Here is a 135,972-nt window from a genome sequence, read left to right as displayed (position 1 = left end):
ATCAGGCCACTGTTCTCTAGCCTGGGCAACAGAGTGAGACTCCCCCCTTTTAAAACACACACAAAAACCCTGATGTCTGCTGTAGACTTTATTCCTAAGACGTAGTTCATTGCAGCCTGTATAAGGATGTTAGTCACTTCCTGCGGTATTGATGGTTCATCATGTCAACTGCATGCTTTGCAGGTGGAAGAGGAAATTGTCACTCTGCGACAGGTGCTGGCAGCCAAGGAGAGGCACTGTGGAGAGCTCAAAAGGAGGCTGGGCCTCTCTGCGTTGGGGGGTCTGAAGCAGAACCTGTCCAGAAGCTGGCATGACGTGCAGGTCTCTAACGCGTAGGTACCTACCCCGAGGTGGGCTGCCCTGCTGGCTGGAGAAAATGTTCAGCAGGGGGGTGCCTCTGCCTCGGGGGTAGAGAGTGTTCGTGTTTAGGGGTGGGGTGCCTTACAGGAGGTGGGTCAAGTGAGCCTGTCTGGAAGCAGCCATCGGGAGGCCCCAAGTCTTCAGTCTGGGGACCGTAATGTTATTTATGCAAGGAGCTCAGAGTCCAAGTGTGTTTTAGAAAGGTGAGTGGCTAGTTGTCCTGGCAGAAATGGACAGGAAGAATATATTTCAGAGTCTAATTTGAGAGAGCACTCATTAGGTCCTTAATGAGAATGGCTTTTCTGAGGTCCCCGTAACTGTGTCTGGTGGCCCAGACTATACCATATGGCCCCAGGACCTGTGACCCAGACGTCACTCAGCTCTCTGAATTTGGGAAGCACTGCTTTCTGACTTGGCCAGTCTATGTGGCTTCTCTAAAACATATGGGGGGAGGTGTTGGAATGTTTCCCAGAAGCCATGTCCCCAACAGAAAGATTCAGTTGCATTTCATATATCTCACCTATGAAAAGCCCATATTTTTGTCCTAGGACACTGTAGGTCTTAAATCCCAAAGGGTGACTCTCAGAGAAGTGTTGTGGCCTGTGGGTTGTGCCCTCCTAGCTCCCCACAGCAGTGGTGCTCCCCGAGAACCCCCTTCAAGTGGAAAACAAGGGCTCATTTGTGTGACAGGGAAGGAAACAGTCAGTTCTGGCCCGCTGACAGCCCTGGTCTCCCCAGGCCTGCACAGGGGGTGGCTAAGGCAGTGGCTCCTGTCCTCAGGCTTGCTAGAGACAAGGAGTTGCTGGCAGCTGGCCTTCTCTGTCTTCCCTGGAATCTCACCTGCAGTCTGAAGCCTGAGTTGCAATAGCTCTTCCAAATAATTCACCACAGACTTTCTGTTTTTAGCTACGTGAAAACTTCTGAGAAACTTGGAGAGTGGAATGAGAAAGTGACCCAGTCGGACCTGTGAGTGGCCGTGCCCTCAGCACCTCCTTCCTCTTCTCTGCCTCCCAACACTCCTTAGCGGCAGGGGGCTGTGCGCGCTTGGCACTAACTATGTTTCGGTGTTTGCTGGGTATTTTTTCTCGCTATAACTTTTCTCCTCTCAAGTATAAACGAAACTATTCTCTAAACTCTTGTGGAACTGGGTGTAGTAGCTGAAAGAGAGTCACTCAGCAACCAGACCACACTTAAAAGTCCCCTCTGCCTGATATATGTCCCTTAAGTGGGAGACCTGGCCAGGCTCAGGATGCACCTCTGACTAGCAGACGGCTTTCGACAGTGAGCACAGTGGAGGGCACCACCTGGCCTGATTTTGTCAGGGGTGAATTTTTGTTTGATTATTATTGTTTTTTTGTCTTCCTTCCCCTGCATACTTAGCTCCAGCTGACGTGTTCTCAGAGCATCACTCCTACTTTAGGGGTGGTGTTGAGAGGAGGGTGTGGTGTAGGTTGTGCTGTTGGGAACATGAAGTCCTCGTGGTCTGGGAGGCACTGCGTGGTCGTCAACACGGAGTGTCAGCAAAGTGGAAATAATGCACAGATAGCTCTGTGTGTCTGTCAGACATGTGCCTCAGAGTGACCCCTGGTGTCGTGAGACCCTTGAAGTAGGTAATAGCACTTCGTTCATCTGTGCTCCAGTCTGATTACAACCTCTTTGACCTGAGCAGAGGAATGTTTAACAATAGCCTCTGTGGGACTTTTCCATCTCTTGTTTAGAAGGGAGTGCTGTCATTGTTGCCACAGAACGTGGGCAGAAAGGAAGTGGTTGCTGCTGGGCTTGTCTCAAAGGCGCCTGGGGGCCAGGTTGGCTCGCTGAGTGCATGGAGCCTCATGGTCTGGTGTCACTGTGGAGGCAGGTGCCAGGAAGCTCTGGTGGTCCGTGAGCATTGGTACAGCAGCCAGCTGTTGCCCTGGGTATTCTAGGAGTGCTGGTGGGCTGCATTGTGTCTTTAGGGCTACACCCAAACATTACTGGGGAGTAAGTGTTCCTTGGGTTGAGACAGTGAGTGTCGTCTCTGCAGTCTGAGCACCAGGCAGACACACAGTGCAGGCTCCATCTGAAAATAGTCTTAGGAGACTTGAGTGCTGTTCTCTAAAACCACTGACACCAAGCTGCTGGGATACCGTTTCAAATAAGTAGTTCTTCAAAGAGCTTTGGATACTTAGACTTATAGCCCCTCTGAGAGAAGCCTGGGTGGCTCAGCATGGACGTTCGTGGCTGGTGCTCCACCTGGCAGAGGGTGTTCCCCTGAGTGTTACCCCTGACTCTGTCAGTGGAAGAGTTGTCAGATTGGTGTTTCCAGAGCTGGAGGCATTTCTGCAGTGACAGCCCAGGAAGAGGGCTACATGGTTCAGGGGACAGGGTGGCTAAGGATGTTGGCCATGCCATGCTCTCAGCCTGGTTGGTGCCTCTCTGGTTAGGGTTCAGGAGTTGGGCTGTGGACGAGGCTCTGCTGCCCAGAGCATTTGCAGGGAAAGTGACGAGAGCCAGCTTGCAGACATCCCTGACCATGTTTGCAGGTTCCTTTCGGCCAGTGGCACCCTGCAGGACTGGAATGAGAATGTGGCCTGGTAGGTGACATAAGTGTCTACACCTCTGGTGCTTAGCCCTTGTAAAGCCATGCTGCACCTACACAGTTGTGATGCTGCCAGTACTCTCTTCTCTCAGCTAAGCACTTCTGTATCTGAGAGCAGAAATGCAGAAACAAGTCATGAAGCAATCACCTCATTGTAATCTTTTTTTAAGGGGTAGATCTAGCTAAAAACCCTAGTCCTGAGAGTGGGCACCATATAATTCTGCAGTTGCTAGCCGGTTCTTTTCGAGTTCTTTTGGTTGCAGGCGACAGAAAGCACAGCTAAAGGTGGTATCAACTGAACAGGGAGCGGGGGAGTCCTCACCTGGCAGAGAAGCCCCTGTTCCCAGCTCTGTAGTCCAGTATCACTGTGGCCCAGTATGGCCTCACTGGACTAGTGGTTGTGGCCAGGCCTTGATCACTCGCCCACCCCAAGTGGTGGTGGGGTAGCCCCCAAAGGCAGACTCAGGATAAGGGGAGGAAGAGGAACACCCACCAGATGCTCCACGCTGGCCAACGGGCACACTCGCCGATAGTGGGAGGAGACTGCTGACTGTTCAGGGCTCTTTCCCCAAAAGGGTGCTGGCTGGGTTGGCACAGCCTGGCACTCTCAAGCACAGCTGGGCCCAGTTATCTGGGTGTAGACGCTGGCTCTGACCCCAGCCCTGTCACCTGAGCTTAGCCTCACCACCTGTGTCATGGGGTGATAATAGTCACAGCCTCCCCATTCACCAAGTGTGTGTGTGCAAGGTTCTCGGAACAGTCCTGCAGCACTGTGAGCCCACGGAGCGGAGGCCTCATGGCTGCTGCCCACTGCAGAGACCTAGGATGGGGCTAGGAAGGAGAAGGAGTCACAGGTGTTGGGTGGGGACCTGCTGTGAGGAGAGAAGGGCAGCGAGGTGCTGGTGGTGGCCTCAGGCTGCGTAGGTGATGCCCGTTGCTTCCAGGGGCATCCCTGGCTTCGGGGTCCCTGTTTCTGAAGGAGACTCACTGTGACCCTCTATTTCTGCACCCCAGAAATGCCAGGCGTTGTGGTGTGATCGCAAGCGTAGGTCATGGCTGCTGGTGTCAGGGGTCTCTGCCCTGCCCGAGTCACCCTCTGGACCTTTCCAAGGCAGCACCTGACACAGGTGCTTGTTACTCTTCCGACTTCAGTCTCCCCACCTCCACCCTTTGGGCTCAAACAGAGATTCTATGAGGATTTTTCTCTAAATCGTTTGCTTTAGACTATTTTACTTCAACAGACCACAGAATGCTAACATGGTTTTATGTGTTCAGGAAAAATGCAGGTTGAAGATGTGTTCTGAATTTGCATTTTTGAAACAATGTTCCAGGTCATTAGTTACCTTTTGCCTGGTATTTTATTTTTAAAAAATGGTTCTAGGTGCAGATAATCTTCCTTATTTCATTTTGAACGGAAAGCGTGTGGCCTGGCTTGGCCTCAGGTCGGCTCAGCAGGCAGTGCACAGCTGCAGCCTCCTGCGCGGTTGGGATGGGCTGAGGGCCTCTTGCAGGGTGTGGGGAGGGCCTGTTGCTGATGCTTGCTGCACCCTGGTGACACTCACACCAGGGACAAGAGGAGCCTGTCGTCTCCAACTGCTGCTCCTTTGGGGTTTAGCCAGTCTTGCTGGCTCTTAAAGTTGGCCCTGGTGACGCAGAGACAGCTTCAGAAGCCCGTCTCCACTTGGCTTCCAGCTCCCCGGCTTCATTCAGTGAGGAGCTGTGGCCAGGTGGCTTTGGGTTTGGGTTTTGTTTATGGCTTTTGTCGTGTTAGAGGCTGCCGTGTCTTTTGGGGGCAGCTGGACAAGGGCAGCAATTTCAGGTGTTGACTCTCGCAGTGGGCCCAAGAGTGTTCCTGTGCCACAGCGTCCTTCTTGCTCACGTTGAGGTTACAGAGCTGTCTCTGTGATGCGCCCATGTGTGGGTGACACTGGAGGGCGAGAGGGCACTGATGTGACAGTCTTCACTGTGGCCAGGACCAGACTCTTGCACTGTGAAGGTGGTGTGAGAATGGAACCGTTCCATGTTCTGATAGGACGTTGTCCAGATGGCACTGGAGGGCGGAGAAGGGGCCCCCACGGGCTGTACATCCGTGCTGCGAAGCTTGTCCCGGTGTGGATGTGCTTGAGCTTGTGTTTTCTCCCGTCTGAGTGCTGTCATCTGTGAGAAGAGGAGAGGGCCTCTTTGAGCCTGCGTTGGCCTGGGCAGGGAACTGACAGGACTCTCTGGCTTCTGCTCTGGCACCGCCTGCCGAGATCCAGGGCCTCAGAGGCCTGTCTTCTCTGGGGCAGGCAAGTGTGGTGCTTTTCAAGTAGTCAGAGATGCTGAGAGGAGGCAGGAGAGTGGGCTAAGTTTCAGGAGAGGTGGAGGAGAGGTTGACCAGTAAGACAAGAAAACAATATCACTGCAAGGCTGGGAGGTTGTGACTCTATGGCGCTGCTGAGAATCAGTGTGTATGTCTGCAGCGCTGGCCACTCTTGCCAGCACCGCAGGTGCCTCTGGGACCAAGGAGCCCTGGGCCATGTGCCCTGCACAGCTGTCTAGCAGGTCTCACTCCCAGTGGACTCCCCCTCGCCTTCCCCATGGCTGCTCTCCTGTGCTTTGTTTCCTGGCCGTGGCCATGGCCTGCCCTTGCTGTCGGTTGGTTGGTTGAACTGCTGTGTCTTCTTCCAGCTACAAGAAGACTCAGGAAACTCTCTCACAGGCAGGACAGAAGACTTCAGCTGCTCTGTCCACGGTGGGCTCTGCCATCAGCAGGAAGCTCGGTGACATGAGGTGAGACACCCCCGCCCCCCATCCCGGCCTCCCTCCCTGAGACCTGGTCAGGGACAATGAGGTGTAACACGTGGAGGTGCTGCGGGAAGCCTGCCTAGGCCCAGGGCTCAACGGCGCAGGCCCTGGGAGTGTGGCCATGCCAGCTCTGGACCAGTCTGTACATGCACCCTTGGTTGGGGGGGGGGTGTCATCTGCCTCCCTGCCTTTCTGCCATTTCAGTATTCCTCAGGGGAGGGCAGTTGTTAGTGCCGTTGGGTAGCTTGGGTTTGGGAGGAGTCTGCTCCTTGTAGCTCCAACAAGAGGAAAGGACTCTGACCTGAGATTCAGGGTGGGCAGGTCACCAGCCACCTCTAGGCCAGGTACTCAGCAGGGCATTTCCTCAGTGGTGTTTGCCTGACCCAGGTCTCTGAAAGTATGCAGATGCCAGGAGGCCCCAGCTCGGAATGTACTTTCCTAGAGGCTGGTAGAGCCTTCTGGCCATCAGAGGTGCCTCAGTGAGCAGGACAGGGGCCAAGAAGTGTGTGGAGAGCCAGGCGCTCTGTGGCCACACACAGCAGCTCCCACCCAGCCTGATGGGCCGAGCATATTTGCCCGGTATTCTCTGCTCTGGGCTCTCTGGCCACACCACAGATTGCCTCTGAAACGCAGAGGTGATAAGGGGATTGGGCCCTGGAGCCAGAAGCCTTAGTGTGAAGTCTGGCTGTGCTGCCTCCTGCTGTGTCTCAGGCAAGGCCTTTGGGGGCGGGTGTGTTAGGGCCAGGTGACAATCAGAGTGTGAGTCGTCACTATCACCAGCAGCATCTTGGCTCCAGCCCCTACACTCAAAACCACTCCCCTCACTTTCAGACCATAGGGAGTGCCTCCCTGTAGCCCCTACCCCATCCCAACAAAGGTGGTTTCTGGGCTTTGGCCCCTCACAGTCGAGAATCTTCCGGTGGTGCCCCAAGGACCAGGCACCATGTGGACCCTTCTCCTCTTCCCTTCTGGTGGCTCTGCAGGACTCAGCAATGTGTGCGTCTCTTCCCTGGGCTGGCCCCCTTTGTGCCTGCTCCAGGTTAAGCGTGTCCCACCTCCTGGCTTGGTGTGGCCTGAGAAGGCCTCAGGCTGGGGGGCTCTCCTGCACCAGCACTCTGCCCTGACTGCTGAGCCACAGAGGAGGACACAGATGTCCACACCGGGGACTTACCCAGCCATGCAGAGGAGACAGCTTCTGCCTGAAAATTGTGCTCACCTTTTATTTTTGTTTGAGGTGTAATTTACCCCCACCCTACAACCTTTATTTTGAGAAGTGTCAAACCTTGGAGAAACTGCACAGTCAGTACACATTGTGTGTTTCTTCTGTGCATCCTCACACACCTGGGGCTGCAGCCATGCTCCTCCGAGTAGCTATGGCTGGGGGAGTCATTTGTGGGTTACCCTGTAAATGCAGCCCCCATCCACCACTGCTGAGCTTGGGCACAGGAAGGGACGCTGTCCCCAGCTGCAGCTGAGCTCAGCCTTAAAGGCTCTGAGCTGGCAGCCAGGGTCTACCATGATCCCCCTAGGCTGTGTGGGAGTTTACCCTGGGGCACCTCCTTTGGCCACCTGATCTGCATGGTAGTGAGTCCAGTGACAGTCTCTGACCACATACCACTGGGGCCTTTCTCCCAGGGACGGCTGCAGGGTGAGCACCAGGCTGTTGCCTGTTTCCTCCTGAAAACACCTATCTTGCCTCAGAGCAGTTGTACCACAGAGCTTTTTAAGGAAACAACAGGTATCTGCTGTGCCTAAATCATGCCCTGCTAGGAGTGTTTTCACCTTCGGTGTTACTCATTTTAAGTATCTTCACTCCCGTTTGAGTTCAGAGTGTCCTGGGTGGAAATCCGGTGGGTGTGCGGAGCCCTTGGCGCTGGTGGGAAGGGCTATGCAGGAACCGGCCTGGCCATTTTGATCCAGGCGCTTTTTTATTTTTTTAAATGAGAAGGTGTCGCTCTCTCGCCCAGGCTGGCGTGCAGTGTCACCACCATAGCACTGCAGCCTTGAACTCTTGGGCGCAAGTGATCCTCCCACCTTGGCCTCCTGAATAGCAGGGAAGACAGATGTGAGCCACCACACCTGGCTCCAGGCAGTTCTTTCTGTGGCCTGTCTTTTTCTGGAAGCACAGGGGCACGACCCCACTTCACTGTCTGTTCCTCCTCTGACAAAGCCTGCAGCCCCCATTCTCCTCAAAGACCTGGGATTTGCCGCTGACCCCATGTCATGTGGCCTCAGGGCGTGGCTGGCAGTCAGTAGGGTTCCAGTCTCAATGACACCAGGACAGCTGTGTCTGAGTGCCTGGCCCCCACAGTGCGGTGTGTGGTGTTTGCACAGGTGCTCTGGCATGCAGGGCAGCCAGGTGAGCAGGGGCTAGCTCTCCGCAGTTGGCTGGTCGTGTTCATGTTGCTTGAGGGAATGTCCTAAGCCCAGGGCCCTGCTGTTGGTGTTTGTCGTGGTGGTGTGAACTCCAGCATTGCAGGCCTTGATGTGTGCCCATGGTCTCGCTAAGTGGTCACGGGTGGTTTCTGAGGTCGAGGCCCATTAGCATCCTGGCTGAGAGACTGAGGTTGAGAGTTCACTGCTTGTTAAAAGTGAAAGTCAGGCTTGGGAGGTTTAGGATTGGATGACACCCAGTGGGCCCCTCCTAATTCTTGGGTACAGGTCCTTTAGGACAGTTGCCCAAACAATGCATGTGTCTATAATGGTCCATGACAGGTCAGCCCTGGACTGTGAGGCCTCTGGTGTCCTCTCCGGCATAAGGAAGAGGGAGCTGGATTCAGATTAGAGAGTGGTTTGCCTCAGGGTTGATCACCCTCCAGCTCTGTGACCTTATACAAGGGTACCTGCCTTCTGTGGACCTCAGGCTGCTCCTCTCTCCCCCAGAGAGGAGCAGGTCCCACTTGTACCACAAGGTGTGAGCACCTCAGGCAGCGTGAGTGAGCCTGTGTCGGTTCTTCAGTATCCCTCTGGCGCGGCCACTTGCACGGTGGAGGAGTGGCCAGCTGTGTCCTCTGTGTGCCTGCAGCCACCCTCAGGCACAGGAGTTTCCAGGTTGGTTTCTCTTGTCTGTGGACAGGGCTTAGAGCAGAAGTTCTTTGCCCCAAGTGTTCCAGGCCCTCTCCTGGCACTTCTGGTCCCATTCAACTGAAGTGCTTTGGAGAACGCAGGCCACTGACGCAAAGCACTGGCCAGGCCTGGCAGGCTTGCTGCAGTGCCTCTCAGACCTCTGCACTGCTCTGTGGGGCCACTTGTGTTCTAGGTGCTGGCTTTGGTAGCCCTCTCTGGGGCTTCTCCCCTCCAACCTCCATATAGGTGTGGGAGCAGGGGCTGCTCACACAGCGGACCATGCCCAGGAGGCGGAGCTGTGGGCTGTGCAGTTGCCCTTAGTGAGCTTGTGGGAGTCTCTTGTAGAGTCAGGTGGTGGTGGGATTGGAGACAGGGCTGTGCTCCCTGATGGTGTGGGGACTGAGGAGCTGTCACGGAGTGGCCGTCCAGGGCATGAGCAAAGCAGCCTGGGGCTCCCAGGGGAGGGTTGTGGGCGGGCGCTGGCCTCCCTTGCTTAACACTACATTTCTTCTCTCCTACTGCCACCTTCCAGGGCTCATCCGTTCTCACACTCCTTTAGGTAAGACTGAGCCTGGACGCATCTGTGGAAGGCTCTCTCTGGATCAGGGCAAGGGGGCCTCAGGCAGGGCCCTGTGGGAGGCTGTGCAGGAGGAGGTGGGTGAGAATGGCGGTGAAACTCGCACCTCGGGGAACAAAGCCTCAGCTTCTCTCCTGCTTAGCCAGCAGCATGATCAAGGCAGAGACACCGCCCCGCTGAGTGCTTCACACCTGGGCACATGCAGGCACCTGCTTCTGGGTCCGTGCCTCATACAACATGGACATCTCGGTGTCCACACTCGAGTTTGTTCCTAAAAAGCAGCATCTTGACTGGGAAGGGCTGTGCTGACCCTTCATACACTAGTCCTGTTTCCTTGTTTTCCTGAGATGCACACCTGTCCCCTCAGGTTGAGCTTTGTCTCATTTATTACCTGAGAACCCTTAGGTCTTCCTCTCAAGTGGTCCTTGTCCTCATGCTAACTAAAGCATGCTCTTGTCGGAGCTCCGAGGTCTAGAGCCGAATCCAGAACAATCTGATTTCAGATCCAGGACAATCCAATTGCAGATATTTTTACTTGACTTGGTTGTTTCTCTTTTACTAAAAGGTCATTTAACTCGCTGTAAAGTCAAGGGCATCTGAAGGCTGTGTGTACCCTGTGTTTTGTGAAAGCCCAGGCCTAGGTCTCCTTCCAGTCCCCTCTGTTAGGCTCCTGCCCCCGGTGCCACACCGCTGGTGGCTTTGGATGCTCTCCAAGGACTCGGGGAGAGGAGCCTGGGGACAGGTTTCCTTCTGGGGCATTGAGTGGAGGAGCCCGCTCCAGCTTTGTGGGGAGCAGTGGGTCCCACGAAGCCGGGTTTACATGCAGACTGTCTGACGCACGCCTGCTGGTCTTACCCTCAGTGCTAACTCTTGCTTCCTCCTCTGCTTCTACCATGCTTCCGAGCAGCAGCTACTCCATCCGCCACTCAATAAGTATGCCGGCCATGAGGTAACGTATGCCTGCCCCCGTGGCGCCGGAGGTGGGGTGTCTCTGGGTGGGGGTTGGGTGGCTGCTGCTGGTCATATCTTCCCATTCCTGTGTCCCCCTCCACCCCAATCGGCTGAGGTTGGGAAAGATCCCCAAGGCTGACGAGGGGAAATTGGTGGGGTGAGACTCTTATCCTGCGACCTCCAGAGGAGACCCTTCTGCCAAACTGGGCCCTGTCCTGAACTTTCTGAGTCCCGGCGGCCTGCAGGGTCAGGCCAGGGAGTGGGTACCAGAGGCTCCCCCATGGGCACTGGCACCTGCTGCCACGGGCTATTGCTTGGGGCGGAGGGGTTGAGTGTCTCAGAGCCTTTATGGAAACCCCCAGAGCTGTGGTCTGTTGTTCCTGTGCTTGCTGGGTCAGGCGTAGCTGACTCTCAGGAGAGCCTGTTCTTGCTATGGAGACTGGCTGGGTGTCGTCAAGGCCTCGGGGCAGGAAGGGGATCTGGCTGTGTAAGAGGGACTGAGGGACGGGCTGGTCCACTGTCTTCTCCTCTGCCTCCTCCCCACTCTGCTGTCCCAGCATTGTCCTTGGTTTTCCTTTCGCTTGACTTTTCTGAGATGTGTGTGAGGAACTCTAGAACTTTTCATGGCCCCAGTACAGAAGAGCCAAGGGTGTACACCAAGGGTGCACCAAAGATGTGCTGGGCATCCCCCCCCTCTGCTGCAGTCTAGGGCTTGTGGTTCCCCGTGTGACATTTGGGCCTGCCCTGTGGTTGGTGGGCATGGCTGACCTCACTTCTGACCTGGGGGGCCTCTTTAGTGACCCTGGCTGGACCTCTTGCAAGGGGCACTCCTGTTTTGGTGTGTTGTGTCTCTGCATTGAGATTGTGGGATGCTGTTAGGGAGCCCTCCGGCCCTAACCCTGACCCTTCAGGTCTCAGAGGGCAGCGTGACAGTTTGGTTTCTACACCAATGTCTCTTCCTTCTCTCTAAAGGAACTCTGCAACTTTCAAGTCATTTGAAGACCGAGTTGGGACCATAAAGGTAATTGTACCTGGACTATCTGATTCTCTTGATGGGGTGTCACTCACATCACTTATCATTAGTGATTGAATCACTGTAGATGCACATGCAGTTGTAGGAAGTATTAGGCTGGTGCGAAAGCAATTGCAGTTTCGGACTCTGAATTTTAAATCATTATAGCTGGGCTCAAACACATCTTTATTAATCAAAATAGGAACCATTACAATCAACACATTTTTGCTAATGAGAAATAAGTTTGTTTATTCCTGTAGTGTAAAAATCTGTGCTCCGGGATCCCATGAACTCTTGGAAAGCATTTTCTGCATCCTGCTGGTTGTGGAAGCGTTTTCTCTGCAAAAAGTTGGCGAGATGCTTGAAGAAGTGGCGGTTGGTGAGAGGTCAGGTGAATATGGGGGATAAGGCAAAACTTTGTAGCCCAATTCATTCAACTTTTGAAGCGCTAGTTGTGTGATGTGCGGTCGATGTTGTTGTGGAAAAGAATTGGGCCCTTTCTGGTGACCAATGCCAGCTACAGGCATTGCAGTTTTTGGTGCATCTCATTGATTTGCTGAGCATACTTCTCATATGTAATGGTTCACTGGATTCAGAAAGCTGTAGTGGATCAGACTGACAGCAGACCACCAAATAATGACCAAGACCTTTTTTTTTTGGTACAAGTTTGGCTTTGGAAAGTGTTTTGGAGCTGCTTCTTGGTCCAACCACTGAGCTGGTCGTTGCCAGCTGTCATACAAAATCCAGTTTCCATGGCATATCACAATTTGATTGGGAATTGGCTCGTTTTCATTGCGAACAATAAGAGAAGACACTTCAATCTTTTCGATTTTTAGTCAGCTCATGGGGTACCCACTTACCGAGCTTTCTGCCCTTTCCAGTTTGCTTCAAATGTTGAGCGACTGTAGAATGGTGGATGTTGAGTTTTTTGGCAATTTCTCATGTAGTTGTAAGAGGATCAGGTTCGATGATGGCTCTCAGTTGGTCATTGTCAACTTTTGATGGCCACCATGCTCCTCATCTTCAAGGCTCTCATCTCCTTTGCAAGACTTCTTGAACCACCACCACACTGTACATTCGTTACCAGTTCCTGGGCCAAATGTGGTGTTGATGTTGCGGGTTGTCTCCGCTCCTTTGCAACCCATTTTGAACTCGAATAAGAAAATTGCTCACGTTTGCTTTTTGTCTAACATATCCATAGTCTAAAATACATATAAAATAAAGAGCAAAATAAGTCATTAGCAAAAAAACAAAGTGAGAAATACACATTAAAATGATGCAGAACATAACCACATTTATTTAAGAATGTATTCCAGTATCAAATGGCAAAAATCAGCAATGCTAACACTGCAATTACTTTTGCACCAGCCTTAATAATACAAGAGGTCTCTTGTGCCTTTTACGCAGTTTCCTCCAGTGGTAACGTTTTGCAAAACCATAGTGCAGGCTCACAACCAGGACATCGACACAGACAGTTAAGATACAGAACTTCTCTCCACCAAGATCCCTCGTGGCGCCTTCGTAGCCACTGCCCTGCCCCCGGCAGTCTCTAATCTCTTCTCCATTTCTATAATTATGTCATTTCAAGAATGTCACATAAATGGAGCCCTATGGTATGTAGCCTTTGGGCTGTCTCTTCCTTCTGCATAATTCTCTGGAGACCTGTCCAGGCTGCTGCCTGTCAGTGATTTGTTCCTTTTCATTGCTGAGCGGTATTCATGTTACATAAACACAGGTGGAGAACTGAGCATGGACCTACCACGTACCATGTGCTCTATCTCAGGTTTTTCTTTCTTGCTCATTTCTCTCCCGTAGTCTAAGGTTGTCGGTGACAGAGAGAACAGCAGTGACAACCTCCCTTCCCCAGCGGGGAATGGCGACCAGCCCCTGTCGGATCACGCGCCTTTCTAAGCCTGCAGCAGCTTCGCCCAGCCACAGAACACGTGCGAGCACACCCTCCTCATCACAGCCAAATCTGCGCTGCGCAGTGGGGCAACCCGACCGGGTGAATGGACAGAGCCGGCTGGAGGACAGTCGTGCCCGTCCACATGGAGATGTGGCTGCTGCGTCCGCATGAATTAAAGAACACGGTCTTGTACACAGATGTTTTACACTAAAGTTTGTAGACGAAACAGATCACTGTGCCGTCCTTCCTAGGGCGCAGGAAATGGACAGGGTGGAGGATGTGGAGGGGTGTCGAGCCAAAGCCCAGGCTCCCTTGGGCCTTTTTGTTAGCTCATCAGAATGTCTAAGGGTGGAAGAGTCACTTCTGTGAAATAAGTGGCATTTTATGACCACCTCCTCCTTCCCTGACTCACAGAAGGAATACACTCACCCAGAAGCCCTGGCTGATCGAAATTTTTTATCTCAAAATGCTGAATGGGGAAACTGATTACCACAGCAGCTGCCTGATTGTTACACTAATGATCTAGCTTTAACAAAAGCAAATTTATTATTTTTTAAATGCAGTGGACTTTTCAAAATTAAAATTAGGCAAACAACTTTAGCCTCATAGAGGATTTTATTTCTTTTGACTCAAGCTGAAATATAAGCCTTACATTGCCTTATGCTTTGTTTATGGTTTTTTTATATATAAAAATGGGGGTTCCTTAATGGGCTGTGAGCACTGTGTAGAATTTTATGTCCAGTGCATGTGGCAGCCTGCCTGGCTGGTGTATTTTACTTCAGTAGCATGCTCCATCCCAGTGCATAAAACCTGCTTCTCTCCAAGACTGCAGCAGCTCCCACTGGCTCCCCACTCTGCCCTAAAGGGATCCCAGACCCCTGGGAATGGGAGGGGGAGAGAGTGGGAAAAGCCTGTCTCCAGGAGAGATGCGCCCCCATCACAGTGCCGCCTTGGCGGGGCCTGGCCCACTGGCCCGTGACTCCAGCCTGCCTGTTTACTGCACGCAGGATGAATGAAAAGCAGAACTGACCCCAAACGTCAAGTCAGGGTGGATGTTGGGATCAGCCAAGACTCTGCTGTCACTTTCAAGAGCTACAAAGATCTCTTTCCAGTTTTTAAATTGTCACGCCCCACAGCCTCTCCCATCAGGGCCCTGTGTGTCAGGAGGTGTGGTCTGGAGGAGCAGTTCTGTGCCTTAGTGGCTGTTAGCAGGGCACTGAGGCCTTGCCTTCCCTGCATGCCTGGAGGGGAAGGGATGCCGGGCTCAAGGTGTCCTCTGATAACCAAGTGTCCCAGGCCATCTCAGACACTCCACACACGGCAGGGTGCAGGGGCCAGGGAAGGGAGATGCTTGGTGGGGTGTGGTGTGGTGGGGTGCGGTGAGAAGGCAGGCTGCAGGGGCAGGAAGTGATGTATCTTCTTAAATAATGGGTAACCTGTCAATAAAGCATTCCTTTGGGGAAAAACTCACCTCAGCATGTGTGGTGTGTCTTTCAGGACTGTGACACAAAAGTGGTAAATAAACCAGCACAGGTCCCTGGCACAGTGAGTCCTATACCCTTAGGAGAGGCAGAAAACATAATCCCAAATACAAATTGCAAATCTTGAATGCTGTAAAGATAAATGGAATGAACTGTGAGAATGTAATGGTGACAAACCTGTGGGGTCAGACCCGACATCTCTGAGGAGGAGCCCACCAGGTTACATGGTGGGCTGGGCACTCTAGAGCAGGCGCCCTCAAACTACAGCCTGCAGGCCATATGTGGGTGTTTCTGCCCATTTGTTTTTTTTTTTTTTTTTTTTTTTTTTGAGACAGAGTCTCGCTTTGTTGCCCAGGCTAGAGTGAGTGCCGTGGCGTCAGCCTAGCTCACAGCAACCTCAAACTCCTGGCTCGAGCAATCCTCCTGCCTCAGCCTCCCAAGTAGCTGGGACTACAGGCATTCGCCACCATGCCCGGCTAATTTTTTTTTTATATATATTAGTTGGCCAATTAATTTCTTTCTATTTATAGTAGAGACGGGGTCTCACTCTTGCTCAGGCTGGTTTCGAACTCCTGACCTCGAGCAATCCGCCCGCCTTGGCCTCCCAGAGTGCTAGGATTACAGGCGTGAGCCACTGTGCCCGGCCTGCCCATTTGTTTTTTTACTTCAAAATAAGGTATGTGCAGTGTGCATAGGAAAACTAGTCCGGCCCTCCAATGGTCTGAGGGACAGTGAACTGGCCCCCCTGTTTAAAAAGTTTGAGGACCCCTGCTCTAAAGGTTTGCCAGCCAGCCAGGCTGGCCCCCATTCAAGGGGCTTCCCTGACGCTGCAAGCGTTTAGCTGCCGTTGTAATTGAGCTCTTCCCTGTGAAAGCTGTCAGCTTCCATGGGGAAGGACGCAGTCTTTGCCTGCGGAAAGCTTGCCTCAGGTGTAGGGGAGTGTGCGTGCAACTGGGGCTCCCAGGGTGATGCAAGGACTCCTTTGTTAAGTGTGCAGAAGCTCAGAAACACTCCTCACGAGCACCCTCTGTGATGGCTCAGTTATTGCTACTTACTCATCTTCCCAGTGTTTCTTCAGTGCAACAGCAAGCAAGTATGAATATTCTATGCCTTTCCCTTTCTTACTCAAAGATGGCATGGGCTGGGCACAATGGCTCACACCTGTAGTCCCAACACTTAGGTTCAAGACCAGCCTGGGCAACATAGCAAGGCCTCTGTCTCAAAAAAAAAAAAAAGGAAAAAAAAGGATGGCATACAATGTTCTGCATCTGCTTTTCCTTCTTGGCAGCAGGATTGAGGTTGCTCACCACGTTGTAAAGACCCTTGAGGGAGAACCTCCATTCTGCACCTGGTGCTTTGCACCTGTCCATTCCTGCCATCATGGGAGTTCCCACTGGGAAGCTGCATTAGTGGGAGCATCAGACCTCCTTTAGTGGTCAGAGGTAGTGGGGATTGCCCCAGATGTAACAGCAAGGAAGGTTAAGTGACCTGGAATTGTATGGTGTGTATGCCCAATGTGACGGTGAACTGGTACCAACAAAGTGCGAAAACACCATCACCACCCGCATTCAATATTTATTCTGGTTTATGGGAGCTGTATTTATGGGTTCTGTGTGGTTTTTATTAAATATTGAAATGTCCTTTGGGTAAGAGTCTGCTGGGCTTTGTGGGGTACAAGGGTGAGTCTAATGTGGACCCAGCCCTTGAGGACTGTGTAATTCCTTTGTTGGGGAAGACAAGGTGTTCCCCTAAGTAACCGTGGCTTGTGGTGGCTGAGGTGTGAAGAGCTTTGAGCGCTTGAGGACTGGAGCAAACGGAGGAGCTAGCATTGGAGTGTGGCAGCACTGCCTCAAGGCTCCCTTTTCTCCGAATGAAGATAATCAGTATCTGCCTCATCTGATTAAAGGCTTAAAGTATATAAAACACCTAACAGGTTCTGATGCACGGGATGTCAATATGAGACTCTCACACTAACCACTGTTAACATTTGACAGCTATCTTCCTGTTTCATTTCCTCTGAACAGGTTGGCTTGTTTGTTTATTATAAACTTATGTGTAATGCACCTTTTATAGACATGCATCTTGCTCATTTTAGTTTCAGGAGCTATCACAAACATTTTTGTTGTTCTTGTGTAGCCTTTGTACACATTTTAAATAACTGTAACATTCCATTTGAGCGTGCTTGCTTGTACGCTGGGGCAGGTTTCCATTTTCACTATTACAAATAACACCATCATGAACATCTTAGGGCATATACCTTTTTCTGTATTTGGGAACATTTTTTTAGGAAGACTATCCCTGCTGTGGAACTACAGGTCTCAGAGGGACTCACTTAAGGCCTGATTCATTCATTCTTGCAGCTCCCAACACAAGCTGAACACAGCATCAATCTGAAATTGGTACTAGGTCTATTTTGTTCTCTCATTCCTCTGATTCTGGCCTGAAATCTTTCATTGTCTTGAATCAAGAGACAGGGATATCAATCTGGCCTTTCTGCTTCTTGGTTTCATAGGCCTTTTCTTGCTGCCTGTTTAATGTCGCACAGTTTAGTGACTGCTAGGAGGCTTGCAGCTATTCACTCACAGGCCCTGAGCCTGGAACAATCTTGGCAGTTCAAGACTGGCATGATGGCAGTGAGCTACAAATGATGGCAGAGGAAGGTGGGGTCAGAGCAAGTTGGAAAAGAGTTTGCATTTCACTCAGTGTGCCCTGGGAAGCCTTGGATGTCATTTGGTTTGTTTTAAGATGACTCCAGTAAATGCAAAATTGTCAATGGGCAAGAATGGAAGTGAGGAGGCAAGAGCACTGGCTGCACGGGGCTGTCCGGTGGCTTCTAGGATTAAAAGTGGCACATCCCCCCATAGGCAGCACAGAGTAGGCACTCAATAAAATGGCCAGTTACAGTTACTTTGGGTGATAGATGTTCTGTTGTGGTCAGGTCTATGCAACCCTACTCCCAAAGTCTGAGGAAGTCAGACTAAAGTCAGCCAGAGAAAGAGACTGACTTTGCCCAATGTCTCAGAAAGAAACATTTAATAGGAATTTACAGAAGTCACATCTTGGGTGGTGGTCAAGGGACATGAGTTGGATCCCTGCACCATTACCCCCAGACCCAGGGCTTCCAGACCAGCAGTCCATAACCTTTTTGCACCAGGGACCGGTTTCATGGAAGTATTTCTTCTGACGGGGCGGCTGTAAATACAGATGAAGCTTCCCTTGCTGGCCCGCTGCTCACCTCCTGCTGTGCGGCCTCTTTCCTACCTTTCCTGGAGACAATTTTCCCACAGACAAAGGGTGGAGGGGCGGGCGGCGGAGCTCTGAGGCCATGACCCTAACAGGCCCCGGGGTGGGGACTGCAGACCACAGGAAAGGAATGGGCGGGATGACTGAAGTAGATCCCACAAGGGAAAAGCAATGCTATGAGAATCGGCCGGATTTGGGTACAGCAAGTAAAGAAGACACGCGGGAATCTGCAGGGGTTCGGGCACGTGGCAAAGCGGGCCCGCGCCGGGCGAGGGGCGGGGGCCGCCTGTCCTGCCCCCCACGCCATTCTCTGGGGATGGTTCTGGAGGTGGCCGGGCTCCGGCGTGGAAGGAGGTGCCACATCGGCGCTCCGGGGACTAGCGAGTGCCGCTCCGCGACGGTGGCGGGGCGGGGACGTCGGGCCCCGACTCCTCCCACCGGCGCCCTCTCCAGGTCACGAGAACCATCGCGCTAAGGACGCTCCGCTGCACTGCGAGCCCCATACCGCTCCTTCCTTGCGGCTCGCCGCGGCACCAGACGGCCCACGGGGCCAAGGGAGGCACCGGGCAGCCCGGGAACCCGGGCCCGGCCCCGCCCCTGCCGCGCGGCGGGAGCTTCCGGCTTGGCCGCCTCGAGCTCCGCCCGCCGCTCGAGCTTCCGCCCCCCGGCCGTCATCGGAGTTCCGCCCCGCGTGGGCGGAGCCTCTCCTCGGGCTGTCACCTTGGCCCCACCTATCATGGGTGGAGCCTCCGCCGGGCTCTCCTGAGCCTCTGCCCCGGTCGTCCGTCAGGCTCCGCCCCCGAAGGGCGGGGCCCCGCACACCGCTCTGGGCGCACGCGCGGCCAGTCCTGCCCGCGGCTCCGACCCGCGAGAGCCCACGTCCTTCCGGGGGCGCGCGCGCCGGTGCGGGTGCGTGCGCGAGCGTGCGTGAGCGTGCGCGTCCCCGCCACCTCTGCCGGTGCTGCTCCCGCGCCCTCTGCCGCCGCCGCCGCCGCCGCCCCGGGAACCCAGGCTGAGGAGCGCCTCGGCCGCTGCCCAGCAGCGCGGCGGAGCGGGGAGCGGGCAGCGGAGCCGCGGAGTCGGCGGGCGGGCGGCCGACGGGCAGGTGAGCTCGCGCGGGCGGGACCGCGTCAGGCCGGGCGGGGGCGCGGGGCCGGCGCGCCGGAGCCGGAAATGGCGGCGACCCTCGGGCCGGGCTGCGGGCCGCGGGCGGCTGCGACGCGGGGCCTGGGCCGAGCTCGGGGCGCGGCGGGCGCAGGGGCCCGGCCTGGCGTCGCGGGCGGACGGGGCCGGGCCCCGCCGAGGAGCGCGCTCACCTGCCGCCTCGGGGCGCCGGGCGCCGGCTCCGCGGACCCGGGTGCTGTGCGCCGCCGGCCCCGGGCTTCCCCAGCCCCCGCCCGGCCGCCGCGCGCCCCTCCCGCCCGCGACCCGGCGGAGGGTCCGCGTCGTCCTCCGGGGCAGGCCGGAGGAAGTCGGGAGCCGCCGGGTTACGGGAGCCGGATAATGTGGTTCCCGGGTCACTGTATTTATAGCTTGGAGAATGGAGGATTGTCCCTTAGCGCCCTGTGAATGAATCTGCTAGATGTTGTAAATCCCAAAAAGCATTTGATTTGTTTTTTTAAAAACTTTCATCTTCTGTATAAAACTATTATTTTAAGAAGCGCTTTGTATCGCTTTCTTACGGAGAGCGTATTAGGAACTCATCCGTTCAGGTTCTAACTTGGAGTTAAGTGGTTGGATTAAGGACTCCCTTTTTCATGTCCCCATTGAGACGATTTCTCAAAATTCATTCTGTTGTGTCATATAGGAAAAGGAAGTAAGAAGTCCAGCTTTAGTTTTGTTTTCAGGTTTAGGCTTGGTGGGGAAGATTTGGATTGTGACTTGTTGGTCGTTCTAACCTGCTGGTCATAGCCTAATCGGTGCTGGGTTTGAATTGTTAGACACTTTGTTTGGAAAACCCTATTTTAATGACAAAAACAGTGAAAGTGCTCCGTCTATTGTCACGGTTGCCTGAAGGCAAAACCATACCCAGAGCTTCTAAGATTTTATGTGCATTTATTTGCTTCTCTCTTTTTAAAAAGTATCATGCTGAGTTTCAGGAACATGTAATCTGTCGAACACATTGAAATTAGAAGCCTCAACTTAAGGGCTTTGGGGAAGTGTCTGATCCTGGGTTCTGTTTTCACTTTGGAGTGTTGTAGGGCTGAGGGTGGCTGGGGGCTCCAGGTGGCTTCTGGCCAAGTGAAGGGTTCTGGGAGCCGCTGCTGGCTGGCTGACTTTGTGGCCTCTGGGTGGAAACCCTTGGTGAAGAGGGATGGGCCTGCAGGGTCTTAGTCCCCCCACCCCTCTGTGACCGTTGGCCACCTGCCATGGCAGGCTCCTTTCTAGTCCGTGAACAAACTCATGTGCTCTGTCCTCAGGCCTGCCTGGAAGGCTCACTTCTTCGCCCTCATAGCTCTCTGAGGCATTCTCTGACTACCCTACTTATTTCAACTCTCCACTTCTTTATGTCCTATCTCTCTTCCCCGCTTAATTTTCCCACAGCACTTAATTCTTCTAATGTCCTACTTAATGCGTTTATGATACTTAATATTTTACTGTGAGGTGAGATCCATGGGGAAACTGCTTTGTGCAAAGAACAGTGCTGGCACTTGGTATGTGCCCAGTAAATATTTGTTGAATGAATGAAAAATGAGGAGCTTAGCCACGGCTGTGCAGTATTTTGGCCGTGTCACCCGGAAGTGCTTGTGGGTGAGTACTGATCCCATAGAGGTACAGGGTTCCTGGAATTTGTGGGATGAGTAACATTTGCCCTTGGGACAGAGTCGCCAACTCCCACCTGTCCACTGATGAAAGACAGCCCAGGTACCAGGTGGATTGGGGGGCCGTGCTTGGTACCTTCTTGTAAATCTTTTTGCAATTTGAATCTATAATTATTTAAAAATTAAAAAGTTTTTAAAAGTCAAATCTGCCACTGGGTAAAAATGCTTTTAGAAATTTTATTTTTGATTTCCAGAAAAAACCCCTCATGCTAGTCGTTATACTCTGTTGCGACATTTGGTAAGTAGAGTGGGGTGAGATCATGTGCCTGGCTCTTAATTGAGAAGAACTGCTGAGATGAGCCTTCCTGATGCCCTTAGCCCAAGGCCCATCAGCCCTGATGCTGTAGCAGAACCCAGCAGGACCTGCTTTGTGACTCAAGGTGCTGGAGTCCTTTCCAGAACCTTCACCTTATGCCCACACTAACTCAGAATGAGTGGGTTTTCTTGAGCTCCTGGAGATGATTCTTTTAACATGGTTCAGAGATTAAACAGATGCTGCACATTCCTAAGCCATTTCTGTGTTCTCGAGCCCCCCTCACTTGCAGAGGGTGGGCATTGCTTGGCTGAGTCGTAGGACTATGCTGGACACCAGTACATTGCACAGCTTCTCACTGTTAATAATTGTTAGACCTGGAACTTGAACGCAAGCCTTCTTTATCAGATTTCTTCTAATTATTCATTGACCACCTACCTGACGTTACCATGAAGAATCCTAGAATAAGCTGCTGATGGTATAGCTCTAGAGGCTTGAGATGCTCACGTTGGTGCCTGAGGTATAGTAGATGGTTAGTAGGTGTTTGTTGAATGAATAAAGTGCGGTGGGGCCGGAGATCATGAAAAGGTAGAATTTTATCTAAGGTGGAAGTTTGCTTCTGAAGTTGGGGGGTAGTGAAGGGGGGTGGTATACAGGGTTTGGAGTGTATGGTGCTGTGAGCAAACCATACCAGCAAATGAAAGCAGCCAGTTTTTCCTCCAGTAAGGAAACAGACTCCTGGGTCCTCAGGAGACAGGTTGGAATACATTTGTCCAGAAACGAAACATGATGACTGGTCCTGCACAGGAGAAGAGACCCTAACTCTCAGTGGTGGCCCTCATGCACCTCCAGGTGTTCAACATCAGGCAGTTAAAACTGTAGTACTCCTAAAGTGAGTTCATTATTATATTCTGATTGGAGCATTCTTGTGCTGCAGATTCCTGGGATATGTCCAGGGAGTGTGATCTTCTGTCAGACACACCGCCTGCTGCCACAGGCCTTCCCTCTGTGTGGTAGCAGTGTCTGTGTTAGACTTTCCTTCCTGAAAGAGGATGAGACCAGGGCTCACGTGGCTGAGGCCCGTTCCGTCTCTAAGCCTCTGCACTCTGTAAAATGAGGGTACTTGTCCCTACCCTGCCTGCCCAGAAAGACATCTCATCCACTGGTTCTTAATCGAAGTGACCGAGATGCTGAAAAGTCATAATAGCCTTATTTTATGGAAATGCTACTCCTAATCTAAGAGCTGGGACTGCCTGGACCCCCTCCCCAGATAATGACATCTGTGGAAGAGGATTAGCAACTAGTCTGTTCCCAGTCACTAGCAATTCAGCTCTGAAGATTTAAGGATTAGATTACCCAACAACCTTTAGTGTAGATTTTGTCTCTCATCACCCTTTGCATTAACTTTGAGTACATTGTGTGTTGATAAAAAACACAACACTGGGCCAGGCGCGGTGGCTCACGCCTGTAATCCTAGCTCTCTGGGAGGCCGAGGCGGGTGGATTGCTGAATGTTGGGAGTTCAAAACCAGCCTGAGCAAGAGCGAGACCCCGTCTCTACTATAAATAGAAAGAAACTAATTGGCCAACTAATATATATAGAAAAAATTAGCCGGGCATGGTGGCGCATGCCTGTAGTCCCAGCTACTTGGGAGGCTGAGACAGAAGGATCGTTTGAGCCCAGGAGTTTGAGGTTGCTGTGAGCTAGGCTGACGCCACGGCACTCACTCTAGCCTAGGCAACAAAGCGAAACTCTGTCTCAAAAAAAAACAAAAAACAAAAAAAACACAACACTGTGTGTTGATGAAGTGTTCAGCTGCATTCTTGGTGCATGGCAGACATTCAATAGATATAGGTCATTAAAAATAAAAATTATTCTAAATTTTAAGAATTTTCCAAATATGTTGCTATTTCACACTGTAATTAAAGAAATGGCCAGGTGCGATAGCTCACACGTGCAATCCCAGCCAAGGCCTCAGGAGGACTGCTTGAGGCCAGGAATTTGAGACCAGCTGGGCAACACAGCGAGACTCTATCTTTAAAAAAAAAAAAAATTAGCTGAGCATGGAGCCTAGTAGTGTGAAGTTACCGTGAGCTACGATTGTGCCATTGTACTCCAGCCTAGTGACAGAAGAAGACCCTCTCTCTTGAAAGAAAGAGAGAGAGAAATGAAGGTCAGGATCTCATTCTCTAAAGAAGGAAGCACTTAATGAGGCCAGGTTTGGGACACATCACTTAAAATTCTATCTTGATCTGTTTCCTCTTCAGGAAGGAAGTATACACCAAAATTTCACTTCATTCCAAAATCATTCTATGTTTTACATGAATAGTTTTACAAACCTTGTCCTGTGGCAGAGAATTTTGCCATTTATTCCTTACATCTTAAACCCATATTAATATTTTTATGTGTTGGGGGGTTTTTTTTGTTTTGTTTTTGAGACAGGATCTTGCTCTGTTGCCCAAGCTAGAGTGCAGTAGTGTTATCATAGCTCACTGTAGCCTCAAGTTCCTGGGCTCAGGCAATCCTCTTGCCTCAGCCTCAGAGTAGCTGGGACTATAGGCACACACCATCATGCCTGGCTAGTTTTTCTATTTTTTTTTTAGAGATGGGGTCTCACTATATTGCTCTGGCTTGTCTATATCTCCTGGCCCCAAGCAGTCCACCTGCCTCAGCCTCCCAAAGTGCTAGGATTACAGGTGTGAGCCACCGTGCCTGGCCTTAATTAATTTTTTTAAATTTTATTAGACCTTGTGGGTACTTAGTGAATATACCTTAAATATATGAATACAAATGAAGCTATCATCATGGGTTGTTTATAATTGTATTGTCCTTTTATTGTCCTTGTTCTGCATTGAACATGTATCACCAGCAGTAATGGTCATTTACCAGAGGAAGTGTAGAGTCCTTTGGTTGTCTGTATTGCTGTGTTCTGAGTTCTGTGCAGACAGGTTATAAAGTTACGATCCTGGCAAGTCAGAGGGATGGAGTGCTGACTGGCCAGCCTCCTATCAGCTGTGCCCCGCCCTCCTGGGTCTCTGGAGTATGTGTGGCCAGCCTCTTCTTAGAGAGCTCTCCTTGCACTATGCCTCTGCTCTTTCCTCTGGGTGGAGTGGAAATGTGTTCTAGTGAAACCAACAGAACCCAAATACTAGTCTAATTCTGACCCCGAATTGCTAACCCTGAAGGGGAAGGGGCTGAATCCAGGCACCAGAGGTCCAGTCCATGGGCTCCTCACCAGAGAGGCTGTAGGCCTCCAGCCACAGCTAGGCTGCAGGTGCTTGGCCAGGCAAAGGGGTGACGGCAGCTCAGGGGAGGGAGTGAGTGCCACTGCCTAGCTTTTGTTTTTTTCCTTCTATTGTTGGGAGGGATTAGTAGCAGAGCAAATGTTTCATTTTTAGTTACCTAGTTCCATTGCATTTTTCTTTATTAAATAGGAGTATCTTTTATTGTGAGAGGGCTTCTCTAAGAAAAATAATGAAAGAAATTCTGAGTCCAAGAGTACAAACTTTATAATTTTTGCCATGTATTACCAAATTTATATTCCCTCTGGCAAATGTATCTGTGTCTTTTCCCCTATACTCAAAAGGGATTTTAACACTTTATATTTTGGTGTTCATTTAGCTCCTGTAGGGTTTGATATTAAAATCTGAGTGGCTTTTCTTTTTCTTTTTGCCAGTGCAGTACATTTTGCTAGATCTCCCTTGATGTATTCTTTAAAATAAGAAATTTCAGTCTGGGTGTGGTGGCCTCTAATCCTAGCACTTTGGGAGACCGAGATGGGAGGATCACTTGAGGTCAGGAATTCGAGACCAGTCTCGGCAAGAACGTGACCCCATCTCTACTAAAAATGGAAAGAAATTAGCCATGCAACTAAAAAGAAAAAGAAAAAATTAGCTGGGTGTGGTAGCACACGCCTGTAGTCCCAGGTACTCTGGAGCCTGAGGCGGGAAGATGGCTTGAGCCCAGGACTTTGAGGTTGCTGTGAGCTATGGTGATGCCACAGCACTCTAGCCTGGGCAACAGAGTGAGACTCTGTCTCAAAATAAAGAAAGAAATACAAATAAAATAAGAAATTTCTTATGAGACAGGTGTGGTGGTTTGCCTATAGTCCCAGCAACTCTGGAGGGTCACTTGAGCCCAGGAGTTCAGAGCCAGCCTGGAAAACACAATGAGACCTTCCTCTCTTAAGAAAAAATAAATTTCTAATTGTAAAGGGACTTATAAAAATGCTTGAAACCAGTCAGTATGTTTTTAAAATTAACTAAAAAAAGTTATATTCTAGGCAAGGGCTTTTACTGGATGGTATTCATCTTTTTTGTTGTTGTTTTGTTTTTAGTTAACACATGTTTTTCTTTTTTAGAGATAGAGTATCAGTATGTTTTCCCAGGCTGGCCTCAAAGTCCTGGGCTCAAGTGATCCTCTCACCTTAGCCTCCCAAGTAGAGAATATAGGCATGTACCACTGTACCCTGCTCCGCTTATACTTTTTTTTTTTTTTAACTTGAATGGCTGTAAACCATCTTATACTTTAATGTTTTAATGATGAAGCTCTTCACATGAAAATTTAAAACAAATTAACACAATCTAATTGTTCAGTTTAATTTTGAGATGAACCTACAAAGTCTGTAGTTTAAATATAACAGGTTTTTTTTTTTAATTGAGACAGAGTCTCGCTCTGTCACCCCAACTAGAGTGTAGCGGCACCATCATAGCTCGCTGCAACCTCAAGCTCCTGGGCTCAAGCAATCCTCTTGCCTCAGCCTCCTGAGCGACTGGGACTACACATGGGTACTACCACCACCATGCCTAGCTAATTTTTCTGTCTTTTTTTTTTTTTTTTTTTTTGGTAGAGAAGAGATCTCACTGTTGCTCAGGCTGGGACCTATGAAGTATTTCTTAACTTGCCCAAGCCTGTTGCCCCTCCCCCTTTGAAACAGTGTATCTTCCTGTGAAATTCACTTAGAGGATTCCCCCATCCTCAGTTGCAAACACTCTGAAATGATACTGTGTGTAGTTTGTTGAACAGGCACTCTCTGCCAATGTTACTTAATATACATTAGCCATTATTCCCAGGACAGCCTTGCAAGGTAGCTCTTAAACAATTTTATAGGCCTGGCATGGTGGCCCAGGTGGGAGGATTGCTGGAGGCTAGGAGTTTGAGACCAGCCAGAGCAACATAGGGAGACCTCATCTCTACAAAAAGTAGAAATGTTAGCTGGGCGTGGTTGTGCACACCTATAGTCCCAGCTACTCAGGAGGCTAAGGCAGGAGAATCACTTTAGCTCAGGAATTTGAAATTGCAGTGAGCTCTGATGATGCTGCTTTAGCCTAGGCAACAGAGCAAGACCCAGCCTCAAGTAAGAAAAATTTTTATAGATAAGGAAACAGTTAGACATATTCTCCAGTATAATGGTATAATATTGAAGAAACATAATGCCATCATACATGTTAAAATGACAGCATACAGATTTTACAAAAACTCTTAAAATGTCATTTCTGTTGGGTGCAGTGGCCCACACCTGTAGTCTCAGCTACTTGGGAGGCTAAGGTGGAAGAAGACTTGAGCTAGCCTGGACAACATAGTGAGATCCCTGTCTCTAAAAATAAATACATTTTTTGTTTAAAAAAATTTCATTTCTGTTGGTCCCATGTTCTCACGTCATCCTGATGGATTGTTACTGACAGATGGGCTCACAGCATCATGGCTCCCACACTTGTTTCATCTGCCCCTGCCTTTTTCTTTCATAAAGATTTATTTATGGACATACTTTAAGACAAAGATATTAGAACTGACACAGAATGTGAGGTGGCCATGAGTAGGCAGCCTGTTTGGCTGGCCTCTAACCCGTCTGCTCTCAGGCAGGTGGATTGAGATGCACACAGGTGTTCATGGCATAGACATCCTCATGAACATGCTCTAGTTTAGGAGAAACATACCAACACCTCCTAAGTTTCTGTGATTTGTACCTTTTATTTGTAGCACGTCTTAAACCGACAGCGTGTTATAAGGCAGCCTAGCTACACGGCAGACCTGGGTGCTGTTCCTGGGATGGGCTGGTGGTATTTGCCCTGTACTCACCAGAATAACCGTCCTGCTGAATGACAGCTACCTCCCCTAAAGCCTTAACCATAGGTCTTCCCTTGTATTTTTGTTTTTCGGTTTTTTTTAGAGACAAGGTCTCACTCTGTCTCCCAGGCTGGAATGCAGTGGCATGAGCATAGCTCACTGGACCCTTGAACTCCTGGGCTCAGGTGGTCAGTCCTCCTGCCTCGGCCTCCCAAAGTGCTTGGATTTCAGGCATCAGCCACCACACTCAGTTCCTCTGTCTTTTTAAAAGGCAAAGGACAGCCGGGTGCGGCGGGCAGATTGCTCAAGGTCAGGAGTTTGGAACCAGCCTGAGCAAGAGCGAGACCCCCTCTCTACTATAAATAGAAAGAAATTAATTGGCCACCTAATATATATAGAAAAATATATTAGCTGGGCATGGTGGCGCATGCCTGTAGTCCCAGCTACTTGGGAGGCTGAGGCAGCAGGATTGTTTGAGCCCAGGAGTTTGATGTTGCTGTGAGCTAAGCTGATGCCACGGCACTCACTCTAGCCTGGGCAAGAAAGCCTTTCTCACTCTAGCCTGTCTCAAAAAAAAAAAAAAAAAAAAGCAAAGCATAATCAAATTAACTGAGTTTTTTTGTTAAGGAATATACTTTTTACATCTAAAGTGCTATGCACTAATAATTACTGTTAGTCTTCAAGCTGAGAGTTAATTAAAATATAACCAACAAAACTTATTCAACTATGTAAACTTTGTACATGTATTTATTTTTTATTTATTTAGAGATGGTCTCACTCTGTCACCCAGGCTGGAGTGCAGTGGCACTATCATAGCTCACTGTAACTTCTAACTCCTGGGCTTAATCGATCCTTCTGCCTCAGCCTCCTGAATAGCTGGGACTGCAGGCGAGTGCTGCCATGCCTGGCTAATTTTTTATGTTTATTGAAAAATATTATCAGGAGTTAATACAGCACCTTATTCAGAAAAGGCTTGATGTCAGGGCAGGGAATAACAACTCCCTTGTATCAAATGGTTGCTGAGAATCGGTCATGATGTACAGTGCGTGCAAATCAGACTTGGGTTTGGATCACAGCCCTACTGATCTCTGGCAATACAACCTCAAGTAGATACTCAACCTTCCTGAGCCTGGGTCCTCTCATCTGTAAACGTTTATTGTTTGCCTGGCATTGCTCTAATCACATCACACAAGCTAGCTCACAGGCAGGCCCTGCTCTAGACCATTTTTATCCCTACTTGACAAGGAGGAGATTGAGATGTGGAGATGTTCAGTGACTTGTCTGGTCATTGAGCCCTGTGGATGACAGAGCCAAGGTCCAGTCAAGGCAGGTTACCCCAGAGCTGCCCTCCCACCCACTGGACCAGGTGTCCAAATCACAGGCCTCTTAGCAGAGTTCAGTAGGGTACAGGCATGTGTGCCCCTAAGTGCTTGCACAAGTAAAGTGTTCCCTGAGTTGTAGCTGCTGTGTAGGTCAAAATTATCACAGTTACCACAAGTTCCGTCCCAATCCTATTGTGTTTCCATTTTGAGGTGTGTGTGTGTGTTCTGACACTGCCTCTGAATTTCAGCGTGTTTCACAGTTGGCTTGTCGTGGTTTAATTGGTGCCCCTTGTACTTGGTTGCATACTCTACTTGATGGGATCATTTGATTCTAGTCATAATTGCATCGAAGCTGTCACTCTGAAACCATGTTTGTCTGCTCTGTCAAAGGCAGTCCACACATGGGAGGCACTGGCCTGCCCTCTCTTCAGGGCGAGTTTCTCTAAAGAGCAGCCCTAGGCCAGGGGTCAGTGCCGGAAGGTTGGTACCATTTCCGTCAGTTATGTTTTGGCAGTATTGCCGTTGGAAGTGCAGGAAATACTCTGATGTCGCCTGTAGCATTTTATGAGCTCTGACTCACGCACTATGTCTTAAGCTTCCGTTCTGGAGTCTGCCCTGGTGGAGCAACCAGTCCACCCTATGGGGTGGGGCCACGGCTGGGGGGTGGGTCACTGGGTTTACAGCATCACAAAATGAACAGGGCAAAGGTTACTAAGTAAATATGTTGCCAATAGGATTGTGGTCATGAGCATTTTTATAAATGTGTATGTTATTTGAAGTTGAGGATTTGAGTGTTACAGTTATCTCTTAATTCAGGTAAGAAGACAATTCTTCCTGGTAGGCATGTTTCATTTTACATTTGGGATTATGGTAAGAATTTTTGGTCATGGTAGTGGATCTGTCCTAGAATCTTTTTCATGAGTAATTTTAATGCCAATGCTGAGATAATGGACATGCCCTCCTTTCCGTCAGTCCCACTCACTTCCTCAGGGTTCCAGCATGTTGGATTGGAGCCTTGGCCGCCTGGGTATCACACCCTGTGACCTCATTAGCACCACCCATATTCGTTTCTCTGCTGTTTGTACCCTCAGAGGTGAGGTGTGCAGGACTGCGGGGATGGGGCACCCAGGGCATTTGTTAGAGGATAGGAGTGCAGTGGTGGCTTCTTCCAGATTGGGTCACAGACAGCGTCCTCGATGAGCAACAGGGTCTGAGAGTATGTGACTCTTTTGCCTCTCCTTGTGTTTAAGTGCATATTTGAAGTTATTTTTGCTCAACTTTTGTCCTCCTCCTTTTGAATTATTCCAAGCATCAGTTTACTAAGGAAAATCCTTATTAGATGTCTGGCCATAAATCAATACTGATAAAATTAATTCAATAAACATTTACGGGCCGGGTGAGGTGGCTCACGCCTCTAATCCTAGCACTCTGGGAGGCCGAGGCGGGCAGATTGCTCGAGGTCAGGAGTTCACAACCAGCCTGAGCAAGAGCGAGACCCCGTCTCTACTATAAACAGAAAGAAATTAATTGGCCAACTGATATATATAGAAAAAATTAGCCGGGCATGGTGGTGCATGCCTGTAGTACCAGCTACTCGGGAAGCTGAGGCAGAAGGATCGCTTGAGCCCAGGAGTTTGAGGTTGCTGTGAGCTAGGCTAATGCCATAGCACTCACTCTAGCCTGGGCAACAAAGTGAGACTCTGTCTCAAAAAAATAAATAAATAAATAAAATAAACATTTACGGAATGCTCTGCTAGAACCTGGGCGATAATAGCTCAGTTTATAAATTAAAAGGGCTTCAGGGTGCTGGGTTTCATTTTGTTTCTCTGTAGCTAATCATACCTTTGGAACGGTTTTGCAGTTTGGGAAACCGAGGTTGCAGGCAAGGGTGTGGCTCTGGTTTGAGGCAATTCAGGTTTTCCCCAGGTGTCTGCCTCCAACAAGTAGTGGTCAGTCTTGTTTTCTTGCATTAATTTTGTGTGAAGCATTCTGGGTGCAGTGGCTCCCACCTGTAATCTCAGCACTTTAGGAGGCCAAGGCGTTAGGATCCCTTGAGGCCAGGAGTTCGAGACCAGCGTGGGTAATGTAGTGAGAATCTGTCTCCACAAAAAATAAGTGAAGTTAAATGTTTAAAAAGTCAGGAGTGCAGATGAGGAGGCTGCACGACACTCAGTATCCCCAGCCTTCCACACGTCGACTCTTGCTTGTCGTTGCTTCAGATGTGTTCATGGAGTCAGACGGCAGCCATTTCCTTCTGTATTGCAGTCTGTTAAGTTTTTTCTTTTGGGATAAATAAGAAATTCGGAGTTACGCGTTTATACTGCTGGGCCTTTCTCCTTTTTACTGTGTTCTGGTCCCTGTCCCAACCCACTGCCTGACCTGCCTGTTGGAGTGCCCTTTGCCAGTTGATTTTTACATAGTTTGTTATGGATTTTAAACATTCCCCAGAAAGTTAGAAGTAACACCAGTTTTATTTCATTTTTAGTATTTTTATGTTTAGCAAGAGATTTCTGTCTAAACAATGGGCCTGGGGCATCTAAGGCAAAGCAGCAGTTACCTGCCCCATCTCCCTGTCTGCACCTTCATCCCGACAACTCTATGTGCTGTGTCATCCCGTTTCCTGACGCATGAGGCAGCACCTGTGTCCCCGTCCCAGCGTGACTGGCACTCTTGACAGTTTTTTGCTTATTTCTTTTGTATTTTCCGTTACTTTGTGGTGCTTTACCAACAGTACACATCACCTGTTGTCTCCCTCGCTTTAGGGCATCAGCATTTCTTCTTTCTCTCCCCTTCCCCTGACGACTGTTGTCTGTCCTTTCTAGAGCTGTCCCCTCCCCACAAGGTTCCCAACAGCCCTCTTCTTGGCTTCTTTATTTTCAGACCATCCGTTGTAGGGGATGTATTATCTTTGTGGCCTGGAACCTCTCTCTGCACACTCTCCATCCTCCTGCCCCCAGCCAGGCGGTGGCTCTCGAGGCTGCCTGTCCAGCCACTGTGCTGGGATGATCCACAGCAGGTAGGGGAGGCTGGAGAGGGCAGCACAGTAGTGGTGAGAAGCTCTGGTCCCTCCCCATCAGCCAAGCGCCTTGGCGCAGCTCTGACACCTACCTCATGTCTCTTGCCGATGGCACCACACAGACTTCAGCCCTGGAAGCCTGGGAACTGGGGAGCTGCAGCGGTGTCGTGACTCATGGCTTACCCTAGAATTGCTCTTAAAGCTCTCATTGTCTTCATAATGAAATGCTTATATTAAAACATTGTTTTGGGCCAGGCACTGTGGCTCACGCCTGTAATCCTAGCACTCTGGGAGGCCGAGGCAGGTGGATTGCTCAGGGTCAGGAGTTTGAAACTAGCCTGAAAAAGAGCAAGACCCCGTCTCTACTAAAAATAGAAAGAAATTAATTGGCAAACTAAAAATATATAGAAAAAGTTAGCCAGCCATGGTGGCACATGCCTGTAGTCCCAGCTACTCGGGAGGCTGAGGCAGGAGGATTGCTTGAGCCCAAGGGTTTGAGGTTGCTGTGAGCTAGGCTGATGATGCCACGGCACTCTAGCCTGAGCAACAGAGTGAGACTTTGTCTTTAAAAAAAAAAAAAAAAAAGTACATTGTTTTAAGTAGTTTTATCTAATAATGTGTGTAGAAATACCAAATAATTTGTAGCTCTTGTAAAACTTTTTGGAAATGCCTCAGATAATTTCAGAGGCTTTTGTATTTATTTACTTATTGATTGAGACAGTCTTGCTCTGTTGCCCCTGATAGAATACAGTGGCGTCATCATAGCTCACAGCAACCTCAAACTACTGGGTTCAAATGGTCTTCCTGCCCCAGACTTCTGAGTAGCTGGGACGACAGATGTGCACCACTACACCAATCTAATTTTTCTATTTTTAATAGAGATGGGATCTTGCTCGTGCTTAGGCTGGTCTTGAACTCCTGAGCTCTAGCAGTCCCCCCACCTTGGCCTCCCAGAGTGCTAGGATTACAGGTGTGAACCACCATGCCTGACCAATTTCAGAGGTTTTTCAGTAATGGATGCTAGAAATAGAACAAAAGAGAGTCCCCAAGTAGACCTCACACATGGAATTTTTGCAATAAGCCAGAGGTACCCTGCAGGTCCCAGGGAAAGATGGACTGTTCTGTGAGTGCTCTCGGGACTTGGGGCAGTGGGTGTTACTCAGACAAATGGAAGCTGGTCTGTATCTCTTGCTTTTCCAGATCAGCTCCCAATAAAGCAGATTCCCTGTGGGTGAGAAAATATTAGGAGAGACCTTAGGATCAGGAAGGATTTCTTGAACAGAAAAGGTGGGGGGCGGCCTTTAATCCTAGCACTTTGGGAGACTGAAGTGGGAGAATTGCTTGAGGCCACAAGTTCAAGGCTGTAGTGGGCTATGATGGTGCCACTGCACCCCAGCTTGGCTAGCAAAAGCTACCATGCCCAGCTAATTTTTTTTCAGTAGAGATGAGCTTTCACCATGTTACCCAGGCTGGTTCGAAATCATGTCAAGCAATCCTCCCACCTTGGCCTCCCAAAGTGCTGGGATTATAGATGTGAGCCACAATGCCCGGCCTTTTTATTTTTTAGATGAATGTAAGTATGTACTTCACAAAACTAGATAAAAAAAAAAAGAAAGAATTTTAAAAAAAGAACATAAGTAAAATTGACCTTTTTTTGATGTGCACTTCTCTGAGTTTTAATATATGTAGATTTAAGTAACCATCACATAGGATACAGAACAGTGTCATCAACTGCCCCTCCTCTACTGACCCCCGGCTAATCTGTTCTCTGTTGCCACAGTTATGCATTCTTGAGAATGTCTCACAAATGGGATCATAGAGTGTCTGGCCCTTTGAAACTAGCTTCTTTCCCTCAGTGTAACTTCTGCAGAGTCATCCAAGGAGTGTGGGGCTTCTGTGGTTGGTTTATCCATTCACTAGTTGGAGGACATTTGTGTTGTTTCTGGATTTTGGTGGTTACAAAAATTCATACACAGGTTTTTTGTGTGAACGTTCGTTTTCCTTTCTCTTGGATAGACACTTAGAAGTGGGATTGCTGGGTCATGTAGTAAGTCTATTTTTAACTTTATAAGAAACTTCCAGACTTTTCCAGAGCAGCTGAATGAAGCATTTTGCATTCCCACTAGCAGTGCTGCTGTTCATCCTCACTGGCACTTGGTGCTGTCTGGTTTTTTTTTTTTTTTTTTTTTTTTTTTTTGTTGCCCAGGCTAGAGTGAGTGCCGTGGCGTCAGCCTAGCTCACAGCAACTTCAAACTCCTGGGCTCAGGCAATCCTCCTGCCTCAGCCTCCCAAGTAGCTGGGACTACAGGCATTCGCCACCATGCCCGGCTAATTTTTTGTATATATTATTAGTTGGCCAATTAATTTCTTTCTATTTATAGTAGAGACGGGGTCTCGCTCTTGCTCAGGCTGGTTTCGAACTCCTGACCTCGAGCAATCCGCCCGCCTCGGCCTCCCAAAGAGCTAGGATTACAGGCATGAGCCACCACGCCCGGCCTTGTCTGGGGTTTTTTAAAGCAATTCTAATAGGTGTATAGTAGTGTCTCCTTTTGGTTTTGCCTTGCATTTCCCAAGTGAGTGGAGACGCTGAGTATCTTCTCATGTGCTTACTCCCTGCAGCAGCGGTTGCCCACTGTGGCTCATGCTCTGCCGGCCACCCCGCACCAGCTGCTCAGGGATGCTCAGAGCAACCTTGCTCATAAGGAGACCTGGGAACAGCCCAGTGCCCTTCAGTGGAAGAACAGATTGATAAGCTGTGGTCTGCACTCAATGGAGTGTGACCACAACTGGAAATGAATGAATTATTGCTACATCTCCCAACTTGGATGAATTTTAGAAACACCTACAATCCCAGCTGCCAGAGATGGGGGAGGCTAAGGCGGGAGGATTGCTTGAGCCAGGATTTAAGACCTGCCCCCGACCCCCCCACCCCTGACAACATAGTGAGACCCTTATCTCTTAAAAAAAATTAAAACTAAATAGTGTTTAGGGATATACATATGAGGTCATGTTTTTTAAAAGCAAGAGAGTAATAAACATTAAATTCAAGGTGGTCTATACAGGAGAACACAGGGAGCTTCCAAGTTATTGTTAATTTTCTAGTTTCTAAATTGGGGGTGGGATCATGGTGTTTATCACTGTGCATTATAACTTCTTTCTGTCTTTCACATATTACATAATGAAATATTTAAAAGAGAACAAAATACCATTTTGAGAAGCAGTCTTCAGGAGAGCCTTGGTGAACTCGTACAGTCTTAGAGATGTTGAATTCAGAGAGGCGACAGAATTTATTAAAGTGGATAAAGTGAAAATTGTAGCCTATGATAGTAAAAATACTGGCTTTAGGCCGGGCACAGTGGCTCACACCTGTAATCCTAGCACTCTGGGAGGCTGAGGCGGGTAGATCGCTCGAGGTCAGGAGTTCAAAACCAGCCTGAGCAAGAGCGAGACCCCATCTCTACTAAAAAATAGAAAGATATTAATTGGCCAACTAGAAATATATAAAAAAAATTAGCCGGCATGGTGGCACATGCCTGTAGTCCCAGCTACTCGGGAGGCTGAGGCAGGAGGATCACTTGAGCCCAGGAGTTTGAGGTTGCTGTGAACGAGGCTGATGCCATGGCACTCTAGCCTGGGCAACAGAGTGAGACTCTGTCTCAAAAAAAAAAAAAATACTAGCTTTAATACTGCAAAATAAATAGGAAAAAAATGGCTCTTTAATGCCATGTTATGTATTGATTTTTAAAAGAAGCATAGAAGAAACTTTTTAAAAATTTATTCTAGCATTGCAGAAATGATTACACTGTGCTATATCAGAGAATTCCAGTAGAAAGAAGCTTATAACTCTGTAGCCTCATATATTATTTTTGTTATACAGCAAGAGAAAACATAACTTTTTTGGTTTCTCTCTTTTTTTTTTTTTTGAGACAGGGTTCCACCCTGTCACCCAGGCCGGAATGCAGTATCACAGTTATAGCTCACTAGCCTCTAACTCCTGGGTTCAAATGATCCTCCTGTTTCAGCTGAGTAGCCAGGGCTACAGGCACTAGTCGTCACATCTGACTATTTTCTCTTATTTTTTGTAGTGATGGGATGGTCTTGACTATGTTGACCAAGCTGGTCTTGAACTCATGGCCTCAAGCAATCCTCCTGCCTTGGCCTCCCAAAGTGCTGGAATTACAGATGTGAGCCACTGTGTATGGCATAGAAGGCCAATTTAAATAATGTTCATAGTAGTAGTGTACTGTTTTCTTACAGGGCCAGCAGGCCTTATCTTAGTTTTTGTGCCTGTTGAGAGCAGCTACAGACAGTATAGAAACAAATTGCTGTGTCCCAATGAAAGTTTATTTGTAAAAAACAGGTAGCCTGTTCTAGAAGATTAGAGAATTTTATGTTTCACTTGATTTTCTTGTATCTAATTTGCTTTGAGAACAAATAACCTTAATTATAACAGTTTCTTTTCTTTTTACTGCAGGTAAAATTGACATACAGTGAAATGCACAGATCTTAACTGAGAATTTCAGTGAGTTTTGTATATGTATACATTTATGAAATCACTACCCCAATTAAGTTATAGGGTAGTTCTTTTCTTTCCTTTTTTTTTTTTTTTTTTTAGACAGGATCTCACTATGTGAGATCTTGAACTCCTGGGCTCAAGCTATCCTCCTGCCTTGGTCTCCCAAGGAGCTGGGATTATAGGTTCGTGCCACTGTGCGAGGCTAAGTTATAGGATATTTTTATCAAGGTAGATTTTCCTTCACCACTCTTAAACAGTCACTTTAGTGATTTATATTGCGATAGATTATTTTTCCTGTTAATCTTTGTATAGATGGAGTAATTTTGTATCTGGTTTGCTTTCATTAACATAATATGTTTGAGATCTGTGTTATTGCTTGTGTATGTCATTCCTTTTATTGGTGAATGGTAGTCAGTTCTGTTGGTGGCCATTTGGGTAATTTCTCCACTTAGACCTAATACTGTACCAGTTCCCGTAAAACCCAGAGACTTCGGATCATCAGTCTGTCGCCTCGCTAGAGGAGCCCTGAGTGTTATGTCACTTGCATTGTATACCCCAAAGCCAGTGTTGGTAATTTTTGCTTTAAACCATCCTATGTATTTAAGAAAAAAGAAAAAAAAGGTCTTTTGCCTAGATTTGCCCTTTCCAGTGGTCTTCGTTCCCTTCTGAAAATCTGGATTTGTATGTGGTACCATTTACCTTCAGCTCAGATAACTTTCTTTGGCATTTCTTGTATTTTAACCACTTTGGTACCAGTGTCGACTATAGTCAGCAGCCACAGATGAACACACATAGCTGAGCGTCCGTCAACTTTAGCTGACAGCCGTGATATGGCTTTTCTAATTTTTCATTTATCAAAATAAAATTGTGAACATTTAAAAATAACATGATGAAAACATATATGTATATGGTACCTATTCTGATTTACATTACAAGTAAAGCTTCCTGTAAAGTAAAAGAAGCTTTCAGTGCTTTAAAGCTTTCCTCATCACACAAGAGCAAAACGGATTCGTCATTAATGCACAGCAGAAACTATTGGGCAGACTATGAGTGCCGGCTGTGGGCAAGGTTTCACGGCCGGTGAGCGCTGTACCAAAGTGATTAAGTCTTTGTGATGGGTTTTTCTAGCTTCTGGTTATCTAAAAATGCCCTTATTTCACCTTTGTTTCTTTTCTTTTCTTTTTTTTTTTTTTTTTTTGAGACAGAGTCTCGCTTTGTTGCACAGGCTAGAGTGAGTGCCGTAGCATCAGCCTAGCTCACAGCAACCTCCAACTCCTGGGCTCAAGCAATCCTCCTGCCTCAGCCTCCCGAGTAGCTGGGACTACAGGCATGCGCCGCCATGCCCGGCTAATTTTTTTCTACATATATTAGTTGGCCAATTAATTTCTTTCTATTTATAGTAGAGACGGGGTCTCACTCTTGCTCAGGCTGGTTTTGAACTCCTGACCTCGAGCAATCCGCCCGCCTCGGCCTCCCAGAGTGCTAGGATTACAGGCGTGAGCCACCGTGCCTGGCTCAGCTTTGTTTCTGTAGGATGTTTTTGCTGGAAATAGAATTCTGGTTTTTTGTTTGTTTTTTTAAATTTTATTGTGTATACTTAAGGTATGCACCTGATGTTACAGGATACATAGATAGTAAGATGGTTACCATAGGGCAAGCGAACAACTTAACATAGCAATCATCTCACATAGTTAACCAGTTGTTAACCCTGTGTGGCAAAAGCAGCTACAATCTACTCATTTACTAAAAATCCTGAATACAATACATTACTATATAGTGAATCTCCTTGATTTATTTTGAAATGTTAAATCCAGCTTGCAATCCTGGAATCATTACTTAATCATGATGTATATAACTTTTTCTATATTGTTAGATTCAATATGTTAATATTTTGTTAAAGATTTTTGCATCCATGTTTATCAGGGACTTTTTTTTTTGAAACAGGGTCTCACTCTGTCACCCTGGCTAGAGTGCAGTGGCGTCATCACAGCTAACTGCAACCTCAAACTCCTGGGCTCAAGTAATCCTCCTGCCTCAGCTTCCCAAGTAGGTGGGACTATAATCATATGCCACCGGGCCTGGCTAATTTTTGTATTTTTTGTAGAGATGGGGTCTTGCTGTGTTGCTCAGGGTGGGTGGAGATTTTTTTATCGCAAATTTAGTTTTATTAATAGATATAGGGCTATTCAGATTTTCTATTTCATTCTGTTTTTTAAAAAGTTTTTTAAAAATTATGGGTACGTAATAGTTATATATTTATAGGGTATGTGTGATATTTTGATAAAGTTTACCCTGTCTTACTGATAATTATAGTCCATTCTATGTCAATTTTGGTAAAATTTTCAAGGCATTTATCTATTTCTTCTAACTTTTCTAATTTCTTGGCATGAAGTTCATGATATTCTTTCATCTTTTTCATGCCTCTAGGATCTGTAGTGATGAACCCTCTTTCCTCATGTTGCTGATGTCTGTTCTCTTTTTCTTGGTCTGTCTGGCTAGTTGTTGATCAATTTTTTTTGTTGTTTCAGAAGAACTAACTTTAGGCTTTGTTAAATTTCTCTGTTGTTTGTTTTCTATTTCATTTGTTGCTGTTCTTTATTATTTCCTTCCTTCCATTTTGGGGGGGTTTATTTTGCTATTTTGTAGCATCATGAAGTGGAACCTTAGGTCTTGATGAATGTTTTGTGCAGTGTTGGCCAGGAAAACAACTAATGTCTTTCTCTGTCTCTACTGTCTCTACCTACCTTTTCAAAGGAGATTTGTTATGAGGAGTTGGCTCATGTGATCCTGGAGTCTGCAGGCTGGGGACTGAGAAAAAGTTGGGGGGTAATCCCAGTCCCAGGGCAGGAGAAGATAGTGCCACAGCTTAGCCTGGTTTGTGTGTGTGAGAGGGAGGAGTGTGTGTGCGAGAGGGAGGGGTATGTGTGAGAGGGGGCATGTGTGTGTGAGGGAGGGGTGTGAGAGGGACGTGTGTGTGTGAGAGGGGTCATGTGTAAGGGAGGTGTGTGTGTGAGAGGGAGGTGTGTGTGAGGGGCGTGTGTGTGTGTGTGTGTGAGGGAAGGTGTGTGTGAGAGGGAGGTGTGTGGGGGGGCGTGTGTGTGTGAGAGAGGGAGGGGGGCATGTATGTGGGGGTGTGTGAGAGGGAGGGGTGTGTGAGAGGGAGGTAGGTGTGTGTGTATGAGAGAGGGAGGTGTGTGTGTGGGAGAGGGAGGGGTGTGTGGGAGAGGAAGTATATGTGAGGGAGGTGTGTATGTGTAAGAGAGGGTGGTGTGTGTGGGAGAGGTGTGTATGTGTGAGAGAGGGTGGTGTGTGTGAGAGAGGGTGGTGTGTGTGAGAGAGGGTGGTGTGTGTGAGAGAGGGTAGTGTGTGTGAGAGAGGGAGGAGTGTGTGAGAGGGAGGTGTGTGTGAGAGAGGGAGTGTATGTGAGGGAGGTGTGTATGTGTAAGAGAGGGTGGTGTATGTTGTGAGAGGGAAGTGTGTGTGAGAGAGAGGGAGGTGTGTGAGAGAGGGGGGTGCGTGTGAGAGAGGGAGGTGTGTGTGAGAGAGAGGGAGGTGTGTGTGAGAGAGGAGGGAGGTGTGTGTGTGGGAGAGGGAGGGGTGTGTCTGAGGGAGGAGTGTGTGAGAGGGAGGTGTGTGTGTGAGAGGAGAGATGTATGTGAGAGATAGGTGTGTGTGAGAGGAAGGTGTGTACGCGTAAGAGAGGGTGGTGTATGTGTGAGAGGGAGGTGTGTGAGAGAGGGGGGTGTGTGTGAGAGAGGGAGGTATGTGAGAGAGAGAGGTGTGTGTGAGAGAGGGGGGGTGTGTGAGAGAGGGAGGTGTGTGTGTGAGAGGAGGGAGGGGTGTGTCTGAGGGAGGAGTGTGTGAGAGGGAGGTGTGTGTGTGAGAGGAGAGATGTGTGTGAGAGAGGAAGGTGTGTGAGAGGGAGGTGTGTGTGTGAGAGGAGAGATGTGTGTGAGAGATAGGTATGTGAGAGAGGAGGGAGGTGTGTGAGAGAGGGAGGGGTGTGTCTGAGGGAGGAGTGTGTGAGAGGAGAGATGTGTGTGAGAGATAGGTGTGTGTGAGAGGAAGATGTGTGAGAGGGAGGAGTGTGTGTGAGGGAGGGAGGAGTGTGTGTGTGAGAGGGAGGGGGTGTGTGGGAGAGGGAGGGGGTGTATGTGGGAGAGGGAGGGTGTGGGGGGGCAGGTGTGAGGGAGGGTGTGGGGGGAGGGGAGAGGGAGGGGTGTGTGTGGGGGGGGATGGGTGTGAGAGAGAAGCGGGTATGTGAGTAATCCCAGTCCAAGGACAGGAGCAGAACAGTGTTGCAGCTTATCCTGACAGGCAGGAAGAAGGAACAGGCAAGTTCCTCCTCCTCTACCTCTTCTTTTTATTCCCTACCCCCAAGGATCCAGGGATTGAATGAGGCTCACCATGTTGGGGAGGGCAGTCTACTTCACTGAGTCCACAAGTTCCAGAAACCTCCTCACAGACAAATGCAGAAATAATGTTTAATCGGGGCACCCAGTGGCACAGTCAAGGTGCCACATAAAATTAACCATCACATATGTTGTATTTTATTATTCAATTTAATATATTTTCTCGGCGACTTCCGGGGCCCCCGCTCTTGGGGCCCCAGAACCTCGTCCACGAGTGTATAATAAAGCCACGTGGTTTGATCCCCCTAAAAAAAATATATATATATATATATATATATTTTTTTTTTTCTAGCTGAGCTCAGTGGCATACACCTGTAGTCCCAGCTAATCTGGAAGCTGAGGTGGGAGGATCACTTGAGCCCAGGAGTTCAAGAGAGGTGTGATCAGGCCACTGCACTCCAGCCTAAGCAACAGAGGGAGACCCTGTCTCTTAAAAAAACAAAAATTATAATTTCCCTTGTGTTTTCTTCTTTGGGCTACATGGTTATTTAGAAGTATGTAGAAGAAGTATGTTGTTTAATATAAAAATTTATTGGAATCTCTCTTAAGGCCCAGCATGTGGTATGTCTTGGTCGGTGTACAGTGTGTGCTTAAAAAGAGTGTCTCTTTTGTAGATGTTGGTGTTCTGTGACTGTCAGTTGGGTCATGGTGGTTTGAGAGTGTGGTTTTATCTTTTTTTGTTTGTTTGTTTCTTTCTTGTCTCTAAAGACAGGGTCTTATGGTGCTTAGGCTGGTGTTGAACCCCTGAGCTGCAGCTGTCCTCCCGCCTTGGCCTCCCAGAAAGCTAGGATTACAGGCATGAGCCACCGCACCCGGCCAACGGTGTGGTTTTAAATCATCAGTATTTTTCGTGATTGTTTTTTTTTTTTATGTCTGTTGATTTCTGAAGAAAGTATTAAAATTAGAGTTGAGTATTACATTTTTATCTATTCTGACAATCCCTGACTTTAAGAGTTTCATTTTCATTTATCTTTTAACTTTTTAGCTATACCTCTTCTTATTTTTTATGTAGGGGTTGCTCTAGGTATTAAAATACATACCTTTACACTCTGGGAGGCCAAGGCAGGAGGATCGCTCAAGGTCAGGAGTTTGAGACCAGCTTATGCAAGAGTGAGACCCTGTCTCTACTAAAAATAGAAAGAAATTATCTGGACCACTAAAAATATGTATAGAAAAAATTATCCGGGCATGGTGGCACATGCCTGTAGTCCCAGCTACCTGGGAGGCTGAGGCAGAAGGATCGCTTGAGCCCAGGAATTTGAGGTTTCTGTGAGCTAGGCTGACGCCATGGCACTCTAGCCCGGGCAACAGAGTGAGACTCTGTCTCAATAAAAAAGAAAAAATACATATCTTTAATTTTTCAGGATCTGCTTAGGGTAGCAATATTGTAGTTTGTCATGTCCCGTGTAGGGTGGGACTGCTCCTCCACATGCCCATACACTCTGGGGTCTATCTGTAAATATTATAAACCCCACAAGATAGTGTTTTGATTTTTGCTTTGAACAGTCTTATGGGATAAAGTCCATCAGCTCCACACTTGATATTTTCATCTATACTTGTTGATAATTTTTTTTTTTGAGACAGAGTCTCGCTTTGTTGCCCAGGCTAGAGTGAGTGCCGTGGCGTCAGCCTAGCTCATAGCAACCTCAAACTCCTGGACTCAAGCAATCCTCCTGCCTCAGCCTCCTGAATAGCTGTGACTACAGGCATCTGCCACCATGTCCAGCTAATTTTTTCCTATATATATATTAGTTGGCCAGTTAATTTATTTCTATTTATGGTAGAGACAGAGTCTTGCTCTTGCTTGGGTTTCGAACTCCTGCCCTCAAGCAATCCGCCTGCCTCGGCCTCCCAGAGTGCTAGGATTACAGGCATGAGCCACCGCGCCAGACTGATGATTTAAAAAAAATTTTTTTTTGTAGATTAGCCTAACATGGCAGACCAGAGACAGCGCTCACTCTCTACCTCGGGGGACTCACTATACCACGTTCTTGGGCTGGACAAGAATGCAACCTCAGATGACATCAAAAAGTCCTATCGGTAAGAGGCCATGCATAGGCCACCATGTTCCCTTAGAAGGACAAAGAAGCCCTCCTTTGGTTTAGTCAGCATTTTACCAAGAACTACTGCTGGTACTTTTTCCTGGAGGACTTGGTATTCAACTGGTGACGGTTCTGTTGCATCTTTGTGTGCATAGTGCGCTCCTTATAGCCTGAAATGGTTACATTAATGCTCTCTTGGGGACAGAAAATAGCATTCTGTAGATCTTACAGACTGCCCACACTTCCTCAGGGAGTCAGGGTTTGGTGCGAGCAGAGCTTTGGAATGGCTGCAGGAGTTACTTGTTTTAACACAGTGATGACAGAGTCTCTTTGCTCTGTTGTGTTCTTCCAGTTGAACTTGAAGAACTTAACTCTCAGGTATAATTGCATTTAGTGACCTGTAAGAGACAGACGTCATCATTAATCCAGATAATTCAATTAGTCCTCCTTTGTGTACTTTGCTATGAAACGTACTGAAGTTAAAATGCTGTCATTACACTTGATGTGCTCACCAGCACCTTTGACAGTGTGCAGTTAGCCAGCTGGGACACCAGCGCTCAGCCGTGGGGTTTGTCTTTGCACTGTTGAGCTTACCGGGCCCAGACCCTCACTCACCTCGGGCCCTCTGTGGGTGGGTCAGGGTGAGGGGGGGTTGCCCTGAAACGACCCTGACGTTCCGGAACTCTGGACAGCTGGAAAGTGGGGTGGCGATGGGTAAATATTTTTTCCACTGGGCCCTCCAGTGGGTAAGTGTAAAACTGGAAACCAAGATACAGCCAGGAAATGATTTTGGTTTGCAGGAAACTTGCCTTGAAATATCACCCTGACAAGAACCCTGATAACCCAGAGGCAGCAGACAAGTTTAAGGAGATCAACAACGCCCACGCCATCCTGACAGACGCCACAAAAAGAAACATCTACGACAAGTACGGCTCCCTGGGGCTCTACGTGGCGGAGCAGTTTGGGGAGGAGAACGTGAACACCTACTTTGTGCTGTCCAGTTGGTGGGCCAAGGTGAGCAGCAGGTGGTGACCTGCCTGCTGGAACTTCAGACCTGAAGGACCAGTGCATTTGATTCAAACACTTCACCTCCTGAGAAATGGCTTCTTTCTCCTTGTCCTGTGGTGGGTGAGGGTCCTTGACTGGCTGGTGGCCCGTGGTCACGATCAAAGTGCGCAGGATGCAGAGCGAGGTCTGCACAAGCCCATCGTGTAACACAATGTTCTTTCATAAGTGACTCCAGGTTCTTAAAAGGATGGGTAAAAGCCTTCATTTCTTATTAGCATTTCTTCGCTTCCTTATTTTATTCCCATTGTGGATCTCACGTAAGGCCAAAGGGTGTGAGTTATCCCGTGGCTGCAGGAAGCCCAGTTCTGGCTTTTACTTGTCAGCTGTGATTCCCACCTTTAAACATTTTTCTTTAAGCAACTGATGTCTTTCTGTCTCTCCTATTCAGTTCTTTCTTTATACTCATCTGGAAAACAATGCTCTTGGCGAGAAATGCGCCACGGCCTGCCGGTGGTCTCGGCAGCCGTGCAACGCCAGCCTCTTGTCTCCCTAGGCCCTGTTTGTCTTCTGTGGCCTCCTCACGTGCTGCTACTGCTGCTGCTGCCTGTGCTGCTGCTTCAACTGCTGCTGCGGGAAGTGTAAGCCCAAAGCACCCGAGGGCGAGGAGACGGAGTTCTACGTGTCCCCCGAGGACCTGGAGGCACAACTGCAGTCGGACGAGAGGGGTGAGTGCCTGTCCCAGGACCCGCGTGCGTGCGTGCGTGGGGTGGAGCCAGCACGGGCCCTGAACGCTGTCAACCTGTCTTGTCAAACAGGAGGGCACTGACACTGTGCCGCGAGTGTTTGTGTGGCAGCTGGGACTGTTGAGGTGTGAACATGGACCCTGGAGGTAAAGCAGGCGCAGAGGGCTGTCCCCACCCGTGACCTGCGGTAGCCATAGATCCCAGGGGCAGAGGCGGGGCGGGTGGCAAGCAGGCGGGCAGGGGCTGAGGGCCAAGGGCTGGCGGTGACTGGAGGTGCCTGAGGAAGCCGTATCGGGTGGAGGTCAGCGAGGAGCCTCTCCTGTGGAGCATCTGCCCAGGTGACCGGACATCATGTGCAGGACGGTGTTGACGGGCATGGCCAGGCGGCTGCCCTCCTGCAGTGCCCGTGTCTGCCACACAGGACGGTGTTGACGGGCACGGCCAGGCGGCTGCCCTCCTGCAGTGCCCGTGTGTCTTGCTTTTCAGAGGCCACAGACACGCCGATCGTCATACAGCCAGCGTCTGCCACCGAGACCACCCAGCTCACGGCCGACTCCCACCCCAGCTACCACACTGACGGGTTCAACTAAGTCCAGGAGAAGCCGTGGTCACAGGCGATCAGCGCCTGGCCACCCCAACCTTAGAATCATGAACTGTAGTCACAGACATGGGGAGGCTGCTGCCTGCCTGCCGCGGCTGCGCTGGGCCCCTCCCGCCACCTCCACGCCCGCCCAGCATCGACCCTTGACCCACGAAGTGCGTAGCATGCAGTATTTAAAGCAGTGTAGCTACGGTCTTCTTCTGTTTTTCCTTTTTTAATAGCATGTATGGGGTTATGTTCCATGTCTGTGTTGTGGATGTGCGTGGCACGGCCGTGTCACCCGGACGGTGGAGCTGCCTGGGGGCTCTCGGTCAGGTCGGTCCGCTGAGGGTTGATCGCAGCCGCCAGGTGCTGCCCGGCCAGGTGGGCAAGGAAAGGAAGGAGCTGCCCCCTCCTGCCCTGTGTTCTCGGCAGCTGGAGGCAGGAGCCACCTGGCGGGGCTGCGTCTCTGCGTCGGCCGCAGGGTCTGGTCTGCGCTCTGTGCTCCCCAGCCCCAAGGCCTCGCAAAGTTTTGATGTCACCTGCCAGGGAAGGGCTGGGCCACGTCCTCCCGGGTACCACCAGCATCCTCCTCCGTTCCACGTGTTTGTGTCGGGCACGGTTTACGTGGGATCTCTTCGCCTTGTTGACAGGGCCTCGCGGTGGGATTTTTCCTGTGGGTAAATCTGTTGTGGAAGGAGTAGGCGGGGCCCTTCTGAGACTGAAGCCACGTTCTCTGCACGGTGTTTCTAGCCTGAGTCTCCTTGTCACAGGGACTGTGAGGCTCCTGTCCTTGGAGCTGTGTCCTTCGCCAGTGTGTGGAAGGTCGTTTGCGTCCCTGCCCCTTCCCAGGCAGCGAGCTGGCTTGTCAGGGCCATGTGTCCCCTCCCTCTCCCTGGGTCATCCTCCACATTCCTTCAAGCCACCTGTCCTTTTTGTAATAAATCCTTTCTGGACCTTTAGAACCACAAATGGTAGGACCAATCTGATCAGTCACAGTCAGAGGGACTATGAGTTCTGGTGTGGGGCACGGCTGCCTGTACCCTGCCCTGGCGACTGTGTTGGCCAGAGCTCCCCGACGCCACTCGCCTTCGCCCGTCCCCGACGATCAGGCGGGACTAGAGATGCTGGGTCCCCGAAGGATGGGCTGGCTGGACCAAAGGTCCCTCAGCTACGGGAGGGTTGGGCTCCAGAGAGGCCAGTAGCTAGGCCGAGGGGCTCGGAGCTGCCCCCGCCCTGGCCCCGGAGCAGAGTCCGGGGGCTGGTGTCTGCAGCACTTGCCGCTGGCTGCACCGAGTGTCTTCCGAACTTGCAGTGGAGATGGAGGCAAGGACCAGGCTGTGCCTCTGCTGGCCTGGCTGGGCCAAACCAGAGAGTGGTCCCGAAGCCCACTCCTCCCGCCCACCTGCCGGCTCCGCCCCCCAGGACTGTGAGAGGACTGTCAGGAAGGTGCTGCCCGAGGGGGGGCCCAGTGGGCCCTGAGCTGGCTGCCAGCACCAGGTCCTGGGGCAGCTTGTTCCATTTTGCTTTGCTTTTTACTCATTAAAATGATCATGAAGACTTTCGGTGAGAGGGAAGATATGCACTGCACTACGTTATTAAGTTAGAAATAATTTGTTAAAAATCAAACCTCTCATTGTTTTACCCATCCTGGAGCAAGGGAGGAGGCGAGATAACAGGGAACCTCCTCTGCTGACCCCAGAGGATTCCATCTGCGGTCCTGCCGCAGCCTTGGTGATTGTTCCAGAGACAGCTTAGGAAGTGAGTTGCTTTCCCCGGAATGGCCGAGAGCCAGGCTCCACCTGGCCTTCGGGGGTCTGCACGCAGCTCTGTGGCTGGAGCACGCCCAGGCCCTTTCACTGTCTAGTGGGCCCCGTGCCAGGTGGCCTCCCAGTTCCAGAACCCACTGACTGCTCCTCTGAGTCGCACAGCTCCCCGGCAGCGGGTATAGCAGAAAAGAGCAGCAGGTCTGGAAGTTTTCGAAAGCCAGGCCCCTGTGTAATTTGTGAAAACTAAATATAAATCAAGGATGGCCGTGACAACAGTTCTCATGGTGATGACCGTTACCACAGTGGAATCCAGACAGCCAGGGCCTGGGGCTCTTCCCACCAACTGACCCTGAGGCAAAGCCCCTTTTCCATGTTTCACTCCATCGGTTATAAGGCTTTGTGTTTTGATTCAAGGAAACAGATCTCCCCGGTTTCATTTCCCTTTCTCTTGAGTGGACTGTTTGTTTCCCTTTTAATAAACAGAGCTGGTGTGTCTGAGGGGCAGCTTGAGCCCCTTCCTGTTGACCTGCTACCTGGCCAGGACGCCCTGCAGCGCCCAGCACCTCTGCCTGATCATGGTCGGGACAGGAGCACCCCAGCCCCACTCTGGGCTGCGGGTGGCGTGGCCGGCGTGTTGCCAGGGGAGTGTTGGGGTGGGTGTGTGCTGAAGACCCTCCAGTTGTGAGGAGCGGTCCCTCCACGGTAGCTGCTGATGTGTAGGTTTCCGTTCCCACTCAGTGACGTGGGCTTTTCTTGTCTTCCTTTTCGCTTTATTTCTAAATTGCTTTAGATATTACTGCTTAATGTTTGTGAACTTCCCTAGTTCTCTGATGTTCAGTCAATGCAGCCAACACCCAATGGGGACCTTTTAGAGAAAAAACCCAAGTGTGCGTGGTTGGCAGGAGGCTTTGTCTCCTTGTTATCAGTTGCTGGACTTGGCCCAAGGGTCCAGTCCAGGAAAGGGCCCATAGAGCAGTCAGGACTGTCCTCAGAGGTTCTGACCAGTAGCAGTGCCGTTGTCCTGCGGGGCCCGTGGCAGTCTGTTCCGGGTGAGCCTCGTGCTGGGACTTCTCTCCATGCAGCTGGTGGTCTGGGAGGTGCCCGCTTCCCCGCACCAGACGAGGTTGGCGCTAGCGGGTAGAGCACAGGGTGGGTCCTGTCCATCCTCTCCTGGCTCTGGGTGCACCTGCTGCAGGGGGGCTCCTAAGGGTATAAAAAGCGACTGATCTCATTCCTGTCCCCGTGTTCTGAGCTGTGCGCCGTGTGGCACAGGACTGACCTGTTGTTTTGGTTGTGAGTCATCCTCCTGTGGAATTGGCAAAAGCTACTTTATTACTGTCCGTACAAGCACGGTTTGCGTTGTCACATACTGTGAGTGTGGGCTGTGGTATGTGTCCGTGTGTGTACATATGTGTATATGTATATAACACGCAGCAGGTGTGTCATGCTGCTGTCTGGCAGTGAAGCAACAAGTACAATAAAAGTTGGCTCTAAAATGGCCTCTGGTTTCTTGGCAAGTTGGACAGGGACTGGGTCTCCCCGCGGCAGGCACACAGAAGGAAACGCCTCAGCCGTGGTGTGCAGGGAGCGGTGAGGGTGACTGTCACGAACACATGCCCATCCCTGGGGGCTGTCATCCTCACCTGGTCCACAGGTGTGTGTCCCCCTGTGAATCTAAGTGGTGACTGGAAACCCTTCCCTCCCTGGAGGCATCAAACCAGTTTTCCAAGCAGCAGATACAGTGGGGGGGAAGCTGCCTGTAGGGCAGGCTGGGAAGGCCCCGCCCTGGCCCCAGGCCCACCCTGGGAGGGACGGCAGGGGGTCGGAGGCCACCACTGTCCTCCAGGGAAGGGGTCAGGGCTCCTACAGGCAGCACCCGTGGGTAGATTTTATTTTCCTGGAAAATGGGGTTAATGTTTCAAGCCAAATGAGGGGAGGAAGTTTACACTGAAACATAACATACCTTGTTTTTAAAATTAAATACAGATGCATGGAAGCCAATTGTCCATGCACTGGTTTTGTCCTCTTACTGGAATGGACCGTGCTGGGTGCAGGCTGTCAGAGCTCCTGGCCAATCCTGGCTCCCACATGCACATCTAAGGGCCAGGCTGGTGTCGCATGGTGATCGCTGTCTTGTGTGTCTGAATGTTGACCTAAAATAAAGATATCTGTTGTAAAAATAAATGTTTTCACTGCAGACCATGTGCATGTCTTATTCACTGATTTCCTGCAGAATCCTGATTTTGGTGAGTCTCGGATTGAGGGGGCAGCTGACCTTGGGACCCCTCCTGGGCCCCCTGGGGGCTGGGACTTCACTTCCCTCCTGCCTGGTCCAAGTGTGGACCCACCCCCTCCCCTTGGTTCTGTTTTCACTTCCATTTTCTGGATGCCAAGACTGCAGTGACAGAAAGGGACCTGTTGGCTGAGGTTTATAAAGAAGCTGCTGCATCCACATGTTCAGGTACCCTGGGTGGGGCGGGAAGCAGGACAACCCTGGGAAATCTGTTACGGCCAGGACGCCAGGTAGACATGGAGATAGAGCTGCCTGAGGTCAGCAGAGAACACAGGCTCAGCTGCAGTGGTCCCTGCCCCAGAGGTCAGGAGGGGCTGACCGGCCTGTATCAGAGCACTGTGTCCAGATGCCCTCTGCCTCATCCTGCCTCCACCGCCAGCTCAGGACGGACTGTAGGTTCTGGAGCCCTCGGGGGGCATGTGCAGCTCCCAACAGCTGAAGCCCAAGCGGCTTTCTTGGAGCCCGAGGCTGGCTGCCCAGAATAGCTAACACCTTACTCGTGCCCAGTGATGGCCCTGGTGGCCAATCCAAGCCACTGGCTAACAACCCTTGGTTCAGCTAGCTGTCCACCTTGCTGACCTTGCCAGCTCCTACCTGCCTGGGCCTCCGAGAACCCTCCCTGCCACCCTCTTGTGCCTGCTGTTGACCATCTCTGCTGGCCTCAGTTCCAGGAGAGCAGACTGCTGTCCGTGAGCACACAGCACCACTGCAAGCCAGTTCTGGGCCTGAGCCCTCAGCCACACCACAGGCCTCCGTCCTGAGCTGGCGGTGGAGGCAGGATGAGGCAGAGGGCATCTGGACAGCAGTGCTCTGATACAGGCGGGTCAGCCCTCCTGTCCTCTGGGGCAGGGACCACTGCAGCTGAGCCTGTGTTCTTGGCTGACCTTCAGGCAGGTCTGTCTCCATGTCTACCTGGTGTCCTGGCCATAAGAAACAGATCTCCCAGGGTTGTCCTGCTTCCTGCCCTACCAGGGTACCTGGACATGTGGCTGCAGCAGCAGCTTTGCACCAACTGCCTGGACGTCTCCAAGTCAGGGTGACCTACCCTGTGCCCTGACTTCTCAGGGTAGAGTCCATCCTCCCACCCAGCCCTCCAGGAGCCACAGCCACTGGGTATGTTCCGAGATTCCCTTCACCGCAGCACGTGGGCAGGGGGAGGAGCAGGTTAGCCTGGACCCAGTAGGCTCACCTGGATGCAGTGCCGGCTGCAGCCTGGGTGGCTACCCTGGGCCCTTGTGGCTCTTCTGGCAATTTCCCCACCTCTGGGATAAGCGTTGGTCTTGGGCTGCTGCAGGAGCCCCCCCTCTGGTGGGGGCTGTGTCCCTGAGGGTGCTGCTCAGCACGCACTGGGGCCAGCCCGGGCACAGCAGGGACCAACCCGAGGCTCTTGCCCAAGGATCTGGGTGAGGGCAGTAGAGCCCTCCTGAAAGCCCCGGGGGCCCACAGGTCTGTGCGCCCAGTCAGCTGCAGCCGCCACCTCCACACCCCATGACTTGTCTCCTAACGCAGACTGCAGCCACAAGGACCCCTGCTCTCTGGCCTGTGCCCCTCTGGAGCAGGAGTCAGAACCTTTCTGTGCCCTGAGGGCAAGGCAGAAAGTTCTCAGAACTAAAAAGCTAACTTGAAAAATATTTTTGAGGCTGGGCTCGGTGGCTCACACCTGTAATCCTAGCACTCTGGGAGGCCGAGGCAGGCGGATTGCTTGAGGTCAGGAGTTCGAAACCAGCCTGAGCGAGACCCCGTCTCTACCAAAAATAGAAATAAATTAATTGACCAACTAATATATATAGAGAGAAAAAATTAGCCAGGCATGGTGGCGCGTGCCTGTAGTCCCAGCTACTCGGGAGGCTGAGGCAGGAGGATTGCTTGAGCCCAGGAGATTGAGGTTGCTGTGAGCTAGGCTGATGCCGCGGCACTCACTCTAGCCTGGGCAACAAAGTAAGACTCTGTCTCAAAAAAAAAAAAATTAAAATTAAAATATTTTGGGGGAAAAAAGCATAAAAATACTGAGAATAATGTAACAAACACCTTGAAATCTTCTATTCAGACCTAAGAAACACAAAGTATTAATTCAGATTTTCCTTTTTTTTTTTTTTGCAGAAAAAACTATTCACAAAGATTTTCCATTTTTTGAACAAAGTGACAGCATTGAAGGCCAGTCTGCACCCTCTCCCCATTTCCATCCATTTCTGTCCCTAGTTTCAAACCTTGTCTACCAGGGTCAGGTCCCACAAATAATGTGTACCGCTGGCTTGTAAAATTTTACATAAATCACATGCACTGTACTAAGTCACCTGCATTGTCGTTCAATGTAGTTTTTAAAATCAGGCTGGGTGTGGTGGCGCAGGCCTATAGTCCCAGCAGCTTGGGAGGTTGAGGCAGCAGGATCACTTGAGCCCAGCAGTCCAGTTAGTGAACTACGAGGACACCACTGCTCTCCAGCTTGGGCGACAGAGTGAGACCCTGTCGTAGAAAACAAAAAACTCCATGTGGCTCTAGGTCTGGCCTTTAACTGTAACTGCTGTACAGAACGTGCACGTGAATTAATCCTAACTGGCCTTGGTCTACTCGACCACACGGGTTTTTGGGTTTTCACTGTTGAAACAAAGCTGCCAAGCTGCCCCGGGGGTGGGACAAGACTTTCCGCGACTGCTGGGGCCCAACTGCCCTGCGAAGGCGCCTCCCTGTCTGCCTTAGCGCTGTCGCACGTTTCTCGTTTTTCTACATTTTCTTAATTAGGTAGAGTCCACGTTTATTACAATAGTTTCAGTATTTTATATATGGGATTCTTACAGGGAAACAGGAAGCGACACGAGGCCTGGATGATGGACGTTCTGGTGGGCGGCCCGGCCTCCGGCCTCCAGCACCGCCGCCCCCGCCCCTCCCGGCCCGGGGCTGTGCGGCCCTAACCCTAACCGCCTTCCCGCACGGGCGCTGCGTCCTGCGTCCTGGGTCTGGCGCGGGGCGCAGCGCGGGCGGGACCTGAGCACGCCGGGCCGGCGGGGGCGCGGCAGGGTCCGCGGGACGCGCGTGGGCCTCCAGATTTGCCCGAGAAGTGCGCGGGGCGGGCGCCGCCAGCGTCCCCTGTCACCTGCCCGCGCTGCAGCAGGTGGCGCCCCGACCCGGCCCGTGGAGCGCGGCTCCAGCGCCGTCGGTCCCCGCCGCCCGGAAGGACCCGTCGCCGCGGGGAGGCCCGCTGTCCTCAGCCCGCCCGCGCGCCCCTCCAGGCCCCGAGCCCCAGCACGCTTCGGTTTCAGAGGCCCCGGCGCCACCCCAGACGAGGCCCGCGGGCGCCCAGCTCAGCCGCGGACTCCCCAGGGCCCCGCGGTCTCACGCCCCGGCCCCGCGTCCAGGACCCCGAGCGCCCGCTGCCCAGCGCGCTTTCCGCCCGCCCGCGCGTGCGGTCCCTCCACCGGACACGCTCTGGGCTCTGCTCCACTGGCGCGGGAACCGGGCCGGGCGGGACCCGGGAGGGCAGGCGCCGGCCCCGCCCCCGAGCCGCGTGACGCCGGGGCAGGCCAGGCCTCCAGCTGGAAGCCGGTTGGTGGGACGTGCGTGGACCCGCGCCCCTAACTAAGTCCGCCCCGCACTGGCCGCCCCAGTGGATGTCACCACTGAAGTCGCCCTTGCATTCAACCCCGTCGCTCCAGGGCCATCGTCCTGGGTCAGACCCTATATGCGAGCTGCCCTCCTCCTAAGCCCCGCGCGGCCGAGGTCCACGGGCTCCCTTCCACTCCCCACACCTGCTTCCCCGCCGTGTTGCTTAGGACCCTCCGTGGCTCCCCAGCCCTCGACTCGACCTGGAGAGCCTGAGAATGCCATAACCTGCGGGGTCCTCTCTGGCTGCCTCGTGCCTCCCCCATGGTGGGAGCACCTGTCCAGCCCCACAGGTGTTCCTCCTGAAGGCCCTTTTCCCAGGAGTCATCCTGGGGCACGTGGGGCTACAATAGGCAGCGGGGGTGCGGGGGCCCAGGACTCCAGGCAGGTCTGCTGCCTTCTTCCTGACTGCAGGTGGCCCAGCTCGGGAACCAGGTAGGGCACCTGAACCCCAGTCCATCCCGGATTTTCAGACCCTGCTGCTGATAGCATGTGTCACTGTGACAACCACGTGTGCCTTGTGCTGGGGAAAGACCCCATCCCCTGGCACTGGGCACCCCAGGCTTCCCTTCCCACCCACCCAGGGTACCCATCACCCCCTCACGTCAGACTCCGTGGGGAAGGGGCGGCACCTCACGGGCTGACGAACCTGAGATTGACCCTGGAGACTCACCATTCTCAGGTTGGACAGCCCTGGAGGTGCTGCCCGGGGCAGCTGGCAGAGCCGGGGCGGGCAGGCTTCTCCTTGGGGACACTCACACGGACTATCACGGGTTTGCGTCCAGCCCGCCCGGCTCCCTCCTGGGCTCTGAAGAGCACCTCTGGGCCCTGGCCCCGTGTTACTGCTCCCCTCGGCTTCTGCAGGGTGCCCGCCCAGCACCCCTCAGCCTCTGCTGGGTCCAGGGGAGCCCAGATGGCTGGAGGGCAGCACAGGGCTGTCTGGCTGCAGCCCCACATCAGCCCTCCGAGAGTTTCCCAGGGATGGCCCCATCCCTTCCTGGAGAGCATGGCCCAAGCCTCACCCCAGACCCTGCCCACACTGGACACCCCCAATGTATCCAGAAGCTGCCTCGGGGTTTGTTCTCATGCAGGCCTTGGATGCTGGATCCTGGCTCTCTTTCCTCTTTCATAGGACCAGAAAGATCCCAGGGGCTGGAGGAGTTGCCCCTTCCCCCCACTGGCACCCTGAAAACCCTCCCCCAGAGCTATTTGAAAGGTGGCCCACCTCTGACACCCCATGGGGCCCTGGCAGGAAGTGTGCCCAAGAACTCCCCTAAACTGTCACGCAGCCTTGCCAGGCCCTGAGCTGTGCTCCGGTATGGAGACCCCAGCCTGAGGCCTGCCAGCAGTGCCACAGCCTCCACGCAGGTGGGGATCTGAGCCAGGGCTCCAGGCAGGCCTCCACGGACCCTCAGAAGAGGGAGGAAGCTGCCTTCCCCTCTGGGCTGGGGGCTAATTGGAATGGGGGCAGCTGGACCCCTCCTTCCGGCCCTGGGCTGCATCGTGCACGAGTGTGTGTGTGTCTGGGGGTGGATGAGTGCTTTGTGCTGCCGTGCACGCAGTGCATGTGGGGTGTTGGCACACACATGCCTCTCCGGAGTGGATCAGCCCGTTTGGGGCCCTCCCGGGGGCGACCTGGCCCCTGCCAGCTCCTGGCTAACTGCTTCCACCATCCCTCTCCTGGGAAGACCTGGATGAAAGGAGACACCTCCTCCCGGTGCACAGGGCAGGGCCAGGCTGTTGTCGCCCAAGCGTGAGTGAGTGCGGCTAGGGCCCGGAGGGATGGGAGAGGGGTCTACTCACCACAGTAGGGAGGGAAGACCCTCCTGCTGACCTCTGAGCCTACCTTGGTCCTCTGTCCCAGTGGTGGCTGGCTGCCCCCTGGACAAGCCTCCTGTCTTTATCTGCCCGCCTTGGCCTGGCCTCCACCCGGTGACTTCCTGTCCCCACCCCCTCTCAAGCTTTTCCATGACAAGGCCTTGGGGGGGAGGGGAGACCAGGGAAGCAGGAAAGAGGCAAGAGCAGGTCTGGAGGGGCAGAGGAGGGAGTCTGCCTCAGGGTCCCAGCCCATCTGCCCCAGATGAGCCCACGGCCCCCACGAGCACAGGGTGTCACGTGTGCACCATGGACACCTCACCCAGGCAGGCTCTCCATGGCGGGGACGTTTGGGGGTGGCCAGGGAAGTCTATCACCCTTGAGTCTAGGAGCAGTGATGGCTGGGCTGTACGAGGCATCTAGCGCTGAACAGCACAGCTGGTCCACTGAGGCCCGGGCCAGCTCCTTGCAGCCGGGGCCTCCCTCCCACAGCCGCCCACACACCAGTTTCCGCTGGGTCCCTTGATGGTACAAATCTGTGGGTAGCGGGGAGCAGTCACAGGGTGGGGCTGCCTCTTGTGGGCCCCGGGTGGCCCTGTCCCCTCCCCAGGTCCAGGCCAAGTGGACACCAATCTGCGTGGTTCAGGGGGACCCATCTAACAGAGCTGCCTCGCTTGGCCAGGCGCAAGCGCGAGACTGGGAGTGCCTGGTCCTGCTGGGGAGAGGCCGGCCTCGTGGCCCGCAGCTCCTGCAGCCTGGGGGAGCTTCTACAAGCCACGTTGGCCGGGACACCACTCCTGTGCCGTAACTAACCAGCCACACCTCCATTTTTCTAAAGCTTTATTTTATAAAATGCGTAAGCCATATTGATGACATTTTAAAGATTAAAATAAATTATGTGTTGCATACTGCAATCCTGGGGTAAGCGGACCGCGTGGCTCCACCTGGGCCGTTAACCTGTGGAGGCCACTTCCTCCTCATCACTGCCATCGGGGACCGAGTCCGTCCCAAAGTAGCGGTCGCCAAAGTTCCCTAGAGAAAGAAGCCAGCATTGGCCGGGCGCGGTGGCTCGCGCCTGTAATCCCAGCTCTCTGGGAGGCCGAGGCGGGCGGATTGCTCAAGGTCAGGAGTTCAAAACCAGCCTGAGCAAGAGGAGACCCTGTCTCTACTATAAATAGAAAGAAATTAATTGGCCAACTAATATATATAGAAAAAAGTAGCCGGGCATGGTGGCGCGTGCCTGTAGTCCCAGCTACTCAGGAGGCTGAGGCAGGAGGATTGCTTGAGCCCAGGAGTTTGAGGTTGCTGTGAGCTAGGCTGACGCCACGGCACTCACTCTAGCCTGGGCAACAAAGCGAGACTCTGTCTCAAAAAAAATAAATAAATAAATAAATAAAAAAGCCAGCATGGCAAGGCCTCCTGGGGTCACCCCCTGCCTCCACGCTCTGCGGAAGGGGCCCCTCACCGATGCCCGGGATGATCCGGAAAAGGTCATTGACTCGCTTGTCCACGGCCGTGGTGATGATCTTCACACGTGGGAAAGCGTAGGCCACTGAATGCACGCCCATCTCTGCCATGAGCAGCGACAGCAGGAAGATCTTGTCCTCCGGAACGTCGTGGTCCTGCGAGCACAGGCAGGTGATTCCCAGCCCTGTGCGGACTGTCCGCAGCCCGCCTGGGGCCCACTCACCAGGAGCACGCGCACAGCCATCATGGCCGCGGCGCCCGTGGACACCGTGCAGTCCATGAGGATCACGTGGTCGTCGCTGATGTCCTTGGGCAGCCGGAGGTAGTGGAGCTGCAGACAACGGGGGTCAGAGACACGTGCCGGCGCTCCCAGGGCCCTCCTGTGAGCTGCCTCTGACTCGGCCCCCATCCCCCCATCCCCCAGGCCGGCCCTGTCCCGGCACCTCAGGCTCCCCTGTGAGCTGGTTGGTCTGGATGAGGATGGTGCCGATGCGCACGTCTTTGCACACGGCACGCAGCGCGGGCTCCATGGTCTCGCCGGCCCGCAGGATGGACACACCGGTGATCTGGCAGCAGAGAGGCTGAGTGAGCCCCGCCCCTACCCCCCCCCCGCCGCCAGGCCCCGCCCCCGGCCCCGCCCCCAGGCGCACGTGCAAGTACCTGCTTCCCTGAGTAGCACTTGCCGGCATAGTCCTGCCCCTGCGGGGTCTGCACCACACAATCCTGCACAGACGTGGGGCACCGTGAGTGCAGAGACCCTCCTCCCCAGCCCGGACCGGACGCTCCCACCCCACTCGCTGCGCACCTGGAAGGGCAGGAAGGAGAGTGCGTGCTCGATTAGCAGACGCATCAACCTCTTGGAGTAGAAGATGAATTCGTCGCGGCTTGTCTCCTTGTCCCTGTGGGGCCAGCGGTTTAGCAGAGGGGGGGCCCCCAGGGTACCCCGCCCTGCAGGTGGGCACTCACCTGATGATGGTGTGCATGCCCCGTACCTGTGGCGTGCTCTTGAGAACGCTCAGCGTCCGAGGCAGGGGGTGGCACTGGTGGGCTGAGGCCAGTGCGGCCCTGGGGGCACAAGCCAGTTGGGAACACTCAAGAAGGGGTGTCTTCTCCCACAGCCCCCCCATAGGACAGCGCATCACTGTGAGGGCACACCTGTGGGGGCACCTCGGATGTGCAGGGTGGAACCAGGCTGCCTCCCTGCGGCTGCCCTGGGGGGCAGATGTCCCCCCACCTCAACTGCCAGGCAAAGGTAAAAAAAGCGCAGTGGACAGCGGAGCGGCTGTCGGCCAGGAAGCCAGGGGCTGGGCTGTGAGGGTCCCCTACCAGTCCAGGACCCTCCCACGCTCAGAAGCAGCAGAAAAGGGCCAGGCACAGAGGGGGCTCGTGCCTGCAGACACATCTTAGCCCCCGGAATGGACCCTCATCCCAGCCTCTCTGTGGGGGGACTATGCTTTGGCTCAATCACTGTCCTGGCCCATCCTCCAGGTGTGCATGGCCACTCTCAGGAGAGAAGGGCAAAGCTGGCTCAGTGTCGTCGCCTGGCTGCCCCGCCCTGTTGCCCCAGGCCTGGAGAGGGAAGAAGGGTAGGGCCACGAGGAAGGGAAGGCACAGGGGGCGGGGCATGGACAGGAACCGGGGGCGGGACCCAGGCAGGTGCAAGGGGCTAGCTGGGCAGAAATAAGAGCAGGGGCGGGGCAGGGCAGGTGCAGGGGGCAGGACGGGAATAGAAGCAGAGGGCGGGGCAGGACAGGTGCAAGAGGCAAGGCAGGAATAGAAACAGAGGGTGGGGCACGGCAGGTGCTGGGAGCAGGATAGGAATAGAAGCAGAGGGCGGGGCACGGCAGGTGCCAGGGGCGTGGCAGGTGCCGGGAGCAGGTGCAGGGGGCGGGGCAGGGCAGGTGCAGGGCTGGGCTCGCAGCAGGAGCAGCACACACAGCAGCACTACAATCAGAGCACACTCCGCTCACATATCCCAACGCAGCTTCCTCTGCTCACCAGGTGAAGAGCGTATTCAGAGAGGGAACAAGGCAGGAGATGGGGTTTACACAGAAGAGGAAGAGAACAGAGAGAAGCCCACTTAGTCCCGGCAGCAGGGGCAGTCCCAGCAGAAGTCAACAGCGCGGCCACCAGGCCTGAGGAAGAGGCCGGGCCTCTGCTCCTGGGCAGGAGCGCCAGCCAGCCGCGCCCAGCCCCTCCCTGCTGCCACCAGCAGCACTTCCTGGGCTGAGAGCCGCACGCAGGGCCTCTGGCCACCACTTCCTTGGCTGACCAGAGAATGGAAACTGTAGCTGGCCGTATTCAGGCGTTTTTCTCAAGTTGAAACCCTGGAAACTTTTTTTTTTTTCTGAGAACAAAGGCTTCAAGAGGAAACTGCCGTGACAAGCCCTGTGGGTCTTGGTGGGGGCCAAGCAGAGCTCATGCGGGGACAGGAGGGGGGGATGGGGAGGTGCGCAGCTGGCAGATGGGCCCTGGAGGCATTTCCAACACACAGCGGACTCTCGGGCCACCCAGGGCGGGTGTACAGGCTCACCAACCAGGTGGCTCAGCCCAAGCCTCCCAACTCCACAGAAAGCCTAGGAAAAGGGCAGGTCCCTCGGCTGGCCGCGCGAGGCAGGTGCTGACTTCCCCGCCTGCCTGCCCTCGTGGTGGGCTGTGGGAGGCAGCCCCAGCCCAACCAGAGCTTGCTGCCTGCAGCACCAACACTGCTCCTCCTGGCCTAAGCTGCACTGGGCTTGAGGACAAAGGTAGGACAGCACAGGACCAGGATGGGCAGGGACAGGGGCCAGGCCCTCACCACCCAGACTGAATCGACAGGCCCCACGAGATTTTGGTTGGTGGGAGTGGCTATAACAGGCACCCTCTGTCTGCTGGGCTGTGTCTGTGGCCACTGCCCTGGGAGCCTGGCAGTGCTGTCTCAGAACAGCTGTGCTCTTTGGAGTCAAATCCAGAGATGGGGGAGGCTCCAGCAAGGTCTGTGTGACCTACGGCATGCTGCTTAAACTCTCTGTGCCTCAGTGTCCTCGTCTGCCAGCAAGGAGAGGCAGAAGCAGGGAAGGGACTGCTCCACGCCACCCCTGCCATGTCGGGGGAAGGGCTGCCTGCCTGCCTGGGCCACAGCCCAGACCCGGAGCTCTGTGTGGATGTTGGAAATGCCTCCATCTGTGCTACAGCTGCACAAGTCTTACCTGACGCTGAGTTCACGCTGTGGCAGCAACACAGGGAGACACAAGGGAACGGTGACGTGTCAGTGAGCAGGGCAGGTGGCCAGGCCAGTCCCACCCAGGAGTGGCCATGCTGCAGCCCCGTGGGAACATGGCCAGCCAGGGGAGAGGCTGAGCTTCTAATGGCCTCTGACCCTGGGCCAGGACCTGCAGTTCTGGGCTGGGGCAGTCAGAGCCAGGGTGTGCCCTGAGCCTGCCTGGCCCCAGAATGCCACAGGGCACACGGGAGCTCTGCTGGGGCTATCACTCCTAGGGTGACCCACTGGGAAAGAGGGGAGCTCTGGTTCCACATGGGACTCGGCACTGAGACCCCACAGTCCTGGCCACTCTCGTCACCCTCAGAGGCTAGGGGGCACAGGAGCGTGCCCTTCTGTGCGAGGCCAAGCGCAGGCCAGGTGCGCCGTGGGGGTGGCTCTTGGCTGGGCCTGGCCACTGTGCTGCCCCCTATCCTCAGGGAACCCAGGCCCTGCCCGGCACAGAGGCGGGGGCCCAGCGGGGTGACCAGGCTAACCAACAGGCACAGGACGCTGGGGGCTGGCACCTTGCGGGGGACTGTGAACACACAGGGGCTGCCCGAGCAGGCTGCTGTGGCGGTGGCAGCAGAGGAGCAGGGACTGGGCAGGGACGGCTGTGGGGACGGGGAGCCCGCGCCGGGCGCCTACCTCCTCCAGCTGGCTGTGCACGTGCTGCACGATCAGGTCGATGGCCACCGCGTTGCCGCTCCCTGGGGGGACAGGCAGGCGGGTGACGGGGGCCGTGCCCCCCGCCTAACCCCGCAGGCAGCCCGGGGGCTCACCTCTGGGCACCACGATGTCGGCCAGGCGCATGGTGGGCTGGATGTACTGGTCGAAGGCGGGCTTGACAAACTTGTTGTACTGCTTGATGACGCCCTCGATGTCCCGGCCCCGCTCGCTGATGTCCCGGCGCAGCCGCCGCACCAGGCGGATGTCGGAGTCCGTGTCCACGAAGATCTTCATGTCCAGGAGCTGCATGGGGACGGCCACCCGTGGGCGGGCCTGTCACCAGCACAGCCAGCGTGGAGGCGCCAGGACCAGCCCCTGCCGCGAGACCTCCTGGTCTGTGCACCCGTCGGGCCTGGCCGCTGTGGGGTGTGCGTGCACGCGGGCAGCGTGTTTGGAGGCACACGGTGGTGTCTCCTGGGCACAGGAGGGTGGTGGGCGGCCAGGCGGGAACGGGCTGGGCAGCACGTCCGCTTGGTGAAGCTCCCACAGCCACACCGGGAAGTTTGGGGCTCAGAGTTCAGAGTCTGGCCTGATACTCAGCACACAGCAGGTGGCACCTGAAGTGGCCACGTGGGAGACTGGGGTCGGAGCGCTGCTATGTGCAGAACAGTGGGGTCCTCCGGGCCTGTGCCGGGGGCAGGACGTGGGCCCTGGGGCCAGGTGGACCTGAGTCAAATTCGGTTCTGCCCTTGGAGGCCTGCGTGACCTCAAACTCACTGGCGTGGGTCCTCACCCGTCCCTCAGGACTACGAGGGACAAGACCGACAAAGAGAGTAAGACCCTGTCTCTACTAAAAAACAGGAAAAAAAAAATTAGCCGGGCAACTAAAAATAGAAAAGTTAGCCAGGCATGGTGGAGCATGCCTGTAGTCCCAGCTACTCGGGAGGCTGAGGCGGGAGGATCGCCTGAGCCCAGGAGTTTGAGGTCACAGTGAGCAAGGCTGAAAGAACATGCCAGGTATGCGCACAGGCCTCCTCCGCAGGTGGAAGTAGGAACCACTGCCGGCAGCCACACTCCACCATGCGTGACACCATTGGGCCCTCCCGGGGGCGAGGAGTGGCCGGCTCGGGCAGTTCAGAGAACGGAGGCCCCAGGGACAGGACAGGCACCGTGCACCTCTGGGACGGGGTAGAACAGGTGACTGCGCACCTGGGGGACAGGGTGGCTGGAGCCTCCCTGCAGTGGGCAGGAGGAGGAGCAGGGACGGCAAGGGGTGGGCGTTCAGGGTGGACCCTCACCTCCAGCAGCGTCTTGTCGGCAAAGGCCATGATGCCCTCGAAGATGATGACATTCGCTCCGTAGAGCGTCTTCTGCAAGGGAACCAGGAGTTGCCAGCGCACGGCTTGCGCCCCCACCGCCCTCCCGGCCCGGACCCCGCCTACCCAGTCCTTCTTGCGGCTGTGCGTGGTGAAGTCATAGATGGGCACCTTCACGCTCTTCCCCTGCTTCAGCTTCTTGAGGGTGGAGATGATGAGGTCGAAGTCGAAGGCGTCCGGGTGGTCGAAGTTGAAGTTGTTGTGGGCGGCCTGCTCCTGCTGCTGCTTGGTCAGCACCTGTGGGGGGGCGCGGAGGAGCTGAGGCCACGGGGCCACGCAGGGGCCCAGAGGCCAGGGCCTGCGTCCGTGGCACACTGTGGGGAGCCGGGCGGGGCCTCACCTTGTAGAAAGAGTCCATGGACAGCAAGACCACCCAGGGCACGTCCAGGGCCTCGATGATCATTCTGGCCACGGTGGTCTTCCCGGAGGCACTGCCGCCCCCCAGGCCTGCGGGGTGGGGGGGGGCGCAGAGACGCCCGTGAGCGGGAGCAGATGGCCGCACAGACAGGCCCGGAGACGCCCGACCCCCCCAGGAAGCCCAGGGCCCCTCCCGCACTCTCACCGATGGCGAAGGCCTCCTTGGACTGCGTGCCGTGCTCGTTGTACCAGGGTGGCCGCCCCGCCGTGTAGATGGTGCGCTTACTGGTGCGCAGCAGGGGCGGCTCTGACTTGCACTGGCTGGTCGTGCGCTTCCGGGGCGAGCGCCCGGTGCCCACAGGGGGCAGGAGCCTGTCCAGGGATTCCGTGTTGCTGCTGCTGCACAGGAGGACATGCTTGGCCTCGGCCTCAGGCCACCAGCCTTACCCATCCCTGGCCGTGGGGCACGGCTCGACTGGGGATGCACCCGAAACCCGCCTGCAGCGGGTCCACAGAGCGGGGGCCTAGGCCCGCTGGACAGATGACCCTGTGGCTTGGCCGGGCATGGGGCCATGGACCACCACTGCACAGCAGCAGGATGGCAGGAACAGGAGGGGACGCACGTCCCAGGGCCACGCTCCTCCTCTGTGCGGGCCGGGCGGGGCCCCGTCCCCCCGGGTGGGCATGTGAGATGGGCAGGACCCTGCAGAGGACCATGGCCCTCTCCCCAGCCCTGCACACTCTGAGCAGCCCAATCACCGCTGCCCCAGGGCAGGTGCCTGGGACGGGAGGGCAGCCCACGGGCAGAGTGAGCCCAGACCAGGCTGTGCATGCCCAGGTGAGGGGCCACACCTGCGAAGAGGCTGAGTGGCTTGGGGAGAGGGAGGCTGGAGGGCTCAGCCAGGACCTGTCCCTGCCCGGGACAGGAGGGAGTGCTCAGGGCAGGGTGGCCCTGTGGCCCAGCCGCTCTGGCTGTCAGAGTGCAGGACAGGGGGTCTTGGGCTGAGAGACCCAAGGGGAATATTTCTGCTGTGGTCCCTGCTGGGTCCCCAAGGTGGACACCTATAGCATCCTGCAAACACCCGTCTGGGCTGACTGGGGGAAGGGAGGGGGCTGGGAATCCAATCTGAGGGACGCTAAGGCCTGTCTGTGTCACACCCACACACGTCACTCACAGGCAAGCTGACATTCAAGTCCCTGCTTATGTCTCAGTTGGTTTACATCCCCAAGGTGAGTGGGGCCCTGGCCTCAAACCCTGGGAGGGGACAGCTTCTGGAAGGCTCAGTGTCTTCTGAGCAGCTCGACGCTGTGGGGACAGGACACAGGCTGGGCAGAAGCACCCTGTCCCCTGCCTGGGAGACAGGGCCGGCCCCAGTGGCCCAACAGCACGCTTCAGGACTGTGCCAGAAGCCCCGAGGGGTTGTCGGGTTGGCCCTGCAGGTGGCGGCCCACCCACGTGGCCACGGACTGGGCAGGGCGGAGCCCCACGTCTCAGGAAAGTTAGGTGAGCAGGCAGGGCGCTCCTGCAGTAGCAGTGTGTCCATCACGGCTGGAAATGCCACACTCCGCAGTGGGACACCGCAGGTGGGGACAGGGAAAGGCATTCTCAGAGCACGGCCAGGCGAGAAAAGCAGACCGTAAGGAGGTGCTGCCCGTTCCGCAGACACTGGCAAACGCAGGTGTCTGCCCGCCTGCATCTGCGCGAGGGAGACATTTACACGGGCCAGGTGCAATCAGGACCTCCCTGGGCACCAAAATTTGGAACAGGGACTTCTGCCTCATTTGAATGTTTTTGTTTTGTTTTCTGAGACAGAGTCTCACTCTGTTGTCTGGGCTCAAGTGCTGTGGTGTCAGCCTAGCTCACAGCGACCTCAAAGTCCTAGGCTTAAGCGATCCTCCTGCTTCAGCCTCCCAAAGTAGCTGGGACTACAGGCATGCGCCACCATGCCCAGCTAATTTTTTCTATATATTTTAGCTGGCCAATTAATTTCTTTCTATTTTTTTAGTAGAGACTTTCTATTTTTTTAGTAGGGTCTTGCTCAGGGTGGTTTTGAACTCCTGACCTTGAGCGATCCGCCCGCCTCGGCCTCCCAGAGTGCTAGGATTACAGGCATGAGGCACCGTGCCCGGCCTCATTTGAATGTTTTATAAGCACGTGCCCCTTTGTAATCAAAACCCAAACCACAGTCTGTCCTTCAAGCTTGCTGTCCCATCATCACTGCTATAACCCTGAGGGTGCAGCTCCACACTTCCCCGGCTGCTGCCAAGACAAACGTCTTCCCGCCTCCGGGGCAGCCTGGCTACCTCCCGCCCCAGAACGCTGGTGTTTCCAGCTGTGCCACCTCCCAGAACACCGGCAGTGCCCGGAGCTGGAAAGGTGGCGCCTGTGCACTCATGTGGGGCCGTGGAAGGAATGGCAGAGCCCAGTGTGTGGCCGGTCACATCAGCAGCTCCCAAGGGCCCACAGAACGACGTGGCTCGAGTCCGAGCCCCAAGAAAACCAGCCGCCTCCCCCTGGTAGGAAAACATCCCGCGCTTCTCCCTGGAGACCCATGGGTAGGCGGGGGTGGGAGGGGGAGCACGGGGAATAATTAGCCAGTCTGCTGCGCCCAGCCTCCCCTCTCCACTCCAGCGGTGCCTCTGAGCCGAGCGCTGGCGTCAGCAGCAGGGCTGGGGACCAGCCACACGGTGGGTGCCAGGAGGACCTGCACCGCGCCTGGAGCCGCTGGCCACGCACAGCACGTGAGGGACGCGGCCAGCCGGGCTGCACCCCACTCAGCCCAGGACAGACAAGGGGACTCAGCATTCGAAAGCAATGGCCTCTCTGGGCCCCGGGAGGGAGGGCTTGTCACCTGGGCACACGGATCCCGAGGTAAACAGACGGGCCTCCAGGGCTCACCCTTGGGGGCCGCCCCTCCCAGCGGGCAACAGTGGGGGCCCACAGCTGGCTAGCCTGGGCGGGGAGCTGCCTTGGCCCCTAGCAGCCGTGTGTTCTGAGCAGACAGGCGAGCTCTGGTGGGCCTGGAGGCCACGGTGGGCAGAGAACAGACCCAGGCTGCCCCCTCCTCTCTGTGCCCAACCCCACCGTCCACAGGGAATCGCCCTCTCACTTCAGCCTCAGGGAGGAAACTCCAGCACAGAGAATCTGACTCACAGAGGGGCAAGACTTCAAGGATGAAGCTTCTGACAGCACCACTGGCCCACGCCCTGGGTTCCAGGGGTGAGCACCCACACTCAGCGCGGTAGACGTGGTGCCCGCCCACGCGTGTCTCGGTGGGAGCCTTCGGGGCTCCACTGGTGACTGTTCCTCGTGCTACTGCGATAACCGCCACGGATCCCTGCCACGGCTCGTGCTCCTGCCAACGGTGCCGCACGGTGGGAACGCTTGCCGGCAGGCCAGGGGCAGCCTTGCCTGATGTCCGCCTCAGCAAGGGCTCGCACCAGCTGGATAGCCTCGGGCCGCGTCCGCGCCCAACCCAGCCCTGCCGCCCTCTCCAGAGCTAGTCTGCCTCTGGGAGCCGGGGACCGAGCCTCACCCCATTCTCCACAAGAAGCACCCCTTGAGAAAGGAAAGTAGCACCAAAGACCTCATTTCCTGTCCACAGATGAACAATGGTGCTTCTGGCCAGTGACAAAAGTTACTTTCAACCCAAAGAGCCACAACTGACACGAGAGGCACCTCGACCGGTGGGCCCAAGCTCTGCCCAGCTCCTGAGCACACCTGCAGCCCGTTTGCTCCCTGACACCCACAGACACACCCCACACAAGCCCACAACAGCAAGGCCACGGGGAAGGGGCTGCCCCCAGCAGGGCCTCATTGCTGGGACTCACCTGCCTTCTGCTCCGAGGGCCCAGCACCCGGAGATCCTGATGCCAGGGTAAGCCGGGGGAATGCTCATGGCTGAGGACACGGGTGGGCACAGGCCCTGGAGGTGGGTGCTCCTGGACAGCGGGGTGACCCCAGGTATGTGTCGTGGGGCTCTGGGATGGCAGTTATGGGGGTATCACCACCTCTTAAACTCACAGTGGGCCCCCAGGCCAGCTCAGGAGCTGTGGCCGCCTAACTGCCCCTCCATGGGTGGGACCCCTCTTGGCCAGCACCGCAGGTGAGGAGCGGGTGGGGTTGGGCACCAGGAGGCAGTGGGTGCTGCTGTAAGGCAGGGGGGATGCAGCAGCTGGGAGGCCCCTGTGACCCCGCTGTACTAAGGGAACAGCACTCACCGCTGTCCTCAGAGGCCAAGGCCAAGGCATAAGAGGATCACCAAGCTGGGGGCCTGTGCCTGCCTGATATTAATAGCACTGGCTTTGCTTGGTGTGGCCAGGACAGCCCCAGGCCAGCCCTCAGCGTTAAGGGCCCTTCTGTGGGGGGGCTGGTCCGCACGACCTGAGGACCACAGTGCTCGTGCACCCCCCAGAATTCCGTGGATAAAGCTGCAGAGCCAACCCCCACAGCCAAGGCAGGGATATCTGAGGCGCCTCTTGAACAGGTGACCTGAATGTCAGTGCTGAGCTGGGCGCCCCACCCCTGGCCCCAAGGTGTCTCCTACAGGCATAAACAAATCTGAAACTCAACCCTCTGACACCAGCCAGGAATAACTGCCCTACCTGCCCTGCCCCCACCTCACAAGCTCAGCCTGCAGCAGACGAAGTCCAGGAGCCAGCCCTGCCTCAGCAAGGTGTCACAGCTAAAATCCCTTCACTGTCCCCGGGGGAGGGATGAAGCAATCTGTGCAAGGCAGTCTCTCCGCACGCTGCCTTCCAGCACAGAGACAGGGGCTGCCAGGGGGTCGGGGAAGAGGGAAGATTCTACACGGGGTTCACACACCTGAAAGGTGGGCCCTCCGGGGAGCTGCCTTGGATGCTCGAGCAGCACATCCACCTGCGTGCACAGGGCTTCAGCCCCTGACCCACTCCCAGGGGCTGGCTGTCCACACCGCTGGCCAACCCATAGTCAGGGGTGTACAGCTGGGGCTCCTGGGAGTTCGCTAGCTTGGCTGTTTGAGCAGCAAAGTGGACTCAGGCTGGCCAGCCTGGCATGCACCCCAGCGGGCCAGGACCCAGGCTGAGTAGGAGGGTCCAGACAGGTCTGTGGGAAGCCAGTATTGTGCTGGCTTAGGAAAGGGAGGCAGGAGCCCAGGTATGCAGCTGCTAACTGAACCACCAGGTTCCGCCCTGGACTGCCTGGCCCTGCCACAGGCCACCCTGCTGAGGACGATGTCCAGCACACCCCTCCATGTAGCTGGCCTCTTGGCCATGCAGCCCATGGCAGGGAGGGACAGGACCTCCTGGCCATTCCAAAGCAGGTAACTTCCAGACTCTCCTTCTGTTGGTCTCCCCAGCGCCAATATCCCCCAACCTATATGCCAAGAACACGGCCCCCACCCCCTGCCCCTGCCCACACCGGGCTCTGACTCACCAGGGCTGGGATGGGCCAGAGAACACCCGTTCCCAGCGCCACCTATGGGGGGGCAAATGCTGCTCCAGGAGCTGCCTGCTCCGGCACCTTTCTGCCCAGGTTTCCTCCCACGGCAGGTGTCAGGGCTGTTTGAGGCAGGTGGTGCTGGAGGCTGCCCTAGTCACCTCAGGACACCCTTCACCTGCCGGCCGTTCCACTTGGGGCTACAGCACCCTTCACCGCCCACCACTGAGCCACCGCTCGCCTCAGTTTCCTCAAGGACAGCAGCAGGTGCACTACAGGAGGGTCAAGATAAGGACCCCATGAGTGATGTCGTCGTAAGGAAACAAGCACTGGCGTGTGCAGAGCAGAGCCGGCCTCACTGACGTGTCTACAACGCCAGTGAAATCAGAAGCAAACGCCTGACAGCGGGGACTTGGGACACTTGAATCTGACCTTGAAGGAACAGTTGTGGTGTGGAACACAGACGCCACAGGGAGGTTCCGGGCCCTCCCTTGCTGCAGTTCAGTGTTGTTCTCCTGCCACTCTGGTCACCGTCACCGAGGACCCTCCCACCCAGCGCCCATAGCACAGCCCCTCCTGTCACCCAGCCGGGTGTGAGAGTTTTGCTGGATGAATAAAACGAGGCCAGAGGGAGGAGGGAGCGGGCCAGTCCACAGGAGCCAATTTGGGCCAGAGCCCAGTGGTTCCAGACTGGCTCAGGGACAGTATTACTGGCAGCCTTCGCAGGGTGACGGAGGGCTGGAAGATCGGGGGGCTTGCACTGGCCCACCCCACCGCCCCGGAAACCTTTCCTCAGCAGGACTCTTCTTTCTGGCTGCTCTGGGCAGGTCACTGCCAGCCTCCCTCCTCTCCCCCCATCGAGACCACAGCTGGGAGTCACTGCTACCACCACAAAGGGGAACTCAGCTCGGAGGCAGCTGTGGGAGACAGAGCCATGAGGGGCAAGCAGACCATAAACAACGGACAACGCAGACGGACTGCACTGCCGCAGCGCAAAGATGGGGAAGGAGGAACTGGAGCAGTGGCGGGGGAGCCTCAGGGTGTCTGCACAGACCTGGACGCCCAGCTGCAGCCCGCAGGGGGCACGGGGCAGCACTGAAGGCTGGGGGCCAGAGCAGGGGCTGGGGACACATTTGAGGAACAGCAAGAGCCACTGGGCTGGGGCAGAGGAAGCCCTGGAGGGGACAGGCACCAGGAAAGGTGCAAGAAGTGCAGAAGCAGCTCTGGACGGAGAATGCTGTGGTCACTCTCTCGGCTGGCGGTCCTGCCTCCCCGCTGTCCCTCAGTGACCACCCTGAGGAAGGATGACAACAGTCTCCACCTCCTTTGGCACCGTGCCCAGTACACCATTTGGTCGCTGCCACCACCCTGTGTCATCACGGAGTGCTTTTCTCCACAGCCCTCAGCCTCTCCCATCTTGAGTTAAATCAAAGATTTGGAACCAGCAGCTTAGCAGACTCGGGTCTTCCTGGCCCCCGGCCACGGCACGCTCCTGGCCACTGCCCACTGGCCGCCGGGAGGGCGTGAGCCGAGAGGACAGGGAACCGCGCCCTCGGGGCGGGGCGGCTCTGCCGCGGCTCCTGGTGGAGAGCTGCCCTTTGCAGCTCCCCAGGCGGCAGCGCCCAGACCGGCCCTCAAGTCCCGGCACGCGGGTTTCGCCTCTGAGTGACAGCCGGCGCCCGGGGAAGAGGGGCCCTCGCCGCCCCAGGACCCCGCTCCGGCCCGGAGGGAGGCGGTGCGAGCGCCGGCAGCCCGGGCACCGCGCGGCACTGCCCCCTCACGGCCACGCCGCAAGGGCACAGGCAGCGTCTCCCCGCCGGCCGCCGGGGACCCAACCGGGCGGGGTGGCCGCCCCGCACCCCGCGCTTCCTCCCTTCGTGCTCTGCGGAGCCCGGAGGAGCCTCGGGGTCCCCCGCGCGCGGGCAGCAGAGCCCCGGCCCGCGGGGAGGAGCGGGCCGAGCCGGGCCGCACCGCCGCGCCCAGGCCGGAAGGCCAGGAAGGCACCGCCGCTGGGCCGCGCACTCGCGGCGGGGCCGGGGCCGGCAGGCCGGGTGTGGAGGGTGCGGCACGCGGCGGCGGGGACCCCGCGACGGCCGCCCGGTTGTCCGGCGCCGCCGCGGTGCGCGCAGGGGACCGACGCCAGCCCGAGGGGCCGCGGCTCGCGCCCGTCCGTCTCCCGCGTGCACGCGAGGGAGCGCGCCCCCGCTCGCCGGCGCCGCGCCTACCGGTCCTCGCTCGCGGCCTCGCTCTCCTCGGCCGGCCGGGGGGGCGGCGGGGCCGGCGGGGCGGCGTCCGCGGGGGCCGGGGGCGCAGCCATGGGGCTCGCGGGCCTCTCCGCGCCGCAGCCGGGCCGCCAGGAGCCGCCTGGAACAGCCGGGAGCCGGGCTCGACTCCGCGGACTTCGAGCCCCACAAGGCCGCGCGCCGGGACGCGGGCCCTGAACAGCCGGGAGCCGGGCCCGACCCCGCGGACTTCGAGCCCCACAAGGCCGCGCGCCGGGACGCGGGCCCTGAACAGCCGGGAGCCGGGCTCGACTCCGCGGACTTCGAGCCCCACAAGGCCGCGCGCCGGGACGCGGGCCCTGAACAGCCGGGAGCCGGGCTCGACTCCGCGGACTTCGAGCCCCACAAGGCCGCGCGCCGGGACGCGGGCCCTGAACAGCCGGGAGCCGGGCTCGACTCCGCGGACTACGAGCCCCACAAGGCCGCGCGCCGGGACGCGGGCCCTGAACAGTCGGGAGCCGGGCTCGACTCCGCGGACTACGAGCCCCACAAGGCCGCGCGCCGGGTTGGGGGCCCTGGAACCGCCGGGACGGGGGCCGTCTGGAACCGTCGGGAGCCGGACCCGACCCCGCGGACTACGAGCCCCACAAGGCCGCGCGCCGGGTTGGGGGCCCTGGAACCGCCGGGACGGGGGCCGCCTGGAACCGGGCCGACCCGGCGGACTACGATCCCCACAAGGCCGTGCGCCGGGGCGGGGGCCGCCTGGAACCGGGCCGACCCGGCGGACTACGATCCCCACAAGGCCTCGTCCCGGCCCCGCGCCCCAAGGACCCCCCGCGTTTTACCACAAACTCAGCCTCACAAAAGCCCTGGAAAAAAAATCAATAAACATTTATTCGATACAGTCATCTTTAATACATACAGTGATGGCCCGCCCCGCGCCACTCGGGCCAGGGCGGGGCGGGGACGAGGACCGGGGACAGATGGTCACAGGGCGGGCGGCCCGAGCTCACCGTCAAAACATCTTGCAAATAAACACTTTGTAGATAGAATATATATGTATATATATGGTTACAAGTGATAGCTGGAGCCTCTCGAAATGCACTTATGTACTGAGAACTGGCGATAAAAACCCAAACCAAGAAACCCCAGGTATAGGACGCGTGGCCACCAGGCAGGGGGTATGACCCGCTGGACCTCCCAGTTCAGGCCCCGAGGAGAGCCGCCGGGGCCCCAGTAGGGGTGTGGGGACAGCCCTCCCCGTCAGGGTACCCCCAACAGCACGGAGGAGGCTCCCCTCAACTGCCTTTGCCAGGTAAATAAAGTGCACCCTATTTTTGTGTGAAGTGTCAGCCCCTTGAGTCAGCCCTTGCGGGCACTCTCCTGTTCTTTGGGGTGGGGAGTTGCGCTGAGCCAGAGGTAGATCCGCAGAGAGGGCTCCAGACCCGGCTGCGGGCAGGGACCGTGCCCACCACACCCCGGGGTCTACCACGCTGGCCCCCCTCATGGAGGCATCCAGGGTGCTCACCTGGCCACATGTGGGCCAGAGTGGAGGCGGGCAGATCCTTCTGAGCCCCCTGGAGCCCCCACCTCCTTGGGAGGAGGGCCCTGCAGACCAGCTTGCCAGCACCTGGGTGAGAGGGGGGTGGGGGCGCTTAGACCCAACGGCCACATTTGGCAGCAGCCCCCACACCTACTTTACAAAGGGGGTTAAAGTGCTAAACATAAGTCATCCAGGGCACCCCCTTCCCACAGGAGGACTATCTGTGGGCTTTTAGGGTGTCCTGGAAACTCACCCCCCAGCAGAAACCAGACCCCCCTCCCTAAGGGCCAAGTACCTGAGAGGCTGGGGCAGGCAGCCACACCCAGCAGAGGTGTTGGGGTCCAACCTGCCCCACCATTGGTGACAAGGACAAAGTGCACCTAAACTCCAGCCCAGCGCCTGCTCCCCCCGCCACTCAAGAGGCCGCCCCTGCAGAGCTGCCTGGCCCCATCCCCCCACCACCAGCTGCACACCCCGGTGAAGCTCTGGAACACAGCAAGGGAAGCCCTCCTGCCCCAAACCCCACCCACTCTTTGACCTTCACCGCTGGACCGCCCCCACCTGTCCAAGCCCCATCCTCTGACTAGGTCAAGGTGAGGGTGAGGGGAGTCCAAACCCCCACAACCCCTCCCTAGCACACCACAACAGGGCTGCCCGGGGTCAGAGCCTTCTGGCCAAAGGAAAGAGCCAGAGACAGAGCACAGCAACCCCAGCCAGCCCCAAAGCCCCCCTGCAACTTGCCTCCCTGCTGCGGGGCAAGAAGAGCTGAGCCCAGCTGGGGCCCTTGGTGAGAACTAGGGGGCAGGCGGGGTGCCCAGTCAGCACTGCCCATCTGAGCAGCACAGGGCCCCAGCCCAGCCCAGCCCAGCCCAGCCCCCAGCCCCGCCATGGGCACCAGGAAACCCTTAGCACCAAAATGTCAGATTGTTGTTTTTGTATAAAAAACAGAATTTAAAAAAAGGTTGTTACTTGTCACAGCAACAAGACTGGCATCCACTACACCCAGGAGACACACGCACACGGGCAAATATCAAAATTCACATCATCCAGGATCGGCAAGGATGAGCCCTCAGCCCACCCCCTGGAAAACGGCCTCCATCCAAGCCCGCCCCTCTGAGCACCCTCCTCCCTGTGACAACGCTGAAAGGCGGGGGCCCAGGAGGAATTCAGAGGCTGTGCGGCCACCTCCTCCAGGCTCCCTGGACTCCCCACCCACCCAATGCCCGACCTGCAGACCCCACCAACTGGGGGGCCCCACCAGGAGCAAAGACAGAGCCCTGGAGTGCCACCAACTTCTGTGACCTTGGCCAAACCCCCTCCCCTGGCCGGCTCCTGTACCAAATGAAACACAACTAGAAACTAAGGAGCAGGTAGAAATGGGGGAGAAAGGGGCTCCCACAGGAGTGGCCACTGGGCCAACCCAGATTAGCAGGAGGAAGGCTGCCTGTCCCCAGTGGCCACTCAGAGCCAGGCTGCTTCTACTCAGCTTCCTGCCCACGGGCCCCAGACCCAGACTTGTCCGGCTGTACTACCAGGCTGCCCCGATCTAGCTCGCCCGTGTCTGGAAGCCGATGGTGGGAGGCAGAGCACGCTCAGGGCCCCCACACCCCTAGGGCTATGTCCGGGAGCCTCAGGCTACTGCTCCTGCCACTCTGCAGGTGGGAGAGCAGAATCCCTCCCTTGCCCTGAGTGGGGGACACTGCAGACACAGGCCAGAGGGGCGTGGGCACGGCAAAGCAGGGTGACAGGACAGAGAGGAGGGGGCAGAGGACAGGCCTGGAGAGGTAGAAAACAGAAGCAGAGGAACCAGAGGTGGTGGATTGGGGAGGGCAGGCACCTGCCAGGTCAGCATGGCAGTGGCGGGATGGGGGTCTGTCCTGGGAGGTAGCTGGGGTACCGGATTCCAGTGTCGGGTAGAGGCGAGGCCCAGAGGGTGGCTGCCAGGGCTGTGCAGGTGCCCTAGCCAGCCCAGAGCCAGGGGTCGCCAGGGACACCTGAGCCTTGGTGGAGCCAAGGTGGGATCCCGCAGGGCCTGAGGAAGCAGACACGGGGGGCCTGCGGGCCATGTGCCTGCTCCACGCCACAGACCTGACATGTTCTCCCGGGGAGGGCTGACCTTCCGGCTATTGCACTTCTGCTCCGGCCCCGGGGAGTCCAAACCCAGGTGTGCCCTGAGCAGGGTCAGGGCTGCCTGCAGGGAGGGGAGAGTGGCTGGCCGCCCCACTGGACGGACGGACAGGCGGGGGAAGGGATGGAGAACTGGAGGACGGCAGGTCCTGGAGCCAGCTACGCCCACCCTGGCAGAGTGGGGCAAGGTGGCCGGCCCGCCACGCTCACTTTTCAGGTGCTTTGCCAGCTCCCCCCTTCCGGCCAGCAGTGCCACGGGCCCCCTTGTCTCTGCACCCTAGGGGCCAGTCGTCCCGGCGGGGGGGCAGCTTGGGCACCGGCTCCTCTGGGGGCCGCTCCTTGGGCTTGCGGCCCCGCTTCTTGCCGCCGGCCAGGTTTTTCTTCTTCTCCTTCTTGGGCACCACCGAGTCCTGGCTCTTGTGTTTGGGAGGTGGGTCTGATGAGGTACGGAACCAGTTCTAGGGAGAGAAAGGTGGCGATGAAGACCTGGGGACAGGAAGATCCTGAGCACCTGAGCCAGGTGTGACCCCAGAGTCCACGCCCTCGCCCCAAAGCTGCAGACCCAGCAGCCTCCGGAGCCAGTCAGGCAACTGCTACGAGGTGACCGAGGGGCTGGCACCCACCAGAGGGGGGCTCCCGTTTGGGGTGCCTTGTGGGGTGCAGCCACACCTCTCAGCTCTCCTGTCTCCAGGACGGCAAGATGCCGAGTTGAGGAGACCACTGGATTTCCCAACGCCAGTCACTCGCTCAGGCACACACCACGCAGGCCACAGCGCCCCCCCACCACCCAACCCTGGCCCAAGGCCCTCCTGGAGCAGCCCCGCCAGCCGCCAGGCTGGCAATGGCTCTCACACCTCTGCGTGGGTCTTGAGGATGTGGTATTTAACGCCACTCTCGGAGCTGAACTCCTTTGGACACAGGAGACACCGGTACTTCCCCACCAGGTGGTCCCCCTGCAACACACGGGCAGTCCGGTCCCCAAAGGTCAGACCCGCCCCCACCCTTGGAGGCCCCAAAGCATCTAGATCTGTCCTAAGCCCCTACCCTGTAGCTACAGGGGCAGCGCAGCCAATGAAAAAGGACGCTGGGACAGGTGCTGAGGAGGCCAGCAAGTCACCCTGCCGCAGCGGGTGGGGGTGAGGAGAGGGTTAAGAGGTGACTGCCCTGGGGAAGGGCTGTGGACCTTGGCCAAGGGTCCCTTATCCCGAGCCAGTGTGCCCTCCACGCTGGGCACGGTGACCACCCACACCCGCTCAGACCAAGGCCTGAGGGCAGGACTTGGGACCCGCTGACTGGTGGCTGGGGGACAGGAGGTGTCCTAGGCTGGCCAACAACCACTGGCCGGTCTCTGGGCTCATGGAAGAGGCAGCTCTACGGGGGAACAGGGTGGAGACCCCCGAGGGGTTGGGTGGGAGCACCAAGGACCTTGCCCGGCTGGGGGGGCCCAGAGCTGACCTTGCTGCAGCTGGCGAGGTGGGCCTTGAGTCCAGACACGCTGGAGTAGATGGCTTCGCAGCACTGCGGGGGAGGCAGCGGGTGAGGGCCCGCCAGGTGGGCACCCCACACAGACACGGACCCCTGCTCTAGCCCGGGGGAGCACTGAGGCCTCTTTGGGGCAGTGGGAGCGCTTGACCCCGGAAGTCCTGGGAGTGGGCAGGCTGGCCATGTAGGACCTGAGGTCAAGGCCCCCTCTGCTGAGGAGGGTCCCTCTGAAGACCCCGCAAGGGCCCAGGGCCAGAAGTGGCTGGTCACCTCCCAACGGGTCTCCTGCCCAGGGGTCATCCCCGGCTCTCTGTCCCCCAGCCGTGTCCCCACGCCCCCGTGTGCCCCAGCTCACGTCGTTGGGGCAGTTGACGTGGCCCTTCTCCTTCACCTCGCTCTTCCACGCCTCCAGCAGCTGGGGGTTCAGCGTGGGGAGGCCCGGCCGCGTGTAGTTGAGCTGTGGAGTCAGGCGGTGCCAGGGTGAGCCCGAGGCCGAGGACGCCCCGGCTGCTCTAAGAGCGCCACGCCTCGGGGGCAGCTGGCCTGGGTCCCGGGATGGCTGCCACAGCCAACTCTGGGAGAGGCACATCCCGCCCAGAGACCACGGATGGCATGACCGTGGCCCACTGCCCCGCGCCAGCGCTGGGGCGGGCGGCTCACCCTCGCGGTCTCGGGCACGAGGTCATCCTTCATGCGCCGCCTGGTCCAGTCCCGGGCCAGCTCGTCCTCTGCGATCTCCTGCAGGTGGAACACGGCCACCTGGGCCGACGTGCGGCGGATGCGGCCACTCGGGGTCCGCTCCACGCCCAGCAGGTCCTCCGCCTCGGGGGGCTTGTGTGTGGGGTCCTCGGGGGGCTGGAGGACAGGAGGGCACAGAGGCCAGCGTGAGCCACAAGCAAAGGCCACGAGAGGCAGGGCCAGCGTGGCGTACGGACTGGGGCCAGGAGGCATGCAAGTACGTTGGGGACACGGGGGACACAGGCAGCCCGAGGGAACAGAGGCACCAGGGTCCCTGGCTCCCACCCACTGGGACACGTCTCCCGCAGGGAGGGACGGAGAACGTATGTATCAGGCAGCACATGCACACACACGCTCAGCACCCAAGGGACATGGGAACACACGTGCGGCGGACAGGAAAGAACATGAGTCACGGCACAGGCCACATGCGAGCCACGAGGACTCGGGGGGCCGCGGACTACTCACCGGGGCCGTGTGCTCGGAGCGCATGTGGTAGTCGTGGCCAGCCTTGGAGCGGTAGGTCTTGCCGCAGTGGGCGCAGGGGAAGGAGGGGCTGTCCACCTCGCAGGGCGGCTTCCCGCAGCGCCGCTGGTGGTACTGGTACCCCATGAGGCTGGAGAAGGCGGCCCCGCAGCCCTGGGGGTCCAGGGGCCAGAGGTCAGGCAGGCGGCCAGCACAGCGCCAGCCCCGGGCTGCGTGGGGGCCCCTCCACTGACCTCCTGGGGGCAGCGCAGCCGTCCCATCTGCTTCAGCACCTTGCGCAGCCGCTCCCGCTCCTCCTGCTCGCCCCCCTCGGAGGCCTCAGCGTCGGAGGGCTGGGGATGGGTGAGCCTCAGTACCCTCCACCACGGGCCGGCCCTGCCCGGGATGGGGCCACCAGCGTCCAAGGTTGGGCATGGGGGGAGGGGCTGTCTGAGGTTGGGGGGAGGGGCTGCAGTGGGGCAGGGGGAGGAGTTGGAGGTCAGCGGGAGGGGCTGGGAGCCAGGCGGGTACCTTGGCGCTGTGCTCCGCCATGGTGTGGTAGTTGAGACCCGCTTTGGACTTGAACTGCTTCCTGCAGTGCTGGCACTTGAGTGCGTCCTGCAGCTGAGACGCAGCCTGGCTGTGAGAGTCGGGCCTGAGGTCCCGGGGGTCCCCCTCCCGGCCCCTCCCGAGGCAGCCTTACCTTCTGGCACACCTCCATGTGCTTCTTGAGTCCCACGAGGGTCTTGCGGGTGACCACGCTGCAGGTGGGGCACACGGCCTCCCCCCGCTCATGGATGGCCCGCTGCCACTGCTCCTCAGGGCCACCTGCGGGGCGGGGCCGGGCCTCAGGGGCTGGGGCGCTCCCGGACGCCCCGCACGCCTCGCTCAGGGTCCAGGGTCCACACCCGTCCCCCATTCCTCCACCGCGGGCCGGGCAGCCCCTACCTGGGGCTGGGTGGGCCGTGGGTGCCGGTGCCTCCTTGCTGACAGTGACGGGGGCCGGAACTTTCTTCCGCGAGTCCTCAGGGCCGAGCCCCTCCTGCTTCTTGGAGCGGTGGACTCGGGCCTTGTCCTCCGCTTTGACCAGGCCTGTGTACACGCAGCGGGGGGGGGTCTGAGGCAGCCAGCACGCGTGTGAGGGGTACACACGCAACCCTGGAGATGCCCACTGCGTCTCACCTTTGAGCCCAAAAGTCCCTGAAATGGATGGCTGCTCCCCTGTAAACTTCTTCGGTGTTTTCTGTTTCCTTCCTGACTCGGGGAGAGAAAGAAGAGCCGAGATTCTGGTCAAATAACCATCAGGAGGCTGGGGCCCGGCCCGGCGGCTGCCCCCAGGGCCCTCTTACTGTGCCTTGTGCGCTCTGGGTCCTCCTCCGGCAGGGACGCGGGGCCTGCCGCCCGCAGAGCCTCCTTGCCCCCCGAGGGCCTGCTGCCCAGCAACACGGGGCCACTGCTGGGGTCCGAGCTCAGCTGGAAGGCCGAGCTCTGGCCCACGGTGGATGGGCCGTACTCCCCGTTCTCCGACCTCGCCAGCTTGGGTGGGATGGGGCAGGTGTCCAGGGTGTCGGCAGCCCTGCAGGGAGCAGGTGAGGGGAAGGCCTGACTCTGGGCCCCGTTTCCCCAAGCCACGGCCAAGGAGCGCCCCAGCCTGGAACGAGCTCCCATACCTTTTCTTACCGCTGTTCCTCCCTGTGGTGCGAGGTGCTTTGTTCTCAGACTTGGTCAGCAGCACCATTTTGCACGGTGGCGTGTGTCTGCTGATGGCAATCGGCCTGCTGACCGTCACGGGCTTGGTGACCACGATGGGCCTGCTGACCGTCACGGGCTTGGTGACCGGCACGGGTTTCGTAACTGTCACAAGTTTTGTGACCGGAATGGATTTGGTGACTGGCACGGACTTGGTGACTGGCACGGGTTTGGTGACCGGCACGGGTTTGGTGACCGGCACAGACTTGGTGACCGGTATGGGCTTGGTGACTGGCACGGGCTTGGTGACTGGCACAGGCCTAGTGACTGGCATGGCCTTGGTGACCGGGATGGGCCTGCTGACCGTGACAGGCTTGGTGACAGGGACAGGCCTGCTGGCTGTGACAGGCTTGCTGATGCCGATGGGTTTGCTGACGCCCACGGGTTTGCCGATGGTGACGGGCTTGCTCACACCAATGGGCTTGCTGACCCCAACCGGCCGGCTGATGGAGACCGGCCGGCTGACTGGCCCAGGCTTGGGGGCAGGCAGGGGTCGGTCCATGTGGTTCCAGATCCGGTGTTTCTCCAGCTGGGTCTTGGAGGTGAAGGCAGCCTCGCAGAAGGGGCAGGGGAAGGCCAGCCTATCTGAGATGGCGCCCTGGGCAGGGAGGGCAGGTGTGGGCCGGGGCCCCGGGGGCCTCTGCCCAGACACACCCCCTGGCCTCTTGCTCCCCAACCCCCAGTCCCTTACCCCTTGGCACCGCTGGTAGTGGTACTTGAGCCCATAGATGCTGGGGAACTCCAGCCAGCACCCTGAGTTTGGACACTTCACTCTTGAGTGTGCCTTGAATTCATCTTTCCACTGGTTCATCAGGGAGAGCTGGGTGTGAGGAAAGGCCATGCTGCCAACCCCGAGGGCTCAGCCCACCCACGCCCCAGACCCCGAGCCCTCCCAGGGCCTGCAGGGCACACACCCCACACAAGCCTCTTGGCCTCGGGAACGCAGCCAGAATTCAAGCCACCTACGCAGTGGCCATGCCCCAGACCTGTTCTACGAGCCCCACCAACGTGACCCGCTAGGACTTCACAGCACGTCAGCCACGTGAAGCCTGCCAGGCCAGTGCCCACACCCCGAGGCATGGAGTTGGTGTCTTATGTGCCGAGGGCGAATGAGCGCAGAGCAGTGGCCTGGACGGGAGACCTCAGCATGCCTCCCCCAGCCCTCAGGGAGCTCACAGGAATGTCTCGGAGAGCCTGATTCTCAGCTTTTGGACGCCCCTTTTTCTTCCCTTCCATCTTGTCGCTGGTTGGACTTCCCGGGTCAAAGCAGAGCGAGGCTTGGCCAGGCACTGTCTGTCCACTGCGGACCACCGGCATTCCTGCAGCACACAACACGCTGGGCTCGGTGGCTGTGCCTGCCACCCCGGGGGCTGCTGGGGTCCAGAGTGAGCCTTGTTTTCCAGGTACCCAGGTACAGCGGGGAGGGCATGGCCAGCTGAGGACAAGAACCCTAGGCCCTGGGCTATGTCAAAGACAGTCACCACCCTGGAAAGGCCCTCAGGAACTCAAATGCCTGGCTGGGTGTCCTGGGACTGGATGCCCGGCAAGGTGGCCCACTCCTACCACTTGCTGCCCATGATCGTCTAGAACCCGTTTTGACCCTGACGCCTCTTACCCAGCTTCGGTGGGTCATGCAGCATAGGAAGTCGGACTTCCTTCCGGCCACCATCCTTCCCGGGTCCACTCCTGTTGGACCCCTGGAGCCGACGGCCACCTCCAATGCAGAAGGGATCCGTCATCTCTTCGGAGCAAGTGGACAAACCTGTAAGGCCAAACAGACCTGACTCGGGACATGCGGTGGAGCTTCCCTGGACAGGCCCTCTCTCTGGCCAGCGACGGGCAGCCTGCCCTCCTGTGGCTTTGGTCACACAGGAAGGAAAGGGATAGGGGCTTGCAATTTAGGGAAGGAGCTGCACAGCCAAGGACTCCCAAGAGACATGATAAGTTTGGAAGCACCTAATCCTGTCCCAAGACCCTTGACAGCTTCAACAGACTCGCTCTGTCTCAGACATACAGTCCCAAAGGGTGCTGAGGATTACGCACCCCGTTCCCTGTGCTGGGCAGGGGGTGTCCCCAGGAGAGGTGACTTGTGCAGGAGGAAGGAGGCTGACAACATCCCTCTAGGGGCCAATTATGAAACCAGGGATGGCCGCTGGCTCCCACGCTGCCCTAACACCAGGGGACACCTTCTCCCACACGACCCTCCCCTCTTCCCATCCAGACCTGATGCAATGCCAACCTACCTGGGGGGCATCCCTGGATTCTCCTCCCCAGACACAGAGGGAAAACAGCCAGGGTGGGCCCCCGGCCCACTCCCCAGTGGGCAGACTGAGGACCCCACCACGCCCAGCTCTGGTCCCTGTGCGGGCTGGACCTTCCCACCCGACCTGGTCTCCGGCGGAGACCTCTTGCTTAGCCCTCGGCCACTCCGGCTGGCTGACCTCCCCCCACCTCCACTCCTAAGAGCCTCTCCGTCCCGGCCTGTAGACGCACCGGCACCACTGCAGCAGACAAGCCACGGTGGGCACAGGCAGTGAAGGCCCAGCTCCAGAGTCCACTGGGCCCTGGGCAGAGAGAACACCCTGCTGCTCAAGGCTGGGCCTCTCTGGCCTGCCCTGCTGGAGGTGGCACCCCCAGAGAACTGGGGAGCAGAGGGACTCCAGGCTTAGCCCTGCTGGACCCTCCCACAGCAGTACCCCAAGCCACAGAAGGGGGTGGTCCCAGGAAGCAGGGTAAGGGTCACGCGAGCCAACAACCCCTTCCTGGTAGTTTCCAATTAACTTGGATCAGAGGAGAGGGGAAGGGGCTGCTGTGTCCAGGAGGGCCAGAGGGCCAAGGTCGGAGGTCAGGACAGTCACTGCCCACTGCCAAGGGGGATACCATGTCCTCGGCTTGGGGAGAGGAAGGGTCCCAGGACACAAAGTTCTCTGAAGTCCTCACTTTGCAAGTTTGAAAGGAGACTCTGACGGCCCCAGTGGCCTGCCGTGCAGGTGCCCGCCGAGCGCCCCCTCCACTTCCCTGAAGCCTGGGCACGGAATTCAGAGTAGGGGCTGGCCTGGGAGGCAGGGACCCTCCTTCCAACGCGGCCAGTGGCTCGCGCACGAGGACGAGAAGGGGCGTCCCCCGCCCGGGGACCCGCAGGGTCGCAAACCCTCGAGGGAGGAGCCCGCGCCGACCGCGCGAGAGGCCGGCGGCGAGGCCGCGGCGAAGGCCGCTCCGCCGGGGACCCGGGCCCAGGCCCGGCGCGCGGACGCGGCGGCCGGGACGCGCCCCGAGGCCGGCCGCGCCACCCACCTGTCACCTGCGGCGGGTGCAGGCGCGGGCCGCGGCCTGGCCCCGGAAGGGCCGCCGGCGGGGGGGCGAAGCAGTGAACCAAAATGGCGACTTTTTCTGGAGAAGGAGGAGGCGGGAAGACGGCGTCGGCGCGGGGCGCGGCGCGGGGTCCGGGCGGCGGGGCGCGGGGGGGCGCGGGCGGGCCCTCGGCCTGCGCGGGGCCGGGGCGGGCGCGGCCGCGGGGCGGCGGCGGGGCCGGGCGGGGCGCGGCCGGGCGCTTACCTGCGGCGCGCAGCGGGGCTGCGGCCGGGCCGGGGCCGGGCCGGGGCCGGGGCGCGGGGCGCGGGGTCCGGGCGGCGCAGGCTGCGCGCCGCGCTGCGCACATGCGCGCTCCCGCCCCTCCCACCTTTGACAGTTTTACTGTGGGGGGGAGGGGGGCGAACTCTCGCGGTATTCCTGCCGCTGCTCCGCGACGGGGAGGGGTGGGTCTGGGGGAGGGGGCCCGTCGGGCAGGCCTGCTCCGCCCGGCTCCCCGGTCCGCCGCCTCTGTCGGGCAGGCCTCCCCCAGTCCACAGCGGCCAGTTCTGCTGCCCATAGGGCGGGAGGCATTTTATGGACAATGGGGTAAACTGAGGCACGATAGGGACTCTGGGCACAACCCAAAGTCAGATGCGCACGGAATGTGGTGACCCGATGCCTCTGCGTCCTGGCCCCGGGCAGGTGCTGCAGGGGAGGCCACGTGCTCCGGTACCCTGGCCTCCTGGCCCTGGGGCCCATAGGCCCGCGGGGCAGGACTGACCCCGCTCCAGCTAGCCCTGTGACCACTGTCAGGGGATCGCCTGGCTCCTGGCAGTGCTGGGGCAGCTTGAGGCCCTGGAGCTTTGTTGGGGGCGCTGACCATTGGATTGCCCTCTCCCAGCTTTGGAGGCGGTAACCCTAGACCAGCAGCCAGTGTCTCACTCCTCTCTGCCCCAGAGCCCCACGTTGCCCAGGGGCACTGCCGTTAGGTCTGGGCTCCAAGGTCTGGGGGTGACGGGGCACTGGCCCCACAGGATGCAATGGAGAAGGGTGTGCTTCTCCCCAAGGGGCACTAGGGAAGAGGTAGAGCATGTTTCTCTGGGAGACCCCCCCACAGGAAGCTGGCAAGGGACCCACCCACGAGAGCCATCTCCCCAGGAGAGCTGTTTGTACCTGTTCACAGCACCCGTCTCCCTGGAGGAACTCGGGCCTTGGGAAGGAAGAGTGAGGGAGACTTTGGGTTTTCATCTTGTGCCCACAATACTATCAATTTTTTTTCACCGTGTATATATATTAGTTTTGAAATTAAAATTGACTTTAAGTTTCTAAGGCCTCTTTTTATACTCCTCAAACACTCTGGAGTCTCCGACACTGGTGTGTGTTGGATGTTGTGAGTTGGGAAATGAAATTACAAGGTGCACCTTCTTCCTGGGGCCCTTCCTGCCCAGCCGTCCCCTGCCCTGCCCCCTCTGGAGCAAGCTCTACTGCACTGCTTGGCGCAGGGCAGGTTTTTTGCCTTCTCCCGAAGGGACCCTTGGGGCATGCTTTGCTCAAGGATGGCACAGAGCACTCGCATGGAAACAGGCTGTCTGTCGAGGAGTCGGCCACTTCCTCAGAAATCTAAGCCAGAGAGAAGCTGTGAGCCAGCCTGGGGGCCCCTGGAGGAAGGGGGCAGTTCCTCACCTCATCCTTCACTTGTTGACCATCCCCTCCCTGGGACAGCAGGATTTCCGAGGCAGGGGGGAGTCAGTGTATACATCCTGAGGTGCGTCCAAGCGTGTCAGTTTTCCCCCTGTACGTCTAGCACACTGACACACATACGGGACATGTCCGTGTCTGTGGGTGGGTGTGTGCTCAGCAGTACCCATGTTTGGACATCATGGTACAGGGTGGGTTGCCTGCGTGTTCTGTGCTTGATGAGGTTGATGCCTGTCTGTGTGTCGGTATCCAGGCGAGTGGACTTCAGGGTGCGTGGGGCAGTGAATCTTAGCATACCTGTGTCCAGGCTGTGGCATGACTGTCAGGGTGTCGGCGGTTTGTGTGTGTGAATACCTGTATGTCAGAGTGTGATTGTTTTCTGTGTGTATCTAAATGCCATGGTGTTGTATGATATAGTGTGTTTCTACATGTTAGGAAGTCATTGTGTGTCTGCGTGTTAGTATTTGTGTTTGTGTAGTTACATCTGTTTTTGGGGGGTTTTGCTATATATCTTTGCATCTGTATGTCAGGGTTCCATTGTGTCTGTCTTGTCCACGGCACCTGTGTGTGTGTATTGGGGTTTGTTGATGTCAGTGTCATTGTGTCTCTGTGCATTTGTGCCTACGTGTGGTTTTTGTTCTTATTTGTGTGTCTGACTGCTGTGTGTATGTATATGTGTGTCACCGTGTGTGCTGCACTCTTGAGTGTTTCTTATGTCTGGCATTGCTGAATGGTGAGCTCCCAGCAGATGTCCATGTCAAATCCCTGTGAGTGGGACCTTATTTGGACAAAAGGCTTTTGGATGTGATTAAGTATCTCGAGGAGATCATCCTGTGTTACCCAGGTGGGCCTGCATCCAGGTCCCCTTATAGGAAGGAGGTAGAGGGAGATTTGAGAGAGACAGAACAGGAGGCAGCAATTGACCACAGAGACAGAGACTGGAACAACCTTGAGCCCAGGAGTCCCCAGACAGCCTGCAGAAGCTGGAAGGGGCAAGGAAGGATCCTCTCCTCAAGCCCCAGGGACACGCTGCCTTGCTAGATTTTGGACTTTTGGCCTCTGGAACTGTGCGAGAGTAAGTTTCTCTTATTTCCAGCCACCCAGCATGTGGCCCTTTGTTCAGCCCCCACCCAGGAAACTCACACACTGTGTGTCTGGGTGTTGTGCCCAGTGCTGGGTGCCACCCATCTGGCTTTTGGTCCCACATTTTCAAGCCTCTGCCTCTTGTCCCGGGTGACGTCCTGGGGTTAGCAGGACACCCCCTTCAGGATACGACACCACTGCCCCCTGGTGGCCGCAGGTGCAGGACACCTCTCCTCCCAGAGCCAGCACCTTTGGGCACTTGAGAACTAGGTTTATTTCTGATTTTTTGTCGGAGTATAAAAAAGTGAGCACAAAACAAGGAAGACAAGACAGGATCACGAAGGACGGGGCAAGACGGAGGAGGGGGGAAAGGGGCAGAGCCAGGAAGGGCCCTCTGGAAGAAGGCTGATGGCACCGGTGGGTGGGACGCTTGGGCAGCCGGAAGGGCCACAGTGCTCCCTGCTGGGGGGTCACAGGGTGGGAGGGCCAGGTCAGGCCAGTTGTCCAAATTCTACTCGGGATCTGCGATGACCAGCCTCAAGTCCCGAGGCTAGCTCAAGTCACATAGAGGGGACTGGGAGCTCAGCCTCATCTGTCCCTGAGATTTTCAGAGTCCCCAAGGGGAGTTGGAGAGGGCAGAGGAGCAAGACGGAGCACTGGCCACCCCACTGTCCTTCTGCCAGGCAGCACCAGCCCCAAACCACCTAGGGAGGGGTTGCTCAGGCATCTGTTGGGTGGACATGGGGGAGCAACCCTCAGGACAGCCACTCTTGGGAATCCAGGTCTTCCTGGGAAAGCCCCCCTGGGAATGCCCATGCACAACTGCCTGGACGGTGGGAGTAGGAAAGATGTGCAAAAGCAAGATTTTCCCAAACATAGGGTTGGGAGCACTGCTGAGCCTGGTGGACACTGGGCATGGAGCCACCTGGACAGGGCTGCAGTCCTCGTTGTGCCACATTTGTCCCGGGAGCTTGGGCCATCAGACCTCTCTTGGCCTCAGTTCTCATGAATAGGTGGGGCTGTGGTGAGGGTGTATAAATAATGAGTGAGTGTAAGTGCTCGGCATGGTGCCTGGCTGGGCAGGAGCTGATGACCATTATTCTCGAGGGTGGGTTGGGCCTGCTGGGCCCTGGCAGGGGCAGGGGAAGGACACAAGCAAAGGGAGCCACAACAGTTTGTCCCACCTGTGCCAGCTGGCAGTGCCAAGGGAGGGCTCAGAGCCGACTAGATGAGGGGTGGGCAGAGGAGTGGCTCAGCAGGCGGTGTAGGACAGATGTTGAGGGGTTGGGGATGTAAATAAACAGAGTCCCTGGGAGGCTGGGGCACGTCCACACCGGCTCTGGCTCCAAGCAGCTGCCCTGCATGCTGCCGGCCCACTGGGGGCAGGCCTGGGCTCAGGTCCCGGGAGGAGGGGCCGCATTCAAGCAGTAGCCCAGGGCACAGCCTGGAATGCCCAACCCGAGGTGCTTGGAGGTGGTGATCCTGGTCTCGCCTGTCCATTGACCCAGGCTTGGCTACCAGGGCATCTGGCAGGGTCCACGAGGTGCTGCACAGCCAGCTCTGCCTCGTCCTTGGCTGTGGGCTCTGGTCACAGTGCTGGGGTCTGGGGTTCAAGCCTGGACATCAGCTAGGACATGTTTCCAAAGGAAGCTGTAGGTGGATAGGGGTGAGAAGGTTGGGGTCCCTGAACCTGCCCGCAGCATGGCCCTTATGGGGCCCCCAGGTACTCTTCTGAGGTCACCCCACCCACCCTGTACCCAGAGGGGCCTCTCAGTCCAGCCTCCAGGCTGCTCTGGCACCCCACCTGGCGCCTCACACTGACCTTGGCTGAGCAGCTGCAGGCTCCGCCCCTCCTCGCGCACCTGCAAGCGGAGCACCTGCTGCAATACCTCCTGCCTCTGGGCCTCCTGCGCCAGCCCCATCCTCTGCAGCTTCTCCGCATTCAGCCGCAGCAGCACCCGGCCTGGAGAAAGGGAAGAGGGGCTGAGCTAAGGCCAACAGAGGCATCAAGAGCCAAAGCAGAGACCAAGAAAGAAAGGGGTGAGGAGAGGGAAACAGAGACTCAGACAGAAAGAGAATCCGGGAAAGAGACTTGGAGGGAGAGAGGCAGAGGGAGGCATGGAGAGAAAAGACAGAGACTGTGCAGGGAAAAGGCAGACGGAGACATAACAGAGACTGGGAGAGAGGAGGAAACAGACAAGAGATGGAAACAATAGCAAGAGAAACAAAGGCGGCTGAGTGTGGGGGAGGGGCTCTCCTAGGCATCCTGGCCCCTCCCCCACCCAGTCCTGCTGTACCCGTGATGGCATGCTGGGAGAAGGCCTCCACGTAGACGAGGTAGTTGTGTGGACAGTGCTTCTTGAGCCACTTGCAGACATCCTGCTGACTCCACAGGACCACAGGCCTCGTCAGGCCACCCAGCGAGGGGCTTGTGTGGTACAGGCCATAGTGGTCAGAGTACAGCCGGCTCTGTAGGAGAGGAGGGTGGCAGGTAGAGTGAGAGTGGCGGGCAGGGCAGGCAGGGACTGAGGTGGGTAGCAGGGCAGGTACCTGGGCGGTCTCCGTGCCCGGCTGCTGCAGGAGCTTGATTGGCCTGCTGCCAGCTGCCCTCTGGCTGCGGGAGTCATGCCACGTGAGGCTGGTGACCTGCGTCCGAGGCAGGTGGCAGGGGATGCTCTCAGCTGACACCGTGTGCTCTAGGAGGGTCCGGCAGAAGCTGAAGTGGGCAGTGGCTGTGTGCAGGGTGGCTGGTCAGAGCAGTCAAGGGCAGGGCCCGAGGCTCCTCCCCCTGAGAGCCGGCTCCAGCCTAGCCTGTCTCCCCTCCACCACCCCACCACCAAGGGCAGGGGAGTCACTTCCCCAGGGAAGGGTTCCCAAGCCCCCAAAGGCAGAAGGAAATGTACTGTCTTGAGGACCCTACCCAGCCTAAAGATGAAGAACTGGAAACACCTTTCTCTGTACAAGCCTACAGCCGGGCAGGGCCGGCTACCCTGGACCCACCCTGACCTCACCCTGGTGTTTGAGTCTTGGCCCCTGCCACGGTGTGCTCGCCAGCTATGACTCATTGACGAAAACGCTGAACTCTGGGCAAGCTGACAAGACAAGTGGAATTCATTCCCCAAACACATGCTGGCCTTCCCTGCTGTGCCGCCTCCCTCGGGGCAGCACCTGGGTGCCCACTGGGCATGGGCTGTTTAGCACAGGTATGTTAGGATGCAGACACAAGCTCAGGGACCCACAGCCATGCCCTGGGGTCCCTTGTCCTACTCCAACTTCATTGTACTCATCACATTTTGGTTTTATCTTCTTTTCTGGGGTCACTGCTGACATGAGTCTGGGAGGGAGGGTGGGAATCCTCTGCCTTGCCTAGTTCTTGGTGCATGGGAGGTACCTGAGAAGCACTGTGAATGAATGAATGAAGGCTCTGTATGGGGTCTGCAAGTTAACAGAGCCTGAGAGGAGACAGGAAGGCGGGCACAGGCTGGCCCTCAGCTTTCAGCACCCAGGCCTTGACTCCTCAGGGCAGGATGAAGTCCCCACGTCAAGGCCCATGCCTCTCTCCCCTCACCCCAACAGCAGTAGAGAGGACCCCCCCCCAGACACAGACACCCACTCTACGCTGGGGGCAATGGTTGGTGATGCGTCTAGGAGGTCTGAGTGATGGGGAAACCCACATCCTACTGTCCTTCCAGCCCTGCAAGACTCCGGAGACTTAGCACCGTCTTTCCAATTCTTTCAACTTTGGGGTCTGCGGCGGTCAGCAGAGGGTGTGGCCAGTGGGCCACCGCCCCGAGGTAGCCTCTAGTGCCCTGGAAAAAGACTTATTCTAAGCCCGCACCTTCCAACGGACAGGCGCGGTGGTCTGAGGTCTTTGCAGGGGCCGGAGCGCACGACTGGGGCGGGTGCCGGGGAACCAGCCGGACGCCTCCGCCCGCGCAGCACCTGCCCTGGCCAACGAGGCCCCGCCCATTTCCTGCCCGCTCTCGGGGAGGTAGCTCAGCCAGTCTGTCGGTCGGTCAGTCCGCACCTCCCCGCCCCAACATCAGAATTCCAGAAGGCGAGGGGGTGGGGGCACCCGACCTGGGGTGTGACCCCGGCCCCCTTTCGGCCCCACCGCAAGGGCTGGGGAGGTTTTCTCCGCGTGAGGGAAAAGGTGACCCGAGTGTGGTGCCAGCCTGGAGACGCGAGCCCCGGCCTGTCACCCCCTCATCCCAAGCCAAGGGCGCGCTGATCCTCAAGGCCTGAGGCTGTCCCCCGCCCCCCCAGTGCAGGACAAAGGCCACAGGGACCTCCTTAGGCCAGGACGCCCCCAGCTCCTTCGCCGCCGCTGCTCGAAGCCCACCCGGTCCCGCCCCCCATGCCTCTCGGTCCTCGAGAACCCCTACTCGCGATATTGCCGCGCCCCTGTCCAGCTCGGCTCACCGTCCACATCCCGGCGCTCCCCAAAGCCCGCGCGCACTGCCCCGGCGCGGCCTCGCGGGGGGCTCAGCTTGGACCTCAGCTCGGTGAACATGGGGCCCGCGGTGCCAGGCCCGCGCACACGCCCCTCGCCGAGTGCAGGGCGGCCGGTGTGGCCGGCGGGGAACGCGCGCCGCCGCCCCGCCCCGCCCCAGCCGGCCCCGCGCCTGAGCCGGTCCCCGCGGCCGGCGAGTCTGCGCGGCGAGGCACCTGCCGCCGAGCCCTGTGTGCCGGGCGCGCTCCGGGAGCTCCGAGGTGTGTCGGTGGCGCGCGGGTCTGCGTGTGCAAAGGGTGTCTGCCAGGGCGAAGGGTGTCCATGCGCGCCTCGGCAGGACTCCGCGGATGGACGAGTGTCTCTGTGCACCTGCGGCGGGGGTGGGGGGCTCTGACCCGGGAAAGTGAGGAACTGTCAGTCCCCTCTGCGTGTGGGGGCCATCCTACCTACTCCTGAGCCTTCTACTCACCGGGGTCCTGGCCAAGGGCCAGATTAACCCCTTCCCAAACGCTTCCCTCCGTTCTCTTACCTCATTAATTTACTCACTCATTCAGCCCTTCTCCAGACCTCTCCGGAGGTCTCTCCTTCAAATGGCACCTGCTTCCCCAGAGGAGCCAGCTTCACCTTTGCTTACTCCCCGGCTTTGAATTCCCCTTCCCTCTGCAGCCCAGAATCTGGCTCAGTGCCTGGGGGGAGGGGCGGTGACACAGTGCTCACTAAATTAAAGTGTGGGAGAGAGAACTTCAAGGAGGCTGTAGCAGGAGGGCGGGAGGGATGTGTCCCGCCAGAGGACCTCAGTGAGAAGTGCTGGGTGGGCTGGAGGCAGGAAAAACGTGGTTGCCTGGTCCCGCAGAAAGCCAGGCTTGCAACCAGCTGAGTTTTGCTTGCTCTGCCCAGGAGCCTGATGCTCTCCCCACGTGTATGTGAGGGCTGGCGGATGTCTCACAGCAGAAGGAGCAGAACTGCATGTAGACATGCAGAATTGCATGCACAGAATACAGTCATGCATGTACACCCAAAACACGAGCCCACGTGATCTGCCCTGTACACATACCCCACTAATACACACAGAATTTACCCACATGCTTGTGACAAGCATGTTCATGTACCCTCACCCGGACAGGTCTGGCTGCATTCATTTATTTTCGAATAGCTCTCCAGGAGCCCGGGATGTGGCTGGGCTAACCCTAACCCTTACCCTAACCCTCACCAGAATGTTCAAGGCATGGTGGGGGGCGTGGGGGGAGCTTGTGGTCTGGCCAGAGTCCCCATGTTTACCTCCAGGGACAGGCGCCTGAATTGGGGCCCAAGAATCAGAGTGCTAAAAGCGCAGGGCAGCCATCTGCACACAGGACGCACGCACAGACAAGTGTGCCTACAACCACCACACACGAGCTGTACACAACTAGGTAGGTGTGCAGCTCCGCGCGGAAGGCATCACGCCTGCCCAGGTCAGGGCCGCTCCTAAGGGCAGGGTGGGAGGCCGGGCTGTTTCAGAGAGGGAGGGGACCGTGGGTTCTCTTCACACAGGTCTCCTCGGGAATGCATCAAGAGCACCCAGGAGGCAGGGACGCCCAAGGCTCAGTTTTGGGTTTCCCCAGAGATTGTCAGGGTGGTGTGCCCAATCACCCCCTCGGACCCGGCCGAGCGCTCCAGCGCACGCGCACTCCGCATCCCCGCCCCGCGACCGCAACCGGATGTCGTCAGAAGAAGCGCGTCGGGACTTCCGCCCAGAGAGTCGGGGGCGGGCAGTCTTCGCGCGGACCGAGCGCTCTGCTTCCGGGGCGCCGGTGACGCGGCGGCTGCGACCCCTTCCTCAGGCGAGCATCAGACGGCGGAGCCTGAGACGTCTCTGCGTCTTCGCCTCCGCCGCGGCCTAGTCCCTTCCCTTCCTAGCCTTGGTCGTCATCGCCGCCATGAACAAGAAGAAGAAGCCGTTCCTGGGCATGCCCGCGCCTCTCGGCTACGTGCCAGGGCTGGGCCGGGGGTGAGGCCAGGCGGGCGTCGAGGGCCCGGGACCGGCTGGCGGGGCGGGGTGCGCGCGCTCAGCGGTGGGGTCTATGGCCACACGGTGCGAAAGACGCTAGGTGGTTTGGCTTAATTCCTGTGGTTAGCAGCGGGCTTTGGGGTCAGGGCAGACCTGGATATGAGTTCTGCCTGCGACCTAGGAGATGTGACTTGGAGCTTAATTGCGTATTGGTGCGAACCCAAGGTTTTTGATCTCTTAAAATGGGTAATAACAGCAGAAGGATATGAATGGGCTTCGGAGTGAATGGCAGTTTATAAAATACCTTCATTGTTTGGACTTGCATATTTAGCTGTTTTGGAACGCAGTTGATTCCTTCTTGAGTTTCTAATATAAGACTGCTCCAGTCACATCACAATATTCAGTGTTGTGAAATCCTGTTTGTTAACTGTCCTTCCCATTCCTTTTCGTTTAGAGAATAAAGTTGTATTTCAAATAAAAAAAAATGGGTAATAACCCCGTATGCCAGTGGGCTGTGAGGAGTAGATGAGTCTCTGATGTGTAGTAGTAACACGTGACTACCCCCCTTATCCCCTCTTAAGCTTAACTGATCCTTTCCATATAGTCTGGATTGTATTCCTCTGTGTGGCTGGTCACAGTGCCCCATTCTTTCCCTATAGCGTTGTTTATCATGTACCGTTCAAACTCAGCTCCACTGGGGCAGGGAGGGTACCTATGAGGCTTGTGTCTGGGTCCCCCCTCCCCGCCTACCACACATGAACATCATAAGTTGTTGGATAAACAGTCATTGTCATCCAATTTGGTTATTCATTTGATTAGAACACTATTGGGTTTCTCTTGTCATTGGTATAGTATTAGAATCTGTGTGATACATCTAAGACTCAGATATTGGATACCATCTTCAGAGGACCTGCACTTTACTAGGGGAGGTTTGATATTAGCATAAATAAGTACATAAAGAGGAACAGATTTAGAACTCTGGGGTTCCAGAGATTAGGGGATGTACAATGGAGTATGGCATTTGAGCCAAGTTTAGGAGAGGTGGGTTTAGGGATATAGAAATGTGGCAGGGAAGCTGGGCATGGTGGCTCACACCTGTAATCCTAGCACTCTGGGAGGCCAAGGCAGGTGGATTGCTTGAGCTCAGGAGTTCATGACCAGCCTGAGCAAGTGCAAGAGCAAGACCCCGTCTCTACTAAAAGTAGAAAGAAATTAGCTGGACAGCTAAAAATATAAAAATATATAGGAAAAATTAGCCAGGCATGGTGGCACTTGCTTGTAGTCCCAGCTATTCAGGAGGCCGAGGCAGAAGGATTGCTTGAGCCCAGGAGTTTGAGGTTGCCATGAGCTAGGCTGACGCCACTGCACTCTAGCCCAGGCAACAGAATGAGACTCTGTGTCAAAAAAAAAAAAAAAAAAAAAAACTGTGGCAGGGGTAGAAGAAAAACTGACATTTTATGCATGGTTAGTTAACAGACAGGCAACACACAGAGGAGAACCAGGGAACATCAGGAGTGCACTGCAGGTGGAATGTGTATCCATGGGTGGAGTGGCAGGAGGTCAGAGGGTCCTTGAAAGTCAGGCTAGCGCTCCAGGAGGAATCAGAAAGACAGCGATACTTCAGAATTCCTTAGAGTTGCATTTTGGGAAGAATCATCTAGCAGAGCATGGTTTGAAGTAGAGGAAGGCTAAGAGGGTTGGCCAACTTGGTCCCACCTGTGATGGGAGTCATGGTTTGGGGAGGACAGATTTTGGAGGTAGAATCATTGATGGGGGTGAGGGGGAGCAGACAGGATGCAGGAGGTGGGAGAAGGAGGCAAAGGTGATGTCATGGTGCCTTCCTTGGCACCTGGCATGGTGGTGTTGTTCGCTGAAACAGCCCATAGCTGTTGTAGGATAGGCATAGAAGAGGAGCTCAGTTTGGACCATGTTGGGTTTCACAGGCTGGTTGAATGTGGAGGGGAAGGTGATTGAAACCTGGGGGTGGAGAGAGATTGCCTTGGTAACCTCCTGAGGGTAGGTAGTGCTTCAGGGTACAGCTCGCTGTCACTGGAATGTTTGGAGGTTTCCCAGAGGTGTTCGATAGATGTTATTAGGTGATGACTGGAGGTGGAGGGGAGAGCACAGGAACCGGTCTCCCAGATAACAGGGGCCCTGGGGTCTCCTGCAGAGCCACCGGCTTTACCACTCGGTCAGACATCGGGCCTGCCCGGGATGCAAATGACCCTGTGGATGATCGCCATGCGCCGCCAGGCAAGAGAACCGTCGGGGACCAGATGAAGAAAAACCAGGCTGCTGACGATGATGATGAGGATCTGAATGACACCAACTATGATGAGGTAACTTGTATTGGGCTCCTATGGCTCCTCTAGCCAGTCCCCAGAAGGGCTCGCCAGCTTTGTGACCCTGCATGCTGTTGGCATCTGTGATGAGTGGCTCAGGGGGCCGTGCATTTAATATTTTAGCTATTCATGGGATAGCATGAGGTGGAGCAGGAAAAACAGAAATGTGCACTTCTTTTGGCTCTTCAAAAGAGATATACTTGTGGCCAGGCACAGTGGCTCACGCCTGTCATCCTAGCACTCTGAGAGGCCAAGGTGGGAGGATCGCTTGAGCTCAGGAGTTCAAGACCAGCCTGAGCAAGAGTGAGACCCTGTCTCTACTAAAGAAATAGAAAGAAATTAGCTGGACAACTAAAAATATATAGAAAAAATTAGCTGGGCATTGTGGCACATGCCTATATTCCCAGCTACTCGGGAGGCTGAGGCAGAAGGATTGCTTGAGCCCAAGAGTTTGAGGTTGCTGTGAGCTAGGCTGATGCCACGTCACTCTAGCCCAGGCAACAGAGTGAGACTCTGTCTCAAAAAAAAAAAAAAAAAGGAAAAAAAAATGTTTAATTTTGAAATAATTTTACTTGCAAAAATAGTTAAAAATTTTTTTCACATACTTTCACCAAGTGCTTACCCCATCTTATGTGGCATTACTATTATACAATTATTAAAGCCAGGAAATTATTGTTTTTTGGTATTTTTTTATTTCAACAGATTTTTAGGGGGTATGAGTGGTTTTTTGTTACATAGCCAAATTGCATGTTAGAGAAGTTTAGGCTTTTAATGTATACGTCAACTGAATAGTGTACATTGTACCCACTAGGTAATTTTTCGTCCTTCACTCACCTCACACCCTCCGCCTTCTGAGTCTCCAGTATCCATTAAGTCACTCTGTGTGACCATGCATACCTATTGCTTTGCTCCCTCTTATAAGTTATAAGAACATGCAATATTTGTTTTTTTGTTCTGGGGTTACTTCACTTAGAATAATGGTCTCCAGTTTCATCCAAATTGCTCTAAAAGACATTATGTCATTCTTTTTATTTTTTATATTTATATATTTTTTAAGACTGAGTCTTGCTTTGCTGCCCAGGCTGTAGTGCAGTGGTATCATCATAGCTCACTGCAACCTCAAACTCCTGGGCTCAAGTGATCCTCCTAGCTCAGCCTCCTGAGTGGCTGGGACTACAGGCATGTGCCACCACATCCAACTAATTTTTCTTATTGTTGTAGAGATGGGGTCTTGCTCTTGCTCAGGCTAGTCTCGAACTCTTGGCTTCAAGTGATCCTCCCACCTCCAAAAGTGCTAGGATTACATGTGTCAGCTACCATGTTGGCCATCATGAGTTAATTTTTGTATATGGTGAGAGGGATACAATTTCATTCTTCTACATGAGGCTATCCAATTTTTTCCAGTACCATTGATTGAATAGGATATCCTTTCCTCAGTGTATGCTTTTGTCTGCCTTGTTGAAGATCAGTTGGTTTTAGGTATTTGGCTTCATTTCTGGGTTCTCTATTCTTTTCTATTGGTCTATATGTCTCCTTTAAACCCGTACCATGCTGTTTTGGTTACTGTTGCCTTGTAGTGTAATTTGAAGTTAGGCAATTTAATACCTTCAGCTTTGTTTTTTTTTTTTTTTTTGAGACACAGCCTCACTCTGTTGCTCGGGCTAGAGTGCTGTAGTGGCAGCCTAGCTCACAGCAACCTCAAACTCCTGGGCTCAGGCGATCCTCCTGCCTCAGCCTCCCAAGTAGCTGGGACTATAGGCATGTGCCACCATGCCCAGCTAATTTTTTCTATATATTTTTTAGTTGGCCAATTCATTTGTTTCTATTTTTAGTAGAGATGGGGTCTCACTCTTGCTCAGGCTGGTTTCGAATTCCCGACCTTGAGTAATCCGCCTGCCTCGGCCTCCCAGAGTGCTAGGATTACAGGCGTGAGCCACCGCACCCGCCCAGATTTGTTCTTAAGATTTCTTAAGATTTCTTTGGCTATTTGTGCTCTTTTTTGGTTCCTTATGAATTTTAGTTTTTTGTTTTTTTTTTAATATTTCTGTGAAAGATGATGCTGATATTTTTTTTTTTTTTGAGACAGAGTCTCACTTTATTGCCCAGGCTAGAGTGAGTGCCGTGGCGTCAGTCTAGCTCACAGCAACCTCAAACTCCTGGCTCAAGCAATCCTCCTGCCTCAGCCTCCCAAGTAGCTGGGACTACAGGCATGTGCCACCATGCCCGGCTAATTTTTTGTATATATATATATGTTAGTTGGCCAATTAATTTCTTTCTATTTATAGTAGAGACGGGGTCTCGCTCTTGCTGGTTTCGAACTCCTGACCTCTAGCAATCCGCCCGCCTCGGCCTCCCAGAGAGCTAGGATTACAGGCGTGAGCCACCGCGCCCGGCGATGCTGATATTTTGATAGGAATTTTTTTTTTTTTTTTTTTTTTTTTTTTTGCTGAGACAGAGTCTCACTTTGTTGCCTAGGGTAGAGTGAGTGCATAGCCTAGCTCACAGCAACCTCAAACTCCTGGGCTCAAGCAATCCTATTGCCTCAGCCTCCCGAGTAGCTGGGACTGCAGGCATGTACCACCATGCCTGGTTAATTTTTTCTATATATATTAGTTGGCCAATTAATTTCTTCCTATTTATAGTAGAGACGGGGTCTCGCTCTTGCTGGTTTCGAACTCCTGACCTCGAGCAATCCGCCCGCCTCGGCCTCCCAGAGTGCTAGTATTACAGGCGTGAGCCACTGCGCCCAGCCTGATACGAATTACATTGAATCTGTAGATTACTTGGGCAGTACGGACATTTTAACAATATTCTTCCAATCCGTGAGCATGGAATGCTTTCCCTTTGTTTGTGTCAGCTGCAATTTCTTTCATCAGTGTTTTGTAGTTCTTCTTATAGAGAAGAACTTCTTATATTCACTTCCTTTGTTAAGTATGCTCTAAAGTATTTTATTTTTTTTTTGCAGCTATTGTAAATGGGATTGAGTTCCTGATTTGATTCTCGGTTTAAAAGGAGGAAATTAATATTGACACAGTACTATTAACTAATCTCTCCATCTTATTTGACTGTCACCAGTTTTTCACGAATGTCCATTTTCTGGCTTAGAACCTGGTCTAGGATCCCCAATTGTGATTTGTTACGTCTCCTTAGTTTCTTCCAATTGGGGTGGCTCCTCCACCTCTCACGCCCTTGATGCTTGCAAAGTACCGATCAGCGCTTATACTTGAGCCTGGGAGTTGAAGGCTGCGGGAGCTATGATCACACCACTGCACTCCAGCCTGGGCAACAGAGCAAGAACCTGTCCCTTTAAAAACAAACAAAAAAGAGTACTGATCAGTTATGTTGTAGATGGTCTCTTAACTTGGGTTTGTCTGATGAAAAAATAATTTAGCAAGTATTTTACAAGGAGAAATGTTTTCTGTTCCTGCTAGTGGGGATTGTGTTGGAGGAAAAGCTGACCCTCTGAGTATGTTGTTTGGTTCTCAGTTTAACGGCTATGCTGGAAGCCTCTTCTCAAGTGGGCCCTATGAAAAAGATGATGAGGAAGCAGATGCTATTTATGCGGCTCTGGATAAAAGGATGGATGAAAGAAGAAAAGAAAGAAGGTAAAACAAATTGTTGCCTTTCACAGTGTTTATCTATGTTTTAACTTTTTTTTTTTTTTTTTTTTTATTTTGTGGACGAGGCTCTGGGGCCCCAAGAGCAGGGGCCCCGGAAGTCGCCCTGTTTTAACTTTTTAAAAAGCACTTTGCCTTGCCTTATTTCATACTTGGAGAAAAGTTGCAAAAATAAAAACAATATGTGTGTCTGCTCAGCTTCAAAGCTGCTTGGATCTTGGTCTGTGGCAGCCACACTTGGGCAAGTGCTGGGCTGTTGCAGAGCAGCCTTAGGACCAGGCAGCTGGCAGAGCTTAAGAGCTCTGTCTGCCTTTCCCGAACCCAGCAAAATTTTGGGGGTTACTCTGACTATATCGCAGAGTTATCATCTTTGAGGTAGGCCTAGTGGTGTTGATTAATCTATATCAAGTATTAATAATTTGGAAATGAATTAAAGATGGCAAATGGACATTAAATTCTCATGGATAGGTGGTTGTGGTTTGGCAAGCTCGTTCCACATGTCAGTGTGGTGACATGGCCCTGAGGAGTCAAGCTGGGCCGTGCAGGGAGCAGGCGGGGGGTGTGGGAGGTAGTGCTGGTGCCAGTGTGGGCGAGCATTCTGTCCTTGGGTGCCTGCTCCTCTACAGGGCCCTCGGCTTTCTCTGCAGACCTCCAAGGTGGGCATCTTGTACTGAACTCTGTTCAGCAAATCTGTTGTATTGATGTTACCTCAGAGTACCCTTGTGGGCAACTTTCTGAATTCCCTGTCCATGTCCTAAGGAAACTTATGTGAAGTGAACACATGATGCTGCAAAGTTTAATAACATAGTGTTTTGTAATCTTCTAATATTTTTTATCATAAAAAGAAAATATTCTTATCATAGAATATTAGGGAAATGTGAGTATGTATGGATAAGAGTACAACATTTATTTATAAGCCTAGAAGTAACAGTTAATATTTTGGTTTATTTTCCTGTTTCTGTTGCTTTTTATACATGCAATTTTGTAACTTTCCATGATGTATGCAGAGTTTTTTATTTTTTCAAGATGATGTAGAAGAGGTAAATACAGTTCTTTGGGGAATTTTTTTAAAAAGCTTGTTATTAAATCAAAGTGCATGAATTTATGTCTATAGTAATTAAGTGTGAATGGTTTTGCATTTTAAAGATTTGCTTTAAATCCTTTGGAATTAATTCATTTTAAAGAACAGCAGGCAACATGGGTACATATGGGAAGTCATCATATTAAGGATTTTTTTTTTATCTCACCGTGTTGTACATGCTAGAGTGCTGTGGCATCATCATTGCTCACTGTAAAATCCTGAGCTAAAGCAGTGCTTCTGTCTCAGCCTCCCAAGTAGCTCCCAGTGGCTGGGACTACAGGTGCACACCACCACACCTGGCCAATTTAAAATTTTTTTCTGGGTGGAGATGGGGTCTCGATATGTTGCCCAGGTTGGTCTCGAACTCCTAGCCTCAAGTGATTCTCCTGCCTCAGCATCCCTAAGTGCTGGGATTACAGGTGTGAGCCACCACACCTGGCCTTAAAATATATTTGATTTAGCTGCTGAGAGTGTAGAATTGTCCTTTTTGATGATTTAATTAAGACACATAATAAAGCAGCTTTGTTCAGAATGGACATTCACTATTTCTAATGTATGCACATGTTTTATTTCCTAGGGAGCAAAGGGAGAAAGAAGAAATTGAGAAATACCGTATGGAACGCCCCAAAATCCAACAGCAATTCTCAGATCTAAAAGTAAGTAGCTAGAATGGCATGCTGTTTCTAATGCTCTTACCCTAACTGGCAGAGAAGCAGACTCTCCTGGTGTGGAATTTGACAAGACTTTACTAAATTGCTATGTGTTTCATTCAGGCTTATTGCTTAGAAGGAAGTCTCTGCTTTAGTATGTTTAATTCTGTGTTTATGTGTGTAAAAAACCCTTTCCTCCCCCTACTGTTAAAGGTGGGACAAATGAACTTATTTTCTTTGTAATTTTGACTCCATTTTTACATAAGATTTTCTAAACTATGTCTACTAGGCTTTGATAGAATAATTTACATTTTAGTGATGTAGAGCAGATCTAATAAATTGACTTTTCTAAGTGAAGTAGAAAATCATTTGTGCATCAGAATCCTTTCTAAAGCATGGGGATCAGGAGGCGAGGGGTGAGGGAGAGCATGGTTCTACCTGTGCATGTGAAATTCAGCCAGAGAATTAATGTTTTCGGGGCTGGATGTCTCCAGAGGAAGTTGGCGGAAGTCACAGAAGAAGAGTGGCTGAGCATCCCTGAGGTTGGCGATGCCAGAAACAAACGCCAGAGAAACCCACGCTATGAGAAGCTGACCCCTGTTCCCGACAGTTTCTTTGCCAAACACTTACAGACTGGAGAGAATCATACTTCAGTGGATCCGCGGCAAACTGTGAGCATCCAATAAGGCAGCTGGGGCTCCCTTAGTCTGGTTAGAAGGGCAGTGGTGGGAATGGAGGGCAGTTTTGGATCAGTGGTTCGGGTTAGTGGCTGTGCTGTGGCTGAGTCTGTCTGCAGAATGGGGACATTCTGGCCACAGTGAAAAGACTTCAGAGAGAACAAGTTCTTTGTCATGACCGTGCAACCCAGCAATTTATTCTCTCTCCCTCCCCACAGCAATTTGGAGGTCTTAATACACCCTATCCAGGTGGGCTGAATACTCCCTACCCAGGTGGAATGACACCAGGATTGATGACACCTGGTACAGGTGAGCTGGACATGAGGAAGATTGGCCAAGCGAGGAACACCCTGATGGACATGAGGCTGAGCCAGGTGAGGATTAGTCATGCAATGCTTTCTTACAGATGGCATTTAAAAATTTTTGTTTTCTGATTATAAAATTAATATATGCTTGTTTTTTTAAAAAAACCAAAAAACTGGCCGGGCGCTGTGGCTCACGCCTGTAATCCTAGCTCTTGGGAGGCCGAGGCGGGCGGATTGCTCAAGGTCAGGAGTTCGAAACCAGCCTGAGCAAGAGCGAGACCCCGTCTCTACTATAAATAGAAAGAAATTAATTGGCCAACTGATATATATATATAAAATTAGCCGGGCATGGTGGCACATGCCTGTAGTCCCAGCTACCCGGGAGGCTGAGGCAGAAGGATCACTTGAGCCCAGGAGTTTGAGGTTGCTGTGAGCTAGGCTGACGCCACGGCACTCACTCTAGCCTGGGCAACAAAGCGAGACTCTGTCTCAAAATAAAAAAAAAAAAAAAAAACCAAAAAACTCAAAACAAATCTGAAAATTTCATCCTTTGTAAGTACTTTGTCATGAGATAAGCAGACTTGTGACAATGTAAGATTTCCTGTCCCATTATACAGAGTGGTTGAGGTTCTTTGTGCATTTGGGTCTGGGTGTCTGCCTATGGGGTGCGCAGGCCCAGTGCGCTCAGACTGCCACAAGCCAAGGGCTGGCCCCATGTGTCATATCTACCCTCCCCTAGGAACCCGGGGGCCATGGATAGGTAATGAGGGCACTCATGACAGGTCACATGTGCCCTGTTGATGAAGCGTAAGGTCCTTTCTTTCCTCTTTGCATAAAAAGTAAATGTGGACCGGGCGAGGTGGCTCACGCCTGTAATCCTAGCACTCTGGGAGGTCGAGGCGGGCGATTGCTTGAGGTCAGGAGTTCGAATCCAGCCTGAGCAAGTGCGAGACCCCGTTTCTACTAAAAAAATAGAAAGAAATTAATTGGCCAACTAATGTATATAGAAAAAATTAGCTGGGCATGGTGGCGCATGCCTGTAGTCCCAGCTACTCGGGAGGCTGAGGCAACAGGATTGCTTGAGCCCAGGGGTTTGAGGTTGCTGTGAGCTAGGCTGACGCCACGGCACTCACTCTAACCTGGGCAATAAAGTGACACTCTGTCTCAAAAAAAAATGTGTCTGGGTTTGGCCTGTAATTTCAGTGCTTTGGGAGACAGAGGTAGGAGGATTTCTTGAACCCAGAAATTTGAGGCTACAGTGAGCTATGATCACACCACTGCACTGTAGCCTGGGTGACAGAGTAAGACCCTGTCTTTAAAAAAACAAAAGCCAAAAACAAACAAAAAAACCCCCAAACCACCGCTTCTCAGCCTTTTGGCTAAGATCAAGTGTAAAAAAACCCCAAACCAGTTACAGAGTAGTATGTATAATTTTCTGTGTGTTTTGGGAGAAAAGTATATCCCGTCATGGGTGTATTTGCACATACCTAGGAGGTGTCCAGGGGTATACTCCGTAGAGATCACCACCAGGGAACAAGGTGAGGGTGCTGGATGGGAGCTTGTTTTTAAAATATTTTAAGGAAAAATTTCACATACACTTACTCAGCGTCAAATTACTTTGCAAAAAACTGGGTCAGTGTGCCCATGTAATCATGCCCTTGGCATGTGGCACTGCTGGGTTAGAGGCATGTCATTGCTGTCATTTTTGCCAGTGTGAGAGGCAGTCTCCTTCTCCCCCAGCCTAACCAGCCTCCATTTAGTTTGCATTTCAATTTGTGGTAAAGTTGACTGTCTAGGTACGGGAGCCTCAGGTAGTTCTGTGAAAAGCCTCTTTTGTTGTTTCTTTCTTAGGTTTAACACAGTTGCCATTTATGTTACATGTTGCTTTTTATTATTTCTCTGTCAGACTTGTGTGTGGGATATAGAAATTTTTTCTTTTTTTTTTTTTTTTTGAGACAGAGTCTCGCTTTGTTGCCCAGGCTAGAGTGAGTGCCGTGGCGTCAGCCTAGCTCACAGCAACCTCAAACTCCTGGGCTCAAGGGATCCTCCTGCCTCAGCCTCCCAAGTAGCTGGGACTACAGGCATGCGCCACCATGCCCGGCTAATTTTTTGTATATATTAGTTGGCCAATTAATTTCTTTCTATTTATAGTAGAGACGGGGTCTCGCTCTTGCTCAGGCTGGTTTCGAACTCCTGACCTCGAGCAATCCACCCGCCTCGGCCTCCCAGAGAGCTAGGATTACAGGCGTGAGCCACCGTGCCCGGCCGAAATTTTTTCTTTAACAAAAACTTTATCGTAGTAATTTTGGGAGATAAAATATATGTAACACAGAATTTATCATTTTAATCATTATTAAGTGTATATTCACTGACATAAGTATTTTTGTGTTAGGCGACCGTCACTAGAACTCTTTTTGTCTTCCCAAACTGAAACTCTATCACCATTAAACACTAACTCCCATTCCCTCTCCCGAGCTCCTGGCAACCACTATTCTACTGTCTGTTTTCTATGCATCTGACGACTCTGGGGACCTCATATGAGTGGAATCATACATTATATGTCTTTTTGTGACTGACTTATTTTACTTACTCTAATGTCATCTGTGTTTCAGCATGTGTCAGGATGTCCTTCCTCTTTTAGGCTGAAGAACATTCTGTGCATGTATGTTACATTTTGCTTAGTTGGATTGCTTCCACGTTTTGGCTTATTGTGAATAATGTTGGTATGAACATGAGTGTGCAAATATTTGAGACTCTGTTTTCAATTCTTTTGGGTATATATACCTAGAAGTAGAATTGCTGAAATGTGTGGCAATTTTATGTCAAAATTTTTGAGCAACTGCCATAATATCTGCCACAGCAGCTGCACTGTGTTACAGTTTCTCCATATTCTTTTTTTTTTTTTGAGACAGAGTCTCGCTTTGTTGCCCAGGCTAGAATGAGTGCCGTGGCGTTAGCCTAGCTCACAGCAACCTCAAACTCCTGGGCTTGAGCGATCCTTCTGCCTCAGCCTCCCAAGTAGCTGGGACTACAGGCATGCGCCACCATGCCCGGCTAATTTTTTATATATATATCAGTTGGCCAATTAATTTCTTTTTATTTATAGTAGAGACGGGGTCTCGCTCTTGCTCAGGCTGGTTTTAAACTCCTGACCTCTAGCAATCCGCCCGCCTCGGCCTCCCAGAGAGCTAGGATTACAGGCGTGAGCCACCGCACCCGGCCAGTTTCTCCATATTCTTGCCAACACTTGTTTTCTTCCTCCTTTTTTCCTTGAATATAGCCATCCTAATGGATGTACAGTAGTATCTCATTGTGGTTTCGATTTGCATTTCCTTAATAAGTAGTGATGTTTAACATTTGTACGTCTTCTCTAGAGAAATGTCTTTTTAGGTCTTTTGCCTGTTTTTTTTTTTTTTTTTGTGGGGGCCAAACCACGTGGCTTTATTATACACTCGTGGACGAGGTTCTGGGGTCCAAAGAGAGGGGCGGCCCCAGAAGTCGTCCTTTTGCCTGTTTTTTAAATTGGTTTTTTGTTTGTTTATAGTATAATGATCTGGTATATGCAAGTTTTTATTTGTAGTAAAAGTTATCAGTGCTTTATGATTTCTAGATTTCACTTGTTAGAGTTTTTAAATGCTTACTTTGTTTTTTTCCTGGGATTTTCAGAATTTAATTTTTTAGATATAAATCTTTTTTTCACATAGAAGAAATTTATTATCACAAACTGTTATCTGGATGACATTAAGGATGCTTTCTTCCTTTTCCTTGTGACTACCCACTGGCAGTCAGGATTGTGGGAAGGGGTTCCAGGGACCCTCTGAACAGTTTGTTTCAGATGTCCCTGGTCACGTCCAGCTGACTTTCAGCTTGGCCTGTCTCACAGGTGTCTGACTCGGTGAGTGGACAGACTGTCGTTGACCCCAAAGGCTACCTCACGGATTTAAATTCTATGATCCCAACCCATGGAGGGGATATCAAGTGAGTACTTTGCAGAATCCATGGGTTGGGATGGGAACTCTAGTTGCCTAGAATGTTTTGGATTTTATTTGGGAAATATGCAGACAAAATGTGACATAGGGCCGGGTTTGATGGCTCACGCCTATAATCCCAGCACTTTGGTAGGCCAAGGTGGGAGGAATGCTTGAGGCCAGGAGTTTGAGGTTACAGTGAGCTATGATTGTGCCACTGCACTCCTGCCTGGGTGACAGAGTGAGACACAATCTCACACAAAGAAAAGATCCAAAAAACCCAAAATGGGCTGTAGATGTTCTAAGAAATATATAGTGGATTAGTTTGATTTTCCATTTAAGATACTTCTGTATCCATTCATTGTATACATTAAATGTCTTACAAATAACGTTGCAAGTTTGAGCCTGTGCTCGCTAGAAAGTAGCTTGCTGATTGTGCCCCCATGTCCTGTCTGGACCTTCAGTTCCTAGAATTTGTCTGCAGGGATGCCAGACAGGCTTGGACTGGTGCTGACTGGAGTCTTGAGTTGGTTTGTATCTCTCAGGACATTAAGATTAGTAGCTCATACATTGTTTTGATGATGTGAGCATCTCCTTTCTGGGTTTTGGGCACACCGTTGGCAGCATGGCCTAATGCTGTGTGCATTCCCACTCCTGTAGTGATATCAAGAAGGCAAGACTGCTCCTCAAGTCTGTTCGAGAGACAAACCCTCATCACCCGCCAGCTTGGATTGCATCAGCCCGCCTGGAAGAAGTCACCGGGAAGCTACAAGTAGCTCGGAACCTTATTATGAAGGGGACGGAGATGTGCCCCAAGGTGAGGCGCATTGTAGGGCATTTTCCTGGAATGCCTCACGGTTGCTAGTCCCCCCGAGAGTAAGCTCAAGCTAGAGCAAATCTGTTTGTCTTTTGGTGTTGAAACTACAGACAGTAGGACAGTCTGAGGAGGGTGTGGAAAGTGGGAAAGTGGTTTTTGTCCTGTTCATTTTCACATGGAGTGAAGGTCATTCCACTGTTAGTTTAATGGCAGGATAACCTTAACTAGAAAGAGCTGAAATTAGCTCTTCATCTCCTTAATGTAAGAAACCTAATGGCTGGTGACGACTCTTTTTTTTTTTTTTTTTTTTTTTTTTTTTTTTTTTGAGACAGAGTCTCGCTTTGTTGCCCAGGCTAGAGTGAGTGCCGTGGCGTCAGCCTCGCTCACAGCAACCTCAAACTCCTGGGCTCGAGTGATCCTTCTGCCTCAGCCTCCCGAGTAGCTGGGACTACAGGCATGCGCCACCATGCCCGGCTAATTTTTTATATATATATCAGTTGGCCAATTAATTTCTTTCTATTTTATAGTAGAGACGGGGTCTCGCTCTTGCTCAGGCTGGTTTCGAACTCCTGACCTTGAGCAATCCGCCCGCCTCGGCCTCCCAAGAGTTAGGATTACAGGCGTGAGCCACAGCGCCCGGCCTGGTGACGACTCTTAAAAGAATAATCTAGCACTTTTGTTTTTGGAGGTGGAGTGATTAGACAAGCTTTAGAAAATATTATGAAATCCTCTAAGTGCACATATACTTTGTTGTGCGGACTGGGATGTTCTCGACAGGGAAGGAGGCCCCATGAGTAATTATTCTAGGACATGAAGTGCAAATCATAACTTCCCAGGCAGATATAAAGTCTCTGCTTTCTCTCTGGACTTATCCTGCTGGGCAAATTGTATTTTTTTCATGGAGTGTCATATGTGTCCCTCATTCAGATATAGTCTCTGTGTTCCTGAGCGTTGGCATAATGGAGAGCTCTGGCGTGGATATGTTTGAGGCCCAGCTGGCTGACTTTCATAAAGTCTGGGGGCCTCAGGATCTGCTTCAGAGGCACCTGCTTCTCTATCATGGCTTCCAGTCTGCCCATAGCCTCATGCCTTTTTCTTTGGCCTGACAGAGTGAAGATGTCTGGCTAGAAGCAGCCAGGTTGCAGCCCGGGGATACAGCCAAGGCCGTGGTGGCCCAAGCTGTCCGTCATCTTCCACAGTCTGTTAGGATTTACATTCGAGCAGCAGAGCTGGAAACAGACATTCGAGCAAAGAAGCGGGTTCTTCGGAAAGGTGAGCCTCCCTCGGTGGTGCCCATCGACAAGCGGGTGCTCCTGGGTACTCCTCGTCCCCTGAAGGAGGTGTGCTTGCTCCACTTCTGGTGCCTGTGCTCTTGGGAGCAGCTTTTCTGCTGCTGGCTCGGGCTTTTGGTGAGAGTGGTTAAGGAACCAGTGACATTTTCCAGGCCTTATCCTGGGTTGGGTGCCCTCTGCCCTCGGACCCTGCTGGGGGGACGGATGTTGGTGGGGGAGTTCCTATCCTGGCTGAGATGCCTCTTTCCAGCTGTGTGGCCTTGAATGTGTCAGGCCGTCACTCTGGTACAGGCTTTCCTCATATACACGATGAAAACAATACTAGTTCAAGACCTGCCTCTTGGGTCTCTGGAAGGCTAAATGAGATGGTCTCTATGAAGCAGCAGGCCAAGCCAGCATCTGGCACATAGTAGGCCCTTTTTGGGTGTTAGTCATTTTCCCTGCCAAGGAAACACCAGAGTTGCACATTGATTGGACAATTTCCTGCAGCCTCTGCTATCAGCCCATAATCAGAGAAGTGAAGAATAGTTTGCCTGCCTGGGAAACCAATTCTATCCAGGCCTCACTGCCAAGATGGAACTCTGTGGGTAGTTTACTATTCATTACTTTGGATTCATAGGAGGAGCACTGTTTCTCCCTCTACCAGAACTGTGTAGTTGATGCTGCTTTGTAATGTTCCAGAACAGATGCTCATCAGAGGAGTAAACCTGTGCAGATGGCTTATTCTACATGAATTTGTAGCCTGGGTAAAATAAGGTATATTTTATAGAATCCAGGGCAGTTTTCCGTGAGGTTTTTGGCTCTTGTTTCTTTTTTTCTTTTCTTTTTTTTTTTTTTTTTTTTTGAGACAGAGTCTCACTTTGTTGCCCAGGCTAGAGTGAGTGCCGTGGCGTCAGCCTAGCTCACAGCAACCTCAAACTCCTGGCTCAAGCAATCCTGCTGCCTCAGCCTCCCAAGTAGCTGGGACTACAGGCATTCGCCACCATGCCCGGCTAATTTTTTGTATATATATTAGTTGGCCAATTAATTTCTTTCTATTTATAGTAGAGATGGGGTCTCGCTCTTGCTCGGGCTGGTTTCGAACTCCTGACCTCGAGCAATCCGCCCGCCTCGGCCTCCCAGAGAGCTAGGATTATAGGCGTGAGCCACCGCACCCGGCCGGCTCTTGTTTCTTTATACATGTGTTTAAGTGAAATATCAGGTAGAGGTGGGCTACGTTGGGGCTGGTGTGCTGAGCTTCAAGGCCATGCAGGGCAGGGCTCTTCAGTAGAAAACCTCTTATCAAATGTAGCTTCTGCCGGTTTACTGTCTGTGTTCATTAGAGGCTGGATGAAGTCTGCTTGTGTGTGGCTTGTGTTCGCCAGTTCTCCCTGGCTCTGTTGCACACATGTGCGTGTGCATGTCCATGCGTGTGGTTGAAGGTGCTCTTGTTGGTCAGGTCTGGTTTCTTGATTGCAGCCCCATGACCCATCAAGTGCTTAAAGCCAGCGAGGCCAGGAGCAGAGCGCTAATACCTGTCTCAGTTTGTAGAAATCAACTTATCTTTTTCAGCCAGGAAAACAGTTCTTTGATGGAGAGCATGGTAAACTCCGGGTAATTAGCATTATTTATTTAGGAAAGCTCTACTGAATTCCCCCTGCCACAGTTTGATGAATGGTCATGAATGTCTTTGTGGCCACTCCCTGCTAACCACTAGATTGTCTGGGTTCATTTCCAGTTGGCTTTAGGTTTGGAGAGGGGAATGTGCTTGTGGAGGTGGGGAGTGTTGAGGGAGCTTCTGCAAAGACACCCTGGGCCTTGGGAGCAGCCTCCTGGCTTTGTTGTCTCTCAGGCAGAGAAGCTGTGCTAAGGTGGAATGAACTTTGTTTTTTTTTTTTTGAGACAGAGTCTCACTTTGTTGCCCAGGCTAGAGTGAGTGCCGTGGCGTCAGCCTAGCTCACAGCAACCTCAATCTCCTGGGCTCAAGTGATCCTGTTGCCTCAGCCTCTCAAGTAGCTAGGACTACAGGCATGTGCCACCATGCCCGGCTAATTTTTTCTATATATATTTTTAGGTGGTCAATTAATTTCTTTCTATTTTTAGTAGAGACGGGGTCTCGCTCAGGCTGGTTTCCAACTCCTGACCTCGAGCAATCCGCCTGCCTCGGCCTCCCAGAGTGCTAGGATTACAGGCGTGAGCCACCACGCCGTCCTGGTGGAATGAATTTTGAATCACCAGGCTGGCCTTTGCCGCTGCTCCTAACCCTGGTCCTGGCCTGCCTCTTTCCTTAGAGTGTTTCTCAAACAGCATTCTTTTTTCTGGGGTGCCTGGGGCAAAGCTCAGTATTTGAAGGGTCTGGTTTTTGAAATGAAGATGACAGCCACCTCCATCAGTGACTTAGGACACCTGCCAGCCCCCAGGATCCCTGGTAGGGCATGTGTCTCTGTGAGCTCTGGGTTAGAGTTGGGCAGCTGGGAGAGCAGGCGTTTTGGGTGCTGAGGCCTGAGGAAACTGCATGTCCTTGGGCAGGTGCTTGACCTCTGAGCTTCGGGGTCTTCTCTGTGAAAGGGCGAGGTTTTCCAGGATGGGGGATGGTGCAGCCTCTGAGCTCACTGGTCAGGGTGCCCTGGAGGGGCCAGGCCACTGGCTGTTCCCTGTCTGCTCCTCACATGACATGTGGGGAATGCTGGGTTCTCCTGCTAGTCAATGCAGGAATATGAAAGTGCAGTTGTTTTGCACCAAAACCATGTGCTCTGGCTCATGAAGTATGGCATCTTCTAGCAGCCATCACCGGTGTGTGGTAGGGCACAGGGACAGCACAGCCCTCAGCTCCATCAAGTGTCCTCCCTGCAGGCTCAGTGGAGTCAGGAAATCATGTTGGCCTCTGCATGGTCACATCCTCACAGCTGCATGTGGAGTGCAGAATACCTGTTTCTGGGCCTGCTTCAAGGGCATGTGGCTCCTTTCCGTGTGTTGTCTGACGATGGTGCTTCCTCTGCTCCTGCTGATAAAGCCACTGCCCCCTGAGGAGTCTTAACATGGTATGATTTGGAAAGTACCAAATTGGTCAGTGGTGGTTGATTTTATTGGTTTTAGCACCGCTCCTGTGGGCTGCTGATGAGATGCTAATGGAAATGTACCGGAGCACTGTCTCCCAAAAAGTGAAGGCAGAGTCCTGGGGTCACCTGTCTCTGGGTGAAGTTAATGACTCCACGAGTTCAGTCCCACAGGAATACTCTATACTTTAGAGTCTTAAGAAGTTCACCTCCACCAGTATGAAGAAATAATAAGGAGAAGTAGTTAATATGTAGATGGATCCTGCCCTCTGCCCTCCTCAAATGCTTGGAGAGCAAACAGGAAAGCAGATGTGTAGTTCTGTGTTCTCTTTCTGTGCCTGGTCCCCTGGCTGGAGGTTAGGACTTTCTTCTTTCACTGCTGTGCCCTCTGCTATCATCTTACCTGGTCAAGGTTCTTTACCTGGATAGGTGACCCAAATCTTTATCCCTAAAGGGTCTGAATCCTTGGTGGTTTTGCTTTTCTTAGCTGCTGTAGTTTCCATTAACTTGTATCCTGGAAACAAATATTAAAGTCCAACTTGGGATCTGGGCTCCAGACAATCTTCTCAGAGTATGACAGCAACTTATTCTTACCTTGAAGTCTGGTCAGTGTCTGCAGCCAGAGCTGGTGCACGAGGATGTCAGAGGGAGCCCTGGCGGACACACCCTCCCCTGGGACTAGACCTTGTGACAGTAGGGTTCTCGGGTGGAGAAGAAACTGATTCTGGGGGAGCCACTCAGACAGCTCTGCTTATTCCTATGCCTGAGTGTTCTGGCTGCACAGCGTCCAGCCCTGTAGATTGGTGTCTGTTCACAGCATTTATTGCACTCTGTAGGGTTGAGGACTGTCCCTTCAGGGTGTTTCAGCTGGTGCTCAGGGGGCCTCAGGCTATGTGGCAGGCCCTGGGTCTGTGTGAAGAGTGATTGGTAAGGCCGTGTTCTGCGTGAGTCAGTGAAGCAGTGAGTGCAGCTCTGCCTTTTGGTTGTCTTTCAGTTGACCAGCCAGACGATGGGTGATCACTTAATTTCAGGCTGGGGCAGCTGGTGTCGGTGTGCTGTGCAGAACTATGTGCAAACCATAGTGGACTTTTTCTTTCCCAGTATCTTGGTCTGAAGGAGCTCTCCGGAGGCTGCACGTGTGGGCTAAGGAGGGAAGGCATCTGCCCCAGGGCTTAGGCAGCTTACCTGTGCTTTAGCTGTCTTTGTTCCACCCACGTTTCCTCTGTGCTGTTTCCACAGCTGCTGCACCCACCCTGCCTTGTGCTTGGTCTGTCAGATGATGCCTGACATGTTCATGTGGGCAACAGGTTGCACAGTCACTTAGTGTCCCTTAACCAAATGTTCAGTCCCTGCCAGGGCCCAGCAGTCAACCAGGGCCCATTTCTCAGCAGGAACACAGGTGTCTGCAGGAGAGTGTAGCTTTCTTCCATATGCCTGTCCCGCTGGACCTCCCTAGAGGTTGGCACAGTTAGTTCAAGTGTGGTTGCATCTGTGGGGTCAGAAGCAGCCTGGACTTCAGCTTGGACCTTGCTGAGCTGCCTGGTGCTTTGAGCCCCAGCACTCCAGGATGCCTACGGTACTCAGGAAACAGGTGGAAAGACGCCTCCAGGTGCTCTTCTCCCTGCGGAGCACAGGGCCTGGGGCCTGGGGCATCATCTTCCACGGTGGAAGCGGCGGCTGGATTTTCATCATGGAGGAAAAGGTCTGACATGCCGCCTACTGTGGGATCCTTCAAAACTCCACTGTGGCCGGGATCGGTGGCTCACACCTGTAATCCTAGCACTCTGGGAGGCCGAGGCGGGAAGATCACTCAAGGTCAGGAGTTCGAAACCAGCCTGAGCAAGAGTGAGACCCCGTCTCTACTCTAAATAGAAAGAAATTAATTGGCTAACTAATATATATAGAAAAAATTAGGCCAGGAGTGGTGGCTCATGCCTGTAATCCTAGCACTCTGGGAGGCCAAGGCGGGAGGATCGCTCAAGGTCAGGAGTTCAAAACTAGCCTGAGCGAGACCCCGTCTCTACTAAAAATAGAAAGCAATTAATTGACCAACTGAAAATATATATATAGCCGGGCATGGTGGCACATGCCTGTAGTCCCAGCTACTTGGGAGGCTGAGGCAGGAAGATCGCTTGAGCCCAGGAGATTGAGGTTGCTGTGAGCTAGGCTGATGCCACGGCACTCACTCTAGCCTGGGCAACAAAGTGAGACTGTCTCAAAAAAAAAAAAAAAAAAAATTTAGCTGGGCATGGTGGCACATGCCTGTAGTCCCAGCTACTCGGGAGGCTGAGGCAGCAGAATTGCTTGAGCCCAGGAGTTTGAGGTTGCTGTGAGCTAGGCTGATGCCACGGCACTCACCCTAGCCTGGGCAACAAAGCGAGACTGTGTCTCAAAAAAAAAAAAAAAAAAAATTAGCCGGGCATGGTGGCGCATGCCTGTAGTCCCAGCTACTCGGGAAGCTGAGACAGGAGGATCGCCTGAGCCCAGGTTTTTGAGGTTGCTGTGAGCTAGGCTGACACCATGGCACTCTAGTCTGGACAACAGAGTAAGACTCTGATTCAAAAATAAAAAAAACCTCCACTGTGTGAGGCCCGTGGGGTTTGTGGGTCTGTCGTCCCCTCTTTGGCCTGCCTATCTGGACATCTCAGGTACATGTGGCTTCCCGATTGGCCAGGTCTAGTTAGTGTAATAATGTCCCCTAGCGCGGTGTGCTGTGTAGCAGGCTGCCGTCTGGCTTGACCTAGGAGAGGGGAAGGGGCCTCTATGGGATTTTCACAATGTGCATAGGGGAGGGAAGCCCTGTTTGTGAGTGGGGAGTTGCTTCTGCTGGTGAGTAGGGCTCAGGGAGGCTTAGGGATCACATCCTGGCTTCATCCAGCCTCCCCAGATGGCCCAGTCTGTGCCCTGCTTTCTTGTGGGGTTGTGGATCTGCTCATTCTGTAGCTTTAACTCTTAGGTCTGTCTTCAGCAAGCTTGGCCCATGTGTTTACAAGAAACAAAACCCTTTGGGGGCTGCCTTAGAGGCATATTCTGGTTTCCTGTCTGTGCCTGAAAGCTCAGGTTGTGTTCACTGTTAGCTCCCTGCAGTCCCTATCACCTCAGCCAGGGCCTTCCTCTGATCCCCATCTGCATCTGCCCTGTATTGTGGGCTTTTTGGTAATATATCTGAAGAAAGAACTCGCTGCTTAAATGAAGGTTTGAAAGCTCCTGGACCTCAGATGTCGTGGTCTCTGTCCCTCTTCCTTGATGCTTCTCTGCGTGTGGTGAAGGCGCCTTCTCCTCCTCCAGGACCAGGAAGGAGCAGGTGCTTGAGGCCCCTGGTGCACAGCAGCCTGGGCAGACGTGGATTCCAGGCTGGTTTCTGCTGTTTTCCTGTGATGTCTGCTCGCCCACTCACGCACAGCCACCTGGCTGGCCCTTCCTCTTTGGTGGCTGCCTTCTCGTGTGTACATTATTTCTTTTTTTTTTTTTTTGAGACAGAGTCTCGCTTTGTTGCCCAGGCTAGAGTGAGTGCCGTGGCGTCAGCCTAACTCACAGCAACCTCAAACTCCTGGGCTCAAACAATCATACTGCCTCAGCCTCCCGAGTAGCTGGGACTACAGGCATGCGCCACCATGCCCGGCTAATTTTTTCTATATATGTTAGTTGGCCAATTAATTTCTTTCTATTTATAGTAGAGACGGGGTCTCGCTCTTGCTCAGGCTGGTTTCGAACTCCTGACCTCGAGCAATCCGCCCGCCTTGGCCTCCCAGAGAGCTAGGGTTACAGGCGTCAGCCACCGCGCCCGGCTACGTTATTTCTTTTTAAGATTAATTTTTGAGCCTGTAGGAAGTGGAGCTGATGTGCAGCACTGTGTGCCCCCCTGTGCCATGGGCACTAACTGTGCTGTCTCCTCTGTCCCACCCTCACCCCCACCCCCCAGGGGGTGTTGTGGGACAAATCCCAAGTGGTATATCATTTCATTGATAAATGTTTTAATGAGTGTCTCTAAAAGGAAAAGCCTCTTTTTTACAGATAATCCAGATACCATGCCACTTCTAAAACAATAGCAATGATTTTTAGCATCATTAGATGCCCATAGCATTCACATTCTCCCAGCTGTCCTCCCAGCACACACCATGGCATGTGTGTGGTTGATTTGAATCAGGATCTAAACAAAGTTTAGTTTGAACATCACCATTTGGGTGATACGTCTTTTCTGGGTTCTTTGTGGGAATCGGGTCATTTCGCCTGCAGATTTCCTTGTATCAGGATTTGCCCACTGGACCCACGAACTTGTTTAACATGTGTCCTCTGTTTCTTGTATCTTCTTGTAAATTGGAAAGTAGATCTGGAGGCTCCGCAGACTCCATTGTTTATTTGTTTATTTACTTGCATGAAAGTGTCAGTGGCGATGCATTGTCAGGACGTGAGGTGGCTCTCACTGCCCTCCCACCGGGTCGAGGGTGAGTGGTGGCCCATTGTTCTTCCTGGGGACCCACAGCCTTTGTGTTCCTGCCTTGGGCAGTGGCTGGTCACCCTGTCTGCCCCCGTTATTTCATGAGGGTGTGCAAAACGAGATTATTTTTCTGTCACTCTTTTTGCTTTTATTGCCAGAATTATTCTTTTTTTTTTTTGAGACAGAGTCTCAATTTGTTGCCCAGGCTAGAGTGAGTGCCGTGTGGCGTCAGCCTAGCTCACAGCAATCTCCTAGGCTCAAGCAATCCTGCTGCCTCAGCCTCCCAAGTAGCTGGGACTATAGGCATGCGCCACCATGCCCGGCTAATTTTTTGTATATATATTAGTTGGCCAATTAATTTCTTTCTATTTATAGTAGAGACGGAGTCACGCTCTTGCTTAGGCTGGTTTTGAACTCCTGACCTCAAGCAATCTGCCTGCCTCGGCCTCCCAGAGTGCTAGGATTACAGGCATGAGCCACCGCTCCCAGCCCAGAATTCTTCTTAAAGAGAACGTCTCTCTGTGTTCTGCAGAATAGCTGCCTAATTTGTTCTCCTTTCGACTGTCAGAATAATGAGTTTGTTTCCCAGCGTTCTCCAAAGTGACTAAGGGTCTTTTGTTGGCATTGTCATTAACTCTTTGACATTTTGTATTTCATGGGTTTGAACACATTGCAGTTATTTTTCTTCTGATGCTTTCCGCAGGTAGCAGTTACTGTTCTTACTGGTCTCCCGCCCATTCCATCATTGTCCAATGGGAGTCCCTTCTTCTTTTAAGTTTTAGGTATTTTAATTTTAAGGAAAAACATGTAATAATGAGGTCTTTCTGACACTGGTAATTTTTCTTTTTCTAAATATTTTTAATAAATTACATAGATCTCCTTACAAAATAGGTGTGATGCACACCACCTGGGGGTAGGACACGCTTGATGTTTTGGTAAGGTGGGGCGGGGGGAGGAATGGCAGGGGCAATATATGTAACCCTAACACTATTTGTACCCCCATAATATGATAAAATAAAAATAAATAAATAAGTAAATAAATTACATAGATCTTAAGGGTACACATACCGTTTGATTTCTTCACAAGTGCATACACCCACATAGCCCACACTCTACCAAGACAGAGGACATTTCCATCACCCCAGAGGGTTCCCTAGTGCCTCTCAGCCAGTCCTCACACACTGTCCCCAATTCCTGGCAATTACTCTTCTGATTTCTTTATTTTATTTTATTTTAGACAGAGTTTTGCTCTGTTGCCCAGGCTACAGTACTGTAGTGTCAGCCTAGCTCACAGCAACCTCAAACTCCTGGGTTCATGTGATCCTCCTGCCTCACTCTCCCGAGTAGCTGGGACTACAGGTGTGCGCCACCGTGCCCGGCTAATTTTTTCTACTTTTAGTAGAGACGGGGTCTTGCTCCTGCTCAGGCTGGTGTCGAACTGCTGAGCTCAAGTGATCCTCCCGCCTTGGCCTCCCAGCGTGCTGGGATTACAGGCATGAGCCACTGTGCCCAGCCAGCTTCTCATTTCTTTACCAAGATTAGTTTTGCCTGTTCTCAAACTTCATATAAAAGGAACCAGATGGTGTAGACTCTTTGGGTACTGGTTCCTTTTGTTCAGCATAGTTTTGAGTTCATATGCTGGACTTTTGAGTTGTCATATGCTGGGTCCTGTTGATGTGACCCTGGCGACCCTTGATACTCCCTCGCTCTCTGCTACAGCAGGACGCCCTGTACTTGTCTTGTTTGTGTCTCCCCAGACCTGCAAGGATCCACTGAAGGGTGGGTATGCTGTCCTTGACTGTCACCAGGGGAGGGTCCGCCTCACCCTGCTGGCAGCAGCTTGCTCATAATGTGAGCCTCCTCTTTGATTTCCCTCCCTGTGACCTGATTTCTTGTTTGACCTTGCCCAGCTCTTGAGCATGTTCCAAACTCAGTTCGCTTGTGGAAAGCAGCTGTTGAGCTGGAAGAGCCTGAAGATGCCAGGATCATGCTCAGCCGAGCTGTGGAGTGCTGCCCTACCAGCGTGGAGGTGAGTTGGCTGGAGTTGGCTAGGCTCAAGCCCCCCCCCCAAGGCCTGAGTCCAAGGTCAATGTCTGCTCAGTGTCTGCTGGTGGCATAGTGGAGCACTGAGCTCACCCAGGCTGCGGTTTCTGGGAGTAGAAGGCGGTGTGGAGTCCCAGGATGCTGTTCTGTAGCAGCTACTAGACAGGGCAGACAGTGGCTTTGGGTAGTCACACCCCTGGTGGAAGTGCAGGAGAGAATCTCAGCTTGTCACCGACCACTGCAGAATATTCTCTGCTTGGCATTCTTTTAGTGGCCATGCCTCCTAATTCAGCCCAGAGGGTGTCATGGGAGCTGACAGTGGCAGGGTGATAGAAAACAGTGCTCTGTCTTTCTGCCAGCCCAGCATGAGGTCAGCTCTTTGCCTCAAAGTTAGCAGGATTTCTTTAGCTTTAAGCGTTTCAGTTCACAACATTCTGTGCAGTGATTATTAGTCTTGGTTTTATAATACCCAGTATGTCTTTAATTATCCTAAGGAGTATTGTGAAATTCTCTAAACAAAATTAATCTTATTTTATTTACATAAAAATAAATAGAGCCCATACACATTTTGGGGTGGAATGTTGCAGAATCAACAATGCCTAGAGCATGAGAACTCTGGGAGGCTGAGCATTCCTCTGTCCGTTTCGCCTGTGAGGGCAGCAGCCATGTCCTGCCAGCTTATGTCTCTGGCACACTGTGTACATGTGACCAGTGTTGTGGACATTTGACCAAGAATCTTACCTACTGTCCTGCTAACCAGAGTCACTAAATATTAATAAGTGCAGAAGCATAAATGAGCAGTGGATCAGGGGAGAAATACTACTGTGAACATTTTGCAGGCTCTGTTTAAATGGCCCTTGCAAGCTTTCATTGATGTTCTTTTTTTTGAGATGGGGTCTTGCTATGTTTCACAGGTTGGTCTTGAATTCCCGGGCTCAGGTGATCCTCCCCTTCGGCCTTCTGAGTAGCTGAGATGGCAGGCACACACCACTGCACAGTCCTTGCAGGTTTTTGGAAAGAACCTTTTGGCAGTGCTGTGGGCCTGTTGCCGTGGGTTCACCATCTGGCTTGGAGCTGTCCTCTCAGTGTGCTCTTCTTTCTTTCTGCTGATATCTTCTTCTGCAGCTCTGGCTTGCTCTGGCGAGGCTGGAGACCTATGAAAATGCCCGCAAAGTCTTAAACAAAGCGCGTGAGAACATTCCTACAGACCGGCACATCTGGATCACGGCTGCCAAGCTGGAGGAGGCCAATGGGAACACACAGATGGTGGAAAAGATCATTGACCGAGCCATCACCTCGCTGCGGGCCAACGGCGTGGAGATCAACCGCGAGCAGTGGATTCAGGTAGGCTGCAGTCAGGTGTTGTGATGTCTGCTTCAAAAGTACATGTCCTCCTGCACGTTGGAGTCTCATGTAGGGTAAGGGGCTGCTGGGTGGCTCTGGGAGTCCCACACTGGCAGGAGAAGCAGGCACAGGTGTAAGTGATTGGTCATGCACCACTTGTTATCGCTCTAGGTGGATTCCAGACCTGGGCTTGTCTTGGGGTGAGTACTGCTGAGGCGCTGTCAGTGTGCACACACACGAGACTACACTGCTTTGCTCATAGTGGTGATGTGTCCTGAAGAGAATGACAGAAAGTTTCATGGCTTCTTTCCCTCTTCCTGCCCTCTAACTTTTGTTATAGACTTAAGGCTAGGGAATCCTCTAAAGTACATCTAACCTAACCACTAGGTCTTGGGTCCCCTCTATTGCCTTCCTCCACGGAGCCGTCCACTGAGTGAGCTCCCTGTCACGTGGCTCTGCCAAGCGGAAGGCGCTTCTTTATGTTGCTCACGCTGTGACGTCCCAAAGCTGCATTCTCCCGGGGCCCTCCACTTCGCCTCCGCCCCTCTGTCCTGGAAGGCAGCTCCACACCTCCCTGCACCCTCTCTTCCTGGGTGCCGCCTGCTGCCGCAGTTGCAGTGAGTGTTCTCCCAGCAGCCTGAGCCACGTGCCCCTCCAGGGGTTACCAGGCGGTGCCGTTGTCTCCCTCTTTGTCCTCTCCTGAGGAGGCTGCCCAGGCGTTAATGCCACTTCATGTTCCTGTGCTTCCCAACCCAGAATGTTTTGTTGAGCCATGTGGCCCTCTTCTGTGTTTGGGCAATTTTGATTTGTTTTTTAAAAATCTCAGGTGCAGGCCGGGCGCGGTGGCTCACGCCTATAATCCTAGCACTTTGGGAGGCCGAGGCGGGCGGATCGCTCAAGGTCAGGAGTTCGAAACCAGCCTGAGCGAGACCCCGTCTCTACCAAAAATAGAAAGAAATTAATTGACCAACTAAAAATATATATACAAAAAATTAGCCGGGCATGGTGGCGCATGCCTGTAGTCCCAGCTACTCGGGAGGCTGAGGCAGCAGGATCGCTTGAGCCCAGGAGTTTGAGGTTGCTGTGAGCTAGGCTGACGCCACGGCACTCACTCTAGCCTGGGCAACAAAGTGAGACTCTGTCTCAAAAAAAAAAAAATCTCAGGTGCAAGGTGTCAGGTTATTTGTCTTGCTAAAATTTAACCATCTGTTCAACCTCTTTATTTCTTTAGTCTTTTTTTTTATCATGTTGTTACCATTTTGGTGCTCTCCTTTCTTTTGTGTCAGTCCAGGTTTACAACCGATATCATTTTCCTTCTACCTGAAGGACTTTAATATTTTTTGGAGACTGATTCTCACTCCATTGCCCAGGCTAGACTACAGTGGCATCATCACAGCTCACTGCAGCCTTAGACTCCTGGGCTCATGCAATCCTCCTGCCCTAACCTCCCAAGTAGCTGGGACTATAGGTGTGCACCACCATGTCTGCTACTTTTTTTTTTTTTTTTTTTTTTTTTGAGACAGAGTCTCGCTTTCTTGCCTAGGCTAGAGTGAGTGCCGTGGCGTCAGCCTTGCTCACAGCAACCTCAAACTCCTGGGCTCAAGCGATCCTCCTGCCTCAGCCTCCCGAGTAGCTGGGACTACAGGCACAAGCCACCATGCCCAGCTGATTTTTATATATATATATTAGTTGGCCAATTAATTTCTTTCTATTTTTATGGTAGAGACGGGGTCTCGCTCAGGCTGGTTTTGAACTCCTGACCTTGAGCAATCCGCCCGCCTCGGCCTCCCAGAGTGCTAGGATTACAGGCGTGAGCCACCGCGCCCGGCCTCTGCTACTTTTTTTAAAAAACGTATTATTTTAGAGTCAGGGTCTCAAACTCCTGGCCTCAAGTGATCCTCTTGCCTCAGCCAAAGTGCTGGGATTACAGGTGTGAGCCACCATGGCTGGCCTTGCTTACTTAATTTCTTCAAATCTGCAGTGACTCTTTTCTGTAGCTCATGCTGTGGACCCTCATGTGGCTTCTCTGTGCACACCCTGAAATCTGCTTTCCTGGGATCAGGAGTACTTTCCTGCTGGATGGCCTGTCCGACAAAATGCCTTTGGGATTCGTCCCTTGCCTGGGCTGCTGTCTCACCTCCTATGCGCAGGGCTTCCCTGCCCGACAGATTGATCTGTTTTGATCAGTGTTTCCTCCTCTTATCAGTTTCAAGTCTTGAGTTCCAGTCAACAAATATAAATGGTTTTGAACTTGTCTTTTACTTGTATTACTTTGGAAGTTTCTTTAGCATAGCCACTGAGTGGCCTAATACAACCTACTATGCACTTTCATACATAGTAGGTGCTTACAGTTTGTTGAGGGAATAGGTATGGCTTCAGTTGCTCAATATTTATCAAGCACTGTTGCGCTGGAGGCAGGGACAGATACATCTGTGACCTGGACACAGCCAGGTGAGCGCCGTCACCCCCAGGGCACCAGGTGTCTCGGTTCTCACCGTCCAGCATGGCATGCTCCATGTCGGGCACCTGCAGCTATGACTTCAAAATTAAAAACAAGTTTTTCATCCCTCTTGCAGGATGCCGAGGAATGTGACAGGGCGGGGAGCGTAGCTACCTGCCAGGCGGTCATGCGCGCTGTGATTGGCATTGGGATTGAAGAGGAGGACCGGAAGCACACCTGGATGGAAGATGCTGACAGTGTGAGTTTGGCTACATGGACGTTTGTCTCCATTGTGGAATTTCTGTGGGGAATGGCAGGCATCTATTAATAGGAGGCTATTTCAAAAATATTTTCATTAAAAAACAAACAAACAAACAAAACGGGTGCAGTGGCTCACACCTGTTACCCCAGCACTTTGGGAGGCCAAGGCAGGAGGATCACCTGAGGTCTGACCAGCCCGGGCAACATAGTTGAGACCATGTCTCTACGAAAAAATAAAAAATAAAAATATTTTTAATATGCTTGTTTTAAATGTAGTTGCAATTGAAAGGAATACACAATTTTGTGTTAGCCTAAGTTTAAGTGAAGAGCTAACGTTTTAAGTTCTTCCTGAGTGGACAAGGAGCCCAGCACATTAGCCCAGGCCGTGGTGGGGGGGACCAGCCTGGGAGGCAGGCGTGGTTCACCACACTTTGCAGCTGTTTACCTCTGGGTTGTTGTGCATTCCCCATTTCCACCATAAACGGCTCCTGGGAAAACACTCTGCATACAAACTGTTTGCCTTCTTTGAGGTTGTTACTTCCTTAGCATAGGTGTCCAGAGAGAGATTAAGGGACCAACATTGATAAACATATTTAAGATACTTAATACTATGTGGCCTCTTTTTTTAGCTTTTCATTTTGAAATGAAAATTTCAGACATGCAGGAATATTGCCAAACTGTGCAAAGAATTCTCTGATCATCACCCAGATCTACCTGTTTTATCACATTTGCTTTGTTCTCTCTTCACGCACAAGCACACACCCTAGTCAGTTTCCTCAAGTATTGAAAGTGAGTGTAGGTGTGACACGCTCTAGGCATGTGAGTGTGTGTTTCTGTAAAAGAAGACATTCTCTCACACAACGGCCGTCACCTCACACGACAGTTACCAAAATCAGGAAGTTAGAGCTGGGACAGGGCTCTCGGAAAACGTGCAGACCTTAGTCAAGTCTAATGCAGTGCCTCCGCGTCCTGTTAGTGAAAGGAAAGACCGGCTGTGTTCTGTCGGGAGCCCCCATGGGTTAGTCTGAGGGACAGCCCCGTCTCTCTTTGTTTTTCATGCATCTGAAATTTTTTTATGTCCCTTGAGGCATATTTATTCTTTCTTTTCTTTTCTTTTTTTCTTTTTTTTTAATTTTTTGAGGACCACAGACCAGTAATTTTGTAGAATCCTCTTTGATCTGGGTCTTTGTGGTGCTTCTTGCTGGGTGGAAGGAGGTCTCGCACCCCGTTCAAGGCCTTGGGTCCCCCTGGCGTGTCGTACGCAGGGGCAAATTCCTATTCAGCTCTGGCCAGCCGGCTCAGGTTCTGCTGCCAGGTTACTCCACTGTAAGGTGACTGTTTTTTCCTTTGTCATTAGTAAATATTTTATGGGGAGACAGTTTGAGACTTTGTAAATATTCTGTTTCTTGCCAAATTTTAACTGACTAGTTTGAGGATCCTTAATGATGTTTTTTGTCCTGAATCAGGTATTACTATGGCATTTGCCAAATGGTGATTTTTCTAAATACAGTTTCTCATATATTTTATTAGTTGGAATTCTAGAGTAATGAAGAGCTTTCCTTTCTTCTTAATTTATGTGTATATTCACTTCTTTTTTTTAATAGTAAATTTTTACTTTTAATCAAGTAACACATTGTCATAGTTTCAAATGCCAAGTAGTTTTGTTTTCATTATGAAAGCCAGTTCCCTGCCCCATCGTCCTTTGGAATCCATAGTTTAGATAGCCAGGGGGAATGATGCTCAACTCATTTAGCTGTTACTTCTGCTGCTTGCCACCATAATTCTAAATAACATTAATAAACAGCAATTCTTTTTTATTTAAAAAAGTTCCTGTTTTGTTTTTTTATATTCACTTCTGTACATTCAGATGGAATGAGAGCAGAAATCCAAGAGACGTTTTAGTTTTTCTCTTATTTTTTGTTGTCTTTTTCACATGTACGGGGGCGAACACAGCTGTTTCTCACACTGCTTTGTAGTGCTGGGATAAGAACTAGTGCAGGCATCCTCAAACTACAGCCCATGAGCCACATGCTGCCCGCCTAGGACATTTATCCGGCCTGCTGGGTGTTTTTGCCGCCACTGCCTGTTCTGCTTAGCAGCCGACTCATCCCAGGCCCACAGTGTACACTCTCCAACGGTCTGAGGGACAGTGAACTGGCCCCCTGTTTTAAAAGTTTGAGGACCCCTGAACTAGTGTCTTCTGTGCTCAGAAGTATGGAGTGCTCTCTGTGTCCTCCCACACAGGGACTGGCCTGGCCCCACATCCAAGACCCCGAGCAGTGTCTCTCGCTCCTATGGGGTGTTAAAACAAACCATTCTCAGGTGATTGCGAAGAAAGGCTTTATAACTGACCCCCCCGAAGATCAGAGTGGGCCTGAAAGGCTTTATAACTGACCCCCAGGACTTGGGTCAGAAGTCACAGAGAGGGATGTAGACCAGTTTGCTCTCCCAGGGCCTGGCCCTCACTGGCATCCTCCCCTGACCCCTTGAGGTCCTCCTGGTGTGGGCTCACTGCCTGAGGCAAGGCCCTTCCTGTTCTCTGGCGGCTGAGTCAGATTGAGGCCCTGTAACTTTTAGAGGCATGGGGTCTGAGTGAGGAGACCCTAGTTATATCCCTGCTTTTGTTCCTACCTTGCACCCATTTCCATGCAGGGAGTCTTTGAACATTGGGAGGCTCTGGGCATGGTCTTGGGTGGCCTGGGTGCCCGCCCCATGTGGAGGCTTGGACAGCTGTGAGCTGCCAGTCCAGGTCCACACCATTTTGACATTCACGGTTGCAAAACTTTGTTGCTGTCCCACTTCTGAATGGCCTTTCACTTACCTTCAGATATAAACCCCTTCTTTTTTTTTTTTTTTTTAATTTTTTTTTTATTCCTTTATTTTTTTTTTCCATTTTCAGTTGGCCAATTAACTTTATTTTTTTATTTATTTTTATTTTTTTTTAGTAGAGACGGGGTCTCGCTCTTGCTCAGGCTGGTCTTGAACTTCTGAGCTCAAACGATCCACCCACCTCAGCCTCCCAGAGAGCTAGGATTACAGGCGTGAGCCACCGCGCCAGGCCCAAACCCCTTCTTGGTGCAGAAATACTTCCTACATCTGCAGAGTGTGGAAGGCAGTGACTTCTCTCAGGGGCTGTGCCTTTGTCCAGTGTGAGGCTGAGTGAGAACAGGTGTCTGAGCCTGTTCTAGTCTCTGGGTGTCATGACCGTCGTGAGAGGTCAGTTAGACTAACACCTAGATATTGTATCACTGAAAATGGAGACTGGTTTTCTTGTTTTATTGTTTGATGCTAACCAAGAAATCACTTTTTTTTTTTTTTTTTTTTTTTTTTGAGACAGAGTCTCACTTTGTTGCCCAGGCTAGAGTGAGTGCTGTGGTGTCAGCCTAGCTCACAGTAACCTCAAACTCCTGGGCTCAAGTGATCCTCCTGCCTCAGCCTCCCTAGTAGCTGGGACTACAGGCATGTGCCACCATGCCCAGCTAATTTTTTCTTTATATATATTAGTTGGCCGATTAGTTTCTTTCTATTTATAGTAGAGACAGGGGTCTTGCTCTTGCTCAGGTTGGTTTTGAACCCCTGACCTCGAGCAATCCGCCTGCCTCAGCCTCCCAGAGAGCTAGGATTACAAGTGTGAGCCACCGCGTCTGGCCCACTTTTTTATTTTTTAAGAGACAGGTATCTCTCTGTTACCCAGGCTGGAGGGCAGTGGAGCGATCACAGCTCACCACAGCTTCAAACTCCTGGGCTCAAGCGATCCTTCTGCATTGGCCTCCTGAGTAGCTGGGACCACCAGTGTGCATCACCATTCCCAGCTAATTTTTTAATTTTTTGTGGAGATGGGGTTTTTTGCTATATTGCCCAAGCTGGTCTTGAACTCCTGGCCTCCAACAATCCTTCTGCCTCGGCCTCTCAAAGTACTGGGGTTATAAGCCTGAGCCACTGCACCCATCCTAAAATCACTCTTGAGAATAGAAACATAAAGCCTAAAGAAAGTAGAATGGTGTTTACTGTAGTTCTATTTGAGTGGATGAGTTTTTCTTTCTTTTTGTATTCACTTGTCTCATAGATTTCAAATTAGTATAACTTTTATAATATAAAATATATACTACATCCAATTTTTAAAAAAGGAACCAATGTGCATGGTGGGCAGTTACAGTTTGTGTGAGTGCACATACGTGTGTGTGCCTTGGCCATAGCCCCACATGTGTGGGGGTGCATGGGCGTGTGTGTACCTCACTTGCCTGCAGCTGGTGACTGGTGTTCTGTGTTAACTCTTGCAGGCTGAGGGGCCAGCGGGCAGCCTCACGTGCTCCTGTTTTGGTGTCCATATCCCCATCCTCAGGTGTCCCTGTCCTGGGCTATAGTTCTGATTAGATCAACCAGTGTTGTACACTTGCTGGCAGATGCCATTACTGAGAATTGCACAAGGCTGGGGAAAGCATCATACTACCTGTTCTGTGGCCAGTGCCGGGCCCCCGTTCTCATGTCCATCTCTGCTTTAGTGTGTGGCCCACAATGCCCTGGAGTGTGCACGAGCCATCTACGCCTACGCCCTGCAAGTGTTCCCCAGCAAGAAGAGCGTGTGGCTGCGAGCTGCGTACTTCGAGAAGAACCATGGCACCAGGTACGTGGTAGGCCCTGCCTGCCCGGTGGGCTGATTGACCCTCCAGCTCCCATCTGTCTGGCACTCATGTTAAGCCCCTCCTCCCTGCAGATCTGCTAGTGCACCCTTGAGGTCTGGCCCTCTCCAGCAATGGGGGCAGCAGCTTTTATGACACGTAGGACTTTTAACTGGAGCTGTCTTTGTAGCCCTTTCTGCGATAGGATTATCATGGTTTCGTAGTTGAAAACTTGGACACTGAGGGAGCCTGCCCAAGTGCCCTGTGGTTTGATTAGTGCCCGGGGTGCTGGGGGTGCTGGTTGCAGACTGGGGCCAGCATGGTTCATGCCTGCAGCAGTGGCCAGGGCAGCATCTGTGTTTTTCATTTAAGCTCTGCTGGCTTTGAGTTTTGGCTAGTTTTTATGCTCAGAGGAGGTCCGCAACAGTTTTCCTTAATTGTACTCTTTAATTGAAAAAGCCTTTTGGGTCTGCCTTATTGGCTATAAATGTTAATTAAATTAGGCGTTGCAATTTCTTGTTTTAAATGGGCAGCTCTTAAGGGCGTCCCCAAGCACCCTTGTCAGTCCTGTCCCAAGCCTGCAGGCACTGCTCCCTGTGCTGGTTCTCATTGGGGCTGCAGGTGGGCTTGCTGAGCCCCGTTGTGTTCCTTTTCTGGAGTTGTTTAGTCTCAGTCTTTTCAGGGTGTCTTTCCACGTGTGCTGCTGAAGCTCCATCCCTCTCCCCACCCCTGCCAGCTGGTTTGGTGTTTCAGAATTAACTCCTTTGGGGACCTTTTGAAATGACCCCAATGGCTCACCCTGCAGGAGGTCACCTGGGGCTGTGTAAGTGCAAAGCAGGGTGGTACTAGGTGTGGGCTGAGACCAGAGTAGCATCTGCTGCCCTGGACCCCTGCTTCGGTGAGCGGACCCTCCTACTGTCCTGTGCTCCCCGCGGTTGGCTCAGAGGGCAGGGGAGGCAGGAGCCTGGGGCTGGTGCTCTGTCAGGACTCACTCCACGCAGCACAACTTCGTGTGCTCACTTTGTCTTGCTGCTGTGCTCAACTGAGGCTTAGCGGGTCATTGGTGCCAGACGTGTCCAAGGGGCAGTGGCTGAGGGAGAGTCCATGGGCGTCACACCTCACACCCAGGGCTGGCAGTCCTCTTGATCAACAGTCACCTAAAATCACTTCTTCCAGTCAGATCATTTTTTTGGATGCCAGTAGAGTAGACTTGGGGTCATAATCTTTATTGGTGCATCCAAGGTGTACTCTGTGGTTCAAGATGAAAAGGCCTCCCCTGTCACCAGACTCTGGAGTTATCACTGCCTCCAGGACACATGGCTATAAAAGGGTCTCTTGTGCAGTTCCTCTATCAGGCTCTGCTATTCAAACAATGCATCGCTTTGTGGAACCCTCCTCGGTAGTTGATTTTAGGACCTTTATGGAGAGAGAAGGTTTCCCCACACTCTCCCCGTTGTAAAATTTGGTAAATCATTTATAGCGTCGAACTTTGGAGCAGTAACTGTCTCTTCGTGCCTGCACCGTGGCCGTGCACACAATGTGTGCTCAGGTTTATGGCCCTGACTCTGGTGACCACGGCCCTCTGTCTTGCAGGGAGTCCCTGGAAGCGCTCCTGCAGAGAGCCGTGGCCCACTGCCCCAAAGCGGAGGTGCTGTGGCTCATGGGCGCCAAGTCCAAGTGGCTGGCGGGGGATGTGCCCGCAGCAAGGAGCATCTTGGCTCTGGCCTTCCAGGTGGGTGAGGGTCATCGTGTACACAGACCCTGGCCTTAGTGCCGGCTGGTGCCTGAGAACTTCCATGTGCACTTACCTTGGCACGTGCTCTAGTCAAGGTGCGCTGAACCACTAGGCTTCGAGGGCAGCTGAGAACAGGAAAAACAGCCCAGTTGGTGGACTCGTACCTCTTGGTCCTGCCACTCAGTGTGGCTACATAAATATCCCAGGACACAGAACCCAGGATTGCACGTGGGCTGCCTGGTGCCAGCAGGGCCCCGAGAGTGTGTGGAGCCACATTCAAGCAGCTGCACCTGCAGGCCTGATGGTGCCTGGTTGTCGTGAGGTATGCAGTTTTTGCAGTACCTTACTTTTATTGCTATGTATAATACCGTAATACTTTATGTCAATGTGGGTGTCAGTCAGAAAGTTTTGCAGCATATTTTTTAATAAACTATAGAATGCTGTATAAACGTCAATCTGTTATTGTAACCTAGACTTACATCATAAAGTTGGTCCATCCTTAAGTAAATACCGTGAGAAGGGGCTGGTGTGGGGTTGGCCTTTTTCTTTCAGTTGCCTGTTTGAGAAATCCTAGAGCGGCACATTGCTGCTTGAGCAGTTGCAAGGCTACCTTTGTCCACCTGATGCCTGCTGCCCCTCCACGTGACCGTCTTGCGCATGGCCCGTGGGCAGCTGTGCAGGTGCGGGTTAGTCTGGGCACTGCCAGTGTGTCCACTGGACTCTGGGTTGTGTGTAGCCCTCTCCACAAAAGGCAACACGCTGGGCACCCTTCTGTCCTGCCCATATGGATGCACCAGGATGGCTGGTTCCTTTTCAGAGGGCTCAGGGAAAAGAGTGGGGGTGGGTGTGGTGGGTCCACATGTGCAGGACATGAGTAACCAGTTCAGGGGCTTTGAGAGGGTCTGGGTGGATCCTGGAGAAGATGGCTTGGCAGCTGCCAGCGTTGTTTCAGTGCTGCGGAGGCCTCCTCTCCGTACCAGAGTGAAATGGACGTGTGTGTTTCCAGGTGAGTCTGGGTTTTGGGGCTGGGGTCTGCTCTGTCGTCTCCTAGCCCAGGAAGGGCTCAAGCCAGACCAGCCTGCAGCAGAGCGAGGCCAGCCTGGTTCCCGGCACCTGCTTTTGATTAAGTGTGATCGAGCGCGGGCCCTGCTCTGACCCCGAGGGCTCGCTGTGCTTGCTCTGCAGGCCAACCCTAACAGTGAGGAGATCTGGCTGGCGGCCGTGAAGCTGGAGTCCGAGAACAACGAGTACGAGCGGGCCCGGAGGCTGCTGGCTAAGGCGCGGAGCAGTGCACCCACCGCCCGGGTGAGCCGGGGTGCAAGGCGTGTGCACGTGGGCCTGAGCCTGGCCCATGTGTGACAGGAGGGCTGAGATGCGGGCAGGCAAGCTGGGCCAAGCATGGACCCCTCCTTCTCCCTGGACTAAAACGTATCATGTTTATCCCCACCTTTTGTGTACACAAAGGAACTGTGAGGCTTACAGAGGTGCACACAGTACAGCAGAGTAGAGGTGCTAAGGATGAGTGTGCTGGTGTTTGTCTGCCATGCAGGTGTTCATGAAGTCCGTGAAGCTGGAGTGGGTGTTAGGTGGCATCGAGGCTGCACAGGAGCTGTGCGAGGAGGCGCTGCGGCCTTATGAGGACTTCCCCAAGCTGTGGATGATGAAGGGGCAGATCGAGGAGCAGGAGGGGCAGATGGAGAGAGCACGGGAGGCCTACAGCCAGGGGGTGAGCCTCAGCTGCACCCCGGGCCACTTGCCCCTCACCCCTAGGGAGGACTGGGGCTGGGGGTTACGGGCTCTCTAGTCCCCAGATAACGGACTGTGGACGCTGGACTGGGGCCTGGTCCCTGCTCTGAATCCTGCACTTTCTGCAGAGGTGCACACACGGCTGCACTCGGGCAGTGCAGGATATGGCACTGTGAAGGCTGGTGTGTACACACCTGTGTGCATGTGTACACAGCACAGGCATGCACATAACCCCCCTACCCCTTACATATGTGTGCACAGCACAGGCATGCACATAAACCCCCACACCTCTTACACATGTGTGCACAGCACAGGCATGCACATAACCCCCACACCTCTTATACATGTGTGCACAGCACAGGCATGCACATAAACCCCCACACCTCTTACACATGTGTGCACAGCACAGGCATGCACATAAACCCCCACACCTCTTACACATGTGTGCACAGCACAGGCATGCACATAACCCCCACACCTCTTATACATGTGTGCACAGCACAGGCATGCACATAAACCCCCACACCTCTTACACATGTGTGCACAGCACAGGCATGCACATAAACCCCCACACCTCTTACACACGTGTGCACAGCACAGGCATGCACATAAACCCCCACACCTCTTATACATGTGTGCACAGCACAGGCATGTACATAAACCCCCACACCTCTTATACATGTGTGCACAGCACAGGCATGCACATAACCCCCACACCTCTTACACGTGTGCACAGCACAGGCATGCACATAAACCCCCACACCTCATACATGTGTGCATAGCACAGGCATGCACATAACCCCCACACCTCTTATACATGTGTGCACAGCACAGGCATGCACATAAACCCCCACACCTCTTACACATGTGTGCACAGCACAGGCATGCACATAACCTCCACACCTCTTACACATGTGTGCACAGCACAGGCATGCACATAACCCCCACACCTTTTACACATGTGTGCACAGCACAGGCCTGCACATAACCTCCACACCCCTTATACACATGTACACAGCACAGGCATGCATGTGACCCCCCCATACCCATTACACATGTGTACACAGCACAAGCATGCACATCACCCCCATACCCCTTAAACATGTGTGCACAACACAACCATATACATACCCCACATGCAGAGAATGAAGTGGCATCTCTCCCTGAACATAGACAGCCCTGAGATGCTCTCACCACAGGTAAGAAGCCAGCCACGGCCATCTCAGTCCTTCATAGACACTACCTGAGCTCCTCTTTTACTTGATTTATTGGCTGTAGTTGAAGAAATGTCCCCACTCCACACCCCTGTGGCTTTTGCTCTCCCGGCTGGAGGAGAAGATTGGGCAGCTTACCCGGGCACGGGCCATTTTGGAGAAGTCTCGTCTGAAGAACCCAAAGAATCCTGGGCTGTGGTGAGTCCTAGGGGTTTTGGGCAGCCTGGGCTATTGGTCCAGCTTACCTTTGGGGGCTGTGCTCACCCAGCTGCTTGTGTGGGAATCTTTGGGCATCATCTCTGGGCTCCTGCGGGTGGGGGTGGCAGGTGCTGGCCATGAGGAGTCCCAGTTCCTGCTGTGGGAGAGTTTGGTCTAGATGCTGGGAGAAGCCTGGAGATGGTCTGATGCTGTTTAACTTGTGCTCTAATGAGAGTACCTGGGGGAGTAAGGGGCTAATGACACCTGGGATGAGAAATGACAAAGTTGAGAGAGCAGAGAGTGGGCATTTGCCAGGTGCAGATAGCACATGCTGCTGGACCAGGCTGCTCCTGGGGGCCTCTCACGTTTCATGTGGTCTCCCTGTGCAGCCTGTGCTCGTTTGGCCACCGTTGCCTGAATCTGGGTAATGTCAGGGTTGCCAGTGGGCCTGGCGGGATGTGGGCACTGGCGCCTCAATTCTCTGGTGGACGAGCTCTGTTCTGCGGAACAGAATTTGAGCTGCTGCTGTGACTGGTCCAGGGCCCTCTCAGGCAAGGCTTCCCAGAGGCTACCAGAACACCAGTTGGGTTTGTTGTTGTGCTGGTCGTTGCTGGGTATCGTGCATCCTGGACCTGTCCCGTCAGGTTGGAGTCAGTGCGGCTGGAGTACCGTGCGGGGCTGAAGAACATCGCTAACACGCTCATGGCCAAGGCGCTGCAGGAGTGCCCCAACTCTGGTAAGGGCTGCTTCCTGGCTTCCCAGACATGGCTTTTCCTGGGAGCGTGAGAATCATTCCAGTCAGGTGTTTCAGCTACACTTGGTCCCTAGGACGTTTGAACTAAATTCCTGGTCTCAGTGTGGGAGAATTTGATTTCATGTTCTGAAGCACTACCATTTATTTCTCTTTTGAAGTTTAACTTTTATTATTCTACTCTAAGTAATGACATGTAGAATAAACAAATTTGGAGGAAAAAGGAGGAAATGGAAATCACCTATAGGCCTACTACTTAGGATCACTGCTCTTGGTTTGTTTATATTATTGCACTTTGTGTTGCTGTGCAGAGTTAAAGTCATATTGTGTATTTAATTTTGTATCTTTGTTAAAGCTGAAAATTTTGTGAGAATTTTATATTCTCATTGAATCTTCAAGGACATAAATGTGGCTGGGTGTAGTGGCTCACACCTATAATCCTAGCATGCTGGGAAGCCATGGTAGGAGAATCACCTCTTGAGGCCAAGAGTTCAGACCACCCTGAGCAACATAGTGAGACCCTGTCTCTGCAAAAAACACAAAAACTAGCTGGGTATGGTGGTGCACCTGTAGTTCCAGCTTCTCAGGAGACTGAGGCAGGGTCCCTTGAGTCCAGGAGTTTGAGGTCACAGTGAGCTATGCCGACACCACAGCACTCCAGCCTGGCAACAGAGTGAGACTGTCTCAGGAAAAAAAATGCTTTTTTTTTTTTTTTTTTTTTTTTTGAGACAGAGTCTCACTCTGTTGCCCAGGCTAGAATGAGTGCCGTGGCGTCAGCCTAGCTCACAGCAACCTCAAACTCCTGGGCTCAAGCGATCCTTCAGCCTCAGCCTCCCAAGTAGCTGGGACTACAGGCATGCGCCACTATGTCCAGCTGATTTTTTCTATATATATTAGTTGGCCAATTAATTTCTTTCTATTTATAGTAGAGACGGGGTCTCACTCTTGCTCAAGCTGGTTTCGAATTCCTGACCTCGAGCAATCCGCCCGCCTCGGCCTCCCAGAGTGGTAGGATTACAGGCATGAGCCACCACACCCGGCCAAAAAAAATGCTTTTAGTGGCATTTTATAATCGTGTGGCTGTGTCAGGGACACACCATCACCTGCTGGCCAACTGTTGGGCGTTTAGGTGATCTCCAGTTTTTAATCTGATACTGCTTTGGGTTGACTGTCCTTCTGCATGGGTCTTTATGAGTATTTCTGGTTGCTTTGTTACAATAAATGCTTAGATGTGAAATTCCCGAGTCAGTAGGAATGAACCCTTACAGGTCGGTGATGCTTCTAGTCCAGGGCCCCCAGTGGGCTGCCGGGTCTGTGCTGTCAGGGCTGCTGTCCTTCCGTGGGCAGCTGCATGGGTGGAGCTCTCAGTCACAAGATCTGTTGGCGGTGTGGGAGGCCCCAGCCACTGTCTGAGAGAGGTCCGGTGTTTGAATCCCTGCAGGCCCCTCTCAGGGCTGCCTGTGTAGGTTGGGCATGTTTCTTAAAGCAGAGGTGAGAGCTGAGGTGCAGATCTCTGTTTCTGAATTTCAGGTATCCTGTGGTCTGAAGCCATTTTCCTTGAGGCGAGGCCCCAGAGGAAGACCAAGAGCGTGGACGCCCTGAAGAAGTGTGAGCACGACCCCCACGTGCTCCTGGCCGTGGCCAAGTGAGTGTGGAGTACTCACGGGGTTGCCCGTGTCTTCCTGCCTCTCCCTGGTCGTCCAGAAGGTGCCGGGACGGGTGGGGCTCCCCTGGTCTCTGCTACCGTGGCATCTGCTGTGATGAGTCGACTTTGCTTATCCCCTGGGGTAGCATATCTGCAGGCAGAGAAGACCACGCGACATGTCACGTGGGCTTCTGTCCAAAGCCCTGGAGAGAGAGGGCCTTCTCTGGGGCTCCCTGGGTACCTTCCTCTCTCTCGAGGGTTCCCCTGGATGTGTTTGCCCTTCCTCTGTTCTGGCTTCTTGAGGGGCACTGCTCTCTCTGTCTGTGCTACTGTTCAGTTTATACCTGACATGGCCTGGGTTACGAGATGGGTAAATCTGCTGGTGCTGGTCCGTACCGGATTTAAGTAATAAGCATACAGAATGCAAGGGGCGTTAGCCAAGAAATTTATTTTTATTGTGTTAGGGCAAGAAGTCAGACGCTTTCAGCTCTGTGACCCCAGAAACAATCCAGAACCAGTTGATTGGACCTGATCAGTGTATCGGGGGCTGTCTCTTGCAGTGCGTGGTTGGAAGGGGAGGAGGAGGTCAGCGAGGGACCTCATACTGTGTGTGGTTTTTTTGTTTGTTTGTTTTTTTAAGACAGTCTCACTCTGTTGCCCAGGCTAGAGTGCTGTGGTGTCAGCCTAGCTCACAGCAACCTCAAACTCCTGGGCTCAAGTGATCCTCCTGCCTCAGCCTCCCAAGTAGCTGGGACTACAGGTGCCACCACGTCTGGTTAATTTTTTCTATATATTTTAGTTAGCCAATTAATTTCTTTCTATTTTTAGTAGACACAGGGTCTCACTCTTGCTCAGGCTGGTTTCGAACTCCTGACCTTGAGCGATCTGCCCACCTTGGCCTCCCAGAGTGCTAGGATTACAGGGGTGAGCCACCATGCTCAGCCCACACTGTGTGTTTGACACTGGTGTGCAGGGCGCTGGGTCAGGGGGTCCCAGGGGCTGCATCTCTGGAACGTGGAAGGGCAGCGCATGTGGCCGTGTGGCAGAGGGTGTGGCTGTCCGTGTGCAGCATAGGGCAAGGCCTGTGGGCATGGGATGGTCGGTGAGGGTGTGGCGGGGCCAGTGCCTGCAGGGCCTTGAGAGCCATCCTGACTCACGGGGTCTCTGCCCCTTCTAGAAAGAGGGAAATGGCCTGAGAAGAGCTGGGCCTGAGTGTGGGGGCGGGATGTTGGGAGGGGACTGGGGGATGCAGGGGTTGTCAGGAAGAACCTTGGTCCCCACTTGGGCTCCAGGCAAGCAGGAGGCAGCTTGCCTGGCGGGGCCGTGTGTCTGGCCCCAGGGGCTCCTATGCGTGCCATGCATGGTGGTGTGCTGAGACTTCCCATCGCCACCAGCCCTGGGCACGGGTGCTTGGTCTCTGGAGGTCTGGTGTGGCTGCCCCTGGGCCTGGTGTTCTCACATCCTGCCTGGGCACCTCCCCTCCAGTACCTGTGGCCCCCAGTGGAAACAGGTCTCTTGTGGTCTGGCTTTGGTCTGGCTCCCATCTGCCCGGGCTCCCTTGGTCCTGCTTTTGTGCTTCTCCTCCCGAGTGACTTTTGTGTGACACTCTGATAGGGCAGCCATAAAACCTCATAAAAGGCTCTGCTAAGGTAAACAAGTTACTCCTCACCGCTCCCAAGCCAGTGTTCTGTGTGTCTGCTATCTGGGTTTGTGCTCTTTAAATCACAGTTTATCTAGCACCAAGCAATTAAGAATACCACAAGGCTTAAAAAACAATCAGGTTATCAGCATGAAATTATTCCGTTTGGTAACTGAGACCGGGCCAAACAGCTGCCTGGAGTGGAGGGCTTAGTCGTGTCCTCTGACTGCCACGGTGCCTCTGGTGACGGGGAGGTGAGTGGAAGCAACAGCTCCAGCCTGTCAGAGACCCCAGCACTCCACTGAGCTACCTGCTCCAGCACTGGGGGGGCCCACCCAGACCCTAACCCTGACAGCCGGTGTGGTCTTCCTCAGGCCTGTTTTTCAGGCGACTGTGTCTGGTGGGCACCGTGGGTGTGCGTGCTGTGGACCCTGGGTCCCCGCGTGACCGGAAGCCTGTTGTCTCAGGGTTTGCTGGGGTTGCTCCTGGAGGCTGGGGGGTGGAATGATCCAGCAGGCATCTTACTAAGGAACAGACTAGAACGTCAAAGTCTTAATTTAACTTTTTGTCAGGTTTAGTTCCATCTGCTTTTATTTGATCCAGAGAAAAATAATAATTTTAAGGAGTTTGAAAATCTTACTTACTCTGTATGTGATTTTTTGTTTTAAGCAGCAGTCAGGTTAGACACTCAAAGGCTTCAGGTTAGCAGCCTCGGGCAGTTTCCAGGTGGCCAGGCCTGATCCTGAGCCTTCCTGGGCTGCGGGCGGAGGGTGGCGCTGAGGCCCGGGCCCCTCCCGCACTGCTCATGGTCGATTCCCAGCGCAGCCCTGGGAGCACCGTGGCCACTTACTCTGGGCTTCCACCACCCTCCTGGAACAGGCTGTTTTGGAGTGAGCGGAAGATCACCAAGGCCAGGGAGTGGTTCCACCGCACTGTGAAGATCGACTCAGACCTGGGGGACGCCTGGGCCTTCTTCTACAAGTTTGAGCTGCAGCACGGCACTGAGGTGAGGCCCCGCTGGCAATCAGCTGCTCAGTGCCTTCTGGGACTCAGTGGGGATCCCCCAGGCAGGAGGTGGCTGAGACCAGCACGACCCTGCACCAGGGGTGATGGAGCACAAGGGCCTCCACAACCTCACAAGGCAGCCTCTGCCTCCCCCGCTGTTTTTTTGGTTACAGCCTTATGGCCCTATACCCTGAAATTTAAGAGGCTTGGTCCATTTTATGTGGCCTGTTAGCACATTTGAGTGAGTCATTTGTGACTGGGGCCTCAGGCCAGGGGTGTTCTGGAGAAGCCTGGGCAGCAGCCCCTCTCCCCGCTGCCCCCAGAGCCAAGCGCTGCCAGAGTATTCTCACGACTAGGGTGCAGTCAGGCTGTCCTGGGGTCCTCCCTGGGAAGCAGGAAGCCGGACTGTGTTGAGTGTGGTAAGCTCATGCAGAGAGGGTGGACGTGAGCTCTTGTGTGAGGCCCAGACTGGGGAGCCGGCTCGATTCCACACTTGTGAGCCAAGGCTGGGGTCACACGGACTCACAGGGGAGGGGTCCAGCGCCCCAGGAGGAGGGGCTGGTGGAGGAGCACACCTGAAAGACAGCGCAAGACTGCTTTGCCTCCTGGTGCAGGATGTGCCTGAGTCCCCCAGCCCCCCAAGCTGGGGTTGGTACTGTTGGAGCCAGGTCTGTTTGGGGGCAGGTGTGGGGCAGGTGAGGGCCCGGATCAGCTAGGGAGGGGCTCTGCCTGAAGTGCCGTGTGCCCCCCAGGAGCAGCAGGGGGAGGTGCGGAAGCGCTGTGAGAATGCAGAGCCTCGGCACGGGGAGCTGTGGTGCGCCGTGTCCAAGGACATCGCCAACTGGCAGAGGAAGATCGGGGAGATCCTCGTGCTGGTGGCCGGCCGCATCAAGAACACCTTCTGATCATCCTGTGTCCATGGGGTGGGGCCTTGGAGCGGCACCTGGCAGAGACGGGGAACGGCCTCCACGCTGTCTGTCCTCCTTCATTAAAGAGTTTTTATGTAGCCGTCAGGGTTGGCGACCTGCGGGTTTTCTCTTGGGCCCTTCCCTGGCTCGTGTTCTTGCCGCCCAGCCCAGCCTCTGCCCTGTCCTGGGTGGTGGTGGCGGGTAGAGGCCTCCCGCAGCCCACAGCCTGCGTCTCACGGAGCACCACCCGGCCGGGAGCCGCCAGGACGCGTGGAGAAGGGAGTGGGGTTTGGGCGTTCTGGGTAAAAGCCCTGTGTGGGAGCAGCTGGAGCAGTGGGGGCGCCATGTCACAGATCTGCAGCCACGACGGGTCAGAGGCGCGTGGGAGCCAAACTGTGGCACCAAGGTGCAAGCAGGAGCCCCCGCCCGCCTGCAGAGCACTTCCCCCGCCGCCATCTAGGACAGCGGGCCCCCCAGGCCTGAGTACAGACAGCAGAGCCCACCCCCGCCTGGGGGTGCCTCTCCACACCTGACAGGCCCCTCGAGTGTGTTGAATGAAAACGTCACTAGTGAGAGGTTTTCTCACTTTTACAGGTGAATTTCTTTTTGTCAATTTATAATCAGCAATTTTATCCTAAAGCACTTGTAATTGGCCTCATCTCCAGGTTGAAAATTGTGTTCCCTGGGAGACTTGGTTTCTTTTCAGCCTTTGAGCTGCATGAGGATAAAGGACTTCTTCAGACTTCGAATCCATGCGTGTGTTCATTCGGGAGCCAGCCTCTCGGGAAGGGCGTGCTAGAGAGATCTGGCTGGGGGTCACGGCTGGCCCAGAGGCTGTGGGTGGACGGTCTCTCAGCTTGTCCAGGGAGCAGGCGGTGCTGTCGGGTGGGACAAAGAGGAGGCTAGCCAGCCGGCCGAGACCTGTTTCCAGACACTCCTTGTATGAGACTAGCCCCAAGGGACCCTGTGTGTCTTGTGGTACTGATGGCAGGGCCTGCAGTGGTGGGCAATCACGGACCCACAGCTCAGACCTTCTATACTCGGGGGCCTGTGCTGGGCCTTGGGGTCCTGCCCTGCTGCAAACAGCTGAGAATGGCCGAGGTTGGGGGAGCCCCAGGGAGTGCCCACTAGAGGAGCCCCATGTACTGGAAGGTGAGAGTCCACCTTCTCTGTGGTTCTGCAAACCTTGAGGACGTGGCCAGCCCAGGGGCAAAGGACCAGCCACCCCTGTGTGGAGTCAGGAACTGCTGGTTGGTCAGTGCTGGACAGGTAACCTGGGATGGGTCCAGCTCACAGGTGAATAGGCTGTGGATCTGGAAGTCCTGAGGAGTGGCTGCAGAGCTTCATGGATGTTTGAAACTGAGGAGTTTCCTTTGATCCCTCTCAGAGACAGAGGCACGAGGGAGTCTTTGAATTTACTCTGAAGAGTGAGTCCTACAGCTTTTGGAGTTTGAAAGCCAGCACGTCCCTTTACAGATGTGGAAACTGAGGCCCAGGCAGGGGCAGTGACTTGGCTGCAGGCCCCAGGGTTGCTGGTGGCCTTTCGTGCCTTGCGTTTGGGCTTGGCTTCTTGGCATGGTCTCCGTCGTGGGCCAAGCAGGGTCCATGCTGGGTGGGTGTCGAGGAGTCATAGGGAGGAGAACGTGTCAGGCCATGTTCTGATGAGGCCTCCTGCAGGGCCCTTGGAACATTCCAGAGCACTTGTACTCGTCTCTGGTGGGTTTTCTCAAATACTGTGAGGTGGTCAAACTACAGTCATGTCACTTAACAGTGGGGACAGTTCTGGGAAATGCGTTGTTCGGTGATTTCATTGTTGTGTGAACACCATAGAGTGAGTGAACTTAGAGAAACCCAGATGGCATGGCCTACTGCACAGTTTCCAGAGGTGGAAACTGAGGCCCAGGCAGGGGCAGTGACTTGGCTACAGGCCCCAGGGCTGCTGGTAGCTTTTTGTGCCCTGCGTCTGGGCCTGGCTTCTTGGCACGGTCTCCGTCATGGGCCAAGCAGGGTCGATGCTGGGTGGGTGTCCTTGGGATGTGGCCTCCCCTGGGGAAAGACCCCTCAGGCCAGGAGTGATGAGGCTGGGCTAGTGGTGGGGCCCCAGAAAGTCCCACATCTCAGGACCTGCTGGGTCAGGACCCCCTGACTGTCAGGGTGCAGGGACTGGCAGATGTGGGGCAAGCAGTTAGGGCCTGCCCACTAGGGTCTGCCTGTCAGCCAGCTCCCTGGGAGAGGCAGTACTTGCCACTGAGGCAGGCCCCAGCCTCACCTGGCTCCCTGCCCCCACCACTGGACCCTGCACTGCCCTCTGCCCACTGGGCACCCCCACCCGCTCCTTGACAGAGCAGGGCCTCCCTGGGGCTGGCGACTTAATCCGAGCCCACAGCAGCCCTGGATCCCCTGGGCCAGGTGGCTGCTGGGCTCCAGGGTCAGGTTAATTGAAGCAATTGGATAGGGGGTGGGGAGAGGGAGGGGGCAGGGCTGAGATTGCGAGGCCCTTCCTCCCTCTCCTGCTCCCTCCCTTTGCTTGGAGGAGCCAACTTCAAAAGCCGCCTGCTGGATTGCCTGGCCTTGGCGGTGGGGCCTGGTGTGGCAGCACTCCCCATCTGAGGACCCCAGGATCATG

General features: G+C 53.8%; 6 protein-coding genes and 1 long non-coding RNA gene across 25 annotated transcripts in view; 3 read left to right on the top strand and 4 right to left on the bottom strand.

Moving 5' to 3' along the window:
* TPD52L2 (TPD52 like 2) overlaps positions 1-13,467 on the top strand; it is an 18,038-nt gene extending 4,571 nt beyond the window's left edge. Inside the window, exons 3-9 of one of the 7 annotated variants that reach the window (XM_012773007.3) lie at positions 184-332; positions 1,267-1,326; positions 5,609-5,710; positions 9,324-9,350; positions 10,276-10,317; positions 11,292-11,340; positions 13,147-13,467. In XM_012773007.3, the coding sequence (XP_012628461.1) occupies positions 184-332; positions 1,267-1,326; positions 5,609-5,710; positions 9,324-9,350; positions 10,276-10,317; positions 11,292-11,340; positions 13,147-13,242 (525 nt within the window). In that variant the 3' untranslated portion in view covers positions 13,243-13,467. The remainder of the gene's footprint in view (positions 1-183; positions 333-1,266; positions 1,327-5,608; positions 5,711-9,323; positions 9,351-10,275; positions 10,318-11,291; positions 11,341-13,146) is intronic. The other 6 variants (XM_012773009.3, XM_012773008.3, XM_012773011.3 and 3 more) reach the window with 6 other exon arrangements.
* A 5,329-nt stretch (positions 13,468-18,796) lies between these two features.
* DNAJC5 (DnaJ heat shock protein family (Hsp40) member C5) lies at positions 18,797-48,707 on the top strand. Of its 5 annotated transcripts, none has more exons than XR_002221826.2 (6): positions 18,797-19,066; positions 42,291-42,408; positions 43,211-43,424; positions 43,972-44,143; positions 44,234-44,307; positions 44,648-48,707. XR_002221826.2 is itself a non-coding variant. In XM_076010797.1 (6 exons), the coding sequence occupies exons 3-6, from the start codon at positions 42,302-42,304 to the stop codon at positions 44,749-44,751; spliced, it is 597 nt and encodes a 198-aa protein (XP_075866912.1). In that variant the 5' UTR covers positions 18,798-19,066; positions 37,901-38,002; positions 42,291-42,301; the 3' UTR covers positions 44,752-48,707. The 5 variants fall into 5 exon arrangements, 4 of the variants coding, with proteins under 4 accessions (XP_075866912.1, XP_075866913.1, XP_020137386.1 ...); XM_076010797.1 differs by lacking the exon at positions 44,234-44,307 and adding an exon at positions 37,901-38,002 and having other exon boundaries at positions 18,798-19,066; XM_076010798.1 differs by lacking the exon at positions 44,234-44,307 and adding an exon at positions 35,915-35,962 and having other exon boundaries at positions 18,798-19,066.
* Positions 47,628-54,316, bottom strand: LOC142876839 (uncharacterized). 3 transcript variants are annotated; one of them, XR_012923655.1, is made up of 4 exons: positions 51,597-51,745; positions 51,098-51,266; positions 48,474-48,663; positions 47,628-47,713 (listed from the first exon to the last, which is right to left on the bottom strand). It is a non-coding gene; the product is annotated as an uncharacterized LOC142876839 (long non-coding RNA). The 3 variants fall into 3 exon arrangements; XR_012923657.1 differs by lacking the exons at positions 51,098-51,266; positions 51,597-51,745 and adding an exon at positions 54,247-54,316; XR_012923656.1 differs by lacking the exon at positions 51,098-51,266 and having other exon boundaries at positions 51,597-51,739.
* Positions 54,317-55,040: 724 nt separating this feature from the next.
* Positions 55,041-69,198, bottom strand: UCKL1 (uridine-cytidine kinase 1 like 1). Of its 6 annotated transcripts, XM_076010793.1 has the most exons (16): positions 65,544-65,585; positions 65,154-65,303; positions 61,528-61,721; positions 61,306-61,412; positions 61,032-61,202; positions 60,888-60,959; positions 59,703-59,892; positions 59,569-59,630; positions 58,871-58,887; positions 56,649-56,747; positions 56,488-56,581; positions 56,343-56,405; positions 56,126-56,248; positions 55,906-56,013; positions 55,681-55,837; positions 55,041-55,247 (listed from the first exon to the last, which is right to left on the bottom strand). In XM_076010793.1, exons 2-16 carry the CDS (start codon positions 65,219-65,221, stop codon positions 55,168-55,170), a joined length of 1,605 nt encoding a protein of 534 aa, XP_075866908.1. In that variant the 5' UTR covers positions 65,222-65,303; positions 65,544-65,585; the 3' UTR covers positions 55,041-55,167. The 6 variants fall into 6 exon arrangements, with proteins under 6 accessions (XP_075866908.1, XP_075866906.1, XP_075866910.1 ...); XM_076010791.1 differs by lacking the exons at positions 65,154-65,303; positions 65,544-65,585 and adding an exon at positions 68,967-69,198; XM_076010795.1 differs by lacking the exons at positions 65,154-65,303; positions 65,544-65,585 and adding an exon at positions 68,967-69,198 and having other exon boundaries at positions 55,681-55,813.
* Positions 69,199-69,833: 635 nt separating this feature from the next.
* ZNF512B (zinc finger protein 512B) lies at positions 69,834-80,709 on the bottom strand. Of its 2 annotated transcripts, none has more exons than XM_076010790.1 (17): positions 80,620-80,709; positions 78,680-78,826; positions 78,241-78,383; positions 77,756-77,884; positions 76,986-77,662; positions 76,665-76,891; positions 76,498-76,569; positions 76,264-76,407; positions 76,019-76,143; positions 75,847-75,939; positions 75,570-75,668; positions 75,319-75,489; positions 74,776-74,970; positions 74,471-74,572; positions 74,089-74,151; positions 73,488-73,586; positions 69,834-73,091 (listed from the first exon to the last, which is right to left on the bottom strand). In XM_076010790.1, the coding sequence occupies exons 2-17, from the start codon at positions 78,801-78,803 to the stop codon at positions 72,840-72,842; spliced, it is 2,715 nt and encodes a 904-aa protein (XP_075866905.1). In that variant the 5' UTR covers positions 78,804-78,826; positions 80,620-80,709; the 3' UTR covers positions 69,834-72,839. The 2 variants fall into 2 exon arrangements, with proteins under 2 accessions (XP_075866905.1, XP_012628478.2); XM_012773024.3 differs by lacking the exon at positions 80,620-80,709 and adding an exon at positions 80,359-80,449.
* A 2,555-nt stretch (positions 80,710-83,264) lies between these two features.
* Positions 83,265-87,701, bottom strand: SAMD10 (sterile alpha motif domain containing 10). Its single transcript, XM_012773026.2, has 5 exons — positions 87,559-87,701; positions 85,687-85,868; positions 85,434-85,605; positions 84,959-85,099; positions 83,265-84,786 (listed from the first exon to the last, which is right to left on the bottom strand). Exons 1-5 carry the CDS (start codon positions 87,647-87,649, stop codon positions 84,764-84,766), a joined length of 609 nt encoding a protein of 202 aa, XP_012628480.1. The 5' UTR covers positions 87,650-87,701; the 3' UTR covers positions 83,265-84,763.
* Positions 87,702-89,314: 1,613 nt separating this feature from the next.
* Positions 89,315-133,451, top strand: PRPF6 (pre-mRNA processing factor 6). Its single transcript, XM_076010789.1, has 21 exons — positions 89,315-89,576; positions 91,747-91,915; positions 95,405-95,523; positions 97,194-97,272; positions 97,761-97,937; positions 98,162-98,317; positions 102,132-102,226; positions 102,877-103,033; positions 104,143-104,305; positions 113,709-113,827; positions 114,967-115,185; positions 117,762-117,884; positions 122,389-122,510; positions 124,099-124,237; positions 125,426-125,545; positions 125,790-125,966; positions 127,265-127,398; positions 128,043-128,134; positions 129,680-129,794; positions 132,313-132,439; positions 133,191-133,451. Exons 1-21 carry the CDS (start codon positions 89,506-89,508, stop codon positions 133,341-133,343), a joined length of 2,826 nt encoding a protein of 941 aa, XP_075866904.1. The 5' UTR covers positions 89,315-89,505; the 3' UTR covers positions 133,344-133,451.
* The last annotated feature ends 2,521 nt before the right edge of the window (positions 133,452-135,972 follow it).

This window comes from Microcebus murinus, chromosome 16 (assembly GCF_040939455.1).
Source record: "Microcebus murinus isolate Inina chromosome 16, M.murinus_Inina_mat1.0, whole genome shotgun sequence".
In the NCBI taxonomy this organism is placed as follows: domain Eukaryota; kingdom Metazoa; phylum Chordata; class Mammalia; order Primates; family Cheirogaleidae; genus Microcebus; species Microcebus murinus.
This window is presented reverse-complemented; position numbering and strand designations above follow the sequence as displayed.

What these genes read in the sequence shown, in the direction of transcription:
- DNAJC5 (XM_076010796.1), top strand. Translation starts at nt 45,277, where the DNA reads ATGTCACCTGCCAGGGAAGGGCTGGGCCACGTCCTCCCGGGTACCACC.
- PRPF6 (XM_076010789.1), top strand. Translation starts at nt 89,506, where the DNA reads ATGAACAAGAAGAAGAAGCCGTTCCTGGGCATGCCCGCGCCTCTCGGC. An exon ending in GAAGCGGGTTCTTCGGAAAG is followed by an intron (nt 104,306 to 113,708) that starts GTGAGCCTCCCT and finishes GACCTTGCCCAG; the next exon opens with CTCTTGAGCATGTTCCAAAC. An exon ending in AGCTGCAGCACGGCACTGAG is followed by an intron (nt 132,440 to 133,190) that starts GTGAGGCCCCGC and finishes TGTGCCCCCCAG; the next exon opens with GAGCAGCAGGGGGAGGTGCG.
- UCKL1 (XM_076010791.1), bottom strand. Translation starts at nt 69,058, where the DNA reads ATGGCTGCGCCCCCGGCCCCCGCGGACGCCGCCCCGCCGGCCCCGCCG. An exon ending in CCGACAAGACGCTGCTGGAG is followed by an intron (nt 59,893 to 60,887) that starts GTGAGGGTCCAC and finishes GTCCCCATGCAG; the next exon opens with CTCCTGGACATGAAGATCTT. An exon ending in AGCTCACAGGGGAGCCTGAG is followed by an intron (nt 56,014 to 56,125) that starts GTGCCGGGACAG and finishes CGTTGTCTGCAG; the next exon opens with CTCCACTACCTCCGGCTGCC.
- SAMD10 (XM_012773026.2), bottom strand. Translation starts at nt 87,649, where the DNA reads ATGTTCACCGAGCTGAGGTCCAAGCTGAGCCCCCCGCGAGGCCGCGCC. An exon ending in CTCCCAGCATGCCATCACGG is followed by an intron (nt 85,100 to 85,433) that starts GTACAGCAGGAC and finishes CCCTTTCTCCAG; the next exon opens with GCCGGGTGCTGCTGCGGCTG. An exon ending in CCTGCAGCTGCTCAGCCAAG is followed by an intron (nt 84,787 to 84,958) that starts GTCAGTGTGAGG and finishes ATCCACCTACAG; the next exon opens with CTTCCTTTGGAAACATGTCC.
- ZNF512B (XM_076010790.1), bottom strand. Translation starts at nt 78,803, where the DNA reads ATGACGGATCCCTTCTGCATTGGAGGTGGCCGTCGGCTCCAGGGGTCC. An exon ending in CCCAGAGCGCACAAGGCACA is followed by an intron (nt 76,570 to 76,664) that starts GTAAGAGGGCCC and finishes TCCCCGAGTCAG; the next exon opens with GAAGGAAACAGAAAACACCG. An exon ending in TCCTCAAGACCCACGCAGAG is followed by an intron (nt 73,092 to 73,487) that starts GTGTGAGAGCCA and finishes TTCTCTCCCTAG; the next exon opens with AACTGGTTCCGTACCTCATC.